The sequence below is a fragment of the Stegodyphus dumicola genome, chromosome 12, assembly GCF_044657685.1.
Source record: "Stegodyphus dumicola isolate Sdum_Otavi_A_Nest chromosome 12, ASM4465768v1".
In the NCBI taxonomy this organism is placed as follows: Eukaryota; Metazoa; Arthropoda; class Arachnida; order Araneae; family Eresidae; genus Stegodyphus; species Stegodyphus dumicola.
The window spans coordinates 28,432,432-28,576,610 of record NC_140779.1 but is presented as its reverse complement, the minus strand read 5'-3'; the positions used below and the strand labels follow the sequence as shown (position 1 = coordinate 28,576,610).

At 32.9% G+C, this 144,179-nt stretch overlaps 3 protein-coding genes across 3 annotated transcripts; 2 read left to right on the top strand and 1 right to left on the bottom strand.

Annotated features, from left to right (window-relative positions):
• Window positions 1–39,377: 39,377 nt before the first annotated feature.
• On the bottom strand, window positions 39,378–57,064 carry LOC118185584 (uncharacterized). Its single transcript, XM_085827586.1, has 2 exons — window positions 56,709–57,064; window positions 39,378–42,259 (listed from the first exon to the last, which is right to left on the bottom strand). Exon 2 carries the CDS (start codon window positions 42,237–42,239, stop codon window positions 39,666–39,668), a length of 2,574 nt encoding a protein of 857 aa, XP_085683712.1. The 5' UTR covers window positions 42,240–42,259; window positions 56,709–57,064; the 3' UTR covers window positions 39,378–39,665.
• A 254-nt stretch (window positions 57,065–57,318) lies between these two features.
• Window positions 57,319–119,660, top strand: alphaCOP (coatomer subunit alpha). The gene is made up of 13 exons (XM_035355470.2): window positions 57,319–57,609; window positions 67,487–67,871; window positions 75,728–75,899; window positions 79,728–80,048; window positions 88,428–88,629; window positions 94,319–94,458; window positions 95,250–95,474; window positions 95,571–95,733; window positions 99,628–99,774; window positions 107,119–107,205; window positions 113,790–113,975; window positions 115,508–115,778; window positions 118,279–119,660. Exons 1-13 carry the CDS (start codon window positions 57,382–57,384, stop codon window positions 119,400–119,402), a joined length of 3,651 nt encoding a protein of 1,216 aa, XP_035211361.1. The 5' UTR covers window positions 57,319–57,381; the 3' UTR covers window positions 119,403–119,660.
• A 7,996-nt stretch (window positions 119,661–127,656) lies between these two features.
• LOC118185588 (protein max-like) lies at window positions 127,657–131,773 on the top strand. The gene is made up of 2 exons (XM_035355475.2): window positions 127,657–127,746; window positions 131,194–131,773. The coding sequence occupies exons 1-2, from the start codon at window positions 127,674–127,676 to the stop codon at window positions 131,502–131,504; spliced, it is 384 nt and encodes a 127-aa protein (XP_035211366.1). The 5' UTR covers window positions 127,657–127,673; the 3' UTR covers window positions 131,505–131,773.
• Window positions 131,774–144,179: the final 12,406 nt, after the last annotated feature.

Genomic DNA, 144,179 nt, shown 5'->3' with positions numbered 1-144,179 from the left:
TATGTGTTTTAAGTGTTCTTTTTTGTGTTAGTGTTTATAACTGTAGCATGACCCTTTTTTTTTTTTTGCTCTCTGATTTTACTGTGATTCCTTGTGCTGTGTCCCGGAAAAGAGGGACTACCTGGTAAGTGCCAAAATAATATGGGTTTCAAATTTTTCGACTCAGTCGTAAATATTTACAAACCAGAGGGGAGGTGTGAAGTTCCTTTTTCTGATGAAAGAGGAAGAACGGAAGTGACTTACCCCGGAAAAACCGGTCGAGGCAGGCTGGTGGGGGGAAGAAAGACTGGACGGAGAGGGCACTGGGAGTTGGACCGGCGAGCATGCCGTGTGAGAACGTAGAGAAAAGAAATATGTTTTAATTTCTTTTGCGCGCCTTGTATATATATATATTGTATATAGTTTATGTTACAGTGTACTCGTTGTATGGTGTATCCATAGTGCAGTTTGTGTAATAAATTAGTGAAGAAAATGTCAAAGCGGACAACTGTTATTTTCCCACTATGGTAAGTTTACACAGAAGAACCCACCTCGTGTTTGAACGAGCGCGAGGCATGACAATATTCAAAACCTGTTTCGTTATTTTTGAAACGATATAAATTTGGACTTGCGGCTCCTATCGTCTTGAAATTTGGCCATCCCTGGTACATAATATCTAAGCATTCTACAGAGTGAAAAATGCTCGTTAGGTAAACTATGAGAAAAACGTTATGATGAGGCTATTATTTAAAAGATGTTCATCCCTCAAAAATATAAATGATATTTTGAAAAAAGAATGAGATTGCCATTAAACATTTTTATTCAATTTGCATAAAGAAAAATGAAAGGTGTATGAAACAAAATTGATGCCTTTCTTATTAAATAATACAAAAAATAATAAATTAAAATTAACCTATTTGTTGCAACTTGGTAAGCTTGAATGACATTTTGAATTCACTTCATTACATTTTTCATGGAAAGACATTTCATATTTTGGTGCTTTTACACATTCACTTGACGAATCCTTGGCTCTTCCATTGGACTGAGCAACTGCAACTGATCATAAAGGAATTTTGCAGTCCGGAATACCTCCAATTTTAAGCAAGTTCTCGGAACATAAAATAAACTGTGATCTTACATGTAGTTGTTTTAAAATTCTTTCAGAAGTTATCCAGGTAGAAACTATCCTCTGCCACACTCATTACTAATGCCATTATATAACACGAATTATTATACAGTCAAACGTCTTTAATTCGGAATGATCTGATCAAAGCTACAAACTTTCTGCGCATGCATGCGCTTACGCATGTGCGTTTAATGTATAACGGACGGTATACGCTAAAATTATCTATTTCAGTTAATGTTGCAGATTGCGTTGCTCCTTAGTCTTCTAATTGGATCCGGCTTATTATTTTTTGCAGACTGTTAGAACAATTTTATAAAAGGAAGCTTGAACGTCAAAAAGAATTAAAAAAGAAAGATTACGTCAAAAAGAATTTCCGATTCTGGAGCTGCCAAAGGATCTACAAAGCGTAAGTATGTTTCGATGTCCATCAAACAAAAAGTGGAATTGCTGCATAAAATGGATAAAGGCATATATCCTTTGTTTCTCTAACCATTCCGAAATCTGTTTATCAATTTCACGCTGCTCTGCGGGGGGGAGGGGGAACGTCGCGGGGCGCATTGAACTGGAAGTTGATCTGTCAGCACTACCTTAGCTCCAGGACAGATGTTTTTATTTTATTCGGCTTATAATTCATTACTAAATGTAGTACTTCATCTCGATGTACTCCGTCTTCGATATGATTTAAATCAAATTCCTCGTCATTATAAATATCACGAAAGCACATCAAATAGTTTTCTGGTTGCAATTTTCTAATTTCTACTAAGCGTAATGTATGCTTTACGCATCCGAGCGTTCAAAGAAATGTTTAATAAAGTAAACAAATAAATCCTAAGCGTTTTTTTTTGTAAATTTTGATACCCTTTAGATCATAATTGCTCTTTATTTCATAAATTACGGTTTCATATTTTTAATTTTATAATTTCTGTATGCTATCTTACCAGATTTAAACTGATGATCTATAACCCGGAATCGCCGAAGTCTCTACGAGTCCGGATATACAGACTTTTGACTGTATATATTTTCCCTAGGCATTGTATACAATGTGGAGATATACTTCATATTTTGCTAGTTTGTCACCTGGCATTCTATGGAGTGCCTAAACAATGCGTGAAATGGTTAATTGTTTCATGCATTGCTGGCCAGCTTTCGGCATTCTGTAGAATTTTTGGGTATTCTATAGTTTATAGAATGCTGGATTTCATATTTTGCTGGTATTATTAAATATTACAAATTCCTAAGCATGAGATTGGAGGAGGGCAAAATTTTCAGCTTTTTCCTATTCTGGAAAAATTTTCCTCACAAAATAGAACCCTCTTTAAAAAAAGTGAAGAATTTATGTAATTCAGAATTGTAGTTAGCATAATATAAATAAGCATACAGCTTATAAAATAATTGATTTCAGTTATAAATTGCTTTCAGTTCTACAGCGCTGGGATAAACAGCAAAACGAATATAATTGCCACACATAACTAAAAGAACATTAACATAAAATAATAATGCTTATTTTATACTAGTGGGCAAGTCAGTCAGATGAGCAGGCTGCGACCAAAGCACAATTTATAAGTTCTATGTATACATCAAAAGTAAATGTATAAAAACATTTCAATATGAAATGTTTTAGCTTTATGTTGGCTTGACTAACAATTTTCGGACGTACAAAGTAGGGTGGCAGCAATGTTGCCGCACAGACACTCTGTGATTATACAACTGCTATGCGGTGTACTGCTGTCCAACTCTGAATCCTTGATCATCATGAGGAAAGAAAATTACATATGTCATCGGTTCCAAGTAAAGATTTAAAGTACTGTTACGAAATGTTAAGGCGCGGTGAGATGGCTTCCCCGCAAAGCAGTTTTAGGGTTGCCATAAAATGGCAAGGGAAGACAGGGTTGCCACATTTGGCGATATACCATGGACAGATGGAGAACCTTCTGGAGCGGGTTCTTACCGGTTTAGCCAAGAATGTTCTCGAACACAAGCCGAAAGCTATATAAACCCTGCTGGTCCGCAGTCAGTAATATCGAGAGTGTGTGTCTCGAGTTAGTCCGTGCGGAGTAGATCGAGTTGACAGCCGGGCAGCGAGTGCCGAGTGGGTCGTCGAGTTCACCGCAAGAGTCTCGTAGTACATCGCGGTTAGTGCATCGTCGAGAGAGCGTGTTGAGCTCCGGGAACGACTGAACCGAAGAGTCGGGAGCTGTGCTCGTGTGTCGTCGAGTGCATCGCGAGTTGTAGCGTGGAGAGTCTCGAGAGTACGTGAAGTTCTGAGAACGACCGAGCAGAGTCGGGAGCTTATAATGAGGACCTGGGATGGAGGTCCTTCGCCCGGTGTGTCTGTCTCCACCGTTATTGCCTGACAGTGTGTATATTAAATAAAGATATCAAATCAATCAATCTTACTGCTTCATCTTTTAGAACAGTGTCCACTTCTTTCAAAGAAGTTGTGAAATATCGCCGTAATTTTGCTCTTTCCCGTTTTAAATTATCCATAGTCCTGTCCCACGGACGCCAGTCTTTTAAAGGATTTGAAAATAACTATGGATTTAATATGAAAAAACACTTTAATTGCAGATATTTCCAAAAAAAATTAGAAGCAATTAGTCTTACAAAAACGATAGAGCTTATTTTTCAAAAACATAAACAGAGTTGAGCTGTAGCTGGTATTACTCAAACACAAAGTGAAGATAAACATTAGCAGCAGTTTGTAAGCCTGACACAGCAGTTCTTATGCCTTACGTGTGATGGCAAATTAGTTCACAAAAATGGAAGCTGCAAAGACATCAGTTAAGCCATTATGCGGAAAAAGTGTTTGGCCTATTTGGAAATATCGAATTAAGTTATCCCGAAAACGCTTTAGGAGTCATGGAAAAAAAAAATGAAGAAGCTAGTGGAGCAAGATCATGCGGTCGCCGAAGAGATTCGAAAGAGCTTCAGAGATGACATGAAGGCTTTTATTGCCAATAATTGCACATCAAGCCAATAATTGCACTACGATGGTTCTTACGAACTTCATGACTGAAGATACTTTACAAAAGGTAATGAGATTCGACAGCGCAAGAGACATTTGGCTGGAACTTCACAAAGTATTCGAAGATTTGTCTGATAATCAACTTTATAACATATGTTTACAGTTCTTTCAATTCAGTTGATTAAAGGATGATAAGGCAGCTCATTTATTAAAACTGAAAAATCTGTGGAATGAACTGAACAGTGGACTTGAAAATAAGGAAGAAAACAGACTGCCAGAAATGCTGTTGATTTGTAAAATATTAGATACTCTTCTTCCCAGTTATCGTACTTTCAAATCGAGTTGGTTACTTTTTAGTGATGAAAAGAGAACTTTAGACGAATTAACCACACAATTGTGCACCCATGAAAGAGAACTAAGGAAAGATCCAAATTTTTTAAAAACTTTAGATCAGTAAGCATTGATAGCAATTTGGAATTTAAGCGGAAATCATCAATTAACAAGAAAAAGAATGGCAAGTGCAATTATTGCCACCAGAGAGGACATTGGGTTGGAACATGCAAGAAATGTGTTGGGAATGGCATCATTACGCCAACGAATCAAAGGCCAGAGAGACACTGACGTCATGGGACGCCAGAGAAAAACGAGAAGTCTTGGTTGCGGCTTAGAAAGCTAAAGACAATGTTTGCACCATGTAGCTAGATAGATATTTCTTATTCATTTAACTTGTGCAAATGTGTAAATAGACCTTTTTCTTTTAAGTTTAAAAGATTTGAAGTGCTCCATTTATGATAAGACAGCTGTTAATTCATCGGGTACATGACTTATGAATCACTTCTGAGCTAGCCATTGTTTGAAACGTAACGCATTACGTAACATAACATTTGTGGCGCCATAATGTGGGGTGCGATAACAGCTAAAATAAATTGAAAATGGAGCTTACGCAACTGAAAACTGAACGGATATGTCTAAGAACTTCCTTCACCACATGTGCAAACAAAATTGATGCAGAAGTGAAATCAGATATTCACGATTTGAAGCTACTTTCAGTTGTGGAATTAAAGACAAGTTTAATCGACTTGAAATTTGCCAAAAGGAAGTAACGTCGATAATTCTTCGATCTAAAGATGCTGAAAAGCTATATGAAGATTTTATTTCGTCTGAGTAATAAATAAATATTTTGTTATCAGATCGAAAAGCTGTTAAAGAATCCTTTACCTACTGAATTACCAGAGAAGCGCATATTTAAACTGCCGAAGATCGAAATAAAGAAATTCAACGGCGAAGCAAAAGAATTTTTGACGTTTCGGAGCAGTTTTCGAAGATCCGACGATTCCAGATGAAAATAAATTCCAGTATCTTCTACAAGCAGTTGTTCCTCAGTCCAGAGCCACAAGGGCAGTCAGAGCTCTCCGGCAATGACGTCGGATTATCCGAAAGCAATCGCCCAGCTTCGAAAGAGGTTTGGAACAGAAGACTTACTTGCACAGATATACGTCAGAGATCTTCTAAGCATGGTTATGTGTAATGAAAGAAGTGGACGTGTGAAGACGGATCTTCCTACTCTCTACGATGATTTAGAAACCAAGATTAGAGCTTTAGAAAGTCTTGGAAGAACGCAAGAGAAGTATGGAGATTTCTTAATGCCTTTAGTTGAATCCTGCCTTCCCGAAGATTCCCCGTACGCACATTACTGGGTACAGCTTCTCAGCATTCGTATGTGAGTAAAAAATTAGTAGAGAATTTAAATTTAAAGCCATTAAAGCAAATTAAATCGAAGCATTCGTTATTCGGGGTAAGAGAAATGCAAGCACAGATTCACGATGTTTATAATTTGTGGATTTCGACGCTAGATGAAACTTTCACCTTTCAAATCAAAGCACTATCAGAGAGCAAAATTTGTTGCACAGTGCCAAAAGTGAACGATAGCAAGATTCTTAATGAACTGAAAGATAGCGGCGTCAGTTTGTCTGATTTGGCTTCCTCTGATCATGAGATCGGTCTGCTTTTGGGAGCGAATATTGCCGACGCTTTATTTTACTAATAAATCTGTTCGTTTGGAGTCAGGGTTATTTTTGATTGAGACTTGTTTGGGACATGTATTAACTGGCAAGCTCGAGTCATTTGTAGATAGAGTTTAAAAATAATGTGAAAATTCTTTCGGACAGTAGATATGAACTTTGTTTACCTTTTAAATTTGACATAGCCGATTTGACAACAAATAAAGATTTAACTTGGAAGCGGCATAAAAGGATGTACCAGCGAGCACATAAATAATTTTTAGAAGAATATACTACGATTTTCCGTGAATGAGAAAAATTGAATATAATTGAAAAGGTAACTAATATTGACACGGGGCATTTTTTTACCTCATGAAGATAATGTTGATGTTAATGATGATCCAATGGTGAAGAATAATGAAGAAACTGTGCAAAATCAACTGAATCAATTTGAACAAGGATGTGCTGATCAAGCAAAAGAGAAAACAGCTTCTAAAAGTGTAGAAACTCCCAAAGAATAGAAACATAATTCAAGGAAAATACTTACCTTTGACATTCCAGCTGACACTCCGATTTTTCAAATTGCCAAACTCTTTCCAAAAGCATCTCAGATAACTCTAAATTTATCTCCTGTACATTCAAATGCTACCATCAGTTACATACAGGAAAAAGATGATGTTAAAGCTTTCGATACAACAAAGAATGCTGAAATATCTGGACGCAAAATTACTGTTTCATATTCTATAGCCGCTTCATGCCCAAAGAAACGCCAGAAAAGAGACTGCAAATATGAACTTGGAGACCAAATGCCAATGCAACTTGGACTTCGTCCCAAATTATTCTGTCCTTATGAGACCATCCCTCTTATTGTTACGAAGTATGAAAGATATGCCATGAAGGCACCATTATCCTGTCAACCTCTGCTTATCAGATGAACTGGTGGTGTACAAAGTTAACATTCGCCACCTAGACATTGATTTTTTTACACTTTTTCTATTTCCCCCCTTTCTTTTCAGATCCACCCGATCTCCGGACCCCAGTGATGTTTCGATGTATATGATAGTTGTATATGATAGTTCTAAGAGTTGATATATGATAGTTGTACCGATGTATATGATAGTTCTAAGACTACAAAGACAGGATCTGAAGAACTGCTAAGATGCCACTAAGACTGAACTTGATAGACTTGAATGTTTTGAGTAGCTATCCAGGGGGGAGTACTCAAAGGGGGAGGATCTTGGGAATGGCATCACTACGCCAACGAATCAAAGGCCAGATAGAGACTGACGTTATGGGACGCCAGAGAAAAACAAGAAGTCTTGGTTGCAGTTTAGAAAGCTAAGGACGATGTTTGCACCATGTAACTAGATATACCGGGTGGCCATAATTAAACTGACAGTGTTCACAGTGTTCTGTAGCGCGATCTATTAGCGAGAATGACTCCACATTTTGTAGGAAGATTAAACAAGACTGGGGACGAAAGATTCCGCGAAAAAAATTTAGTTACAAAAGTCACCGCTAGGGGAATATTTGACGCTGTGTAATAGAAAATAGAGTGTTAACAAATGCAAATTAATACGGAATAAAATTACTTTTTATTATGTATATGGAGGTGGATGATGCTTGGCCGTAATGGATGATCTTATGGGGAAACGAGGCCCCACTTTTACCTGAATGGAACTGTGAATACCCAGAACTGCCGAATTTGGGATGACAAATCACCACATGCAGTCACAGCAATTCCCTTACATTCACCAAAGGTAACTGTTTGGTGTGGGTTCACAGCGGAATTTATCGTAGGTCCATTCTTATATGAGAACATTACACCGACAGGACCGGAAACCTGTTCTGTTACCGGAGAGAAATATCGCCACATGTTGAACAGCTTTGTCATTCCGGCACTTTAGCAAAGACAATGCCTGGGGAAAATTATTTTCATGCAAGATGGAGCCTCTCCACACGTTGATGTTGTTGGTATTCATATAGTGATGGATTGTCGCCAATAGCGCGATAAACTGTATTGAACTGGAAACCCTGCAAAAGAGTTAATTGTGTAACTCGCGTATTCTTTATACTTACTTTTCTCACTCCTTCAGGAAAGGACAGTGATATGACACTCTCTATAATATAACTCCTGTTTTTTTCAATATGTATTTGGAATACTAACGAATTTTTATCTATTTTTCATGTATTAATAAAAAATGTGTTTTGTGATCTTACAATTTCTGTCTACACCTATTTTGGATTACAAGTTAATTAGGTATGATCTCGCTTGATACTGCCCTGGATACAAGGTAAGAAGAATCATTTTGATCTCTATTTTTAGTAATTTGTTGTGAAATTTCGAGGCTATAAAAATGTTTTACAACAAAAGATTATGAGACTGATGAAAAGATCATAGCTAATTAAATAATAATAAAGAAAAAAAAACTGTAAAAGCTAAACTGTAGTTTCATATTAAAAACGAAAATAAATTTTTCCACCATACAAAAATGTTGAATTCAAGTCAAATGCAAATTGCAAAACTGAATTCCAGCAATTACTCAACATGGAAATTCAAAATGCAAATGCTACTAATAAAGGAGGATCTTTACGATGTAATCGAAGATGTATCTCCAAGCCCCATTACAGAACAATGAAGATCGGCAATGTCGTGCGATGATAAATTTATTTATCGAAGACAGCCAAATAATTCACATTAAACATGAAACTACTGCTAAAGCCACCTGGGAAAAGCTCAGGCAGGTACATGAAAGGTCTAATCTTTCAAGTAAACTATTTCTTTTGCGAAAGCTTTACAGTTTGAAGCTTGAAGAAGACGGAAATATGCAAACACATATAAATACGTTACTGGAGTTAGTCGATAAACTCAAATCAATAGGTGAGAACATAAAAAACAAACACGTTTCGGCACTTTTGCTTTGTTCAATGCCTAGTTCTTACGATACGCTTATTACGGCTCTTGAAGCCAGAGCAGAATCGGAACTGAATCCAGAATTCTTAAAAGGAAAATTAATTGACGAATTTAACAAGAGAGTTGAAAATAATTCATCAGATTCAAAGGCATTTAAAGCCTCATTTCAAAACAAGACAAAGAGAGAAAAGTTTTGCTCATATTGTCATAAAAATAACCATTTTAGATCAGAGTGTTATCATCTAAAATCGAAACAAAGAAATGAACCGCGCCAAAACTCAAAGAAAACATACGCGGATTCTAAAACACGCCAAGCAAAGAATATCGGAAACCTCGCTATGAATCAACAACAAACAAAAATTAAAACACCGGAAATCGAATCCAGGTGTGTCAGCCTCGCTCTGTCTATTAACTACACCGTACGTAAATCATCCGAGAGTTTTATTTTCGACAGAGGAGCAAGTAGCCACCTGTTAAATAATAAGAAATATTTCACGGAATGTAAACCCATAAATCCGTCAGATATTATAACTGCGAATGGGCAAAGTATTAAATCAACGGCGATAGGAACTGTCCGTTTTAAATCATTAAATGCTAAACAAAAAATAACTTAAGTTCTCTTATCGGAAGTTTTATACGCTTTTGAATTAGAAACGAATTTAATCTCAATTAAGAAAATAACGGAAAAAGGACTTTCGGTTTTGTTTAAAGGAAATAAATGTATGATCATGAAAGGAGATCAGGTTATTCTAGAATGTCATGCAACTAATAATCTTTACCAAATTAAACCAATAGACAGGCATAATGAACCATCAGCTCATGTAGCATTTCAGTACAAAAATGAGAACTGTGTTCAACTTTGGCATAGAAGCTTTGGTCACAGAAACGATGATGCAATCAAGCAACTTGTAAACAAAGAACTCGCTGAAGGAATTAAACTAGATAATTGTAAACATGATACCATATGCATTCAGTGCATAAAATGTAAACTAACTGATTTTCCGCATCCCAAAGAATCGAAATTCAGAGCATCTAAACCACTCGAACTTGTTCACTCTGATGTTCTAGGACCAGTACAAACACCGTCTGTCAGTGGATACCCATACTTCGTAACTTTTATTGATGATTACAGCAGGTTCACAATGATTTACCTAATGAAAAAGAAAAATGAAGTAATTTCTAAACTAAAACAATCTATTGCTCTTACAAACAATAAATTCGGGAGAAAGGTAAAAACGCTAAGAAGTGATAACGGTGGTGAGTACACAAGTAAGGAACTTGAAGAATATCTTATAAAACATGGTATAAATCGCCAGCTTACTGTACCGTATTGTCCAGCACAAAATGAAGTCGGTGAACGCAAAAATAGGTCTTTGATGGAGATGACAAGATGTCTTTTAGCTGACTCAGGTCAACCTCACAGATACTGGGCCGAAGCAGTGCTGACTGCAAATTATTTACAGAATCGTATGCCTACAAAACCAAATGCGTGTGTGTGTGATTATGGCAAAGCCTCGAGGGCTATCTGCCTAAGGGAAGGGATGCCTTCGTGGAGGACTTTCTAAGGGAAGCTGGCTCGTATACACGTTACACATGGGGAAAACCACGAAAACGCCCATGCAGCCAGCCCGTTCGCGGGATTCGAACCTCGGACCGAACTACCAGTGTTCAGCGACTTTACCGCTCGGCCGCTGGTGGGCACAAAACCAAATGCAAAAACTCCATACGAATTATGGAATAACAAGAAACCCAACCTCTCTCATCTGAGGACTTTCGGGTGCAAGGCTTTTGCTTACATCCATAAATCTGAAAGAGGTAAATTGGATGATACTGCTATAGAAGGAATACTCGTCGGCTACGACAGCAGAAGTAAAGGCTACAGAATTTTAATTCCTGGAGACAAAATTATAATAAGTCGATTTGTACGATTTATTGAAGACACTGAAACTAACGAGCCTGTAAGCATCTCTTTAAACCAGGATGAAGAAAATTCTAAGGAAGAAAGCTCAGAAGAGAAGAAATAAAAACAGAAGAACCCGAAGAGGAAGAAACATCAGAACACGAAGAAGAACTTTAGGAAGCCAGAAAATCGAACAGATTCACAAAAGGTAAACCTCCTGATCGGTACGGATTCCATGCCAAATATCCAATCTCCTCCGAACCCAAAACTTGGAAGGAAATTCAAAGTTTGGAAGAAAATGAAAAAAGAAAATGGCTAACAGCTGTTCGAGAAGAAATTAATTCACTAGAAGAAAACAACACTTGGGAATTAGTTGATTTACCAAAAGGAAGAAAACCAATAGGATGCAAATGTTCTTTCAAGACAAAGCTCAATGCAGAAGAAAAAATTGAAAGATACAAAGCCAGATTAGTCGCAAAAGAATTTAGCCAGAAGTTTGGATCTGACTATGATGAAACCTTTGCTCCTGTACTAAAATACACAACGCTACGAGCCTTCCTATGTGCAGCTTCGTATAAAAACATGTCTGTCAGACATATTGTTGCGTGCGTACGGGTTCGTTACGAAACGAATGCACAAATCCGATGAAAAATGAACAAAAATTTATTATTATCACAACAAAAATGCTTTCTCAAATTATCATGCAGTATTACAATATCTCACAGTAGTTATCTTTTAACTACTCAAATGTCCAATAGAACGTAATTCAAAACAGCTAAAGAAAGCTAATCCGCTACAATCAACAAGAGCAGTTTTCTAAACAACAACAAACTAAGCAACTCCTACGAACTGAGATGTTTTCCTCCTTTTATAAGATTTTAAAAATCACGTGCGAGAATTTTCCAATACTTTCTCGAAGTCAAAAAGACATATTTATTTATTTAATGTTAAATGCACGTGCTCTTGTATTTTTAATTTTCCGGCTTAGGTTTCTTCTTTTAATATTCGTCACGCGCTGCACTGCGCGGGAAATAAAACCATTTAATTTATAATTGAACTAACATTAGCTTTTTAAATACCAAATTCGTAACACTGCCCCCTTTAAAGGACTGCACGTCCCGGGCAGTACAATCCCCGGACAGGAAGCCAAACTTACAACTAAAGGTATAAATGCAATAATAAGCAATACATTACAATAATAAACAACATGAACAATAAATGCAATAAATAAAACAAATCAAATGCTATCAAATACAAATCAAATACAAAATACAAATTTAGAAACAAAAAGGACCATGGTTTTACACTATTTACATTATGTACCATGGCCATAGTAATGAGCTAACCTGTCGTAATGACCGACTTTAGGTTTAGAGTTCGAAGACTTACAAAGACGTCATGCAGTCTGTTCAGCACTGTATATGGACCATCCGAAGGTGACTGTAGTTTAGGACTGAGTCCTTTTCGTTGAATCGGGTTCCACAACCTCACCTTGTCTCCTTTGTTGGATCTATGCTCAGTAGCTCTTATGTTATATCTGGTCTTCACTTTCTCCGTCGCCAAGTTCACTTGCTTTCGTGCGAAACGGGGCATCACTTCAAAACGGGCCTGGACATCTTGGGTGTGTTCCTCAGGCGATGAAGGCGCATCCGTATGGCGATCAAACAGGCGGTCACAAGGCAGACGAAGGTCTCAACCGAAGAGCATCTTGGGCTGGAGAAGAGCTAGTAGTCTTGCGTTTCTTTTCGACCCTAGTATGATTTTGGCAGCTTCCCGAGCTGGATCTTTCGGACAAGGCGTCGACATTTCCAGGCGAGGATCCCTTTTGAGGATGGATAGTCATGCCATCAGATGCTGAAAGCAGTTTGTTGTTTTTCAAGTCTAAGGAAAAATTGCATTTCCTTAAAAAGTCCAATCCAAGTATGCATGGATCTGTGATATCCGCCACATAAGCCGTGTGATGGTAGGCGGCACTTCCAAACGTGATGCTTACGTTTTACTTCCCAGTTATGTCGATCTTATCACCAGACGCAGTCTGAAGGGTAACACAGGATGGCGTCCAAATAAGTTTATCTTTAAACTGTTCAGCTAAATCTTTCCTAATGATGGTAACATTAGCCCCTGTGTCAATGATCATATTGCAAGGAACTTCATCGATATTTCCATTAATGGACAGTCCGTTATTGTTGCCACTCACTGTATAAATTTTAAGCGCTTTAAAACAAGGTTTTTCATTATCTGGCAACCTCCGTTCTTCGATATGGTCACTAATTTGTTTACTGAGTCGTTGCTGGGAAATGGTTTTATTTTCCGTACCTCGGGGTGTTCTGCAGTTTCTTCGTATGTGGCCTTCAACTCCGCAGTTCCAGCACTTTAGAACTAGATTCTTTTCACTTCTGTTCCGTCTCAAGCCACTGACTTGTCTGTTAAAATCATCTGCTTTATATTCCGTACCCTGGGGTGTTCTGCAATTCCGTCTTAGGTGACTTTCACTACCACATCTCCAACACCTTAGAGCTACGTTCTTCTCGCTCCTACTCCGTATCAAAGCGTCGACTTGTCTGGATAAATCATCTAAACGAGCCATCAGTTGATCCACTGGCTAATGGACTCGCACAGTTCTAACTGGGTAGCGATCTCTACTAGTTGCTTGCTGGGCTGCCTCGAACTTCATGGCATACAACAGAGCGCCTTTTATATCCTTCACATCCGCCATTCGCAGTGCTTTCTGTATTTCAGGGTCCCGGATGACATCGATGAAATATTGCAGCGACAGGATTTCCCTCGTTTCTCTCAGGCACTCCGTAAATGCGAGATAGGACAGCCTTTCGACATCCGTGGCGAGTTCCTGGAGTGATTCGGTGGGCTTCTGTTGACGAGATTTTAATTGAAGCCTGCTGTAGTCTTTTAAACATTTCTCGCCAAAGCGCAGCTCCAATGCCCCGGATAGAGCTTCGAAGTCAAGTCTTTGGTTTACGGGAAGCGTCTGCAGGATATCCGCTGCGTCTGCTCTCAGAGAAGCGGCGAGATGACAGGCCTTAGTTTGAGAATCCCATCCATTCGCATCCGCCACTATAGAAAATTGTGTTTTATACACCTGCCAGGAGGTCTTCCCATCATATGTCGATAGCTTCAGAGAGGGACGAGCAGGCATGGGTAGAAATTTTAAACCACCCGAAGTGCTCCCTGCCGTCGCTACGAATTTCTTTAAAGTGTCAACTTCTTTAACGACGACAACAGAAATTCCGTCTTCGATTTGTTGTTCAATATGTCCTTGGACGGCAGAAACTCTGTCTTCAATTTGTTGTTCAATATGTCCTTGGACGGCAGAAACTCTTTCTTCAATTTGTTGTTGGAAGGCCGAAACTTTTCCTTCGACTCGTTGCTCCACAGCCGACACTCTATCTTCTATTTCATCTTTGACAGAAGAAACCTTTTCTTCAATTTGCCCGACTTTATTTTCGACAGCTCCTATTCTGTCTTCCATAGCCTCAAATTTACTTTCTATTACGCAGGTTATTTCTCTTTTCATTTTGTCTTGACCTGCTTCAATCTTTTCTTGTACAGCTTTTATGTCTTCTTTAAAAGTTACTTGACCAGCTTCCATTTCCTTTTTAACGGAATCTTGGCCCAATTTCATTTCTTCCTTAACGGATTCCTGGCCCAATTTCATTTCTTCCTTAACGGAGTTGACGGCTCCTTCCATCTTTTCTTGGAAAGCAGTAAATGCAGTCATCATTTGCCTGAATTGTTCTTCCATCGCTCTTGTAATTGGCATTCACAACCCCACTCCTGACACCAAAAATTGTTGCGTGCGTACGGGTTCGTTACGAAATGAATGCACAAGTCCGATGAAAAATGAACAAAAAATTATTATTATCACAACAAAAATGCTTAAATTTTCTCAAATTATCATGCAGTATTACAATATCTCACAGTAGTTATCTTTTAACCACTCAAATGTCCAATAGAACGTAATTCAAAACAGCTAAAGAAAGCTAATCCGCTACAATCAACAAGAGCAGTTTTCTAAACAACAAACTAAGCAACTCCTACGAACTTTCCAAGTTCCAAGTACCGCTGGATGCGCCGCTGATTAACTTGCAGGATTTGCAAGTTTTGTTCCGGCTGTCTGAGTTAGTTGCTATAGAGCGCTGAAAGTAGGAGAATACATGAGTGAGACCTAAGTCAGGATTGCAGATGTTGAGAGGGCGTGACTACCTTGTCACGTGAGGTGTGAAGAAGTCGTTAATACGTTGCGAGATTTCAGGTTAGAAATGCTGAAGAAAACCTTAAATGTACAAATTTGCAGAAATAATTACATAAAAGGGAAATTTTTCTAGTAATCATCAGAGTAACAACATATGGAATAAACCAAATTTCATCACATAATACAGTCTAGCAGTCCTGTAAGTTGAAATTCTGAGTCCATGATAACGTGATGGGGGTGGTGTAAACAGAATCATGGTTTCATTATAACAGTCGAAGATGCTTCAGGAAAGCCATAATTTTAGTAAGAGTTACAAAATAACAAAATAAATACAGAAAAAATGTTAACACAAAATACATATATTACAAATTCAAAATGTCTATTCCAGAGTATACTTAGAATAAGTCACATATCACGTGAGCGGAATCAGGCATTCTGATTCGCTTAGCGTAAACTTGTCCAAAACTGATGAAAAGAGTAAAATAATTAAATAATGGGTTGCAATAGCGAAAAATCACTATTTTTCTCATGTTCTTCAATATGATAAATATAAGGAATACCAGAAATTTCAGTCCTAAAAAATGCAGAAAGTCCTACAACAAGGCTGAACATAGAACTCAAGTTCTTAGGTCACGTGGGAGGTCACTCTCCCAGGCGCTGACTTTTAAAAGTGCTTCTTGAATATTGAAGAAAAGCAGTATTCTGGAGTAAAGTAAAGGAAAATAAGAGTAAAATCACTACGTACAGATCAAAATTTCCACTAACTTGGTATTAGGTGGGGAAATCTTCGTTTCCACTGAGTATGTAAGCTGCGAAAGGTCGAAGAAATCGATCATCGGTGAGAACTTCATAATGAAACATGTTGAAATGATTCATGAAGTTACATTTCTGCGCATTTTTGAAGAATTTATCGTTAAGTTTCCGCAGATGTACCGCGATGGTATCAATTTTGAGGTCCTCATGGAGGGTCTTGTTGCGGACATAATAGTGTGCGTTCGTGATAATACGCAGGAGTTTATTTTGAACGATTTGGAGTTTGTTCACATCTGAGTCTTTGGCTGCCGCCCAGGCAGGAGATGCATAAGTCAAAATAGGTCTAATTGTGGAGAGATAAACAAGTCTTTTCTTCCCCAAATCCATTCTAGAGTATTTACCGAGTATAGGAAGCAAACACTTGATAATTTGTAGTGCAGTGGTTCGAACATTGTTGATATGGTCAGTCCAAGTAAGGCGATCATTAAGAGTGACTCCGAGATATTTGGCACTTTTCACTATAGGAACTCTTTCATTAAAGAGGAGAAGGTGATTCTTCAGTTGCTTATTTCTTTTCCTTCTGCGAATGATCAATAATTGAGATTTTTGAGCATTAATCTTCACTTTCCAATTCGCGCACCATGACTCTATACTTGGAATGAAGGCTTGTAGTTTCTTAATAGCGAAGTTAATGTTCGCAGACTTAACTGCCAGGGCAGTATCATCTGCGTAACGTGCAAAGATAGAGTCGTTACTGTTGGGTTTAGGGAAGTCTGCAGCATAAAATAAATAGAGTACAGGGCCTAAACAAGACCCTTGAGGTAGTCCACTTTGCATATTACGTTCTGAGGAGTAAGCTCCTTTCACGTACACTTTAAAAGTCCTGTCCGAGATGAATGAGAGGATGATCAGAAGAATTTCTCTTTCAAAATTAAGGTTGATTAGTTTTGCAATGAGTCCCTCATGCCAGACGCGGTTGAAAGCTTTCGCTACGTCCAGCATGAGGATAACAACATTCAATTTGTTATGTAAAGCAGCTCCAGAATACTCCGTAATACGAAGAAGTTGTTTTGCGCTCGAGAGCTTCTCTCTAAAGCCAAACTGCTCCGGCGGAAGAAGTTGAAGATAATTTTTCATTCGGCTGAGAATAATTCCTTCAAATATTTTACTTAATACAGGCAGTAAACTAATGGGCCTGTATCCGTCAGCTTGTGAGTGGTTTTTTCCAGGTTTTGGTATTAAGATGACCTTAGCAGTTTTCGAAGTTTCTTGATAATTTCTTTAATCTCAGCTGGGTTGGTGAATTTAATTAAGTTTCTAGCAGTGGGGGAATATAACCAGTCTTTGACATGTGTCAATGTGCTATGTTCAAAGTCCTTATTATTTGGCCATTCATTGGGTGTAAATTGTTCCTCTAGGTAGGTCGCAAACACATTTGCTGATGTGTGACTGATGAGTGACTGCGAGAGCTCCATTATGGGTAAGAGGGCGATTTGTAGTATAGTGAGATTTAAGATTCTTAATTAATGTCCATAATGACCCATCTCTAGTGTTAATACTAATTAATTTCTCGTACCATAATTCTTCTCTATAATTTAATATATTTTTAAAAATATTTTAATAATATAATACTTTTCTAATACATTTATTTTATTATCCAAAATTATTTTCTAATTAACAGAAAGGTACGGCGTAAGTTTCAGTGATTAATTATCAGAAAGGCTTCTTCTGAATGGTTTAATAATAATAATACAAGGAAATAAGCTTATTTTACACATGCCTTATGGCATAAGGAAAGGAACTTTTGAAATATATTAAAAACTAAAAAGATTTACATATACCATAGAAATGATTTTTAACTCTAAACAAAATTACTGGTTATCGTTTCGGAAACAAAATTCAATACTTGCCCATAGTAAGACCAACTTGTGAAAGATTTTTTGCCAAACTGCAAACATTGCGTAAGGAAGAAAATTTCCAAAAGCCATTTTGAAATTTTTAATAATATGACTAATAATCATGATACTACTTTTTGATCCATAACATGGGATGTTTGAATTAACTAAGAAAAAACTTTAAATTGCATCAGTATTATAACGAGCTAATAAATTTTAAATCACAAAATACAGTGAACCATATGTAAGACAGCCAGACACAGCTGCTATAAAAATATTTCTACGGAAGTGGTTGTCTTAGGGAGGGGATAATTGAAGCCAATGTTGTTAAATTACCACTTTTGTCGTTCTGGTACAGTTTTCTGTCTACACATTTTGAATCTGAAATAATGCATTTATCACGGCATGCACACTGGGTGTAAGGAAAGAGAAGCAACAGAAAGAAACTGGAGAGTATGGTTAAATGATAAAAACCAAATCCTTAATACCACTATTGACAGAAAGAGACTAAAATGCAAATAAGAAGCAAATTTCCTTAAAAGCTAACAATGAAGAAGGATTAAAATTAGAATCAATGGTTAAAACCACGGGATTTTTATTGATATAAAACATCAAATGCTAAATGAAGTGGTGTCTCCCCCCCCCCAGTATAATTTTTCGATGTGGAGAAATGGAAAACATGATTTTTTTTTAACTAGCAATCGTAGGCAATGCAGAATTTATTAATTTTTCTTTGAACATAATTTTGTGTTATTCAGTACAAAATTTAGGTTACGCATCTCTGCTGTTTGGGGGAAACTTAAAAAGAACTCTGTGAACATAATTAAAAAAAAAAAAAAAATACGGGTCACTAAAATAAATAAAAATTCAGATTCTTTTCTTGTGTTCTAACATATGTAATTATTACTTCAGTAGATTCTAATATTTATTTTATAATCATGCATTATTACTACTTAGGCAACAATACAGACATATATAAATTTTCACTATTTTTTACTGTCATTACATGCACAATTGCTGTTTTTTATTAACAAGAGAATTGAACAAAGCATATCAATACTTTTGTATCAGCAATATGAGTAAGTTTCTGTTTATTAAGACTTTTAAAGTTCTCAAGATGAATTAATTCGAATAATGGAAATAATTGACTGCAGCATAGAGATTTATTCATATTGCGTCCACTCTCGTATACAGCAAGAAAAAAAAAATTAAATATGAAGAGCGGCCCTTGTCAATTCCGCAAGATTTTCCATATACAATCTTGCCACAATTCCACATAAAACGTAAACAAAGTATCGAAGCTTCGTAATCGATTACAAAGCACAAAGTTATCAGCTATTCGTCATCGATGAGGAAAGGACAGTCTGGGCCATCCGAAAAAGCGGCGACCCATCAAGTAGGGGTGTTGGTATGCATATAGTGATGGACTGTCGCCAATAGCACGATAAACTGTATGAACTGGAAACCCTGTAAAAGAGTTAATTGTGTAACTCGCTTATTCTTTATACTTACTTTTCTCACTTCTTCAGGAAAGGACAGTGATATGACACTCTCTATAATATAACTCCTTTTTTTTTCAATATGTATTTGGAATACTAACGAATTTTTATCTATTTTTCATGTATTAATAAAAAATGTGTTTTGTGATCTTACAATTTCTGTCTACACCTATTTTGGATTACAAGTTAATTAGGTATGATCTCGCTTGATACTGCGCTGGATACAAGGGTAGAAGAATCATTTTGATCTCTATTTTTAGTAATTTGTTTTGAAATTTCGAGGCTATAAAAATGTTTTACAACAGATGCTATGACAGAAATTCACAACAGAAAGAGTCATTAGCCGCTACTTTCCAACTGCATGGCCACCTCGGTCGCCTGATCTTACCCCATGCGACTTTTGGCTATGGAGTTACCTTAAGTCCAAGATCTATCAAGGAGTGGTACAGGACCTGGCTACGTTGCAAGATAACATATCACAGACTGTACGGGAGATTCCTGCAGACATTTTACTTTCTGCTGTTGTGCACAGAATGCAATATGTCGTCCACAACAACGGCAGCCACATTGAACCTCAGTTGAATGCAAAATAAAAGGTAATTTCCGTATTGATTTGCATTTGTTAACAGTCTATTTTCTATTACACAGCACCAAATATTCCCCTAGCTAATTTTTTTTCGCGGAATCCTTCGTCCCCCGTCCTGCTTAATCTTCCTACGAAATGTGGCGTCATTCTTGCAAATCGATCGCGCTGTGACGTTCCGACAGATACTTCAACTTCTATTCATGAGATGGCGCCACGTGTAAAATCCAGTTCTTAATCGGAGCAGCAAAGCGACATCTTTACTCACTCAGACTTCTCGTCACACAACGGTACGCGAAGGTAGCATGAACTGTGTTGATCTCTTCAATGTAATTTAAATTGTAATTTAGTACTTAATATATTCTTTTGTTATAGGAGATTGTCTATTCTTATTTTCTTTAATTATATCATGCATTAAGCACACACGACCACCAAAAGTGGTGACCTTTTGACTGAGCACGCTACTGAGAATGGATTATCAACGACTTTAAGCCACGTGCATCCAAGGCATTCTGAAGAACTGACTAAAAATAACAACGAATATGGACATTAAACGTATGCTACAACGTACCCCTTCAATTATTTCTAGAAGTATTGATATATATTGCTTGTTTTTTTTTTAAAGTCGTGCATATCATCGCAAGGAGCTTCAGCAAATCATCAATGTGATCTGTTCCGTTCCGCTGACTTCGCCGTCGTGCAATAATTCTTTGATCATTCAACTTTTGTGACAAATGTGCTACAACAGTGATTTTCGCGGAATGTGCTACATCAATAATTTTTCTGCAACGTGCTACGGCAAAATTCTTCCCTCAGTGTTCGAAAGTAGTGAATTTCTTTCCCACGTGCTACAGGAGTGATTTCCTTTTCCTTCGAAAGTGCCTTAGCAGTGTGAAGTGGTGATTTTGTGTGTGCGCAATACAAAATGAACGCATAATTTTTTTTTCTCAAATAAGGGTTCCTTTTCAAATGCATTTCGGTAAAATATTATTTGTGTGTGTAATTGCTGACCCTGTATTATTTGTGTGTGTATCGTTACATAAATTTTTTCTGCATGGTTAAAATATTTATTGTTATCATGGTAAAATATCAATAGTGTATCCTCATGCTACAATATTTGTGCTGATAAGTGTTTATTAATTAAAGTGAAAATTATCTATCAGTATGCCTGACGATATTCCACCAGAGCCACAAATCACACGCGTTGCGGTGAAGCCACCGCCTTTCTGGAAAAATAATCCTTCATTGTGGTTCGCTCAGATCGAAGCACAATTTTCTATCGCTCGCATTAGTGAGGATTCTACAAAATTCAACCACGTAGTTGCAGCAATTGAGTCTGATATTCTGAATTCAGTGCATGACTTAATTCTCAAACCACCTGATTGTGATAAATACTCCAAACTGAAACAGCGGCTCATTGAAATCTATTCAGAAAGTGAATCTTCAAAAATACGTACTTTACTACAAGGACTTGAACTTGGAGATCAGCGACCTTCATACTTGCTGTCACGAATGCGTGATCTGGCAGGAAGCCATTTTAGTGACGACTTGTTGAAGTCAGTATGGCTTTCGCGTCTCCCTAATAACATACAAATAATTCTTGCTGCTTCCAATGAAGATCTAACCCGTTTAGCAGCAATGGCTGACAAAATTAATGAACTTGTTACTCCAGCTTATGTCAGTGCTGCTAATGCTGCACCTTCCAGTTCATCCCTCGAACAACAAGTGGCTGAATTGACCAAAAAAGTATCTGAACTCTCTACAAGTCTTCATGCTTCACGGAGATACAATCGATCAAATCAGGGCCCACGTAATAAATTTCGTGCCCGAAGCAGGAGTCAATCTCATCATAATACTCGAACGCAGTACAAAGAACCCACAAGCGGCATATGTTTTTATCATATGAATTTCGGCTCTCAAGCTCGCAAGTGTGCCCCTCCATGCACTTTTGTACAAGCGGGAAACTAAATGGGCGGTCTTCTGCTGGCCAACAGAATGTCCGCCACATCGACAGAATAGTACTGGCTGATCGTTCAACTCAGTTATGTTTTCTAGTAGATACTGGAGCTGACATATCAGTGCTCCCGAGAACTAAAACAAATGCTCACCAACTTAATAAACTTGTACTGTATGCAGCCAATGGTACCCAAATTGCAACCTACGGCACCAAACTATTGACACTTGATTTAAACTTGCGCCGGACTTTCATCTGGCCTTTTATTATTGCGGATGTAACTCAAGCAATTATTGGTGTCGACTTCTTGACACATTTCCACCTTCTAGTGGATGTCAAGAATAATTGCTTAATTGATGCTACAACTCAGCTGACATCACAGGGCCAAGCTTCTCACATATCGAATGTACCTACCAACATAAGTGTTTTATCGGGCAGCACATGGTTTCATTGGTTATTAGCAGAATTCTCTGACATTTTAAACCCATCCAAATCAGGGCAGCATACTCATCAGCCAGAAGTGTATCATCACATTGAAACACATGGCCCACCTGTATTTTCCAAGCCTCGTCGTCTTTCCCCAGAGATGCTAAAAGCTGCTCGCAAATAATTTGAATTCATGCTAGCGCAGGGAACCATTCGCCCATCTAAAAGTCCATGGGCCAGTCCACTTCACATGGTTAAAAAGTCTAATGGTGACTGGCGGCCTTGTGGAGATTATCGTCGACTTAATGCCGTCACAGTCCCTGACAGATATCCAGTCCCACATATCCAAGACTGTACCCATCTTTTTCATGGAACAAACATATTTTCTACCCTCGATCTTGCCAGAGCATATCATCAGATCCCAGTGCATGCTGAAGATGTGCCCAAGACCGCAGTGACTACACCATTTGGTCTCTTTGAGTACTTATATATGCCATTTGGCCTTCGCAATGCTGGCCAAACATTTCAGCGTTTCATACACCAAGTACTGTCTGGCCTCGATTTCTGCATCCCATATTTTGATGATATCCTGGTTGCATCTACAGATGCGGAAGAACGTTTTCAACATCTGCGTCAGATTTTCAATCGCCTTAAAGATCATGGATTAAAACTAAATCCATCCAAATGTGTACTTGATCAACCCTCAGTTTCCTTTCTTGGATGTCTTATCACCCAGAATGGAGTCAAACCTTTACCAGAAAGAGTCAAAGCAATTAACGACCTACCTCAGCCCAAAACCATCTCTGAACTGAAGCGTTTTCTAGCAATGTTAAATTTCTACCGACGCTTTCTGCCAAATGCCGCAAAAACACAAGCCTGCCTACATGAGTTTCTGAAGAATAGCAAAAAAAAAAAAAAAAAAAAAAAAACACGATGATCGACGAGCTGTCATTTGGACTGAATCTGCATCTGCAGCATTTATGCAATGCAAACACGATCTGGCAAATGCAGCCACACTTTCTTATCACTCACCTAGTGATCAGCTCTCTATTATGGTAGATGCACCTGACACGGCCATAGGAGCAGTGCTTCAAGCCCATACCACTAAAGGACTTTCCCCAATGGCATTCTTCTCCAGAAAACTTACTACTGCAGAAAGGAAATACAGCACATATGACAGGGAGCTACTTGCTGTGTACTGTGCTGTTAAATACTTCCGGCACAACTTGGAAGGACACGACTTCATCATTTTCACCGATCATCGACCATTAACCTTCGCTTTTAGGAAAAACTCTGACTCATGTTCTCCTCGTCAGCTTCGACATCTGGATTTCATCGCCCAGTTTAGTACAGATATCAGATATGTCTCTGGTACTGTCGACACTGGTAATTGTGTCGCTGATGCCTTGTCTCAGGTAAACAATATCAACCGGACTACCCCAGATTTCTCTGAAATTGCAAAAGCTCAATTGCATGATGAGGAACTCAAGAACCGAATCTCAAATCCACAAACCTCCCTTCAGTTACAACCGCTGCACATTGATCCAACGCTTAAAATTTACTGTGACATAGAGAACAATAGAATACGTCCCTATATTCCTGTCAATTTTAGACGTGAAGTGTTTAATGCCTTGCACAATTTGGCACATCCTGGAATCCGTGCCACCAAAAAGCTGATCGCAGACAGATTTGTCTGGCCAGCAATGAATCAAGACATCACAGAATGGACTCATTCATGTATTAGATGTCAACGGTGTAAAGTATCCCGTCACACTCACAGCCCCATTCAACAATTTAACCTTCCAGCAAGACGCTTTGATCATGTGCACTTGGACTTGGTTGGCCCATTGCCTCCTTCAAATGGTTACACTTACCTCCTCACTTGTATTGATCGGTACACAAGATGGCCTGAAGCCATTCCTATTGAAAATATATCCGCTGAAACTGTAGCTCGAGCATTCATCTCCCAGTGGCTTTCAAGATTTCGCATGCCTACCACCATCACTACTGACCAAGGCCGACAATTTCGATGTCACTTGTTCGCATCCCTCACCTCTCTTCTTGGCATTCACCATATTCGCACAACACCATACCATTCATCTGGAAATGGGATGGTGGAACGCTTTCACCGATCTCTCAAACAAGGTCTGAAGTGCCACAGTAGCACACACTGGACAGAAGCCTTACCCCTAGTCTTGCTTGGTCTTCGCACAGCATTCAAAGAAGACATTGGTAGCACTTGTGCTGAAATGTTATATGGTGCAACCCTCCGTCTGCCAGGTGAATTCTTTCACCCAGAATCTACTCCAGTTATCGACCCTCCAACATTCCTTCAACGTTTACGTGAGACCATGAGCAATATCTCGCCAACCCCAGCATCTTCGCATAACCAGCCAAGCTATTTTGTACATCCTGCGCTTGAGACATCTTCGCACGTATTCGTGCGCAACGATGCAATTAAGCCAACTTTAACACCTTCATATGATGGTCCATTCAAAGTTGTCAAACGAACACCGAAACATTTCACCATCATCTGCAATGGTAAACAATCAGTGATTGGAATCGATCGTCTCAAACCAGCATTTCTAATGCAAGATCCAACAACTTCCTCATCAACATCACTCCCGGAAGAAAGCTTACATCCCGTTAAAGAGCAACCTAAAACTACCAGATCTGGGAGAAAGGTTAAATTTAACCCAAAGTACTTATAACGTACCGATGGTACTTGGGGGGGGAGCACTGTGGCATTCCGACAGATACTTCAACTTCTATTCATGAGATGGCGCCACGTGTAAAATCCAGTTCTTAATCGGAGCAGCAAAGCGACATCTTTACTCACTCAGACTTCTCGTCACACAACGGTACGCGAAGGTAGCATGAACTGTGTTGATCTCTTCAATGTAATTTAAATTGTAATTTAGTACTTAATATATTCTTTTGTTATAGAAGATTGTCTATTCTTATTTTCTTTAATTATATCATGCATTAAGCACACACGACCACCAAAGCGCTACAGAACACTGTGAGCACTGTCAGTTTAATTATGGCCACCCTTTACATTTCTTATTCATTTAACTTGTACAAATGTGTAAATAAACCTTTTTCTTAAGCTTAAAAGATTTGAAGTGCTCCATTTATAAGATAGCTAATTCATCGGGTAGATGACTTATGAATCTCTTCAGAGCTACCATTGTTCATAACAAAATAGATAGCTGATGGAAAACAACCAAAACCTAGTCCACAAACCAAACAAAGGAGGTAAGAACAGTGTTGCTGCAAATATGACACTTCTAGCTGTAGATGAGGCAATATTTTCTGCAGAAACAAATTCTGATGATTGGCTTATTGATAATGGAGCCTAAAAGCATGTTGTCAATAACATTCACTACTTTATAGACTTTGAAAAATTTAAGCTTCCCCATAGCATCACTGTATCAAATGGAAAGTCATTACCAACAATTGGAAAAGGCATTATCAAGATAATGACTATTGTAAATGGGATGAACCAAATCAAAAATCTTGGAAATGTCTAGTATGTTCCAGAAATAAGTAAAAATTTATTTTCCATGTTAGCATCTCAAGATAGAAACCAGCACAGTGTGTTTGAATCAACATTTAAGGATTGCTATTTAAAAATAGATGGTGAAATAGTTCTGCATGGTACAAGAAATGTTGGTGGGGGTCTCTTCAAAGCCGTGATGAAGACCTTAGTTCCTGAAACTCACACTGACTTAAACATGACTGAGAACAATGAATCAACTTTCCAACTTTATCATGAACGTTGGGGTCACCAAGATAAAAAGCAGGTAAAGGCCATTGTTGAGAAAGAGTTGAATATTAAGATTAAGTCTGATTTGAATTTATGTGAAGCTTGTGTATATGGAAAAGCTCACCGTTTAAAGTTTGGAACCAGGAAAGAGGCTACAAAAGCTGGAGAATTGTTCTTGACAGACATTTGTGGGCCATTTGATCAATCATTTAGGAAATACCATTACTTTGCAATCTTCCAAAATGCCTACACTAAATTTCAATACTGTTTCTTCTTAAAGCAAAAATCAGAAGTAAAAGATGTGCTTGAAAATTTTATAGCTCATGCTAAGAACTTAGGGCATAAAGTTAAAGAAATCCTCAGTGACAGTGGTGGAGAATTTGACAACCAAGCCATTCGAAAGGTCTTGAACAAGCATGGAATCTCCCAGAGCTCACAGCTCCATATACACCAGAACAGAATGGCAGTGCTGAATAAGAGTGTGTGTGTGATTATGGTAAAGCTTCGAGGGCTATCTGCCTAAGATGAGGGATGCCTTCATGGAGGACTTTCTAAGGGAAACTGGCTTGTATACACGTTACACATGGGGAAAACCACGAAAACGCCCATGCAGCCAGCCTGTTCGCGAGATTCGAACCTCGGACCGAACTACCAGTATTCAGCGACTTTACCGCTTGGCTGCTGAATGAGAGAAAAGAACAGTTCTAGAAATGGCCAGAACTCTCAAATACTCAAATGAAGTGGACTTTCCAGCTTCCCTATAGGTAGAGTTCATCAGTACTTCAGTTTATATAATGAATAGGATAGGCAAGTCTTCAGTTCCTAATTTAAGTCCTTATGAATTACGGATGGGAAAGAAACCCAGAATAAAACACATGCATATCATTGGATCGACTTGCTATGCTCACGTTCCAGTTCAGAAGAGGAGAAAGATGGACAAAAAGGCAACTAAGGGCTATCTGCTTGGGTATGATAGAGATGAAAGGTACCACATTTACATCAAAGAAACCAGTACAGAAATCTGTTTCCGATATGTCACATTTGAAGAGAAACCTTCCATGACAGGAAACATTACAACATTGCCCCTGCAACAAGTTTCTGTGTTTCAAGATGATAAAGTTGAAAACAAAGTAATAGACAAAGGCTCTCAACAGGAAAAGAAGGAAGTGGAAGAATACATCAGAAAAGAAGGCTCGGCCCAGAAGACAAATTTCAGTGCCTAAGTGGACAAAGGATTATACCATGGAAAATTCAGAGATTTATGAAGAAAATCCTCCAGAAATAAATGGAATTACAAGTGGAAAGCAGTGCAGCTGACAATCCAAGAAACAGAAATATGAAAGCTCAACACCCAAGAAAGCTTTCCAGAATGATCCTGAAACTTTATAAGAGGCATTAACTAATCCAGATCCAGAAAATTGGAAGTTAGCCATGGAAGAAGAGTTGGAAAATTTAAAACAAAATGACACAGTACCAGAAGAAAGGAAAGTCGTGAAATGTAACTGGGTCTTCAAGAGAAAATTTAACAAAGATGGACAAGTGGAAAGATATAAAGCTTGTTTAGTTGCTCGTGGCTACACCCAAGTCGAAGGAATTGACTATGAAGAGACGTTTTCTCCTGTAATAAAAACAAAATCAATTAGAACTTCATTAGCATTCTCAGTTGAGCAAGACTGCAGGTTCATCACCTGGATATTACTGCAGCCTATTTAAATGGAAAATTGAGTGAGACAATTTTCATAGAACAGCCACCAGTCAGTCTGCATAAGAAAAGACATAGAGACGTTTGCTTGCTAAAGAGAAGACTTTATGGACTTCATCAGTCTGGGAGAGAGAATATCTGCCTCGATAAATTTCTGAAATCAGTGAACCTAAGAAGATTCAGAGCAGATGCTTGTGTTTACTTCAATAAAGAAAAGGAGTTAATTGTAGGTGTGTATGTGGATGATCTCCTTGTAATGTCCAGCAAAGATTTCATCATTCAGAAATTTAAGGACAATATTGCAGCCACATTTAAAATCAAAGACTTGGGAGAAGTACATCACCTTCTTTCAATTAGGATAAGCAGAAAGGAAGATGGCTTTGTGACCCTTCACCAAAGTGTCTAAGCTAGTTAGCTGTTGGAAACAACTAATATGCAAGACACTAAAGGAGCATCAACACCATTAGATCCAGGTATGAAATATGTAACAGCCCCTAAGGATAACATGTTGAATGCTGAAGGAGCATTAAAATATAGGCAGGCTGTTGGAGGGCTCTTGTACCTAGCAGGAGAAACAAGGCCGGATTTAGCTTTTGCTACTACTTACATGAGCCAATTCAATAATTGCCCAAGCAAGGAACATTGGGCTGGCATACAACATATCCTTTGTTACCTAAAACAGACCAAGGAATTAAAGCGGACTTTCCAAAGGACTGGAAAGGATTTGGAAGTGTTCTGCGATTCTGATTGGGCTGGTGATAAAATTGATAGACGATAATTTATTTAGTGGCTATGTGGTATTACTAGTAGGTGGAGCTGTCTCATGGAGCAGTAAGAAACAACCGACGTCTGCATTGTCAACAGTTGAAGCTGAGTACCTCTCGATGTGCCACGCAGCCAAGGAAGTACTGTGGTTCCAAAACTTTTTAAAGGAAATTGTGGGAGAATTTTTTTTAAATTTTCCACAAAACTTATTTGTTGATAATCAGGGTGCCATTTCTTTAGCTAAAAACTATGTCACTTCAGAGTGCAACAAACATATTGAACTCAGGCACTTTTTCTTGAGAGAGAAGGTTGAAGATAAGCTGTTGAACTTTACCTATGTGCCTTCTAATTCAAATGCAGAAGACATGTTGACAAAAAGTGTGCAAAAGAAAGCCTTGTTCAATCAAAGGTTCAGTGTAGGACTGAAGGAAATTTAATCAAAGGGGAGTGTTGCAAATCACTTTTAATTTGTGATTATATTTTCCATTTGTATTTTGTAACATGTGTGGCAACATGTTTTTTTTTTGGCAACGTTATCAGTTTTTGTCACTTGTTTACTTTGCCATGCTTACCATGTAAAATTTACTGTGCCTATAATGATTTTTTATTTCAATATATGTTAATCCAGATGAATTTCTGCTTATTTATTTGTCTCTATTCCTAACCCTAGACTTTATTAGAATGTACTAATAAAATTCACGAAATGGAATTTGAGAAACGGAGACAACTTCGTTGTTATGAATGTGGATCCTAATTGCATCTTCGACCTCAGTGTGATAAACTAGAGAGAAATTTAAAAACTGTAGCATCCAATGAAACTGTACCCTCAAATGAATTTTCCAAAAATAGTTTGAAGGATATTATGTCTCTATATACCAGCCTAGGTAAAGTAAATGACTATAAAATGCCCATACTTAGAGATACCAGTGCAAATTTTGATTTACACTGCCAAAAGTATGTACAGCCTTCCATGTATACGGGTGAGACTGTGTGGATACTAACACCCCTGGAAGAACATCCAGTGTGCTTACTTTTGGCTGAGGTAGAGCTTGAATGTGATCTTGGTCATATAATAACAAAGGCTGCAGTGTTAAGAAATTCATTAGTTCAAGGAAGATATCTTCTAGGTAACAAATCCGCTGCATTATTTGAAGAAGCAAAACTAGATAAAGTTCAAATTCATATGATAAACGCCATACAAACTCGTGCTCAACAGCAACAACTAAGAGAAACGGAAAATCTGTTCTCAACAGATGAGTTAAATTCTGAAATTGAACTTAACGACAAAGACACCTTGACTGAAAATGAAAGTTTGCCTCCTGTGAATATGAACGTTCAGAATTAGATCTGATAAAGGTCTCTCCAGAAATATTCATACAAAAACAGAAGGAGAGCATTGAATTGAAGCCACTTTATGAAGAAGCTAAAATAAAATCTTCGAAAAGTATGAGGTATATGTTGAAAGGCCAAATGCTCTTTTCCAAACATGATCACGATGGAACGCAAAGAATACAAATTGTTGTTCCTGAAAAATATCAGAAACAGTTGATGAATATTTGTCATGAAGAAACAGCAGCTCATCTTGGTGCAAAAAAGACCAAAGATGCATTATTCAAAAATTTTTATTGGCCAAATTGTTACAAAGAAATCGAGAATTTTGTAAAAACTTGTGATAAATGTCAAAGAATTGGAAAGCCGCAAGATAATACAAAAGCACCTTTGAAAATTGTCCCTGTTATCGATGAAATATTTCCAAAAATTAATGTTGACGCTTGTGGACTTCTGCTCGTGACATCTTCGGGAAATAAGTATTGCCCATTGAAAAACAATTGCCAGGCAGTGGGCTAAACCACATTTCAACCCAGAAATTTACTGAATTTTTTAGAACAAGTTTGCTAATACCAATTGCCAAGTTTGTTTATTTCAAGGAGAAATGGATGTACGAAGTCTGCCGTTTTAAAGCCAGGTTTGAAGCGGATCATTCAAAGGTTATCTTCTGTGCTTCTGTAACTTGCGTCTGAGCAAAAACTGTCAAAAATAGGATATTGCTGATCTCTGAAGATAAGATTAACTTTTGGTTTTCTTAAAAAAGATTTTATTGAATTTTGATACTTTGTTTCAGAATTATAGTTTATCGTGTAAGATTTTGTTTAAAATAACTGACACTAAAAATATTCAGCTTAAATTTATAATTGATATTTGTGGTAAAGAAGTATTTTAAAATTATTATTTATGCCTTACTTTTATTTGTATTAAATTTTTATGTTGATAATTGATATGTGTAAGCCATCCCGGCATTTATAAAAAAAAGAACTGCTAGTTGAGTTTTGAATTTGTTGCCAAGCAGGCGAGTGAAAAATAAGTAATAACGTCAAACTGACGTAGTGTGATTTGATTATACTGCTGAATTGGTGAAGATTTTTTCTTAGTTCTCGCCATCCAGGCATGTGATAGATAGTAACGTCATCCCGACATATTACAGATTGTATATTCTAAAAGTTGTATTGCCAAACTGGCAAAAATTGTTTTTGTTATAGCCAACCAGGCATGGAGATAGATAGTAACGTCGTCAAACTGACGTGGGTAAAATTCCATTGTATTGCCTAACTGGCAAAGGTGTTTATATAGTTATAGCTAACAAGGCTTGTGAACAGTGAGTTAAAACGTCAACCCGACGTAGTATTATAGTATTTTGTGCCAACCTGGCAAAGTTGTTTAAATAATTCTCTCCAACTGGTTAGTTGGTAATTTCGTATTTGAGAAATTAAGTCTTGCCAGAAATTATACATTTTTGGTACAAGTACGATCTTTTAGATTCAATTTCAAAAGGAAGCCTAATAAAGGTAACTTGTGTCAACATGTCATTCTTAGCTAGGAGTAAAAAACAGGATTTAAAAGTACTAGCAGAAGAGTTAGGTTTAACCGTGAAACGTGAATTTCAGATTGCTCAGTTGCATAAACTGATTACTGAAAGTCCCGATTATGATGAGGAGTTTACTCGAGAACTATTGGCTGCAATTAGAGAATAAAGGGAATGGAAAGAAGAATGTGAAAGAGAATAAAGAGAAAGAGAAAAGGAACGCGGAAGAGAAGAAAGAGAAAACGAACGCGATAGAGAAAGAAGAGAAGAACGCAAAAGGGAAGAAAGAGAAAAGGAACGCGAAAGAGAAGAAAGAGAAAGAAGAGAAGAACGCGAAAGAGAAGAAAGGGAAAGAAAAGAAGAGCGTGAAAGAGAAGAGCGAATTAGAGCCTTTGAGCTACAGAAGCTTCAGTTGGAAGCAATGGCTGCAACAGCACAGCCGGTTAAAACTACGCAGTTACCTGAGCAGCCTTAAAAATCAGAATTCACGATGTCATGCCACGTTTCAACCCTAAAGAAGATGAAATAAGTTTATTTCTGGTGTTATTTGAGCATCAAGCTAAAATAATGAATATACCTGCTGAAAATCAAGTGACTCAACTTATTTCACTGTTGCCTCCTGACATTGTTCAGCTTATTGCTAGAGAACCAGAAGAGGACGCGAAAATGCATGAATATGTAAAAACTTTACTGTTACAACGATTTAAATTGAGTGCAGAAAAATTTCCACAACTATTTAATAAACACCAAAAATCTACTGAAAGTACTTGGTATGATTTCTACTATGAATTAAAGAATTATTTAGAAGGATGACTTAACGGATTAAACATTAAAACTTTTGAACAGCTAAAAGATCTCATGCTGGTTGATCAAATAAAAAAGCGTACTTCTCCTGATTTCAAAGAACATTTTATGGATCAATGGACAACCATCATTTTACCTACTGAAATGGTTAAGAAAATTGAAGATTTTGAAGATGTGAGAAAAACAATAAAACCGAAATTTTCTGCCAATCAGACTGAGAAAATTAACAAAGGATCATTTAAACCGCGTTATGATAATTTTGTGAAAAAAATAGAGCATCCGCCTCATTTTAAGCATTCTGATAGATGGGATGATTCAAAATACAAGAAAGATCATCAGCAAAGGAATCAGTTCCAAAACAAAACCCAAGAAAATTTATATGACAAAAGATATCGACCACGTTGTTTCGAGTGTGGATCATATGAACATTTTAAGTCTCAGTATCCTCGCTTAAAACCAAATGAAAAGGTAAATTGCGTATCTTCGAATGATGATTTGTTAGAGACATATACAATTAACGGTTTAGTGAATGGGTATGAAATGCCTATTCTTTGAGACACAGGAGCCACTGTTGATGTTATTTCTTGAAAATACATTGATAACGCAAAAATGACTGGAGAACATGTCTGGGTACAATATCTCTTAAATGACCATTTAGTGTGTCTACTGTTAGCGGAAGTTGAAATTAATTGCAAACATGGTCATATAAAGAATAAGGCGGCTGTTGTTACAAATGATCCCGAAAGATATGTATTGGGTAACAAAACTGCACAATTGTTCAAAAATAAATCATTCTTAAATTTAGAAAAAATAAATGCAGTTTTGACACGATCTCAAGTAAAAAGATCTCATGAAGATGATCGAAGCAGAAAAATTGAAATGGAGAAACTAGAAGAACTGAAGTTTATTGAAACTGACGAAGATATTTTACCTCAAGCTGATGAGGAAGACAAGGAACTTAAGAAAGAGATTATTGTTAATTCAAAGGAATTAATCGAATCTCAGCATCAAAGCAGAGATCTAGCGTCATTGCTTAACGAAGCTAAAATTGAAAATTCCAGCAAGACAAATGATTCTAAAGTTGTTATTCCTGAAAAATATAGGGATCAAATAAAGTCATTATGTCATGATAGCACATCTGGACATTTAGGCATTGTCAAAACTAAAGATAGATTAACAAGATACTTTTACTGGCCTAATTGCTATAAAGAAATAGAAGAGTATGTTAAAACTTGCGATCCATGTCAAAGAGTGGAAAAATCTAATGATAAAGCCAAAGCACCTTTGACTTTAGTACCAATTATTGCAGAAGTATTTTCAAAAATTAACTTTGACGCATGCGGTTCTTTACTAATAACACCGAATGGCAATAGATATTTAATTACAGCTATTTGTGTAGCTTCAAAATATCCGGATGCTGTACCTGTTCCTAATATTGGCACAACGTCAGTAATTGAAGCCATGTTACAAATATTTAGTAGAATGGGTTTCCCGAAAGAAATACAAACTGATCAAGGTACCTCCTTTATGATCAATCTAGCCATTGAATTTTTAGAAAAATTTGGAATAAAAGTAACTAGAAGCTAAGTACACCATCCACAGAGCAACCCTGTTGAAAGATTTCACCGAACAATCAAACGAATTTAAAAAGTTTTATGTATCGAAGCAGCCCCTGAGTGGGAGAAGCAAATTCCCACAGCTCTATTTGCTTTAAGAACAGTAACGCACGAGAGTACGGGATTTACACCTGCAGAATTAGTATATGATCAAAATCTTAGAACACCTGTAACATTATTATATGAACAATGGATGAATCCTGAAGACGAAGGAAATAATGTTGTTGAATATGTTTTTCAATTGATAAATCGGTTAAAAAGATGCAAAGAGCTGGCTACAGATAAAATGCTGGAAATGCAAACCAAAAGAAAAGTGTGGTATGATCGTAAAGCTATAAAAAGAGAATTCTCTGAAGGGGATTTAGTATTAGTTGTATCAACGAATAAACCAAACAGACTAGCAGTTGAATGGAAAGGTCCTGGGAAGGTTGAGAAGAAATGATCCGAAACTAATTATGTTGTGAGTTTCGAAGGAAAAAATGACTTTAACCAAGTCTACCATGTTAACATGATAAAACCTTATCATAGATGAGCAGAATCGGTTAACCTTATGATTACAGAAGATCAATCTGAAATTGATGATATGGAGGAAAATTTCCCAACAATTGACTCTGAACCAACATTGTTCGATTTTGAGGACATTGAAGAAAACAGTTCCTTAAGTGATAAGCTAAATGAACAACAGATTCAAGAATTGCATGATATGCTGCTTAAGTTTTCAAAAATCTTTTCTAATAAACCTGGAAAAACTCATTTAATAACGCATGATATTCAATTGACAGAAAACACCCCAATCCATTGTAAACCATACAGAATGTCTCCTAGACAAACGGACATATTAAAAACAGAAATCGATAAAATGCTTCAGCATAAAATGATTGAAATAGGAGATTCAGATTACACTTCTCCTATGATTTTAGTAGAAGTAGCAGGGAGGGATCCAAGACCTTGTATCGACTATAGAAAATTGAATAAATTGACTAAAACACAATTCTTCCCCTTGCCTAACATCGAACAACGAGTAGAAACGGTAGCAGGCACAAAATATATAACTCTTTTGGATTTAACAAAGGGATACTGGCAAATACCTTTAACATCTAATGCTCAAAGATTAGCCACTTTTGTTACAAGTTTTGGCACATTTAGACCTCTACGGATGCCTTTCGGACTTTAAATGCATCATTTTCATTTAGTAAAATGATGGCCGAAATCCTTCACGGTTGTGAAAACTTTGCTGTTCCATATTTAGATGACGTGGCAATCTTTTCAAACACCTGGGAAGAACATCTAAGTCACCTGAAAGCCGTTTTGTCCAAAATAAAGGACGCTGGTTTAACTATTAAACCAATAAAATGTAAATTCGCTCAAGATAGAGTTAAATATCCAGGACATATTGTAGGTCGTGGTATATGAATACCAAGTGAAGTGAAAGTAAAAGCTATTTTTGATTTTCCAGCACCATCCACAAAAAGTCAAGTCAGAGCATTTTTAGGATTAGCGGGATATTATAATCATTACATTCCCATGTTCTCATCTATCGCAGCACCTTTAACAGAAACTTTGAAAGGAAACTTAAAGAAAGGGAAAATAAACTGGACAGAAGAGTGCACAAAAGCATTTGAAGAGCTAAAGGAGAAACTGTCTCAAAGGCCTATACTACATGCACCTGATTTCAATAAGGAGTTTATTTTGCAAACTGATGCTTCAAACTCTGGTATGTTTGTCATTTTAGCTCAAAAAGATGAACGAGACAATGAATATCCCATATTATACCTCAGTAAGAAGTTTACAGAAAGTGAAAAAAAGTACTCTACCACAGAAAAGGAATGCGCTGCCATAATATTTGCTGTAAAGAAACGTCAATGTTATTTAGACGGGCATACTAAATTCCTCATCATGACCGATCATAATCCCTTAGTTTGGCTCAAAAATAATGTGAGTCTAAATCCACGACTTATGAGTTGGGCACTAGTACTACAACCCTACAATTACACGATCGTTCATCGAAGTGGTAAAAACCATAAAAATGTAGACGCATTAAGTCGTACTTCCTGGCCTGATTAAATAATTTGTTTCTCTATATAGATAAAATAAAATATTTTGTTCCTTCCTCTCTTCCTCAGTGTATGTTATATCTTGTATTTCAATTCTGTATTGTGCTGACATTGTTGTTTTGAGGGAAAAAAAAAAAAAAAAAACGTAAACTTTAATTTATAAAAATATAAATTAAAGTTTATCTGGAGGGGAGAGAGATCGTAATATCTTGTTATTTAATAAATAAATATAATTATTGTTGAAGTGGCAATGCCATATTTGTATTAAACGGTTACTCAGCAACGTGAGATATTGTTTTAAAAAAGAGGAGAATTCTGAAGATTTTACCAGCTAGGAGTAGTATGAAAATTTTGCCACTTAAGAATTGTATAAAATTTGTCTATCAACGTGACTAGAAATAAAATTTATGTTCTACTAAGATTGTCTGTTTTGTAAATTACTGCAAAATACATTACAGTATCTTATAACTGCAATCTGCATGTCTTCAAAATATCTGGATGCAGCAGTTCCTGTCACAAATCTTTGTTCAACCACGATTGTTGACATTTTCCTTCAAATTTTTAGTCGAATGGGATTTTTAAAGGAGGTCCAAACCGACCAAGCCACATCTTTTACGAGTGCACCGAACATTGAATTTCCTAGAAAAATTTGGAATTAAAGTTGTATGAAGTTCTGTTTACCGCCCACAAAGCAATCCTGTAGAGAGGATGCATAGAGCTTAAAAAAGAATTCTTCGAGTTTTATGTCTAGAATCTGGTGCGGACTGGGATAAAATCTTATCTCGGGCTTTATTTGTTCTTCGAACCACTATTCACAACAGTACCGATATCTCGCCTGCAGAATTAGTTCACAGCAGAAATTTAAAAACTGCAATTAAGATATTGTATGAAAAATTATCTGGTAAAGAAGAGGAAGAAAATACAGTAGTAGACTATATTTTTGAACTAATGAATTGAATGAGTAAATATCAAGAGCTTGCTGTCCAGCGTATGGAAAAAGCCAAAGAAAGGCAAAAACTCTGGTATGATCGCAAAGCCATAAAACGCAAATTTCAAGGAGACTTAGTTCTAGTTGTAGCTCCATCGGTCCTGGAAAAATAGTTAACAATTATCCGAGACGACAAGTTATGTAGTCGTATTTCCCCGAGAAAAATAAACTCAAGTGTATCAGATTAATATGCTGAAACCGTATTTTTAACAAACAGAAAATATAAACTTACTATGTTTAGAAGATAGGATAAATGGCTATGAAGATGAAATATCAAGTTTAAATTACAGCACAGATACTGAAATGTCTGAAGTTTTGCAAGGCATCCAGTTGAATTCACTATTATCTGAAGACCAACGAAAAGATTTAAAACAGTTGATATACAAGTATTCCTGTATCATCACTAATGAACCAGAATGTACTGACCTTACCGAACATGATAAAGAATTAGAAGCAGAAAGACCGATATGTACAAAACCTTAACGGATGTCTGCCAGACAAACTGAGATTTTAAAAAACTGAAGTAGGAAAGATGATAAAACTTAAAGTAATAGAACCAGGTGAATCGGATTTTACCTCTCCATTCATACTGACTGAAGTTCCTGGAAAAGAGGCAAGATCATGTATTGATTACTGTCGCTTGAACAAGGCAACTAGGACATAATATTTTTCCTTGCCAAACATTGAATATTTAGTGGAAAAAGTGTCATCTGCCAGATATATAACTGTTCTAGATCACACTCAAGGTTACTGACAAATCTCACTAACTAAATGAGCACAGTGTTACACTGCTTTTGTGACAAGTTTTTGAAACATTTAAACTCTTAAGGTTACCTTTCCGGCTAAAAAATGCACCCTATGATTTTAGTCGTTTGATGGCAGGGTTATTAAGAAACTGTAAGAATTTGCTGTACCCTATGTTGATGATGTTGTAGTATTCTCGCAAACCTGGGAACAACATTTGAAGCACTTAGATTTTATCTTGAAGATGAAAATTGCTAAATTGCATATTAAGCGTTCGAAATGTCAGTTTGCTCATACGACCATAAATATGGTCATGTAGTAGGACAAGGTCAAAGAAGACCAGCAGAAATAAAAATCCAAGCCATAAAGGACTTCCCTAAACCTACCGCACAAAAACACAAGTTCGGTTATTTTTATGACTTTTGGGGTATTATTGAAGGTATATTTCTGAATTTTCTGTGATTTCTGCACCACTGACGGATTTGTTAAAAGGAAAATGTTGCAAATCAATCATAAATTGGACTAATGACTGCCAAAACGCTTTTGATGAACTCAAGAAGCGGTTAACACAAAATCCAGTTTTATACAGTTCAAACTTTTCTCAGCCATTTATCGTTCAGTGCGACACTTTGAATATTGGTATTGGCTTTGTATTATCATAGATAAATGCTAGAGGCAAAGAAAGTCCAATAATATTTCTTAACAAAAAGTTTTTACCTACTGAACAGAAGTACAGTGCAATCGAAAGGGATTCACTGTGAAACAAAACCTTGTCAAATGTCTGTCAGCAAGCCAAGATTTTAAAAACTGAAGTAGGAAAGATGATAAAACTCAAAGTAATTACCTCTCCACTCATACTGGTTGAAGTTCCTGGAAAAGAGGCAAGACAATGGCATTGATTACTGTCGCTTGAACAAGGCAACTAGGACACAATATTTTCCCTTGCCAATACTCCCTTTTGTACTGCCATTGTCTTAGCAGTACAAAAGTAAAAACCTAGATAGACCTCATAAGTTCATCATTCAGACTGATCATAATCCTCTAGTATGGTTGGATAAAAACACTGGGAGTTTAAAACTTCATTGTTTAAATTTTTGTAATATTAGAATATTACATTTTATATGTTTATTTAAAATGCTTTTTTGAAAGCACTTGTACTCATTTGGTCAGGTATGTAATTGTATTTGTTATATAGGCTTACAGATATCCTTGAACATCTTTCTCTTGTAAAAAAAATAAAAAAATAAATAAAAAAATAATGTATTTAAATTCAAAATTTTTCGTGAAAACTCCATCAAACTGAAAGTACTTTTCTTCGAAAAGTTCCCTGTGAGGGAAGGAATTTAAGACTGAGACGTATTTGTGTTGCTACGCTACCGACATAATTAAATCAGTTATTCTGTTAAGTTTTGACTAATAAAGTTGTTTGTTTGTCCAAAATGGTGAGATTTCTTTAAAACTTCATTACACAATGTATTACTGATAGATACATGGTACTATTGTATATTTATATATGACTTATATGTCATTATACATGAATTTCAGATAACAGATGAAGCCATGAGAGAAAAAGAAAAAAAAAAAAAAAAAAAAACCTTCTTATCTTTAGAAACTTAATATGCATGAAGCAACCTGAGGTAGGAGATTACAGTAATAACAGCACCCTTAGTAAGTGTAAAGTAACAAATAATTAATTAAAAACTTTTAGGTTGTGAATATTTTACATCTTCATAATGCTTGATTTTGTATTTCAAATAAAAGCGAATTTAATAAGCTTGTTACTAGAAAACAAGTTACAATTTTCTTTCTTCTTTCTGTTTATACATTGCAATTGAAAGCTATTACAATTTAACATATTTATTCTAAATTACTACAGATTTTAATACTTTATTAAAGTATGAAATAAAAATTGTATAAATAAGTACAAGATAATATGTTAACAAAAATCAATGGCAAAAAATAATCAATATTTCTTTATACTCACATACTAAGAAAATCCAAGGTACGTAATTTTTATAATGTTAGGATGAATAGCTTGAAAAATTCATACATACACAATTAATATGAAAAAATGATTCCCAAACTATGTACAAAAAACCACAAATATGAGTAGATAGGTAGAAAACAATAATCCAGTCAAATGTTAATATGTTGATCAATCAATCACTTTCATCTGAATAAATACGATGCTTACGTTTATGAGTGTGTTTTTTCTTTTTCTTTTTTTTCTCTTTCCTTCTCTTGTGTGAAGAACGATGACCAGAACTGTTTCTTTCGTCACTGCGATCAAATGAAAAATGTGCAACTACACTACGCAATTTCAGAGTCTTAACTTTTGGAGTTAACTCTGAAAAATTTTCAAAACCTGAGCAACTTTCAGTTGAACTTCCATCATCATTTGTTGGTGAAGGACTACGTCTTTTACGTCTGGCATGTGGAATCCAAGCAACAGACTTATTTACTACCGACAGTGGTTTAACCACGGCAGAGGCTAAAGTTGGACTTTTTTTCACTTCTGTGAACTGATTTCTTTCAATATTTTTTCCACCTGAAGAGCTTGGCTCAGCATTATTACTTCCGGATACATTAACATCACTTTCTACTTTGTATGTGACATTTTCAATTTTATATGAGTTAGATGTTGAAGGTTCATTCCAAGGAACATAAACACAATCACTTGAAAATGGCTCATCAATATTTTTAGAACTCTGGACTTCTGAGGGAGCTTTTACACAAGAGCCCCTCTCAGTATCAGAACAACTCTCATTACCAGATGATACAACAATAATTTTTGACTCATCATCACTTGACAACAAATCAACAATTTCAGGTGTTCTCTCTTTTGGAGGTTTAAGCACATTTAATATTTGGACATCATCATCATCATCATCATCATCATCATCATTATTATTATTATCATCAGAAGGTTGAACTTCTACCGATGAGGTATCATGCGGCATTCTGAACGAAGATGAATTGAAACCAGATGTGCTAGGTCCAGGATTTGAATATAAAAATGGGACGCTAGACATACTGCTGTAATTATGAAGCAGTGACACTGGTGGTGCAACATGCTCCCAAGAATCATTTTTACTGTTTCTTTTCAGAACCAATTTTTTCAGACGTTTATAAGCTTGTATGTGTTTGTTCCTTTCAGAAGTAGATTCTTCTGCAGTTACAGATGATGCATCTTTTGATCCACTACTACTAGAAAGTGGAATGACATCACTGTCAGATGATGACAGATCATGAGTTACTTTGTTTGTATCTAAAGAATTATAAGATGCATGTCTGTCGTAGCTTTCCATGTCATAAGGTGAAATAGCAAAATTATAAAATTCATGAATGAAATGGCTTGTACGAGAGTTAAAATAGGGTTGAATATGGAGAAAAAATTCTTGACTTGTAATTTCATAACGTGTAATCAAAGCCATGATTAATTCCATGACAAAAGTCACTTGGTTTTCATTATATAACAAAGCAGTTAATTCTCTGTAAAGCCATCGATGCAATCTATGTGTGCAACCTGGATTATTTCTGTAAAATTCTGGAGTTATAAATCTAATTCGAACTCCGGCATATGGTTTTACCCATAAGTTTTCTTCATAAATTTGTCTCCTAAAACTGCATGGCATACGCAATACAGTTTGAGATGCAGAATAAAGTCTAACAGAATGGGGTGCGTATCTCATTCTGTGAGATGCAATTTCATTATTAAGAGTATCTTGTAATGAAATATGATTTCTTTCAACAAATCTTTCAGCAGTCATTGTAGTACGAAACCGAAATCTCCGATCTCCAAAGTAAGTCCACATATTCTCAGACCCTCTAATATAGTACTGATCATAATCTAAATCTGAGCGAACATTATGCACAATACTTTTAAACTTTTGCTTGCATAGAGGGCATTCAGGTTTTACTTTTGACCATTCAACCAAACATGTAAAACAAAACATATGAAAGCAACTATCAGTAAATGACTTATTTTGAAGCTGCTCTAAGCATATAGCACAGCTTGGTTCTGGGGAATTTCGGCCACGGCTAGCAGTCCCACTTGAGGAATTTCGACCACGGCTAGCAGTCTCACTTGGGGAATTTCGACCACGGCTAGCAGTCTCACTTGGGGAATTTTGACTACAGCTAGCAGTCTCACTTGGGGAATTTCGACCACAGCTAGCAGTCTCACTTGGGGAATTTCGACCACAGCTAGCAGTCTCACTTGGGGAATTTCGACCACGGCTAGCAGTCTCACTTGGGAAATTTCGACCACGGCTAGCAGTCTCACTTGGGGAATTTCGACCACGGCTAGCAGTCTCACTTGGGGAATTTCGACCACGGCTAGCAGTCTCACTTGGGGAATTTCGACCACGGCTAGCAGTCTCACTTGGGGAATTTCGACCACGGCTAGCAGTCTCACTTGGGGAATTTCGACCACGGCTAGCAGTCTCACTTGGGGAATTTCGACCACGGCTAGCAGTCTCACTTGGGGAATTTCGACCACGGCTAGCAGTCTCACTTGGGAAATTTCGACCACGGCTAGCAGTCTCACTTTCTGATTTTTCTTCCTCAGTTTTAAAAGAACTACTACTATTTTCCATTTTTGGTTCTACAGGACTTCTATTATTCTCATCACTGGATGAAGCAACTGTGTCTTCACGTGGTTTATTAGGAATAAGTCTTTTCGGTTTCATTTCATCATCTTCAATTTTTAATTTATGCGGTTTTCTTTCCATGTTCAATTAACTTATGAAACCTGAAAAACAAATATGAAACTTTTTTCAATACTTTTTCCCCTCATTAAAGAGAAACGAATAAGTTCACAACTAAAATTTCAATACATTGCTTCATGATTACAATACAAAGTCCGAGATCCAGAATCATCAGTTTTTCAGAGATTTTGGACCATCATTTTAAATCTAGTAAGATAACATGTAGACAATGCCACAGTAAGTATCACTTACTGTTTATGTCAGATAAAAAAATGCTAACATTTCCACAAAACCCAGAGAGAGTAACAACTGGAGCGGGACCTTCATGTGTCAGAACTTTTTCCTTGGGGGGGGGGGAGGGCAAATATTTTAGAATTTAAGACAGGTATTGGGCTGTAGAAGTCAAGGGTGGCAAAATTTTTAGAATTTAGGAATGTACCAAACAGCAGTATTTAGGACCTGTAAAGATGACAATAAGTGGTAAAATGCATATCACTCGCTCTGCTTCTGCCAACCACAAAACTGTGATCCTAGACAACATTAATACAATGTCAAGCCAATGCACTGTTATTGACCACTGTGCGATTCCTTAGCCAGCACGTATTTGAAAGTGACATACAAGAATCTCAGTTAGTCCGGAGAAAAATGACGTTCATGGCACATCTGCTTCTTTAGTTATTATACTATTCCCCATTCCTAGAATTTGTAACGTGGAATTATTTATTTATTTGTTTATTTTTGGCTGATGGTCCAGATATTGGATTATTCTGGACATGGGACATCTGGGTTTTGGACTTTGTATAGTACATACTATCATATACACTTTAATTATAATTTTGAAAATAAATTTCTTCAATATTTATTTCTGCTAACAGAATTATACAGCTTGTAAGCAATCAATATAAGTTAAACATTACTTAACGTGTAAAAACTGATCATTTATAGATAAGAACAAACAAGAATTTTGCCACCATAATCTTGCATGCCTTATCACAATATGGAGATGAAATGGATTTCTTGCCTTTATGAGCAGCATCATTTCTTAATGCAGCTAATTAAAATGCAGCAAAGCATAACTCAAAAGCTTCTGAAAATTATTATTATTGTTGCACAATTTTAAGAAATCAATTTAAAGTCTTACTTCTTTAATATAATAAAAGAAATAAACAAAGGATCAGAAGTGAATGAACAGCAGGAATTTTTATGGAGTAGAAGTTTTGATCCATAATGAATAGGAAATTTGGGACGAAGGCAGATTAAATCTTCATTTTTTATTTCAGCAACATTTTGCGACCACAAACAAACATTAAATGTGCCTATTCTAAAAAGTTTACATTTTACATAAATTTGCAGTAAGATAGAAGAGCAGACAGACTGTAGTCAAGATAGGTCAAAGGGTAGAAAGCAAGTGTGTTATGTTCAAGGTGAAATCTTAATTCAGACTGAGTTAGTTTTGGTTCTCAATGCAGTTTGACTGAATAGTTAATATTGCTGTAAAATTAGTATTGGCCATTTGAGTTTTAGTTTCATTTACATCATAAGAAATACACAATAATATGACACGGATTAATCTCAAAATGATGCAGTACAAATAGAGGTAACTCTTTTTAGAATACAGAAGGGAATTTAAGCTGCTAATTTAATCTTTTACATATTCTTTATTTTTCTTACATATATATGTTACCAGCAAAGTTTGAAATCCGGCATTCTATAGATTACCTAGGCATTGTATATAATGCCAAAAACTAGCTGGCAATGTATGAAATTATTCATACACATTTCCTAAGCAATCTATAGAATGCTATATGATAAACCGGCAAAGTATGAAATACATTTTCAGTTTGGCTCGAAGAACCGAACTACTTACCAGAAGTTAATAAATGATGTAAAAAGGCCAAAATGACTACGAAGAAGGAACCACGTGACTACTGCTGAATCGCTAGGATTAAGTGTTTGTGGGAAAACAAAATTACATTAATTTATCCTGTTAAAGAAAGCAAAAGTACTATGCAGTATTACGTCACGGATGCTGGGTTATTTCTCATACTTCATGAAAACTCGTTTGACATCAAGTACTGCACAAACGACATGATAGAATGTTCAAAAAAAACTTTCAACCAAATAAAAAAAAGTTGCACCTAATGATATTGAACTGTACAACCACTTTTGTGAACCCTGCCAGAAAAAAACAAAAATGTATTAAAAAGGGCATTGTTGTGAAACTTATGATTGTTTCTGAATTTAATTTCCATTGTCAGGTAGAGCTTACTGATTCCCTGTCTCAGCCAGATAGAAAATACAAATTTATTATATTGTATCAAGATCATCTTGCAATACTTTTTTTAATAATAGTTTTTTAATGGCACCATTTCAGTAGTTTTTCAAAATAACATTTGTATTTTTGAAGAAAGAATGTCTTTTAAATAATAGCCTTATTCATAATTTTTTTTTATACTTTGCCTAAAGAGAATTTCCCATTCTACAGAATGCCTAGGTAAAGTATGTAAAAATTCTCATATTTCATACTTTGCTTAATAAAATGGTCCGGCATATATATAATGCCTAGGCATTCATACTTTGCCGATAACATATACATAAGGTCACTCAATTTTTAATTTACTGCTTTCTACTTTTACTATATATATAAATATATATATGGTTCCACATTAAAAAAATTGGGGAAGTTGCAGAATCTCACACTGCTTGGCACGTTTTTAAGAATTGCACATACTCTGTATTCACGTACACATCGAACTATTTTCACTTAAAAAAATCTCAGAATTGCACAAAAATAACATTGCGCACATCGACCTATTTTCACTTAAAAAGTCAAAGAAAATTGACAAAAATTCATCTTACTCTTGTAAATAGTGCCAAACAAATGCAAAACAAATAAGTGGGCGATTCTGCACTTTACCCAAAAAATTTTCAAACAGCAAAAATAGTATTAATTCCACTACCAAAGAACATGAACATTTTAAAAGTCACGATTTTACTCATATTACTATCAAAATTTTAGATATAGTACCTAATCTTAAAACTAGACTTTTTAAGGAATCTCAATATGTTTTGCAGTTACGAACACTTTATCTATATGGATTAAACTCTATATATATCTATATGGATTAAACTCTTCTATTAATAGTAAATCTGCCTTTTACGCTACCGTCTACGAACAATTCAGTCTTTTTTGTAAATAAACGCAAAGAGCTACCAGAGGAAATAGCAAAAAAGTTAAGTCAAAATTTCAAGATTTATTTGAACAGCCAAATTAATAACAACAACAACTTAAATACCTTCATTTTTTACCTCACAAACATCTTATTATCATTCAAAAGTTTGTCAGAGATAAATTCGAAGGTAATAAACTCATTAAAGATTTAGTAGTTGATTTCATAAAATTCAAATTCAACTGTGCTTCTTCTATATATATAAAAAAATTCTGTACCATAAAATTTCTACGTAAAAATTATGATGATCTTCAAATTCATAACATTTTTAAAAAAGCACAACAAAAATTTCCTGCAATAAATTCTAAAATTTAAGTTTCTTTCAAGCACACACACACACACACACACACACACAAACAAACAAAAACAAAACAAAAAAAAAAACACTACGTAGTTTTATTTTTAACCATAATGCACCATGCGCAGCGCGCAATGAATTGGAAGTTGATCTGTCAGCACTATCCTTATCTTCAGGGCAGATGTTTTCATTTTATTTGGCTTATAATTCTTTACTAAATGTAGTATTTCATCTTGATGTATTCCGTCTTTGATATGATTTAAATCAAATTCCTCGTCATTATAATTCACTTCCGATAGTGAAGAAAGTGACACAGAGGTTTTTGAAAACGAAAAAATTTCGACTGACAAATTAGTCGGTATTCTCGACACAGCAATTATAGGACTTGAACAGCGGAACTTTGTAACTAAACAAGAAATTCTGTCTGTTTAATAGAATTAAAGAGAAAGTATTGTCACATGAAACGAAGCAACTTAAACAACTTACATTGAAAGAAATGTTTAATAAAGTAAACAAATAAATATTAAGCTTTTTTTTTTTGTAAATTTTGATATATTTTGATAGATCATAATTGTTCTTTATTTCATAAATTACGGTTTCATATTTTTAATTTTATAATTTCTGCATGCCATCTTACCAGATTTAAACTGATGATCTATAATCCGGAAAAATCGATAATCCGGAAAGTCCCGACGAGTCCGGATTAAGGACTTTTGACTGTATAATGACGAGGAATTTGATTTAAATCGTATCAAAGACAGAGTACATCGAGATGAAATACTACATTTAGTAAGGAATTATAAGACAAATAAAATAAAAACAACTGCCCTGAAGATAAGGATAGTGCTGACAGATCAACTTCCAATTCATTCCGCGCCGCGGCGTTCCGGATTATGGGTGTCCGAATTAACGACTTTTGACTGTATATTTTTTAACAAGCTGACAAGAACTTCTGCTGGATTATCTACAACTTGAAAATCATAGATGTTAGAAATCTTAAAATTTACAATATTAACTCCTATGACTTTGAAAACCTCTACACATCTCTACCACTCAAAGAAATCTACGAAAGTCTTTTAGAAGCGACAAAATGTTTTCCTGAAATACTTAATATTCTGGATTTACAAAAATAGAAAGAATTTCTACATTTTTGCTATACAATAACTATATTAAACATTCAAAATGCCTTTACTTGCGAACACAAGGAATTCCAATAGAAAGTTCATATTCAGCTCAACTTTGTAACTTATTTCTATTTTCTAAAGAAATCAAGTTCCTAGAGAGGTTTTCTGATAACAATTTCAGTAAATTTGAACACACTTATAGATAGATATATTGATGACATTATTACTTTCAACAATTATAATCTTATCAAAAATAGCAACATCGACCCAAACCGTCTAAAACTTAATAATAAGACCAATAGAAAACAAACAGAAATAGTTTTTTTTTTTTTTTTTTTTTTTTAATCTAAGTAAATTTTGAAAGAAAATGAAATTCCTATAAAATTCATTAATAGTCTTTAAAAAAAATCTGGAGTAGTCTACACCCTATAATACTTTTTAAAATCATGAATTTTTTATCGGAAAGCTCCATAAGAGAAGAATAAAGAAGGATGTTTTAGGGGGGTTTATAGGTTTTTATTTGTTTTTTCCTCTTAATTTCTATTTTATAATTAAAACAAGGGCCTCCAATATTCAAAGTCATCATGATAAGCCAAGACTTTTTACTTTTCTAACAGTAGTAACTTTACTTCTTTTTCAAGCTTTCTTTTACTTTTTTCTGCAATTTTAAATAAAAAAATCTAAAATTCAACTTTATGCATTTTTCTACTCATTTCTACAAAACTATTATTAAAAACTTTTTGAGTATACTAATTTTAAAGAATAACTGATTCTAAAATTTTACACTGAATGATATTCTTTATTCCCTTTTTGCCATAAAGGAGGGGGGGGGTTAGAATTAACTTACATTTCATTTTAATTAGTAATATTTTTCTTTTTCAAAATTAAAATTTTAATAGAAGTATTAGAGTTTTTCTTTTGGTTTCAGAATTCTACTTTTTGTTCCAATTTTTAGCCTTTTGAGAGATTACTTTTTTGCCACAGTATTTTTGTTTCACCAACGAAGCCAAAATGGCAAACCTAAACGTCACTACTGTAACGATCTTACTCATAGTTTCGATTGTGTTTTAAATGAAAGTGCTCGAAGTTCTTAAGTTACTTCTTTTAAGTCTTTTCACTAAGGTTTTATAATTTCACTTATGTTTTAAATTCTTTGGATTGTGTGCTCTTAGTTTAAAGGTAAAACTTTGATTTGAATTTTTCACTAAAGGACTTTATTATTTCATTTATGTTTTCAATTCTTTAAATAAAATTCTCTTTGTTCAAGATTTTAATTTGAATTTACTTTGTTTATCCCTTGCTTTGGGGAGGAGCCAGAATTTTCAGATAAACTATTATAATTAAAATACACTGAAATGGTTCATTGGCTAATTCTGGATACAGAAAAGCAAGGATTTTTTTGGAAAAGGGGATTTCAATGTTTCTCCTCCTGAAAATGTGGCATTGAGAGATTGATTGAATTCCTCTTCTACTATGTTCTTTTTTCTTTAAAATTCATTCATTTTTTGAATTGGGGAATTGCTTGTTTGAAAAGTTTTGAATATAATTAATTTTTTTAAGCTTAATTTCTGAAAATTTTAGACATGATTATATATATTTTTTCAAAACTGTTTTGTAATTATATATATATATATATATATATATATATGTGTGTGTGATTAAAACAACTCAGACGTAATGACCAGCAGGAATTTTGACGGCGTAGATGGCTTGAAGGTAGGGTGGGCTGAGTGGAAAAGCATTTATGATGACTCATTTAGCATAACTGAATTTGAAGAATCACAATCTTTATTTTTTACATATATCCAATCATCCTTTTAGAATATTTTGTTATATCTTACATATATATCATATATATGTAATAAAAATGACTTAACGTAAACTGCAATGGACTGACAATAGTTCACTGCATTATAGCTTGGAGAAACTTTACTGCATAGTTAGAAAGATGACACTCAATTTGTACACAGACGTGGCATAATGAACGTAATTTTTACTGCTGGACACGAAGTAATTATCAAAAATATATTTTTTGTTACACATGATAATGGGCACAATATGCACTCCACAATTTTATACGAAGTATCATATTTTAGATAATGGTATAGTTAGCAGCATGCCAAAGCAAAAAGAACAAAATAGCGTCTTGACCGCAAGAGAGCTGAAGCGAAATTGAGCAATTATCAATATGGAACCTAACCAAGAGAAGGTTTTGGCTTAGATTGGAAAGGTTTCAGTTCTCGAAAATATGAATAGTTCCGAATTAGTTACATCATCAGTGTAATGTAAGCCATGCAAGATAGTTTAATCTGAAAATGACACAGTCCAGAAAAGTTATGATTTTTTGCTCTTTAGAATAGTGAGGGGAATTAAGGACTACTGCTAATTTAACTTATAATTTTGATTTGCAGAGGTAAAGACCTGGCGAGAAAAAAAACCTTTTAAGAAGATAGCATTAACAAAACAGAGAAATGGAACTGGGAGGGGGATCATAAAACTGATCTAAATAATTTTTTAAAATAATCTTATAGATATCATTTTTAACAGCTGTCTTCACCATTATAGCCCAAAGGCTGTGTTTCTGTTTGTTTCAGCATGCTTGTCGTAGTTTTTTGACAAATGTAAATGTGTTTTTGGAGCTGTCCTGAGTAATACTAGCTAATAAATTGTATTTTCATTCTTCATCAAGAGTTGTCATTAATCACATCTAATCCAAAAACCCGTACAGAAAAGCAACACTATTTATTTCATTTACAACAATAATCATAATTATAATTTAACTTTAATTTAGGAGTTTATTCATTGTATATGTATTAATGACCTCAGCTAGCCCTAGTAATATAAATTACGGTACTATTCGGTTTCGAGGGCTGTAAAAAATCGCAAACTATTGTTGATGCCAATGCTGCCAAAAGTAATTGTGGCAACCCTAAGGCAAGAAAGGAAGTATAATTAAATAACTAGATTTAATCCTAGTATCCGGTGCATACAGGATTTGGCTACTTTTGGTGACTTTATGATAGGCAGCAAAAACGGAACATATACGATGAGTAGTAAACGGGTCATTCAAAGAATATACAGTCAAAAGTCGTTAATTCGGACACCCATCATCTATAATCCGGACCTCAAAGCAATCTTTCTGCTCATGCGCCGTGTTGACGCATGCGCATAGGCGTTTTACGCGTGCGTGCAAGACATTTAAGACTGCGCATATGCGTTTGCGCAAGCGCAGAATACGTTTTCGTGTGCACGTTTAATGTATAACGGACAGTATAAGCTCTAATTATCTATTTCAGTGAATGTTGATGATTGCGTTGTTCCTTGATCTTCGAATTGGATCCGGCTTATTATTTTTTGCAGACTGTAAGAGCAATTTTATAAAAGTAAGCTTGAACTTTCGATTATGTCAAATAGAATTTCTGATGCTGGAGCTCCTAAAGGATCTACAAAACGAAAGTATGTTTTGATGTCCATCAAACAAAAAACGAATTGCTACAAAAAATGGATAAAGCCATATCCTTTGTTTATCTAACCGTTCCGAAATCTGTTTATCAATTTCACGCTGCTCTGCGCGGGGGAGGGGGGGAGACGTCGCAGCGCGCAATGAATTGGAAGTTGATCTGTCAGTACTATCGATATCTTCAGGGCAGATGTTTTTATTTTATTCGGCTTATAATTCCTTACTAAATGTAGTATTTAATCTCGATGTACTCTGTCTTTGATATGATTTAAATCAAATTCCTTGTCATTATAAATATCACGAATACAAATCAAATAGTTTTCTGGTTGCAATTTTCTAATTTCGGCTATGCTAAGGTATGCTTTACGCATGCGCGCGTTGAAAGAAATGTTTAATAAAGTAAACAAATAAATATTAAGCTTCTCTTTTTGTAAATTTTGATACCCTTTAGATCATAATTGCTCATTATTTTATAAATTACGGTTTCATATTTTTAATTTTATAATTTCTGCATGCCATCTTACCAGATTTAAACTGATGATCTATAATCCGGAATCGCCGAAGTCCCGACGAGTCCAGATTAAAGACTTTTGACTGTATATAGTTATACATAGTATATACTATGTATATACACACATAGTATATAGTATATTGGTGTTCTTTGGATAATTTTTGGTGTTGGCGATAATTTTCAAAATCGAGCCAAGGCTGCACCGTATACTAGGATTTTACCAATAACTATCTAATATTGATGTTTTAATTTAGATGAAAGGTTAATTTCATATAATATTTTGCTACCGAGTTATCACTAAAGCATAATGTCATCTCGTTGGTTGTTCAAACATAATTTTCTACAATGAATGATGCCTTTTCTTTGAAAACATTCTCGCTAAAGTGCAAAATTGCCCACTTATTTGTTTGCCGCTTTTTACAAGGGTAAAAAAAATTGGATTTTTGTCAATTTTCTTTTACTTTTTAAGTGACAATAGGTCGATGTGTACATAGATAAAGTCAAGGGCGTGTGCAGTGCCATTTTTGTGCAATTCTGGGATTGGTTAATCTTTGGATTATGGTAACTTGGCGATTTTTTGGCGAAAATTCGGCAACCAACCCTGCTACAGCAACCTGTTAGTTTTTGTTTGGATGCCATTTTGTTTTCATAAAGTAAAGGCTTTTTTTTTTTTTTTTTACTCAACATTTTTTTCCAACAATCTGTTAGCCGAATTATGCTTATGCTAGAACTTTTATGGAACAAAAGTGCTTAATCATGACGAAAATTAGGTGCGAAATTGGGAGAAAGTGCAGAATCGCCCACAGCTTGCCACGTTTTTAAGAATTGCACATACACGGTATCATCCATGTACACGTCGACCTATTTTCACTTAAAAAAACATCCCAGAATTGCACAAAAATGGCATTCCACACACTCTTGACTTTATTCACGTACACTGCTAAAGTCCTAGTTTGTAACCTTTATCGCCTTACCAAAATGTCGCCAAACTACCTGTTACCATATTCCAAAGATTAGCCCTGGGATTTTTTTAAAAGTGAAAATTAAGTCGATGTGTACATGGATACCGAGTATGTGCAATTCTTAAAAACGCGTCAAGCAGTGGGTGATTCTGCACTTTACCCAAAATTCTAGCGCATACTTTTCATCATGGGCAATTCCCAAATTGTTAAATCCATAGGATATCAAAAAAGGAATTAAAAATTAAACTAGTATTTCAATGGCATAGTAAGAAATATAGAACTATATAAACTTATGCAATCTGAAATCAGCGCGTACGCTAGATTTGGCACGCTGTTAAATTGCTAGATTTGGCGCTTTCTCGCATACATTTTCGCTGCAATTTTTTTACAGCCCTCAAAACGGAATAGTACCTAAATTACTTATCAACTCCTGCAACACCAGGCATAAACTAAACAAAGCAGTCCTAAAAGAAATTTTTGACAACTACGAATTAGGCTTCATTAACTGAATAAGGTCAATTAGAGCAAACTCAACAGCTTCAAAGAGATACTCAACAAAAGCTTATTGACTTATTGTTAAAACAGATTGAATCCCAACAACAGGACTTTAACCAGCTACTTCAACAAATATACAAGCTTCTACCATTTCTTCAATAGAAATACCTACTGAACCTGAAAAACCCTCATTTTTGCTGGTACAATAAAAAAAAAGGAGACACCTTCTAAGAAAGCCATCAGAACATATTCTGATCATTTCCTCTAGACTCCAATAGCTAACCAAAACAGATACAGAGAACATCTAGCAGAACAGCTCAAGCCAATCAAAATAGGAGTTCAAATTCAGCAAATCAAACCAATTCACAACTAAGAATTATTAATTCGTTGAAACTCCAAAGAATGCATCATTATGCTCTGTTTCTGAGTCTAGATCCCCAATGTACCAGTTATTACATAACAAACCAAAAATCAGAAAATTCTCTTGACAGCAAACACACAGGATTTTTTAACCTACATCCTACATACAAGATGGAACTTTAAAGGCTTCAGAGAAATCAAATCTAGACTCATGTTCTTCTTTCCTTATATTCAATAATCTTTCATTCATTCAATGTAATTTGCAAAATTCATCCACCACAACGAGTTATATACTACACTGAAAACTGGAAATAAGAACAGTTCCAGTTATTATTCGTCAAATTCCAGTCAGGATCATTTCAAGAACCCTATATTAACTATAAGAATGCATTATCCAATTCTTCATCATTTAAAAATATATATTATTCTTACTATGTCTAATTTCTAAATTATGTGCAAATTAATCAGTGATATAACTTGTACAAAACACCAGAAATTATACAAAATATGATTTTTGAGAAAACTAAGCAAATATATCAATATTCACAGATAATGATCAAATAAAGTTTTCAATGAAAATTATTAAATGCTGCAATATTTTTGGCTTTACTACTAAACAATATTACTATAATTTTTACTAACCTAGATGATACGAATGCATTTTATTTTAAAAATAATAACTACAGCTAAGAACTTATCCAAGATTGAAGTAACACAGAATGCAAATACAGGTGAAATTTTTTTTTAAATTAGATTATTTTCAATTAAATGTAATGCCCATTAGAAAGAAAAGTGCAGAATCGTGCACTATTTGGCACATTTTTAAGAATTGCACATACTCGGTACCCATGTACACATCGACCTATTTTCACTTAAAAAGTCAAAGAAAATTGACAAAAATCCAATTCTTCTTACTCTTGTAAAAAGTGCCAAACAGACAAGTGGACAATTCTGCACTTTACCATAAAAATCCAATACATAAAAGTACTTAAGACAGAATGGTTATCTGTGTATAATCTTGTACAGTGGAGGCTTTTCAAGCACTTGTGAAGACAAGAGTTCATTTTGGAGCAGGGCACTTGAAAAATGAACAATGCACTTGCCAAAATTCAAAGTCCGAATTCCCTGATGACCAGCGCAGATGTGCCTCCAATTACACTCCAAAAACACATGATAAGAAAGAATAATTCCTCACAAACTATAAAGAGTCCTATTCAAATTTTATTCAAGATAAGACTGCTCCATTTTCTTTTAGAGTATTGGCATTTATTCACACTCTAAAGCTTTTCAACAAAAATATAGATAATAATCTGTGAAGATTTCATTACTTGATTAATTACCTTTGATTATGGATAAGAATAATTAATAAAATCTTAAATTTTGATAATCCTAAAAGGTAAAATAACTTCAACAAACTATTTTCTACAATAAAGACTTAATTTATCAGGGCATTTACATATTAACATAACCACCTTAGTAGGAGAGGCAAAATTATCAAAATATGACCTCAGTCTTGTAGCACTCCCTCAATCAAGCAATGCAGCCATTTTCGTATGCATTCTTTTTTGTTGTATTCTAAGTTCCAATGGTTTTTATAAACAAACCATGATATGTTTTGCCTGAAAATTACTTTTAAGGTATGAGCTTGTGGAATTTGCCATCAATGGTAAAATTTTTGCATGAATACAAAATTTTGCTGAAAATTTTCTAAAGAGAACATTAAGGAAATTCATTTCCTAAATAGCTGCTATTGCCTAGATTTGCATAAAGTCAATTCTTTGCAATTATCTGGCATTTTTTTAAGTGAAAAAAGATTGCAGTGTACTTCGGGAGAAGAATAGCTAAAAAAATTACAGAAAGATTTGAAGACATTAAGAGTTTTTATTTCTTTTAATGTATCATGTAATCCTTATTTGATAATTAAAATTTGTGTTTTAAATTGACAAAGTATGTTTCTTTTTCATGTGTTGATGTTGTTTACCGACTTAAGGTCTGTATTGATAGTTTGGGAACCTTAAAAAAAAGGGGGGCATGAAAACCACCAACTTGTGCCCAATTAAAAACTTCTACCTTTTTATGAGTAAAAAATCGCCAAGGTGGTTGCAGTTGCATTATTGAAACATTAAAAGAACAAATGAGAATATATAGATAAACTGAGTAGTATATTAATATCAAAGATCATCTTGATTTCAAAACGCACTGAATTTTAAAGCTGAACTGATTTTAGAAAAAGTGACAAACACTGAGACACTTATTTTCATGTGGATATTCTCATTCATTCATAAAAAAATTCTATTTATTTACTCACTTTTCCATTTTCTTATAATTTTTATAAAACGAATATTAACACAATAATATCAAAATATCAAGAAATGCCGAAATTATGAGTTTATAGTCAAGATGAAGCTGACTTTAAACGCATTTCCTGAAAACTCTGTTTTTGAAACTGGTGATCATAATTATCATACAAATTAATAAAGATAATGGAATTTAACCCTTTGAGTAACAAAGATTTGTGGATAAGCTCATGACAATAAATCTCATGTATAGATAAAAGTTGGCCTCCCACTCAACAATTCCACTCAAATTTTTATATTAGGTCGAGATATGGGAAAAATCTAATTATAACTTAGCCAATGAAAGTTGGAAAAAACTGGTCATTTTTCAGTCACATTTTAATGTGTTTCAAAAATCACCCCCCTTTTTTATACAACTTCATTTGAAATATTCCAATTTGGAAGGCAGCAACTAGCTTCCTAATAATAAAAATGCTCTGTTTTCCCATTTGAGACTTTTACTTATCCTGTTACCCCAGTCATCTTGTATATATACTGCATCAATCTGAATACTAAGACTAGACGGGTTCGAGTCCCGATAGAATTGTTTATGTACATACACCTCTACAAAATTGTTTCTCTTTTTTGCAATTTATTTTTATGCTCTTTACTGTATTTATGCCAAATAGAACTTGTCTCAAGAAACTATCACAAGGAAAATCTACTTCTTCAAAGTTATATCATAAATATGCCATCGCTTATGCTTTATCCCATGGAATCAGATGGCACCATATGAACATCACTCTAAAGATATGCCATTAGTGAAGATTCTACTCAAGTCAACAGATGGAGTTGTACTTCTTTCTCTTACGAGATCCGAACCCAGTGGTTTAAGACTTTCCGCTTGTTCGGATTTCCCCCCCCCCCCATCTTTATGGCATTAGGAACTTGGGAAATATAGATTGGAAAAGGCCTCAAGCCTTTTACATGAATGATGGTCTGTGAGACTTAAGACTACTAGAATTCTGCTTCTGAAGTATAAATATGCAGGGAAAAGGCAGAGCAGTATAGTTTTTTTTTTTTTAAAGTAAAAAAAAAAAAATTCTATTTTTTGTGACCTTTAGATGAGAACTTGTCTCTGATATATTGATCTTCAATTCATTAATATACTATTCTTAAGTATTAAGCAATGGGAAAAAAAAGTAAGATGCACCTGGTGACAATAAATTTCAGGATGAGATAAAAGTTGGTCTGCCTCTCAGAAGTTAAATATGTCAAAACAAAAATACAGAAAAGAAATATACCACTGCTAAAAATCAAGCGTACCTCTACACTGGTTTTATAGAAAACTACTGATTAAACTGGAAGGAGAGAACTATGGCCCTTTTCTTATAGGTTTAGTGAAGAACTTAATTACCCAATTCTCTTACGATCAATAGTTGTGGATAAAGATATAAATAAAACTCACTAACTTAAGGCTCTTTTTTGTCCATTTTACTGATATATAATACATTTATTTAAATTAAGAAAACGTACCATTACTTAAATATTGTATTCGAATACCATTTTTACATCTGAGAGAAATAAAAAAGTTACTAATTTATAATATAAAAAAATCTGCTCATATATATATATATATAGAATATACATGTACACGCATATATAAAGTTCTAGTGATGTTGCGCAAACTTAGCAGCCGATTAAAAATATTAGTCTTATCTAAATATTTTTGTTTACTATGTGAGTCATTTTTATTTATTTTATAAAGTGTACTTACTTTGCATACTCTGCAAAGATCTTCTTTTTCAATGAATGATAAGCGCAAAAAATGTCAAAATTGAGTCAGTTTGACGTAAAACGCTTTATCGAGTAACACTTACGAGTACTAAGAATTTAAGTGACATATTTGTAGAATCCTAAAACATACAACAGCCATTTCTCGAAATAACAGAATACTGTAAAATCATCCAATAATAACACGTAACGTTCAAACACAACACTTAATACGTTAAGTGCCTCAAAATTTCCTTTAAAAATATGCACTAATTGGTGCCACTTCACAATTTTATTACCATACAGATCAACAGCTTCTTAAGATGCTACATAGGTCTCGCTAGCTTCTTTTCTACTACTTCAGAGAATCTCGGAGAGTTTAGTTGGTCAAAGCATGTATTAACCACCGCGCGAAAAGTGAAAAAAAAATCCTGAAAAGAAATAAATATTTTACAATATTTTGGATTATCTTGATTTTGAATGATATTTTAAATGTTTTCCTACAAAGAAAACAAAAGGACAAACTAAAAAATATCTGTTTTCTTTCTGTTTCTAAAAAATATCTGTTTCACATTTATCAGAATTGAAGTGAAAACAAAATTCGACGTGTTTAGTTTTGGGAAGGAGCTGAAGTGAGGTGTTGTTATTAGTTACGTGTCGGCAATTCTCATTGAATAATGTTGACTAAATTCGAAACCAAATCAGCTCGTGTTAAGGGCTTAAGTTTTCATCCGAAAAGGCCCTGGATACTCACTAGTTTGCACAATGGAATTATACAACTGTGGGATTATCGCATGTGCACACTTTTGGACAAATTCGATGAGCACGATGGACCGGTCAGAGGAATTTGTTTTCATAATCAGCAGCCTCTTTTCGTTTCTGGTGGAGATGACTATAAAATAAAAGTAAATTTTATATCTAATTATATAGCTGTTGAAATCCAGAATTTAACTCTATTTCATATCAGAAAAGTGAAGTCATGTAACTAAATTGCATTTTTTATTAAATGTGTGATAAATACTTTAATTATGTACGATATTATTTTTTTCCATAATTTTGTTAATTTTTAGGATATTTCCAAAGCTCTGGAATATTTAAAATAAGAGTAACAAAGCTATCTTAACAGCATTTTTAGCAGAGAAACCATGTTAGGTTCTATAGATATAGGGGAATTATTTTACTAGCTTTTTGTTTTCACTTTTTCTAAAAATGCTATATGACAGGCGTATTATTTTAGAATAGTTTTTCATAATAAAAGCACTCGTCTTTATTATCATTTATTAGTATTGTAAGCTAATGGGAGTAAGCTTCATGTGATAAAATGCAATGAACTCCGAATTGTGTAGAGTAGACTTTAAGGTACCACTTGTATTATGGCGAAGTTGTTTGATTTATCATTAAGTTGTTGTTTCATTTATGGTAGCCTGAGTAGTTGGATGTTATGGAAACCCTATTGTGACGTAATCTGGTGCATGATTCTGGGAAATTTTGAATCGGGATGTTTTGTGGTGTGTGTTGGTTTGATTCTTTAGACGGTAGAATGACCGAATGTAGTAAGATTAATTTGAAGTTTCTCTACAGTTTGGAGCGAAAGGGTAAAAGAGCTTTAATTGACTGGTGTGTAAATGAAGGTTTACTTAGCAGCTATTATAAATGTCCTGTATGTAGGAAGGATATGTCTCTAGTTGAACATAAAAACCGTTTAGATGGGTTTGTAGGGAGAAAGGTTCAGATGGTCACTATGTGAAGTGTTCGATCAGAAAGAGTACCTGGTTTGAAAAAAGTCATTTGATTGATATTTTGATTTTTACGTGGCTCTGGGTGTACGAAGCGAACTCAAAAATCATAGTAAGTGAATATTTGCATTTTGTAGTGCGTAAGTGTATAACATGTTTTTCCTTTTTTATGTTATTTTATTGTTTGATTTAAAATTTATTTTATTGAGATTATGTATTTTTTGTTTGCCTATATTGTAGAATTTGGTGCTCCTTAGACTTTTTAAGCGAAAATATATCGATGTGTACATGGACAAAGTAAAGGGAGTGCGCAATGCAAGTTTGTGCAATTCTAGGATTTTTTTTAAGTGAAAATAGGTCGACGTGTACATGGATAAAGTTAAAAGAGGTAGCAATGCCATTTTTGTGCAATTCGGGGATTGTTTTTTAGTGAAAATAAGTCGATGTGTACATGAATAAAGTCAAAGGGGTGCGCAATGCCATTTTTGTGCATTTCAGGGATTTTTTTTAAGTGAAAATAAGTCGATATGTACATGGATACCGAATTTGTGCAATTGTTTGTCTTGTTATTTTGGCTTTGTGTAGCAAAAATCGCCGCTTCGCAAGCCAAAATAACTAGTCAAAGAATTGCACAAAATCCGTATCCATGTACTGCCAAAAATCGTCAAGAGGTACCCTTAACTATACTTTTACCTACGAATTTGAGCTATCTTAACAGAAATGTTTACCTACGAATTTTACCTTAAATTCATTAAATATGACACTTGAATATAAGATTCTTATGAGAATCTTTGAAAACTCAGTACACACATTATTGTTATAGAGTATGTTAAGCATAGCAAAATGAATATAGTTTTAAATTTTATATTCTAGCGAGAAGAAATGCAAAGTAACTGTGTTTGCATTTAACAACCAAATTGGGTGAAATTTTTTTTTCTACTGAGGCCAAGTTAAATGCATTAACTTGTGAAAAAAAAGCATTATAAAAGTTATTTAGATATTAAAATGAAAATTAGCATTTGGAATTACCTAATATACATAGGATTTTTTAACCCTTTAACCGTCGAGTTATTTTGATGATTTGGGTACACAAATTGTCAATTTTTTTTATTGGAAAAATCAAATGTTTAGTACAAAATAAAATATACTTAAGTAGTTAAAAATTGATATTTTGAAGTACATGGGTAAAATTTTTTAAGTTTTGTAGCCACTGCGTATTTGCTTGAGGCGACTGCCACTCAACATGGCAGTTGTAAAGTTCGCTTCTAGTGGAGCATTATGTTCTAAAAATGAAAGAAAATTAATTATTTTCTAAAAAATAAATAAATAATAAAATAAATAAAAGTGAATATGTATTAGTCGTTCAGTAATTCAGTCTTATATGGTACAAATGGAAACACTTTTCCAAGCACAAAACAACTCCACAATCACTACACCAGAACCGTGTTTCCTTCCTTACCTTTTTCCCATTTTTATCCTTTTTCGAACAACAGACTTTGTCTTGTAGGCTCACGTTTCACAGGAGTAGGAGGAATATAGGAAATAAAATGTCGTTCAGTAAGACGGGCAGGGTTATCTATTGTAGGTGGTCTGCCAACATTCTTTTGTCCAGAAGCTGCATCATTATATTTATGTAAAAGCTCTTCTACAACTTGGATTCGAAATTCTAAAAATGTAATACGTTTCCCAACTACATTTTTATAGAGTAAATATGAGTTCCAAAGTACCTTGTCTAGTAAATGTAAAAATATCTTTTTATAATATTTTTCTGACGTTTTCGGATTGTTGGATGAAAGGATATTTCCTGATCACAGCGATCTACACCACCCATATTTAGACTGTAGTCAGAAACAATCTTCGGCTTGAGTATATCTTCATTTTTTTTTTTTGAATTTTTTTTTTTTTTTTTTTTTTTTTTTTTTTTTTTTTTTTTTTGAGGTTGACCGTGGAAATATCATGAATACTGCACATCAGACACACATCTTTCATCTTCGGTTGAAGAATCTAAATCATCTATATGACGTTTCAAAGAACTGGACGCCATTTTACAACAAAAAGATCCCGTGCACTTTGAACCAAAGAACTTATAACCTCTAACCTTTGAAATCTTCAGTAAAGTGCTGTCATCTATTGAATTGAGCGTACATTAACATTTCCCGACATATTGTCGTGTCTGAAAAAGAAATGAAGCCGAAATAAACGTCTCCCGATATATATTCGGGTATAACAATACGATGCACTCAAAAAAAAGTTACCCCGAGTAATACTCCGGCGTGACATTTTCGAACACCAGTGCTGTGCCCGAGATTAACTCGGGCATGACAGTTGAAAGGTTAAAGCACATTTTGAAGATCTGAACATGCCTCTGTTTATTACCGGTTTCAATTACTTGAAAGTTATTTTTTCATTTCATCTTATCAACTGAAAGCGTATGTAAAATTGAATTGTCACAGCATGGAGTGTATGATAGGAAAGTTGTAATTGATTTCTTTAGTAAAGAGAAGTTTATAGCAGCCCTGATCTTATTTGTGGATAATAGGATTGCAGCTATGATTTCGCCAAGCTCGTGAAGCTTAAATGTAAAAATAAATGATACAATGTATAATAATAACAATAATACTCACTTGTTGCTTCCTAAGAATTTTTTTAATAATCATTATGACAAACCCATATTTCTGAAATTGCTTTCAGCATTTCATCAGAAAAAATTTTTCCTGTGCACTTTCTCCACATAAATTGCAAAATATATGATTTGAGGTGATGCCCCATTGTTTTTTATTATGCCACTTGGATAAACGCCTTATGTTGGGTGTGAACATCCGTTATTACGTCCACGAAATTGTACTTGTTCACACTTAAGTGACTATAACCAGCTTCTTCAAGTTGCTCTGTTTTATAGCCCTTCAAGCAATCTGAATAGATTGTTGATCCATTTTGCATATGTTGAATAATTACAATTCAAACCAATTTCAATTACAATTTCAAACCAAAGCCAATTTCAAACACGGAGGCCCTTCTTTTTTTCAATTTTTTTTAACATTGCACCTCCAAATGGTTTCCTTGTATATATGATTTCATATGTTGGCCATTTTTGCATACTCATTTGTCAGGTAAAGGACCTCTTTCTTGAAAAAATTATATGACATCCATCTTTTTATTTGTGAATTAAAAATTTGTAACTGTATATTTACAGTAAAACAAGGACTTGAGAAAACCCATGCGAATTTGAAAAAATTAACAAAAGTGAAACACGATGCTAATATAAGAACATGTGGTAACAGCAAAAATGTAACACAATGTTGATATTGCACAGTGCTACTCGTAGTGATGATGTGACATGCGTTGAGATATCTTGACATGTGTGAGCAGGCAGGTTGTGCAGCTGAGCTGAACTTCGGAAAAAAATTTGCATAAATTTTGTCATCCACTTGTTTCAATTTTAGATGCATTATGAGAGGAGCATTAAAATAGTTAATAGAACTAATTTTAAAACTTTATCATTAAATTTTCCTAAACAGATTTATAAAATAACCAATCTCGGTAAAAATATGTTTGCAAGTACCCCTTGAAAAAAAATTGGTGATTTTTGGCGGTACATAGATATCGAATTTGTGATTTTCAAAAACTGTCGCTACACAAAAACAAAATAACAAGTTGAAGAATTCCACAAACTCAGTATCCATGTACACATTGACTTATTTTCACTTAAAAAAAAAATCGCAGAATTGCACAAACTAGGCATTGCACACACCTTTGACTTTATTCGTGTACACATCGACCTATTTTCACTTAAAAAACATCAGAGAATTACACAAACTTGGCATTGCACACTCCTTTTACTTTGTCCATGTACATATCGATATATTTTCACTTAAAAAGTCAAAAAAGCACCCAATTCTACAGTAGAGGCAAACAAAAAATACATAATCTCAATAAATAACATTTTAAACGAAATAATAAAATAACAAAAAAAAAAAAAAAAAAAGGAAAAACCTCTTATGCATCTAAGTACTACACAAAGCAAATATCCACTCACCTTATTTAGAAATTTCTTCATCCTCAGTCTGTGGCACACAAAATTCCTTAACAGCATCCCAAAACTTCCTAAAGTTATCTGAACTCGAATCCATATCTCGACGTTGCTACATAAATTCACAAAAATAAGAGTAAAAAATATCCTCCGTAATTCCGGACTGTCCGGAAAACGGCTACTAAGTAAACCTTCATTTACACACTAGTCAATTAATGCTTTTTTCCCCTTTTGTTCCAAATCGTTCAGAAACTTCAAATTAATCTTATTCCATTCTACCATCTAAACAACAAAACAAGCAGTGTACTTCCTAACCAACACACAGCACAAGCCCGTACAAAACATCCCATAATTCAAGATTTACTGCAATTGTGCAACAACCGATTATGACATAATAGGGTTTCCATAACATTTAACTACTCAGCTTACCATAAATAAAACAACAACTTTGCAATAATACAAGGGATACCCTTTAGTCTACTCTAACCCCGATCTCCAGTATGTATAATTTTTGCTTACTTCAAATAAATATATATGGTACTACTTTGGTAGATGGTTGCATGGATTTTTAGCATTTTACATTGGTACAATTGTTGGCGCGGTTTTTATAGTCATCAGCCATCTTGAAAAATGCTGTTTTTACGTATTTTACGCATAGTAAAGTATTCGAAACTTTAAGAAAATAAATATCATTAAAAATAATGGATTAATTTTTTGTTGAAAACGTTGGTTGTTTTTTAACCCTCTGAGTGTTACGGGTTTAGCCCTGAAATTTCAAAGTTCCTCAAAATGTCACGAATAAGTGATATTTTATTGATTTTAATTAAAAAATGACTCTTTCATTTTGTACCTTGATTTCTTTTCTGCCAATATACATCCAAACTGAAATCCGATACATTAAAAGCTAGCAGAAATTTTCATGTATAATAAATGTGGAAGGCAACTTTCTGTACAGAATTTTCCGGTCGTAACGCTGAGAGGGTTAAGATGGCTGGCAAATGTAAATAAATACATTTACTAAATGTATGAGTATGAAATGCTAAAATAAGGGTAAATTATTACTTTCATGTAATAGATAAAAACACCGCTATAAAAACATTGCGTCAAAATTTAATTGGATTAAAATATTACTTGAATATTGAATTAAAAACATCATGTCAATGTTTAAAAGAATTAAAATGTTAGTTAAATTCAAATACTTTAAAATAAGTTTTATAGGATATAATTATTTAACATTAAAACATACGTGGCGATAAATATCGATGGAATTTTAGAAAACAATGTATTAATTTTTTAATAAAAATTGAAGTATACAATTATAAAATAAAAATATGTACTTACATTTTTTTTAAAGTATTTTACCTGTCGTATTTTGATAAGTACTGAAAAAAAAATCTTCATCTCGTATCCACATCTCTCGCACTTCATTGAAGAAGCAATTAGCAAGGTTTCCTCCAATAATTTAAAATAAATTTCCTCTGATTCTTTGTTACAATTTATAAATAAATCTTTGATTAGGAAAGACAGGTTGGCCAAAATAAGGTCTCAAAGGGCAATTTTTTTATTCCGATACCAATAATTCTTGGTAATTACAAATAACAACATTAATCTTCAAAACGGACATATCCATTTGCTTTGAAATCTGAAGAATTCGAAGAGATGAATAATAAAATTTTAAAATGGCGCAGTAATGCACAAATATTCAGTAACCAATCGGAGCTGATTACATCACGTATAGAATTAAAATTATTTAAATAATCATTCATAATAAATCATTTAAAAAAATTGTATTTTAATATTTAACAGCCATAAATAATGTTTAAAACATAAGATTAAATTTATAAATATTAAAACTAATTACTTTTAAAATAAGGTGACGTCATTGATTACATCATCCACAAAATAAAATTTCATGAAATATCATAAACAATAAAATTTTTATTTCAAATAAAAATGCAAAATTAAATTGATCCAATTCTGCAAAAATGTTGTGAGAAAGACTTGTTAATCTTTCGTATATAGTCTTCTTCTGTTAAATATTATTTTCGTTTTTCCATTTAGGTGTAAAAATATTTTGCTAAACAATATAAAAAATCCTCCGTAATGCTAGAAAAAGTGTAAGTGCAGTAAATGAAATAAAAAGATAGAACATCCATTCCGCTGTGTTGGCTCTCCCAAAAAATTCTGAGGTATCAAGAATATGTGCATTTGTTTATATTGTTAAGTGTGTAAAGATTCCTAATGAATTTGAATGCACATGGAACCAATGATAGCTTGATGAAGTTTATTTTTCCAAAGGAAACACTGTAAAAATCTCGTATTTTTCACAAAAGTACAGCTCCATGTCAAACAACTAAGGAAACCTCAAATGTGAAGCCTCAAGAAACACAAGAAAGCCTCAAATGTGACAAGAAACTTAAAACACAAGAAAGCCTCAAATGTGACAAGAAATTTAAAACACAAGAAAGCCTCAAATCTGAAGCTAGTGCAGTTATCTCTCCATATTCTGAGCTGGTCCTCTCTATGGGCTTATATAATTTCCCGTGGATGCCGAGAAATTTTCAGTGCCTTCGTTTTCTTGAAATTGCTGGAGCGCATATAAGGTCAGATACAGTTTCTTAGAGGCATTAGAACAGTTACAGTTATGTAGGGATCAGACCAAAATATTGCCAAGTTTGACAATTTTTAGCTGTTTCTTGCCAAATTTGGTAACAGAAATTTGTTGCCAAAACCATCGTAGGCTTGATGCGATCTCACCAAATTGGCTAGATAACCATTTACCTCAATGTTAAATGGACTTGTCCTTGTCACTTTATTTTTCTGCCAAAGATTCACATTCTTGAGGCCTTTCATGCTACATTTTACAAGCCATACTACAAATTTACATATAATTTCACTAAAATTATTTACATATATATATAATTCATAACATTGACTCCTTCCAAAGGACTGCATGTCCCAGGCAGTACAATCCCCTGGACAGGAAGCCATACTTACAACTAAGGAAAATGAATGCAATACTAAAGTAATAACTTCAATAAATAACATATAACAAATCAAATACTAAATCAATAAATAAATGCATGGATTTGAAGATTTTTATACATATAGGACCATGAGTTTTGTGTATTACATTATGCACACTGTAGGGACAACATACTATGGCTATAGTAAGAAGGTAGCTTGTTGTAATAAGTGACATTTAGGTTTAGAATTTAATAACATACAAATCTAAACTACCACCTTGTTCAGCCTGTTTAATACTGCATAAGGATCATTCCACTGTGACTGTAGTTTAGAAGGAATCAGTTTATTTAAAGAATTTTTTACACTGGTAAAGAAGATTTAATTTTAATTAAATAAAAATAGGTTATGCATTTTTTAACTCGAAAAACAACTTCTTTATTGAGTAAAATGTAAAAAATTAAAGTAAAATGATGTATTTATTTGAAAGCCTATATAGTTAAAAATTACTTTCTTAGTTTAATATTAATAGAAATACACTGACTACCAATAAGTATTTGGACACCTGTGATAGAAAAGAAAAACTAACTTTATTCAAAATCAATAATTGGTAGAGCCTCCACGAGAGGTAATTACAGCGTGGACCCTCCGGGGCATACTTTCCACAAGTTTTTGTATGACAGCTAGTGGTATTTTCTTCCACTCGGCTTGGAGAAGACATAGAAGTTCCTTCACCGATTTTGCACGGGTAGTGCACCCCTGAATTCGGCGATGCAACTCGTCCCAGAGGCTCTCGATAGGGTTCAGGTCTGGACTCTGGGCAGGCCAGTCCATTCAATGAACTCCATTGGCACCATACCAAGCCTTGGTTAACGTCGAAACATGACAACTGGCATTGTCGTCCTGAAAGTAACAGTAAAACTGAAAGTCCCGTAAAACTGCCACAACGTAGGAAGCACATTGTCATCCAAAATAGTGCAGTAGGCATCGGAGTTGAGCTTACCATGAATGGGGACCAAGGGTCCCAGCCCATACCAGGAGAAACACACCTAGACCATAATTCCACCTCTGCCGAACTTGACTGTTGGCACAATACATTCTGGCGGGAGACATTCTCCAGGTAGACGCCAGATCCAGACCCTGCCATCCGAACGGTAAAGGGTGAACCTTGATTCATCACTCCAAAGAACCCGTTTCCACTGATCTACGGTCCAATTTCGATGGGCTTTGCACCACATTAACCGAGCAGCGCGGTTGGACTTTGTGATCAAAGGCTTATGGGCAGCAGCATGACCATGAAAACCAAGCAGATGTGCTTCTTTAGGGATGGTATTCAATGAAATAATACTCCCGGATGCCTGTTGAAACTCCTCGCGGATGAGGTCCATCGGTTGGTTGCAGTTCTTCCTAATTTCTCTGGACAGCACTCGTCGGTCTCTATCTCCCAGTTTCGCTGGTCTGCCGACTCGGGGCACATTCCAACAATCACCGCTCACCTTCCACTTCTTAATCACATAGGCCACTGTCGATTTTGGGTACTTCAGATCGCTAGATATGTCCCTTAAGGATCGGCCACATTTGTGATACCCGATAATTATACCTTTCTCGAAATCAGAGAGCTCCGAACTGCGAGGCATCTTGCGTGCGACTTTCCACAAGCCGATGCTGTTTCCTACACGATATATACCGGTGGATTCCGTGACGTACCTTAGGACCACAGATATCGTCATTTGCACAGGTGTCCAAATACTTATTGGTAGTCAATGTAGAACTTGCTATATGTTTAGGAAAATTAAAAAAGAAAAGTAATAAGTAGGAAATTTTGTTGTTTAATTTGGTTAAGAAAAGTATTTCATATTTTGTTTCAGAAACATAAAAGCTGTTAAAATATGTGATAAACAAAGAGTGCATTGTAGTGTGCATGTTTTGGCATATACAAAAGATTGCATAATTATCCGGTTTTTTGAATTTCTGGTGTAGACTAATTTGGATATATGAAAGTGTACAGTTTTAAAAAATGCTATATGAATGTTATTATTTTTTGATATGCAGGTGTGGAATTACAAGCAGAGACGATGTATCTTTACCCTGATGGGACATTTGGATTATATTCGTACCACAAGTTTCCACCATGAATATCCTTGGATTCTCAGTGCTTCAGATGATCAGACAATCAGAGTATGGAACTGGCAGTCACGAACTTGCATTTGTGTGCTAACAGGACATAATCATTATGTCATGTGTGCACATTTTCATCCAACAGAAGATCTGGTGGTTTCTGCTTCCCTTGATCAGACTGTTCGTGTATGGGATATATCTGGATTGAGAAAGAAAAATGTAGCACCAGGTCCTGGTGGCTTAGAAGAGCATTTAAAAAATCCCTCACATACTGATTTATTTGGTACATCTGATGCTGTAGTGAAGCATGTATTAGAAGGTAAATCATATAGTATTTATATGGGAAAATATTAATTCTAAGCATGTATTTTGATTAGAAATTCCGGTACTTTTCTGTTTTGCCAGCGCAGGTGGTAAAGTTGCCAATAATGGTACAACTGATACCAAACAGAATATCCTCGATGGTAACCTTTAATGGCTCATTTTCAAAACAAGTTGCAGCCATTTCTTATCAGATTGATTGTTTCTTTCAATATTAGCATGAAATTACGTAGAATTTTTACCAGATAGTTCAATTTTATGCCCTAAGGCCATTCGCGGTATCACATTGCTCACCCGAAGGCGAAAATATAGAAAAGGAAAAGTCAAAGATTAAATTCATCAATTCTAACTGAGCACTGCGGTTTTACAGAATTTCTGAGCAAAGTATTCATACAAATTGAAATAATTCTTTCATTCAAACTTGTATTCCAAATTAATATTTAAGTTGAAATTAATGTATATAATTACCGAGAACATTAGATTTTCGTAGTGTAGTTTACATGAGATGAGATCACTTGGTCACGTGATATGAACCAGTGAATCAGGATGTTGAACCATGGAAGCATAGTAAATTCTTAAATTAATGTCTTTTTACAAATTTATTGGCTTTTTACAAAATTTTAAAGGATATTAAAATGTTTATGCCTTCAAAATAAAAATTCTTAGAACTGACATTTGTTAATGGTTTTTATTTGTATACTGTATGTTGTCGCCAATAAAGTCTGCTTGGCGAGATTTGCGCTGGCAAAATAGAAAAGTACCAAAATTACATGAACATGAATCCGAAATTTACATTAATTTTACAAGAATAATTAATTGAGTTTCTGTTATTTATATGTACGAGATGTATCATCTTTTTTTTTTTTTTTTTCCTTTTAAATGTCTTGTACATTACCTGTCAGTGAAAAGATAAGTTTGCTATATGGCACATTAAATATGGGCACCATTTAATGCAGATATATAAGGCATATATACAAAAGGATAGCATAGTTTCAGAATTTTTCTCACTTAACATGGGGGAACAAACCACAGTTAGCAGAGGCAAGTGTTTAAATTTCTTATGCATTACTGGTGTTTTACTTTATTGTGGGACCAATTCCTGCCCAGCAGCAGTAGACTTTCTGTATACTTTTTTTTTTATCAATATACACCCCCCCCCCAAAAAAATTTTTTTTATTGTGATTGTAATTGTGATACCATCCAGAAGACAGTATCTCTTGTTTCAAAATTATGTGAAGTGGCAATTTTTCATCCTGAGCAAGCTCTGCCATTTCTAATGTGCATTGTAATTTCTTTGTAGTTCTTTTTATCAAAAATGATGCTCCTTTTTTCATTCATTGTATATGTCAGAGTTGTAAAATATTATCAGAATATGAGTAGCCTTTCCAGCTTGATTGAAGTTTTCTTTAGATCACAAACTGAAGTCCAGTATCTCTTGTGTAGCCATGTTAAAATTGCTCTGCTTAGGTTGTTTTTATCGTAACATGCATTCATACAAATGATCTTGACTGAAATTTTGAAATAGTCACTGAAAACATATATGCAAAAAATGCCGACGTGAGAAACTTCCATGATCTAGTTATTCTTACATATCTAGTTATTCTTATAAGTTTTTTTTTTTTCCTCTCTAGAAAGGAAAATGAATATTGTTCAAGTAGATCAAAAATTTTAAAACTGCTGCTAAAAAAAGGCTATGGAAGAAAACATGAGGAGAGAAGTGTATAAGTAATTAAATTATAAAAATTTGGCATACTTTAATAATAATTGAGTATTGCAAATAAAAGTTAGAAAAATTGAGTTTCATCTTTAAAAGCTGCTGTATGTTTCTGAAGGTAAGACAAGAAAAAAGATTTTGCTGCAAAAATTCAGCTAAAGTGAAAAACCATAAAAAATATAAGTGGAATAACCATTAAAGTATAAATCAAATTTAAAATTGCCGTCCAAATCTATAATATATATCATTGAAAGTGTAAATAATTGTCTAACTTAGACAACAAACATTAAAATAGTATTGTTATATTATGTACTTTCTTTCTAAAATGTTTGTTTTTATGTGCAAAATTGCAAAAAATTCTATTAACTGATTGCTGTTATAATTTATATTACTGAAATTTCATACAATTTTTTTAAGATGATTTTTAGGTACTATTCCGTTTCGGGGACCGTAAAAAATTGCAGCGAAAATATACGCGCAAAAGCGCCAAATCTAGCGTACGCGCTGATTTCAGATTGCGTAAGTTTATATAGTTCTATATTTCTTAAGACGCCATTGAAATACTAGTTTAAGTTTTAAATCTTTTTTTGATATCCTAAGGATTTAACAATTTGGGAATTGCCCATGATGAAAAGTTTGCAATAGAATATTTGGGTAAAGTGCAGAATCACCCACTGCTTGACGCATTTTTAAGAATTGCACATACTCAGTATCCATGTACACATCGACCTATTTTCACTTGAAAAAAAAATCTCAGAATTGCACAAAAATGACACTGAGCACATCCTTGACTTTATCTATGTACACACCGACCTATTTTCACTTAAAAAGTAAAAGAAAATTGACCAAAATCCAATTGTTTTTACCCTTGTAAAAAGCGGCAAACAAATAAGTGGACGATTCTGCACTTTACCGATAATTTTTTTCAAAGAAAAGGCATCATTCATTATAGAAAATTATGTTTGAACAAGCAACGAGATGAAATTATGCTTTAGCGATAACTCGGTAGCGAAATAGCGATGGAGGCATCCATTCAGTTATGTTTAGCAATTTTTATATAAATTATAATCTGAAATAGTTATATACTCTTATGCTTCCATTCAGTCATGTTTAGCCTTTTTTTATATAAATTATAATAATAAAAAAGTATTATATGAAATTAACCTTTCATCTAAATTAAAACATCAATCTTAAATAGTTATTTACTATTATACTTCCTTTCTTGCATTAGGGTTGCCGCATTTATTTTTGGCAGCACTGCCATCAACAATAGTTTGGCGATTTTTTACGGCCCTCAAAACCGAATAGTACCGATTTTTAAAATATAGCATTGGCATCTTGTAAACTCACATAATTTTTTCTTGGCTATATTCATTAAGTATAATATCAGTGTAATTAAAGACGTATACAAAGTTATATATATTTATTATAATCTATAGATTGATGAAGATACAGTCAAAAGTCGTTAATCCGGACTCGTCGGGACTTCGATTCCGGATTATCGATTTTTCCGGATTATAGATCATCAGTTTAAATCTGGTAAGATGGCATGCAGAAATTACAAAATTAAAAATATGAAACCGTAATTTATGAAATAAAGAACAATTATGATCTAAAGGGTATCAAAATTTACAAAAAGAAAAAGCTTAATATTTATTTGTTTACTTTATTAAACATTTCCTTCAATGTAAGTTGCTTCGTTTCATGTGATAATACTTTCTCTTTAATTCTATTAAACAGACATAATTTCTTGTTTAGTTACAAAGTTCCACTGTTCAAGTCCTATAATTGCTGTGTTGAGAATACCGACCAATTTGTCAATCGAAATGTTTTCGTTTTCAATAACCTCTGGGACACTTTCTTCACTATCGGAAGCGAATTATAATGATGAGGAACTTGATTTAAATCATATCAAAGACGGAGTATATCGAGATGAAATACTACACTTAGTACGGAATTATAAACCAAATAAAATAAAAACCTCTGCTCTGAAGATAAGGATAGTGCTGAGAGATCAACTTCCAATCCGCAGCGTGAAATTGATAAACAGATTTCGGATTTCAAAATACTTTCGCTTTGTAGATACAAATTACATATTAGTAAATATATATCGGAAATTCTATTTGACATAATCTTTCTAATCTATCATAATCTAATAATGACGTTTCTGCCCCCCCCCCCTCTGCCGCAGAGCAGCGTGAAATTGATAAACAGATTTCGGATTTCAAAACATACTTTCGCTTTGTAGTAAATATATATCGGAAATTCTATTTGACATAATCGAAAGTTCAAACTTACTTTTATGAAATTGCTCTAACAGTCTGCAAAAAATAATAAGCCGGATCCAATTCGAAGATTAAGGAACAACGCAATCTGCAACATTAACTGAATTAGATAACTTTAGCTTAGCGTATAACTCCGTTACACATTAAACGTGCATGCGCACAAACATATTCGCAGCTGTAAGGGTCTTATGCGTTAGGCGTTTACGAGTTTGCTCTCGTCGTTACGTTTGCTCTCGTAAACGTGAACGCGACGCATGCGCAGAAAGTTTGTAGCTTTGAGGTCCGGATTATAGATCATTCCGGATTATGGGTTTCCGAATTAACGACTTTTGACTGTATAAATAATGCATATTTATTCAGTGTAGTAAATTTATATGTGCATCAAGACATAAAATGTATTCCTGACCATTTTAGTGGGTTGTTCGAAAAATAATTTCTTTTTTTCCCAACAGAAGGCTTAATTGTATTTTTACACAGCCAACATCACAGTTAAGTCACGTAATTATTATATATTTTGGCAGCTGATATAGCAAGGCTTGTTTGTGAAAAAGTTCTATGCAGTAGTTTTTGATTGGTGCCCTTTCAGAAATAGAAGGTGAAAAGCAGCATTTTTGGCATATTTTATTTTTACCATCGAAAAGGTAAAAACGCTGCCCAAGCAAAAAAAAAAAAAATATTCAATATGTATGGAGAAGATATACTGACAGTACACCAGTACCAAAACTGGTTTGCAAAATTTTGATCTTGAAGATGCATCACGTTCTGGAAGACCAGTTGAAGCTAATGAAGAGCTTAAGAACATGAGAAACCCATATATTGAGCTTCATGATTAAACCTAGGTATTTCAAAGGATCTTGAACTATCAAATTCGATAAATTTAATCCCTCGGTGATCTCGCGAGTTGTTATTTGCCAGTTTGCATTAGTAAATGGCTTTATTGTGTCTTCATCATCTTTAACTGGCCTTCCAGAATGTGTTGCATCTAGGTCAACACTGGCAGATTGAAATTTTTAAACCAGTTTTGGCACTGGCTTTTCTGTCAATACATCTTCTCCATACACTTGGAGTTGTACATACATTTGTGTTTTGCCATATTTTTCTCCCTTGTACATCATTTTTACCTTTTCAATGGTAAAAAATTTAAATGGGCTGAAAATGCTGCTTTTCGCTTTCATATTTGAAAAGGCATCAATTAAAAACTACTGTGTAGAATCAATCAAACTTTTTCACAAACAAGCCTTGCTATATCTGCTGCCAAAATATGTAATGATTATGTGTTCTAAGTGCGAAGTTGGCTGTGAAAAAATATAATTAAGCTCTTTGTTGGGGAAAAAAACAAAATTACTTTCTGAACAACCCAATAATTTTCTTATAAATCATTTAACTGCCAACAGTTTCATGCCAGCTGTCATTTCATTAGGAAAACCATTAATGTCTCGGAGGAAAATAGGATTTCACTAAATTAATTTTTGAGCTATTCATTTGACTAATTGTTTATCTTAATTATGTAAGGGAAGGATTATCGAACAACAGGCACATTCTGAAAATCATAAATTGTATGTATTAACTGTTTTTCACTTACATACAATTTTTATGCTGATTTTTTTATGTTTATTCTGTGCTAAATGAAAGAAGTACATACTCTGTTAGATTAAAAAAGAATTAATGCATTTAAATCTTACATTTTTTGCAAAACGAAATATGGCAGGTAACCAGTGGCCAAGTGATAAACTACCTGAATGTTAGTAGTTTGATCCAAGTTCATATACTACAGAGTAGACTGGCTACATAGGCATTTTTGTGCTTTTTGTATGTGTAATGTGGATACGAACCTGTTTCTCTTAGAAAGTTCTCTTCCACCTCTTAGGCAAAGAGTCTGTTTGTGCTTTGCCATAGTTAAAAACCAAAATAAGCCAAATGTAGGCCAAATCTTTAAGTGCATGAAGGAGGACTGAAGAACTGTGATCTTGACCTGTTTTTGTTTGTGTTCAACAAGACACCTGCAAAAATAATAATCAGAAAAATTTTTGACAGGCATGTTTTTGAAATACTTCAAAAGTAAAATTTTCTGAAGATGTACATGCAGTGAAAAAAAGTAAAAAGTCAAGGTAGCTACATTCATTGCTGATAGATTTTTGTGGGTAATAATTTCATAGAAATCAAATGGTACACAATTTTTTTATTTATAATGGAACTTGTGAAAATAATTATTGGGTGTAATTCTTATAATTTTTGACAGACAGATGACAAACACATAAGATATGTAAAAGTTTGTCTATTTTGCAGCAAAAGTATAATAGAACTTAACGAAGTTATGCTTAAGGTTAAGAGTATTTTCCAAACAAAAGGCTAAAAAATTGCAATAGAATATTGAAAGATATAGCAAATCGTTCAGAGGCCATCAGCTTAAGAGGAGAGATACCTTTATAGTTGTTGAGGAGGTTGTTTACAGACCGAGGAAGAAACCAACTCATTGCTTCAAATGTGTAAGATATAGAGATCTCAAGAGATATAGTTATCTCCTGAGATGCACAAAGACAATTGACTCATCAGTGTACATTAGACAAGTCTGAAAAAAATCAAATGCATTTCTGTTCTAGAAACATACCAGCTCGTATTGTGAATGTGCAGAATGTGAAAAGCAAATAAGAATCCTTAGGAAAAGTGCAGGGATGAGTATAGGAAATCTACTTGTGAGCAGAAAATCCAAACAGATGTGGACTTCCTGTATCTTCCAAAATCTGAAAATCTACAAAATATAGGAAATTTCAAACTGTTTAAAGCAAGTAGGGAAAAATATAGTGACTTTTTAAAACACAGGCCAAATTGATCAAAAAGTTTAAAGCAATGAGGAAACTTCTCAGCCTTGCCTGTGAGTTTAAAGAGCAAAAATCTGCCCCATTAGTAAATTAAAACTCTGTAGATATCATGGAACAAGTGCCAGAAGTTACCCGAACAGCTTTTTTTGCTATTTATGACATTTCATAGCATACATGCTCTGACACGGTACTGAGTTAACACCTTTTTGTACGGACCTGGTGATTATGTATTTTATTCCTGCTGGCTGATAGTGCTGTAAATCACCAGATTTTGTGTAAAAAAAAAAAAAAAAAAAAAAAAAAAAATTGGATTCCTTTTTTCACATTGATGGGATCAAAGGAAATATTTTTATTTTTATTTAACTTCACATCTTCGGCAGAGTACTTCAGACTATTAATTCTTTGATTAAAAACAATGCCTCAGCGCTAAATTTAATATTCATAAAAGCTCTATAAGCTAAATGCGAATTCAACCCCCAGTTCATCGTCAGGGTCATATCGAGGACAATGTAAGTGAAACTGATTCAGCATCACTAATAGTAAGATCATATTCACCATTTAAGATCATTCATGTACTCAAGTTTTATTGTTTTAGGAGGGTTTGTTGTTATTAATAAACTAAACATCTTTTCATTTTATGTGTACTTTTTATATTTATTCTTCAGTTTTAAGCAAGCTAATTTAAACTAAATACAAATTGCATTTGTATATAATTCTTTTAATCTCAATTTGAACTAATTAACTGTAAATTTCAAGCTAATCCAGTAATTGTCATACATGATATTCAAATGTTTTCATTCAGTGTATTGTGACAATGAAGTTTTAGAATTATTCATAGGAAAATCAGAAGAAAAATGGCAAATTAGAATCTTTAATAATTTTTGTCTTAAAATTTTATGTCTTTTAGTCACTTTTTTAAAATAAGTTCTATATTATTTAAATTTAATATTATTTTTGTTTCATCTCCCATAATAATTTTATTAAAAAACTCTTTTACTTCAGAATATTTTGATTTATTGCATTGTACCTTTTTTAGGTCATGATCGAGGAGTTAATTGGGCAGCATTCCACAGCACAATGCCACTCATTGTATCTGGTGCTGATGATCGATTGGTTAAACTATGGAGAATGAATGATTCTAAAGCATGGGAAGTTGATACTTGCCGTGGCCATTATAATAATGTTTCCTGTGTTCTTTTTCATCCTAGGTAAATACTTTTCTTAAAATAAGCAGAGTTGAACTTTTCCCTTTTGTCGCATAGTATGTTTATGTCGAAACATATATTTTGATATTTGTAGCATGTTGTAAAAATTTCTGAAATATATTTTATCAATATTGAAATGTGATATGTTAGAATGCAGAGACAGGTCCCAAAATCTTCACATCTTTATATCATTCACTTTATTCATTAGATGTGAATTGTATCATCAGGTATTGTTTGTTTTCTTCAATGCAAGTTTCATATCTATTCATGATGCCATTCAATAAAATTTGAGGCATATCATCTGGATAATGTATGCTTTTTTTGCTATCGCAGTAACCATTATTTGTACTAAAAGTAGAATTGCTGCAGGAATAAGTTGCAGACATAGTATTAGTTAGATTTTGTTTATTATTTTGATGAGATCATGCATCATAAATATCTCCAGCTAATGGAAGTAAACTATTCACCAGAAGGATCACTTGTTATAATGTCCTCTTTCCAAAACTGTAAAGTGTTTTTTCTCGGGGGGCGGATTAATTTTATCAAGCAGTCATCAGTTTTGTGTGTATTCAATTCATTATGAATCCGAGTGTATGTAAGTTTTTTTTTTTTTTTTTTTTTTTTTTTTTTTGTGGCAGGATAGCAGTTATCCTCTTCCCCCCCAAAAAAGTTACTTGCATACGGGTTTGAAATGAATTGAATGTACTCAAAACTGATGATAACTTTGGTAAAATTTATTCCCCTCAACCCCCCCTAAATTCTCGACCCCCCCCAAATTACAGTTTTGGAACATTTCATACAAAATTACTCATACAGCTTTACTTAGTATGCTACAACATAACCAGTAATTACACTTCAAACTACTGAGAATGCTGAGCACAAGACACTGCAAAGCGAAAGCTCACTCGGTAATCTCTCAATACTCTGAACTAAACTGAAAACTGATACTCTCTCTGGTCTTATATTGTTCTCCTCTGTCCGTCAAGAAATTTCCAGTACCTTCAATTTCTTGTAATTGCTGGAAGGCATAGATAGTTACACATGGATCAGACTAAAATGTCATCAGGCTTGGCGACATTTGGAGGTTTCTCACTTAATTTGATGACAAAATTAGTCACCAAAATCATTGCGAGTTTTGTGCCTAGTAAATGACCTTATCCCTAACCCTATTTTTCCAATGATGCTTTGCATTCTGAAGCCTTTCATGTTACATTACACAGAATATACTGCAATTTACATATAATTTCACTCAAATTATGCTTACAAAATTCATAACAATATAAAAGCCATTTTATATATAAGATGGCAGTTAGATGTGGGTTTAACTAATGTATTTTTAATCATGCTTAGTGCTAGTTATATTTGTATAGAAAATTACAAGCCAGAATACTTTCTTTCATAAGATAAACATTGTGATAGTATTGATGTCACTTCTAGTAATCTGTAAGCAGCTAAAAAAATTCCTATTTACAAAGATTTTTGGGTAGTGGTGGCATAGTTAATAAGCGTTTGAGATTTACTTCGTAATTTTTAATAACGATATTTTGATTTTTTATGTATTTTTGCCTTCTCGCGAAGTGAGAACTGAATTAATTAAATGAGAAATACTCAATCGTCTGTGGAAAACTGTTTCTTTTATGTTTTGTTTGCTTAATTTCTTTTATACATAATTCTAGCTTTATTATAGTATTTGAATAGAACATGTGGCAACGATTAGATAATTCTTTAAATGATATACATTTTGTGCATTTTGAGTTATAATATGAATGAAATATAATACTGTTAAGTACATTGAACACTTGTAGTTTAATCTGAATTCAAATCACAACGAACAGGCTCATTATGTGGGGGCTTTCATGGCTTTTCTTCCATGTGTAACCTAAATTGCTAGTGATTTTTTTTTTTTTTAAATCCACCACAAAAGCATCTCTTTTGAAGCAGTGCTCATATACTGGGCTGTATTCAAATTAACAAACAAGAAAACTCTGATGTGTACACCACATGACTTCCTTGTACGGAATATTAAATTATACGCATTTTTTCTTGCATTTTATTTAAACTTATTAGATTGAATTAAACCTACTTCGCCGACAGCGCATAAATCACAATAGAATAAATGCATTCTTTAAAATTCACTTTGTTTACCATAGTGACACTCTGGCGCTAGGTTTACTTAACAGTATTATATTTCATTCATATTATAACTCAAAATGCACAAAATGTATATCATTTAAAGAATTATCTAATCGTTGCCACATGTTCTATTCAAATACTATAATAAAGCTAGAATTATGTATAAAAGAAATTAAGCAAACAAAACATAAAAGAAACAGTTTTCCACAGACGATTGAGTATTTCTCATTTAATTAATTCAGTTCTCACTTCGCGAGAAGGCAAAAATACATAAAAAATCAAAATATCTTTATTAAAAATTACGAAGTAAATCTCAAACGCTTATTTCCTCGAAATAATTCCAGAAAGAATTAAGCATGATTTAATTGGCAATAGTAAATGAATGCGTTATCTTTGTTGTTGCGAAGCTAAGTTTCTCTAGATTGGCAACAAATCCACTAGTCTCCTGTTTCAAATGTAAACATCAATGGCCGCCATTAAAAACAGGCTTAGCGGCAATTAAACAACTTTAAAATTGCTGATAATTCTAAAAATATTGCACACCGATTTACTAATGGCATAAAATCCTTAACCGGAAGATAAAAACAACATAATTCAATCATTTTTAAAGCAAAACATGTACAATTTACAAACATATAAGAATAAAGAAACTGAGATCACTGAGCCGGGTAATAGAGTATATATATAAATATATTTATATACGTTTGGTGCGGCCGATTGCAACCAAAATACGAGGTGCACATCTACATGTTACAGCAGTCCTATATACAAAATTTCAACGTTCTGAGGATACTTGTTTTTGAGTTATGCGAGATACGTATGTACGTACGTTCGTACAGACGCCACGAAAAATTCTCTTCAGAATTAATTTTAAAGCAGTTTTATAATTTTTTTGAAGGAAAAGAGTATTTTACTCTGTCCTTATGTACAGATGTCTTGCAAAAACATCGTTAAATTGCATTCGATAGCGGTCAAAATGGATATTTTCGTTGAAATATGCTGCCTGAAACTTTTCGCGATTACAATACTTCCTTTTTACTTCGTACAAGGAAGTAAAAAACAGTACTCGTATTAAAAATGAATAAAATAATTTATCATTCTAGTAAATTCTCTCTATATTTCTGTTAATTTGCGAATTGTGTTTTTTATGGTACTGTATGTAGATATAGTTTGTATTTGATTCAAAACTGGGTGCTTCTTTATCAAAAGTAGTCCCTCAAGAATGAATTGCTAATTAACCGAAGTATCTGGCCAAAATCTCACCACATGTTCTTACAGCTCGCTACATGTTACATCTCTGTTGAAGCCGCTGTAATAAGGAAGGACCAAAAATTGTATATCTACTTGATTGACATTTTATATATGATCTCCTGAAGTAGTGCTTAACTACATATTCTTTGTTGTGTATAAAGAACAATGCAGCTACATTCAGGTGACAGTAAAATACTTTTATTTTTTAGACAAATGAGAAGTTTGTGACCTTTCCAAAGCCTTTTATGCAATATAAAACATTATGACCTCCAAGAATTGATAATTTGTATTTTTGATAAATATTATTGTTGTTTGTGTCTTTTTGCAACTGTGTGCTCATTGAGTTTTATTTTCTTTTATTTTGGTGAATATTCTTGTTGTGTCTTTTTACAACTGGGTGCTCATTGAGTTTTATTTTCTTCTATTTTATAATTTTGTTTCTTCTAGGCAAGAACTGATTTTAAGTAATTCAGAAGATAAAAGTATTCGTGTTTGGGACATGGTCAAACGGACTAGTCTTTATACTTTCCGTCGAGAAAATGATCGATTCTGGATTATGACTGCACATCCAAGCTTAAATCTGTTCGCAGCTGGGCATGATAGTGGTATGATTATATTCAAACTGGAAAGAGAACGTCCTTCATTTGCTGTTCATAATAATTTACTATATTATGTGAAAGATCGTTATCTCAGACGTTTAGATTTGAATCATTCCAAAGATGTTTGTTTGTTACAGTTGCGTGGTGGAAATCGTAGTCCAGTATTTAGGTAAGTTTTATATTAGTTTCTATATTTAAATGTTGAAAAATGTTTCATGAATACAGTTTAATCAATATCTTATGTTGGTGTTGTGGTTATGATAGCATGTGATGATTGATTTTTCAGTTTATTTTCTTATTATTTAAATTTTATTAATTGAAATATATTTTTATTTCTTAAAAATCATGTACTTATTTTTTTATATTGCTTTTTATTCCTGGAAAGATTATAAATGTTAATTTCTGTACCTTTTTTTAGAATATGTTTAAAAGTACTATAATTAAGTGCAAAATTTTTTAGCTGTTTGATAGCAGTGGGTAGAGCAAAATTTAAAACAGTATTAAATTGTATTCATAATAAAAATTGTGATTTTTTTCTTGCAGGTTTTGTGATTGATATAAAATATTACCTAACAGCCATGATTAATTGGAAAATGTTTCGGAGTCAAACTGTTGGCCGTACTTGTTTTAGATGATGTACGTTCCGTTGTTTAAATATAGTGGACTGTAAATTGACTTGATATTACTTCAGTATAGAACCCAAAAAACCTCAGACTCATAACGTTGACCGAAACTTCTTTATTGACTTTCAAAGAGTAAGTTAGTTGAGGAACTGCGAAGAACACACAAACTCCGACTTCAGTAGCGGCTTACCAACACAAACTCAGAAGAACCTCTGCCTAGTTGAAACTCCAGTAATTCACCGCAACCTCGAAGCTCTAACCGCAAGCTTTAAAAACCTAACAAATTTGCGTCTGCGCCGCTCCTCGGTACAAAGAAAGAAATACAATTTGCATAACATCGAACATACCCCCAGCCTTGAAGTCCCAAGGGGGTTCAAACACTAAATTTAAACTGTTGAACTGCATAAACCTGAAAAATAAAAATTAAAGTCTCTAAATCAGGAATTAAATGGCAAAGCGCATAGCTTTGCTATAGGTCGTTTTATTTCACCATTGGACGTGCGCAAACTCACCACTCGAACTTTCTCATCCAGACCGGGATACACTTTAATAATTCTACCTAATTTCCAACGTAGCGGAGGTAGATTTTCGTTCTTAATAAGAACCATATCACCAATCTTCAGGTCTTGTTGTACCTTGCACCACTTGGGTCTCTGCTGCAATCTAGATAAATACTCACTGCTCCAACGATTCCAGAAATGTTGAAATAACCTTTGCACGTTCCTCCAACGGTCACTGCAGCTCATGGTTTCTTGAATTTGGTTAGATTCTGGAATAGCGCTTAAAGCCGCACCGGTTAAAAAGTATCCTGGTGTTATCGCCTCCAAGTCGCTACAATCACTTGAAGCTGGTACCAAAGGCCTAGAATTAAGACATGATTCAATTTGGGTTATTAATGTCAAAAATTCCTCGTATGTTAAAATAAGTGTTCCTAAACATCTTTTCAAGTGATGTTTCATAGACTTGATACCCGCTTCCCAAAGCCCTCCAAAATGAGGGGCAGAGGGAGGATTAAATAACCATTTAATATTTTCTGAAGAAATATAACCCTGTAGCTGTTCATCACGTTGAACAATAGAAAAGGCTTTCCTTAATTCTTTATTAGCTCCTATAAAATACGTTGCACAATCACTGTGAATTTCACACGGTTTGCCTCTACGAGCTATAAACCGCTTAAGTGTTGCGAGGAATGATATTGTTGAAAGATCTCCAACTAATTCTAATTGTATTGCTCTTGTAGTTAAACAAATAAATAGACATACGTAACACTTAAAGATTTTGACTCCTCTACCCAGCCGATATTTAACGTTAAATGGTCCTGCTAAATCAATCCCTACACGAGAAAAAGCTCTACTTTGAGTAACTCTTGAAGCGGGTAAATCTGCCATTAGCTGAGTTGCAGTTTGCGCTTTAACTCTACGGCAGATAACACATTGGTTTATACACTTTCTTATAATATCTCTAGCATTCACAATCCAAAATCTATGTCGTATGACAGAAGTGAGTAGCTGCGTACCTGCGTGAAGATATGTGTCATGATAATGCTTAATAATTAAACGCGTAATATTGTGATTCTTAGGTAAAATCATAGGATGTTTCTGATTATTTGAAACTGTAGAGTTTCTGAGCCTTCCGCCTACACGCATTACTCCCGCGGAATCCAAGAAAGGACTTAAAGACAGTAATTTACTTGATGTCTTCAAGGGTTTACCAGATTCTAAACAGAATAATTCTTCTGGAAATTCGGCTCTTTGCACAATCCTAACAATCATAGAAGTAACTTCACAGAATTCTTCAGTAGATAAATAACCCTTTATACGCTCTGTAGGTAACTTACTACAATTATTTCTGAATCTTATACACCACGCTAACACTCGACATAACTTTAACCATGACGAAAATCTTGAAAACACACTAGGCTCTTCAAATTTGGAAATATTTGAACTGAAACTCTTTTTCAATTCCTTCAACATAACCTCACCCTCTAATTCTACACTTGAATTTTGCTGTACATGAATTACGGATTCGTTTAACCACTGCGGTCCCTTCATCCATAACTCACATTGTAGGAATTCTGATGGAATAAAACCTCTGGTCCCACAGTCTGCAGGATTTTCTTTCCCAGCAACATAATTCCATTGAATACCTGGAACAGTTTCCTGGATTTTTGCAACTCGATTTGCCACAAAAGGTAGCCAACGGCGAGGTTCGGACAAAACCCATGCCAATGTAACCCGCGAGTCAGTCCATGCGTAAATATTGTTAATAGGCAGTTCTATGCATGATAATACTGCATGTAAGAGGTTGGTTAAAAGTAACGCAGCACACAACTCTAGTCTCGGAAGAGACTGGGTTTTTAAGGGCGCTACTCTGGTTTTCGATGTCAGAAGGCTGACTTTGACTGACGAATCAAGGTCGATTGTACGGAGATAGATGACTGCACAATAAGCCTTTTCTAAAGCGTCGCAGAAAGCATGGATTTCTATAACTACTGCCTTCGGACTCAAGACATACCTCGGAAATTGTAAGCTTGAAAGTAAGGGCAATTCTAGATAGAAACGCTTCCATTTTCTACCTATTCTCTTATCATCGAGTTCATCCCAACCCAGCTGTAAGTTCCATAACTCTTGTAATAATATTTTCGCGTATATTATTGTTGGTGCTAACCATCCCATTGGATCTAAGATTTTGGCTACTTCTGATAAAATAGTCCTCTTAGTAAACTCTTTATCACTTATGCATACCGAAAAATGAAACGTATCACTAGAGTTGTTCCAATTAATTCCCAATACTTTTACTTTCTTGTCACTGTTTATTTCAAGAGAAATACTGGATTCTCGTAAGCACTCGGGAATATTCTCTAAAATAGCTGAATTGTTTGAAATCCACTTCCTTAAGCGAAATCCACCCCTTTTCATCATTTCATTCAACTGCTGAACTAGAACATTCGCTTCCTCTTCACTTTGTGCCCCTGAAAGCAAATCATCAACATAAAAATCACGAAGGGCAATTTTTGATGCTGAAGGAAATCTCACTTGTTCATCTAATGCAAGTTGTTTCATTACTCTAGTAGACAAATATGGCGCACAGGCAGTCCCATATGTAACTGTCATTAATCTAAATGTACTCAAGGGCTCACTAGGACCATCCCTCCAAAGCATTCGTTGCCAATTTGTATCTTCTGGGTGGACACGAATTTGTCTGAACATCTTCTCTATATCTGCACATACTGCAATTTTGTGAGTTCTAAACCCTAGAAGAATTGGAAACAGCTCTTGCTGAACTCTTGGCCCAACCATCAAAATATCATTCAATGAAAGACCCGATGTCGTTTTAGCTGAAGCATCGAAAACAACTCTCAGTTTAGTCGTAGTACTTGATTCCTTTAATACGGCATGATGAGGCATGTAATACGTAGAGTCAATAAGAATCTCCTCAGGCACTCCCTCCATATGTCTCAGCTCAAGGTATTCCCTCATGAAATCCTTATACTGTTCATATATCTGAGGCCTTTTTAGAAGTGAATTTTCTAAAGATTGGAATCTATGCATAGCTAATTGTCTGGAATCTCCAAGCTGAGAAGGCGGAGAGTGAAATGGTAATTTCACAGTATATACCCCACTTTCCTCTCTCGTATATGTAGATTTGAAATAATCTTCACATGCTCTCTCCGATTTAGTAAGCATGTCAAACGTAGGTACAGCATCCAATTTCTAAAAATCAGACAGCATTTAATCAGATTCCTCTTGTATATTATTAACATAGATAGTAGGATTAATTTCTGTTGAATTATTCACACTACCTGAAATAATCCATCCTAGTTCAGAACGAGAAGCTACCGGTTTACCTTCTTCGCATTTAATTATTTCTCCCTTTAAAAGAGGTAAGGCAATATCTACGCCTAAAAATATATCAACAGGCCCACTTTTGTAAAATGTTGGATCTGCTAACATTAAATCATTATATTCCTCAACGTACTTCTTATCCAATGTAAAATGCGGCAAAGTTCCAATAATTCTATTGATGATAAATACTGGTGTTTTAAATGACACTTTCGCCGGAAAATGCGGAACGAAGTTTATTTCCGTAATCCCATTAGTTTTCGTATCCAAAGACCCTAAACATGAAATAAAAACTTTGGCATTTCTTCTTGCTAACCCTAGCCTTTGTACACAATCTTCTGAAATCAGGCTTGCTTGACTGCCAGGGTCAAGGAGGGCTCTACACAATTGGTATTCACCTGATGAATCTAACACTTTAATAACAGCCGTACATAATAAAACTTCACTCTGAAAATTAAAGTCTGAAACACAAGATTTAATTACTGGACTAGAACTTGCGATATTCTTCCCTGACCCAGCCGATTGAGCGCGAGGTTCTGGCCCAGGGAAAAATGGCTTAGCCGTCACTGATAATTCATTCGAACTGTTCGTAACTCCTTTACGTGCCTTTGGCTCGTTTTGAACTCTTTCGAAATGCAGTAGTGTGTGATGATTTTTAAAGCACTTTTTACATTTATGTGTACTTCTACACTCAAAAGCTTTATGATTTGATACCAAGCAATTAAAACAAACGTTATTTCTCTTGACAAAATTAACGCGCTCCTGAACATTCAGATTTAAAAACTTATTACATTTAAAAACTGAATGACCGGCTTTACAATACATACACTGCTCGCAAATCTCTGAAGCCAATGAAGTTAATTTGTCTTTTGTAACTTGTTTTTTAACACCTTGCGTTTTACCTGCTTGCAAGGTTCTGGCATGAGATTTCAAAAACTCTAGTAGATTATTAAGTGTTGGTATTTCCTCACTCTTTAATGTTCTTTCCCACCATCCTCTCGTCGAAGAATCCAATTTAAACTGTACTATTAACATTAAAATAGTATCCGCGAATTGCTCCACTTTGAATCCTAGATTTTCAAACGAACATACACATTCTCTTACAGTGTCTACTAACGCTAATATCTGACTAGGAATTTCAGATTGTAAATTTGATAAATACAAGATTTTCTTTAATAACGATGAAAGTAATTCTCTCTTATGTGAAAATCTTTGACACAATAAGTGCCACGCTATTTCGAAATTCCTGTCACAAATAGTTAAAGCTTGAACAATCCGCAAAGCATCTCCTTTTAAAGAACCCTTTAAATATTGTAGCTTTTGTGCACCTGATAAACGGTCATTATCAACTATCGCCGTTTTAAATAAATCAAAAAATGATAACCATTCTTCAGTACTGCCACTAAATACAGGAAGAGTTAGCTTAGGTAAGCGTATACTCGCTATTTCACAAGATTTAGTTTCCACACTAATGTCTTTAACATTCTTAACTCTGGTTAGCATTAAAATTAACTCATCAACAGTATCTTGTATGACCTGTTGTTCTTCTATAAATACATCAATATCTTTTTCTTCACACACTACAAATATGTTACTAAAAATATCCGAAAGTTCGGTCATTAAGTCATTTAATCTAGATTTAAAAAGTTCCAACTGATCAACATCAGCAGAATCGTAAGTCACTGCAATTTTCTCTTTCAGTTTACTTAGCTTTAGCTACACGCTTTTTAGTCTTAAGCGTTGTAAATTCCATTATCTAATAAGAAAGATAAAAAAACACACTGACTCACCAAATTTATTGCGACTCCGTAGCTGACGGACCATAAAACATGTACGTTCCATTGTTTAAATATAGTGGACTGTAAATTGACTTGATATTACTTCAGTATAGAACCCAAAAAACCTCAGACTCATAACGTTGACCGAAACTTCTTTATTGACTTTCAAAGAGTAAGTTAGTTGAGGAACGGCGAAGAACACACAAACTCCGACTTCAGTAGCGGCTTACCAACACAAACTCAGAAGAACCTCTGCCTAGTTGAAACTCCAGTAATTCACTGCAACCTCGAAGCTCTAACCGCGAGCTTTAAAAACCTAACAAATTTGCGTCTGCGCCGCTCCTCGGTACAAAGAAAGAAATATAATTTGCATAACATCGAACAGATGAATATGTGAAAAATATTGGCAAGAAAACTAAGAGTAAATAAAACTTATTTTGCAAGTTACGTATTTGCGAAGCATATAGTAGAAGTCACTATATTTTCAAAATGCACAAACTCTGGCAGCCATATGCATAAGGGCTACCACTTCTTTAATTTTAAGAAGTAACACCTTCATATGTGTTTGTTTTTGCTCTAATCCAAGTTTCAATGTCTTTTATTGACAAATCATGATATTTTTTGTCTTTATTACAAGTCAGTTTTTAACTATGAGCTTGTGGGATTTGCCAGCACTGGAAAAAACTGCAGTAAAATTTTTGCAGGAATACAGTATTGTTCAAAATCAGTAAGGGGAGTAATTGGTAGGAATTTATTCTTAAACAATTGCTGCAAAATTATCACAAGAGAAATGAAAACTCTGTTATAAGTAGGTTTAGTGATTGCCTTTTGGAATAAATACTTAATTAAAATGTAAAGAAAATACAAGTAATAAGTGATTTTTTTTTCTTTTAATAAATTAACAATCTTATTCTTTTGTAATAAATAAGCAAACTATGCCATGGTGTTGTTTTAATACGTAAGTGCCTTAATTTTTAACTAAATGAAAATTCTCATGCCTGTAACATATATGTGTAAATTTTATTACTTGTATCATTGACAAGCTATATATATGAATGAAATTTCAATAAAAGAATTTAATATGCTAAAAAGTATTTCTATCCTGTAATTAATAATTTAAATAGTACTAGAGCTTCTTAATTGAGCACTTCCCCAGGATGTTTTTGCAAATAGAAATTTTAGAAATTTCTATGACCATACGAATATGCTTATGGCTGTTATGAGGTTTTATTGTTTGCATGCAGATCTAGAAGCCTATAAAGATTTCAGAAATTTATGACATTTGTACAGCAGAGTAGAACGGAGTACAGTTTACATGAAAATATATCACAGAAAGAGTAATTTTCTTTTAAGCAGATGTAAATATTTTGTTTAATCAGTAGTGTCAGTTTAATTAGTATTTAATATCAGTAGGAAGCACTGTTCCATGTCAAAAGCTAGTATTAAAATTATTTGCTGGTAACAAATCCATTGCATATTTTAGTAATTATTCAAGGTTCTTAGTAACAGAAACTATTCTGTATAATTTTCAAAACCGATCTTTGTGTGATTATTACTGCCCATCTCTGTTACTGAAAATTTAGACTAAATATTTACCCTCTTTTTCTCTTGATTCTTTTTCTGTTAACCCCCAAAACTGGTATTTTAAATTTAGAGAGTTTGCAGGAAGTAAATAACAGCATTGCTTTTCTTTTTCCTGTTTTACAATTAAAATAATTTTTTCAAATGTTAAAGTGGAAAAGAAATGGGGAGGATATTTGAAAGTAATGCTTACAATCAAAAAGGAGTTTTCTTTCATTTTAATAAGTTTTTTTAAAACTCAAAATTTCACCATTTTAATCAATATATAGTCAATATTTATACGTAAAATTATTTTATTACCTTAATTTATATAAATTATATAGCTTTCTTTGAATATTTCTTTCAATATTACAGTTTACATGCTAGTTGAGCATAATATGTGTAATATGTGTGAGCATAATATAAAGAGAGAGAGAGCAAGAAGTTTATTTTGCTACAATACTGGAATTCCCTAAGAATTAATGCCAATAAATACTATATTTAAAATTTTCTCATTATATGTAAGTAATGTAAGTGATACTGAAATGTTTTAATTGATTTTAAGGTAATCTCATTAATTTTCCTAATCTTTGATTTAAAATTAAGATACAAAAAAGGGAGAATGGAAATTGTTAGTATGCATGCAAGTTATTTCATTGTTCATAAAGTTACTGTTTGTAATTTTCTTTTAGAAAATGAGTATAATTGAATATGATTATTAATTAATATGTATTTTTGGTTTTAGTTTATCTTATAATCATGTGGAGAATGCTGTACTGATTTGTACTCGAACCAGCAATGTTGATAACAGCACATACGACTTATACATGATACCCAAAGAAGTTGATGCACAACCAAATGAGGCTGCTGAATGTAGACGTTCATCTGGTCTAACTGCTGTTTGGATTGCTAGAAACAGATTTGCTGTTTTAGATAGAACTCATACTGTAAGATATTCTTAACTGACCATCTTAAGTATTTAGAAATTTTGTTGCATTAGTACATGTTTTGAAAACTACTGTTTATTATACAGAATGCTGGGCTATTAAATGTTTTCCCATAACTGAAAATTTTTTAAAAAAACGTTTAAAAATTTAATATTAATAGTAGTTGTTGATGTATTTATTGGTATGAATTCTGTCTTTTAACGTGCAATAATTTTGTTTTGATTAAGTCTTAAATTTTATAGGCTTTGAAGTGTGAAAATTAAGTGTTTGATCTTTTAGAAATTTATTTATGTTTATACATTTATTTAGGCTTAAAGGTCAACTAAGTTTAAATAGACTAAAAAAAGTCAAGTGCATAAGTATACAACATTTCATGATCATAGATCAATTATGAAGATATTAAGCTTGTTATATTTTTAGCTTATTTTGACATTTTACAAATACTTAATCCCCTAATGCAATTTGATTACAGCATTATTACAGGATTATGCTGTTATTTTCAGTATTAGTATTATTTAAAGAAATTAAGAGTATTTTCTTGAATTTTTGTTAGTGTGCATTTGTTTGCATTTGTATAATCATTATTAATATATTTTATAACAGCAGGAGAAAAAAAATCATGTACATTTTGTTATAGTAATGAAGGTCTTGGTACAGCGAATAATCACAAACGTGTTGTAGTGAAAAAATAATTAAAGTTTTATAATTCTGCATTGTGATTAACAGTTTAATGTGTATTTTTGTAATTATTCTGATGGCTGTTTAAAACAAGCTATAATGTATATGCTAGTATCTCACTGGAAGTTAATGCATATAAAATCAGAGTTGCCAACTCTCCCGATTTAGGCGGGAGACTCCCGATTTTTGACCGATCTCCCGCCAACCCGCTTTACAATATATTTCTCCCGACTTTTTCTTATTCTTAAAATTTCTCATGATTTTTATGGAACTTGGCTTAATACTTTGTTATATGAACAAAAGTGATTTTGGATGTCTGAAAGCAATTGAATTTTCTCTAGATTATATCTAAAACAAAACCTTACAAATCAGATAACTTATGCTTTGTGAGTGAGAGCATTATACATATCCCAGAAACGTCATTCTCCAGTTCTCCAATGGGCATCGAACTCCACTGCGTGTCAGCTGGCATATATTAGCCAATGAGGACAAGGCAAGCTGTTATTTGGATGTTCTTTAGTTATTTCGTTCAATTTGTGCTGAGTTGTGTGAGTGCACGTGCCTTCGGGAATTAGTTTTAGAAATTATCATCTTTTGTTATGTCTGCGAGAATGAAATACTCGTGTACGTTTCAAAAATCGTACACAATTGACTTTCCTTCCATTATTTCCTCAAGGAAATGTAATAAATTTGCGATGTGCACCGCCTGTCGTTGCGATTTTTCGAATTCGCAATATGGAAGGGCAGATGTTCTCAAACATGTGCGAACACAAAAACACAAGGATAACATGAGTTGTTTTTTAAAAAAACGAAAAATTAAATTTTTCTTCGGAAACAAAGGACCAAAAAGTTACTAATGCAGAATGTCTGTTCTCTGCCTTTTTACTGGAGCACAACCTGCCACTGAATGCATCGGATCACGCTGCAGCTTTATTTAGAAAAATGTTTCCCATTAGTGAAATTGCTAAGAAATACTCAAGTGCAAGAACCAAAACAGGTGCAATTGTTAAAGAAATTAGTTTGAAAAATAAATCTTCAGTTATTGATTGCACAAAACAGCTCCGTTCTGCCTCTCTACGGATAGAAGCAATAATACCGATTCAAAACTGTATCCAATTGTTGTTTCTTTTTTTAATCCAGATTCTTAAGAAATTGAGTGCAGTTTACTTTCTGTCCCCATTTTAGAAGGACATTTGACAGGCTTCAATATACCACAGCTAATTATTAAACTTTAAAAGAAAATGCAGGCCCTCTGGATAATTGCTTAGCACTTGGTGCCGATAATGCACCAGTATTGGTAGGCTTGAAGACTGGTGTTGCAGGCATCTTAAGAAGGGAAAATTCAGATTTGCAGATTATGAGGTGCACCTGTCACCTCTTAAATTTAGCAGCTGAAAAAGGGGCAGCTTCTTTACCAATAAATGTGGATGAACACATTGTTGATATTTATTATTATCTTGAAAGGAGTTCTAAAAGGAAGGAAAAATTGAAACAATTCCAACAGCTGCATAACAGCAGTTTACAATTAGAAAACTTGAATGCAGTTATAAAATCAGCTAGGATTGACACTCAGTGGAGTTTAATTGGAAAACTGAAAGGTGCTGATGGAATTTTAAAATATAGCCAACTGTCTAGAATTGTGTTGGCCATCTTGACAGTTCCCCATAGTAGTGCAGAGTGTGAGAGGATTTTCAATGTTGTTGCGTAAACGAGGACTAAATTTAGATCTAATATTAGTGACGATACATTATAAAAACTTTTCTTAGCGAAAGCAGGCCTACGTGTCAATTGCAGTGAACAAAATTAGTTCTTTAACAAAGAAACTTCCTAATTTTCTAAACTAAAATTCCCCCCCCCCCCGTAAACGATGCAAGTAATAAAAATGTTTTTTTATGTGTAAGGTATTTTTGTGTTGCTTGCATTTAAGAATTAGTTACTATTAAAGTTAATTCATTATTAAAAACCATATTTTTATCATTTAAAAAGTCTTTTTAACATTGTGGAAAATCTTCTGATTTCTTAAAAAAATCTCCTGATTTTTGAGTGTCATAGGTTGGCAAGTATGTAAAATGTTCAAGGCTTAACATATGCACATTCCTTGAAGCACCAAAAAAAAAAAAAAAAAAAGATATCAGTTATGTTTGGAATTCACAACAGCACTCCATTTCTCATAAATGATTTTATCTAAAAGTAACTTATATATGGTGCTAGACATTTGTGAAAACTTAATAAGCTGATTGATAGTCGTAACTGAAATGACTTCTGTAATACACATTAAATGAGCTGTGCTAGTCAGTGTTTGGAAAGTAGTTGAAAAATTCCAAATGATGAAGGATAATTTTTTTTAAGTGTGATATTGTATCAAGAATGTACTTCAGATTTATAAATTTTGGTAGAACATTGAACATAATGCAGTGCAGTTTTATGAATATCCAAAGAGTGGGTGATTATAAACATCAGCATCTGGCAAGCATTTTAATCAACAGGCATGCAACATTGTATCAAATAACACAGCAGCTTAAGGATGGAATCTTTGTTAACTCCATTGTGAGAGCTATATGTAATAGTTTATGCATAATTGCTGATAACCTGTTTAAATGTTATTTCTTTTCTCATGGTCCAAAAATGTTCATCAAATATGCCAGTTTGTATACCTAGGTTCTGCATTTATAACCGTCACCAACAGAGAGTTATGGACCATAAAAAATAAATAAAGTTCATTAATAATTTATGAATAAATGAGAATCTGTACTCAGTATTTGTATTATTCATTGACTTTTGATTCTGGTTCTCATTTGTTTTTTTGTTCACATTGAGGTCAATACAGAATGTCCTTGGAATATCCTCTGGACAGAGGAAGCATATTTTCATTTGTATGGGGCATTGAATGCTTGCAACTGCAAACTTAGGAACCACAAAATTTGGTCCTATCTTAGAGGTACTGTTGCATTCACCAAAGTGATGGATGCTATGGTGTGGAATTTCTGCATGATTTATTCTCAGTCAGTACTTCTTCGAGGAGGTGGGCTCTACAGGTCCAGTGACATGCTCGGTCACTGGGCAGCAGTATGCATTGATGTTAAAGAACGAAATTGTTCCATTTCTGCAATCACATCTGTGCCTTGCATGCACAGTCTTTATACAAGGTGGAGCTCCTCCACACATTGCACAGTGTGCTACGAATGTTCTTAACCGTCATCTTACAGAAGAACATGTCAGCTGGCACTTTCCTAATATGTGGCCTTCCCTATTTCCAGACCTCAATCCATGTGATTTTTGACTTTGGGGGCATTACGAATATCTCGTAAGTCATGACAATCCTAGAACTTTACTTGATTGTAAAGCAAACATTTCACGGTAAATGCTCAAAATTTTCTAGCATGCACTTCACTCAACTGTGGGACATGCCATCTTGCAATTTCAGATGGTAATTGAAAATGATGGCCATCGTGTGAAAAGTGTTTTCTTGCAAAAAATTGTAACATTATAAAACTATTGTAAGGATGGGGCTAAATGTGTAATATAAGGGGCAATCAAAAAGTTTCCATTTGAGGTGATTGCTATAGCATTTATGGAAATTAGTGCATCACCAATGAGGGTATATCAGTACCAGTATCTTGACATGGGATTATTATGGCATTCATCTATTTCCAGAGAGTATGTTGAAAATACTTGAACATTAACAGTTGCAGATGTTATTACCAAATGTGCCCAAACAATTGTGAATGTTATTGCCAAAGAACCATGTGCAATTATTCTCTTTTTGCCTTTCAAATCTGTAGATATTCATCAGAGAATGAAGGATGTTCATGGAGAAGCATTGTCAAAAACCACTGCTGTAGAATGGTGCTGCTTTAGATCATTGCTGGATGTGATTCAACTCAAGATGCAATATATGGAGGCCCTCAACTTCCATTACAGACTACAACAAGTGAGCAGTTGATGAGTGTGATTAGTGTGGAATGTTGCATAATCCATTTGTGCACTGCCAAAAGATCTCAACTTAAACTTCGATAATGTGCAATGCATTATCTGCCAGGAGTTAGGCTACCATAAGATCTGCAGCCAATAGATACCTTGGGCATTGGATTCCGAACAAAAATCGATCTGGATGGCTGTTTGTCTGAAGCTCCTGATGCATTTCGGTGTTGAAGTCAACTTGAGCGTATTGTTGCAGGTGACGACAAGTAGTGCCATCACTGGGAACCACTGTGTTGAAAGCATAGACTATGCACTGGTGTCATCCTTCGTCCCCTCATCCCAAAAAGTTCAAGAGCAAATCAACTGCTGGAAAAGTGATGCTTACTCTGTTCTTTGGTTTTCAGCGCCCATTTCTTATTAATTTCAAGAATCCAGGTGTCTCTATCATTGCAGAATGGTACTGCAGAACAGTGGACAAATTACAGTGTGCAATTAAGGTGGACCATCTGGGAGAACTGTTCATGGTTATGCACATCTCCATATCACAAATGTCGTTATGCAAAGTTACACACACTAAAGTGCAAGATATTTAGGCACCTCCTTGCAGGCCTAAACTCTCCCCTTGCAATTTTCACACCTTCGGTCCCTTAAAAACTCCTTGAAAGATCTATAGTTCCGGTAGGATGGAGGAATGCAGGAAGGGAGGGACTTCTTTACGCTGCATAAAAAGGGGTTTTACGTAATGGGTATATTCAATTTGGTGAAGCCATTGATGATTGCCTAAATGCTGAAGATGATTTTGCATGATTGGCATACCAATTCTGGATTGTACAGCCTTTGAACAGAAACTTTTTGGCTACTCCTTATCTGTTAAAACAGTGCTCTATTGTTGCAATATTTGTAACCTGCGGAAAGACTTATCCATCCCTTCATTAAGTATGTCACAACATTTTCTGATAATTGGTTTTGCCTGTACTTATATTTTTTCTGCATTAAAATATTTGAATTAATGTTATCTTATTTGGAAATAGGTTCTCTAATTAAATTTTGTTTATTTTGTAAGTTCTAATTAAATTTTTTGAATTAATAGCTTGTGATAAAGAACATGAAGAATGAAATTACGAAAAAAGTACAAGCACCAAATTGTGATGAAATATTTTATGCTGGCACAGGAATGCTTTTGCTGAGAGATTCAGAAGGTTTAATTTTGTTCGATGTTCAACAAAATAGGTAATTTCTTTGTTATTATTTGTTAAGGAAATTTTTTAACCTAATGAAAGTGAAATATGCTAATTTCCCATGCTAGGAGAAAATTTTAAATTCGTGCTTTTTTTTAAAAAAACTAGTGTGATAATTGGAAGTCCTTTGTATTTTTATGTTTATTAAATTATTATGTTTGCTATTTAAATGTGTTTTGCTCTGTATGTAATGCAAAATTAGTGATAAAAGTAAAGCAATATTAATTGTGAAAATCTCAAATGACATGTATTTGCTTCACAAAATTTAAAACTATTAAATTTGAATGTTTTTTTAATTATTTTCATTAAATATGCACAGTATTCTTTAAAAAAATAAGTGAAACAACTTGGCAAGCATGTAGTATTATAGTCACAATATAAAGAAAATTGATATAATTATATCTGTAAAAATTTTTTTAAACAATCTTGTTTTTGTAAAATTGGTATAAAATGCAATATCATATAAACATTAAGAAAAATGTAATGCAAGTTACTGATGTTATGTCACATAATTAAGCTTGTGTCTTATTGTAAGATTGTATTATTATTTGAATCTTATATGATGTCTTATTGTTAAAAATGATATTTTAATTTGTACAGTGGTATGAAATTTAACACATTTTTAGTTTTATGTGATCACAAAGTAGTAGTATCTAAAATACAATTTAATATTTTTAAGTTAATGTCAACTGATTTTCTTGTAATATTAAGTTATGCACATTTTCATTTAATGAACTTACAACATTCATATGGAACTAATTCTCATTTTATTCTTGCTTGCAGATTACTAGCAACAGTAAAAGCGGGTAGAGTAAAATATGTTATCTGGAGTAGTGACATGAGCCATGTTGCATTCTTTAGTAAACATGTCATCACTATTTGCAACAGGAGATTGGATGTGCTTTGCACTGTGCAAGAAAATAACAGAGTGAAAAGTGGTTCATGGGATGACAACAGTGTATTTATTTACACAACATCTAATCACATAAAATATGCTTTGACTAATGGGTAATTATTTTCTCTTTCAAGTGACCTTCCAGTTTTATTCATTTAAAATGTTTATTCTAAGTACAATTTCTGACAATAATATTTTGTGTATTTTAGTGATCATGGTATAATCCGAACATTAGATGTTCCTATTTATATCACGTGTGTCAAAGATTCAAATGTGTATTGCCTGGATAGAGAATGCAGGCCAAGAGTTTTGACAATTGATCCCACTGAATATAGATTTAAGCTTGCTCTTGTGAACAGAAAATATGAAGAGGTATTTATTTATTTATTTATTTTATTATTATTTTTTTATGTGGGAATTATACTTTCTGGCATACTATGCAAATTTCTATAACATCAGTGAACCCAATTATGAAAAGTTACATTTAAAAGTATACAGAGGAATTTGTTATTTAAATTATTTGCTTATTTATTATTAAAAGTTTATAGATGAATTTATTACTGAAGTTTTCCTTCTTCCCTATAGTAAATTCTTTCTTGCTCTTAAAGCATAGCATCTGTGGATGCAAAATAAATATGAGAGTCAAAATAGAATACAAGAATTTCTGCATTGTTTATCACCGAAATTATTTAAATTCGCTTTATGAAATTTATTTGATAAAGTTTAAATGGAACACATTTATACTTAAATTTCATGTTCTTTTGACTCGCACTACTGGATTGTATCAGGCATTCCTAAAGACATGAAAGTTTTCTTGAAAAGGAAGCAATCAATTTGCTTAATATTGGCTTCTTTGTACTGAACTTAATATTGGCTTCTTTGTACTGAACTTAATATTGGCTTCTTTGTACTGAACGAGGTAGTTATAAAGTGTTTGGTTTCACTCATTCACCAGAATTCTATACAGTTCTAGGAGGTCTTAAAAACAGTGCATTTGCATATGTGTAGCTGCGTGTCTGAAAATTAAGAGGAAAAAAAATAGTCTTACATATATATTGTTTGTTTATGTACTGAAGTCTGTTATTTTTAATTTTCGAGATGCAAGTCAAAATATCAACAGTTTGAAGCCTTGAGCAACAGTTTATGTTGTTATTGCTATTTTGAAAGAAAGATGAGTTTTCTCTCCTCAAACATGCAGTAGGGATGCAAACAGTATTATCAGAATGAAATATAAATAATGATTCTCATCTTGTTACTAATACATTTTTTCTTATACAGTCAAAAGTCGTTAATTCAGACCTCAAAGGTACAAACTTTCTGTGCATGCGTCGCGTTGACGCATGCGTGTAAGACCTTTATGGCTGCGAATATGCGTGTGCGCATGCGCAAAATACATTTACGCTTGCGCATTTAATGTATAACGGACGGTATAAGCTAAGATAAAATTATCTAATTCAGTTAATGTTGCAGATTGCATAGTTCCTTAATCTTCGAATTGGATCCGGCTTATTATTTTTTGCAGACTGTTAGAGCAATTTTATAAAAGTAAGCTTGAGCTTTTGATTATGTCAAATAGAATTTCTGATATATATTTACTAATATGTAAAGGATCTACAAAGCGAAAGTATGTTTTGAAGTCCATTAAACAAAAGTGGAATTGCTGCAAAAAATGACCTAACCATTCCGAATGCGGCGGCGGCGGGGAGGAAACGCCGCTGCGCGCAATGAATTGGAAGTTGATCTGTCAGCACTATCCTTATCTTCAGGGCAGATGTTTTCATTTTATTTGGCTTATAATTCCTTACTAAATGTAGTATTTCATCTCGATGTATTCTGTCTTTGATATGATTTAAATCAAATTCCTCGTCATTATAAATTGCTTCCGATAGTGAAGAAAGTGACACCAAGGTTATTGAAAACAAAAAAATTTTGATTGACAAATTAGTCGGTATTCTCGACACAGCAATTATAGGACTTGAACAGTGGAACTTTGTAACTGAAGAAGAAATTATGTCTGTTTATAGAATTAAAGAGAAAGTATTAGCACAAAAAACAAAGCAACTTAAAGAACTTACATTGATAGAAATGTTTACTAAAGTAAACAAATAAATATTAAGCTTTTTTTTTTTTTTGTAAATTTTGATACCCTTTAGATCATAATTGTTCTTTATTTCATAAATTACGGTTTCATATTTTTAATTTTATAATTTCTGCATGTCATCTTACCAGATTTAAACTGATGATCTATAATCCGGAAAAATCGATAACGACTTTTGACTGTATATGGATCGAATGCAATAATTTACATGCATCATAGTTATATCTGATTGACTGCTACTCAGACATAAATATTTTAAATTGAGCTGCTGTTACTTTTTCATTACATCTTGTTACTACTGTGGTATTGGTTAGAATTGTCTATTATTTTGTTCAACATTTTATTCTTAAATATATTTGAAGGATTAAAGTGAAAAAGGAAATTATGGTTTAATGATGTAAAGGAAATACTGAAGTTACCTTTTTATATTTCTTTTCTGCTAGTCTTGTAGTGCTGTTTTGTGTAACAAAAACATTTTTTTTTTAAATAAACTATAATAGCTAAAAAATTTAAATTGGCCTCTCAAGAAGATGTTATTGAGATTCGCTCTTTAATGGACTAAAAATTAAAAAGCAAATTTGGAAGTATGCACAACTCGCATCTAGATTAACAAAAGATAACAAGATATTTATACAAATGCTAATAAAATATATTTTTCTTTTGATATTTAACTGAAAAGTTTGTTATGGTAAATTTTTCATTTTATTAGTGCTAAAATATATTGCTTTTGAATATTTTCATGATTAATATCTTTGTATTAATTTTAAATAATTTTGTAAAATAATTGTAATAAATCAGAACAAAATAAATAAAAATTTACTCTTGAAATTTTCATTTATAATTGTTTGCATTTCTCCTTTGAAAATGCTTTTTAAGAATAAATTTCCTTGAAAGATAAATTGAAGGTTAACATAGCGATGTAAAATAAAATAAAATAAAAATATATTGATTGGAAATTTTATCTCTCATGTTACTTGCTGTAATATAGTCGCTTTGATTGACAAACTTATGTAGTATATGCATTACTGAGATTATTATTTTCCTTTTCTATTTCTTATTAGTATGCATTTGCTTTTAAAGTCTCTGGTAAATTTGAAGAGTTTAGAAAAAATTGGTAGGCTATAAGATGTACTTAATAGTAGCCATAAATTTTGTGCTATTATATGTTTGTTATCATTGCCACTGACAAGAGCAACACACATCTTTGAATTAGCTGATTTCACTCAAATTTTGCACAGTTATAAAAAATTTTCAACTGGATATGTTTGCGTTTAACTCGGACTGTTCGGAAATAAAGAAGAATATTGACTCTAAAACATTCTCAACACCATTTGTGCTACAAGGTTGCCACTCATCAATGAAGTCGATGCTGAAATTTTCTATAGAAAGCTATGTGTGGCAAGTACACTGTATTATTTGTATGTTATTTGATTCTGTTTATGTGAATTTAAGTGGAGAACCTGAAATAAAGGCAAAACCCATTTGAAATTGCTGCCAGCAAACCACCACTGACTCATTCCTGTCTTTTATGACAATATATTCTTGTTTGAAAAGTATTATCAATAACACTTCTCAAAGTGAATCATTCTATTTTAGTTCTTTATTGAAATAACCACAGTTAACCCCTGATTAACAGAGGGCAGATTAACCAGTTTGGAAATTGTATGGGTCTTTTTTTGCTTTCCCTCTTTCTTTCTTCAGTTGTAGTAAATGATGTGATGTTTGGGAGTTCTTTTTAGTCACAACAATATGTAACTTAGTTGTATGTAATATGGCATATATGAACAAAAATATGCTACATGCAGCTATCACTTTCTCTGAGTGAACAGAATTCACCATAACTTTCAGCAGTTGTACAAGTTCAGTATGAAAAACAGGAGGTGGATTGACAATACATCATTGTTTCAGATATGGAAAAGTACTTGAAGATGAAGTATTTATTAGTAATCAAACAGTGTAAGCTCTTCATTGTGATATTCTTTGTTTCTTTCAGAATATTTTTTAAAAAGTACGTAGAATTTTTTGTTATATGGCAGCATGTATTCAGAAATTTCACTTCAAAATTTATATGGAGTTTATGTACACATTTCAAAGTCAAACCATAATCAGTTAATATTTGTGTATGCTAACTAACTACATCAGTAATTAATTCATTTTTTCCTTTGTAGGTTTTGCATATGGTGAGGAATGCTAAACTAGTTGGGCAGTCCATAATTGCTTATCTGCAGAAAAAAGGTTACCCTGAAGTTGCTCTGCATTTTGTTAAGGATGAAAAAACTAGATTCGCCTTAGCCCTTGAATGTGGTAATATAGAGGTAATATTCATTCATGTATCACTGAATACCTTTTGAATGGTTATTAATAGTTAATAGTTGAATATAGAAAGGAAACTTATTTTTCAAAATCTTCAATTTTGATTTTGAATTTGATTTTGATTTGAAATTTGAATCAAAACCAATAGAAATTGGTTTAATTTTGGGTGAAGAGAAGTACAGTGTAAGTAATATTTTTTTCAATTTTTCTCATGTAAAGAAGAGAATAAATTTGAAGCGACTGGCGTTTTATAACTCAAAGCATTATGATACAGTACAAGGTTTGAAATCTCCCCCCTTTTTGTGTATGTGGTAAATTTTCATTCCATTAAGGTTATAAATGTTTCATTATTTCATAAACAAGTATTTCAGATTTTTAATCTTGTAATTTCTTTTTGTCATTTTACTAGATTCAAAATGATGATTTAAAATCCGAATAATTTCTGGACTCGCCAATATTCTGACGAGTATGGATCTCGTTCTTTGTACTATAGTTATAATATATGTGTAGTCAATTACATTAAAAGCAAAGTATTAAAAGCATTAATTTGCTAATGAAAGTGATTATAAAAATATTTATGATATTTCTGTACAATGAATTTAAATGTAATATTTGTATTCATTAAAATCCTGTACTGTTTGAAGTTTGTATTATCTTTATTAATGTTTCTCATTTTATAGTTGCATATAAATAGAAACATGTGGTATTAATTTACTTTTGCCTATATTTGAGTGATTCGCTGGATATTTTTGGAAGTTGCAAGTGGCCTTGCAGTTTTAGTTTATTATATTAACATGATTTATTTCTCTAAATCTGATGATAATTATCTGTGCCTTCATGTATTGCATATTAGAGATTTCTGATGAAAGTCCCAGTCATACTTAAATTTCTAATTTCTAAGTATTTTATCATGCTGATTATATTTAGTCTCTAATTTAAAGCTTAATTAAATTCTAAATTGAGCAATTCAAAATTGTATTCTTCAGAAATTGTCATTTGAAGCAGTTGGAATTTGCAAGCATTAAAAATTCATCTTTTCTTGCCTTTTGAAAGAAAACTATTGGAAATAATGTAAATCTTTTTGTGATATTATTTGTAGACTTTTTAATATTATATATATGAAATGTTAATTAAGACAGGGTTGCCACGCTACCTGGAAAATCGGAAAAAGTCAGGGAATTCGGAAATTGACCAAAAAATTCAGGGAAAAGTCAGGGAATTTAAGTGTTTTAGTCAAAATCTGGAAAAGTCAGGGAATTTCATACAACGATCCCGCCAAAAACGGCGAGTTTTGCGCCGACGTCGGAAAAGATAACTTTTTTGGCGAATTGTGTATCACGTGAGTGTCATTCGGGCAGCTGGCATAGAGCCAATTTTCGCAGCTCCAATCTGATTGTCTTTTAGAAAGGCAAAGCAAGTTTCCCGCAACTTTTGGTTTCCAGTAACCTCGAGAATCGCATGTGCAGTGCATGAACTAAAGAAAATACCTGTTCTCATATAAAACAAAATGGGTTTAATCCTAGTATACGGTAGTATGAAGGTTAGAATAAAAAAATATGTATTGTAAAGAAGAAAAACTTCTCTGCAACAGACGTGGCTCTGTTCCATCATAAAGGGAAACAGCTGTGCATGCGCGATATATCTGTCGCCAAAGCTCGAAACCGGTGTCGAAGTTCGAAGGTCACGTTATCAAGAGTTCATAAAATGAATATCGTTTAAAATTTCTTTAAACTCTAAAGGAAAAGAAAATATTTTTTGGCGCAAGTAAATTCATGAATTAGTTATTTTGAGGGGGGGGAAACTACGAAAATCCGTTTTTAAAATTATTGCGAAAAATCCAAGAAAAAACGTTCTTTGATAAAACGTTTCTTCTGGATTTTTCTCAATAATCTAGAAATGGATTTTCAAAGTTTCCTTTTTTGTCAAAGAACGTTTCTTCTTAACACGTGTTTCTCAATTTCCTGTACACATCGCGGAGAGGGAAATTCTGGCCGCCAGGTTCCGTCGGCAAATCTCTTGGCAAATTTTCCCTCTGCTTTCTAGCGACGTAATAGCACTTACGTGTATGGAACCTTTTCTTCTGTACATAGACGTTCTTTGGTTAAAATAATCTCCATGTATGGTGCAGCGGGATTTGGCGACATGGTGATGAGCAGTGAACGGGTCATTTTGTTCTTGGCGACAATTTTCAAAATCATGCGAAGGCCGTACCATATACTAGAATTTTACCGCAAAAACTTTTTTTGTTTCTTTTCTTTTTAATAAATACCTTGTCATTTTGCAGTAAAATAAAAAAATAATAATCAGTCATCTAGGCTAACTATATTCGCTAAAATATCGTTGATTATTCTAATTCAATTTTTAAGTAATTATCCTTATTTTTATGTTATTCATATCATTTAATGTTTCTTCTTCCCTCTAAATTTATTTATCATTAGTAAATAATATTTCCAAATTTCAGAAAATTTTCTCTGGCATAATCCTGAAATTAATTCTAGCAGTATGATGACATCACGAAATTTAATGCACATATTTTTCCCTTATGTATGCTGCGAAATAAATATAAAATACATCAATTTAGTAAAAAAATATCATTAAATAGATTTCTTTCTTTCATTTAGCTGCAGAATGTCTGCAAAAAAAGCCTTTTTTTTATTCCAGATTGGGCAGATTCTAATCTCAATCTTCAGTGGAGAAAACAACTCCTATTATAATTATATTTGTGTTTTTAAGTGTTAAGGTGCCTTTTAAGAAGACACCTCACACAAATTAAATTTACCTAAAATTTAACCTAACTTTTAGCATTGCGTTGTGATTTATAAGAACCAGATTAGTCTCATGTTGAACTGGTGATGATCATGAGTAATAATTAAATAAAACGTACAATTGTTATCCAATATATATATCTTAAATTTTATTAAGTTTCTTAAGTGGAGAAGTAAACAAAATTATCAAATAAAGTGTACCAAGAATAATTAAGAATAAATGTCCTCTGGGATTTATTGAATAATTAAGTGAATTTGCTATACAGTACAAGTAATACCATAATTAATTTACCTCTTAGCACAGCCAACGTACATTACGCGAATAGACTGGAATTTTCTCGAAACATACCTGGAAAAGTCAGAGAATTTCATTCTCCTGTTTGAGTGGCAACCCTGTTAAGAGAATTAAGATTAGTTGCACATTTATTTGTCACATGAGGATACTAATTATTCTAAACTGCTGTAAAGAATTTTATCATCATATTATTACAAAATGCCAAAATATTAGTAGTTGTAATAAATACACTGGTTATCATAAATTAAGAAAAAATTGCAAAAATAGCGATAACTCCCTCAAAAATAAGCCAAACCGTGTAAAATTTGAATATGCTGTCAAGTAAGAGTAGCTGAGTGAAACTGCGATATGCAAATTAGTGGCTCTGCTTTTGGAATACGTCATCTGCGAGAAGCATAAAAGTCCATGTTTGAGAGCAAGCCCACATATTGCACTATGACAGTGACATCAGAAATCTGAGATAGCCAATTCGTAATAATGACCTCCAGGCATCATTTGCCTGCAGAACTGTGATGGAGAGCTGTTTGGGAGACTAGAGGCAGGATAAAGTCGAACAGAAGTGGCCAGATGGCTAAATGTGAGTCCTTCTGTGGTTCATAGACTTTGGAGGCAATTTCAAACCACAGATTCAGCATCTAGGAGGTTCAGCCAAGGATGGCCAACTGCTACGACGAACGTCGATGGCCGATATTTGACATCATGTGCACGCAGGAATAGAACCGCTACTCCGACTCTTCTTAGATCCTCCCTTGCTGCAGCCACCGGAAGGTTCGTGTCAATGTCAACTGTGCACAGAAGGCTTCACAAAGGTAGTCTGTAAGCGAGGTGACCAGCCATTTGTGTGCCGCTCATGTCACACTACAGGAGGGACCGTTTTCAGTGGGCACGACAATATGTCCACAGGACGCCTGATCAATGGAAGGCAGTTCTCTTTACGTATGAGTCCAGGTTTAGTCTAGAAAGCGATAGTAGGCGTTATTTGATATGGAGAGAACCTGGAACCTGTTATCATCCGTCAAACATCCGTTAAAGAGATGCATACGGAAGAGACAGCGTCTGTGTTTGGGGTGGCATCTCTTTGGGTGGACGCACAGACCTCCATGTTTTTCCAAGCGAACCATAAATGCTCAGATTTATAGAGATGACATCCTTGATGTTTTTGTGCGCCCATATGCAAGGGCAATAGGTGATGCTTTCCTGTTACAGGACGACAATGCAAGACCACACAGGGTTCGCATCGTAGATGATTACCTTCAACAGAAAACAATTATGTGCATGGAGTGGCCAGCTCGATCCCCGGACTTAAATCCTATCGAACACGTTTGGGATGCTTTAGGGAGACGTCTAGCTGCTCTCAATTCGCCCCCTCAGACTCTTGTCATGCTTGCAACTGCTTTGCAAGAGCAATGGCTCTCGCTTCCTATGGAAATGATAGACCACATAATTGAAAGCATGGCACATCGCTGTACGTGCTGTATTGCTTCTAGAGGCGATCATATTCCATATTGAAGGTACTTTACCTATAGCAAACTGAGACCTTTGATTTGTTCATTTTATACATGTGCTAATTTCTATACTACTGTATTTGTCTGGTAATTTCATTTTATGTTATTTGATACCTTACTATGTGTTGTATATTGTGAGTACGTTTCATTAAATTCTACATGTAACTTTTTCAGTAATCGTGATTTTTCCTTAATTTATGATAACCAGTGTATGTTTTGTCATATTTCACAAAAGTAGTTTTAGAGACTTTATGTATATTATGTGTTATTACATCATTTGAATCAAATTCATTCAGCTTTAAAAGTTTATATAATAGTGTTTGAATGTGTTGAGCAATTTTCTGATATTGTTTTTGTTGTTGTAGTATTTCATTTGTTTGACATATTCAGAACAAACTCGTGAATATTTTCGTGGCAAGGAGTGCATTTTTTGCACCTGTCATTTGGCATGTGCCTTGAGCACCATACAAGTAACAGCACATTTTCTGTTTTAGTTCTATTCCAATTTTGAGAGAGAGCATCCAGGGAAAACTTGTCTGAGGATCTCTCACCTCTCCCCTTGCCATTAAACCATACGAGAGGCCTTCTGGCTCGCCATATATTTAGAGTGCCCTTATGCCACGAAGACATTACAACATCTGTGCAATTTCCAGGATTTGAACCTGGTCTATTCAGTACAACTGTCAGAGTTGCTAAACACTATAGCATCTGGGCAGTAGTTATTCTGAGTTACCTATTTATACTGTTGATTATCAATCCTGTTGTACTTTTTCTTGCTATACCCTTGCAAATGAATTTAAAAGAAGGAAAATCCAGTTTATCTCTACCTGCAGAAAATGTCACCATGGTAATTTCTTTAGAGACTTACCAAAGCTAAAATTCATTGATTAATTAGAGCAATAGATTTAAAATGCCTGTAGTAATACCACCCGTCAAAGACCACTTACAAAGATGGCAATAGTTCTAGACTAAAAATTTAAAAACAATATAGAAACTGTAAATATATGACAACTGAGCTTTTGAGATCTTGATTAGAAAAATGCTTTTCTACTTCTACTAAAATCTTATGTATGTAAAAACTTCTACTAAATCTTCTACTAAACTTCTACTAAAATCTTATGTATGTGTATGTCATGATGCATAAAAAATTAAAATAGTTAGTGAGACAGGTCTTGCATGAACTCAATTTGCATCATATGCTTGCATGCATATATTATTTAAGATACAGGTTAATGTGAAGAAAAACAGTGAACTTGTGCGAAGCAAGAGATGTCCTAAAATTCCATGTACAGAAAGATTTGGATCCTAATTCGTGTTGTTGCTATGAGCACAGTATGTTTATACATCAGCAGAACAACTGGTATGAGTATGCTTACTATTAAGAGCCAAGAAAAACTAAATGAATAAGCAATATTAAGATTTTTTAAAAGACATCTTCATCCATGTGAAAACGTTCTATTGGGATTTCTGGTCAATGCAAAGCATTATTGACATAGACCTGTAAAAGCCTGGATTGAAAGAAACAGCATTGAGCATCCATCTTATCATTCAGATATAAGTTCGCGTAATTTGAATAGACCTCATGTGCTTTGCCTTGATTAGTTGCCAACTTTTCAGAAAACTATCTTTCAGAAATGATAATGTAATTGAGATGAGTTGGTGTCATATTATATGCTGTAATAAACAGCTATGTTAAACATTCTCTTTATCTAGTGCAATTTTTAGCTCTGCGGTTTTATTTTGAAGCATCACAGAAGTATTATATATATTATAAATTATGTGTCATTATAAATTTATTTTACAGAATGTAATTCCCCCCCTAGATGAAATGTCTGTTTTTTTAAAATTCTATTTAGTGCATGATTTAAATAATATCTTCTGCATATTTTTTTTCATTGCTTCACTAATGAGTAAGCTGCAAATTAAATTTTTAATGTTTTTGGTTATTTCCTTTTATTTTGTAATAAATGCTTAATTTTTTTTTAACATTCATACTTAATTTGCTTACTAGTTCATCATATTTGGTCAGAGAAATTCTTAAATTTATCATGGAAAATCAGGGAATCTTAAACTTGAATTTTAGTGGAAACCTGTTATAGAAGCTTCTGCAGGTCAGGTAAAGTCCCGAATTGTCTGAAATGGCAACTCTTTATGGGAAAATGCACATTTCATAAATTATGGTAGGATGCTTGCTGGATGTCAGGATGTATAAAATGAGATGTATCTGCGGAAATGGCCGTAGTGAATTTAGTTTCTTTCTTTTTCCTCATCTTTGTCAAAGGAGTTTTGAATTCCAGATGGGAAACGTAAAATTTCATCTAGGGGAGAAGCTACTAAATACATTACAATTCATTAAAATGTTAAATGATGTGCATTTTCTGGATAAATTCTTATCGCGAAATAAATCATCAAGTTTTATAATGCACTGATAAATTGAAGTTGTTTGATTTTCTGAAAGGAAGACTAATTTTCAAATTTCATGGAGTAAGAATTTTATAGAAACTGTTTTATAATTAAAAAATAGGCAAGAAAAAACATGTCAAGATTGAGATACTTATATAACATCATAAGATTGTTTAAGACCATAAGATCAAATATGTAGAGAGGAAACTGCTAAATTTGTAGTCCAATTAAATTCACAAGGTGGTAAACTGTATTATACAAAATTTGCATTTTAAATTAGAATGCCTTAGATATAAGAATTATATGATTTATACATATATTTTAAGTAAAAATTCTTGCTTATCTGACATATTGACATTATATAACTGTTCTTTTCAGGTAGCTTTAGATGCTGCAAGAATATTAGATGATAAAGCATGTTGGGAAAAACTAGGTGAAGCTGCTTTACTTCATGGAAATCATCAAGTAATTTCGAATTATTTTCTTCAAATTTAAAATTGAGTAAATGCTGTTTAATTAGCATTATATTTTCAGTTTATATGCATTTATGTATTAAGTCTATATGGGAGCTACAAATAGCATTAGAAACTTCCGTTTCTGTATAAGCATTTATTTGAAACATTTACTAGTATACTAAATTCTCAGAAAGCTGTTTATAAGTTACGTATTCTTAACCATGACATATTCTTAACAGTTAAGAAACATATCATTAATCTTTCATTTCTAATAACTTAAGCAAGGAGAAATAATATTATTTTTAACCTTTTTAAAATGTAAACATAAAAATTTCATATAGCAGCTATATACATTACAGTTCATTAAAATGTTAAATGATGTGCATTTTCATGATGAATTCTTATCGTAAAGTAAATCATCAAATTTTATGATGCACTGATAAATTGAGGCTGTTTGATTCTCTAAAACGAAGACGGTAATTTTCAAACTTCATAGAGTAATAATTTTATAGAAACCAACTATTTTATAATTAAAAATAGGTAAGAAAAAACATTTATGCTTGAGATACTTGTATAAGATAAGAAAAATATTGTTTTTAACCTTATTAAAAAGAAATAGTATTTTTTTTTAACCTTTTCAAAATGTATCCTATATTCTATTAAAATTAAAATTGTTAATCATTAGAATTTCAGTGCAATGAAGGACAGAAGATAGCAAAATCAGATTTATTTTACAAATATCCTTTGATGCTAGGATAAAATGATTAAAATTTCAAATAGTTAAATGTGTAGAATTTGCAGAGACCACTACAGCGTGTATCTTCTATAGGTAGCAATAACTGCTGCTCCATAGTTGGGCATAGACTGCAGATATGTTGATATTAGCTTACAATATTGCAGATTGTTAGTTTATCTGTTGTTGATTTCAAAAGTCTAGAAAATTCTTTGGGCTTTCCATAGAAACAAGAAAGTGAAAGTTTAGGGAATTTAGTTCTGTTTTCTAAAGGCACAGTTTTTAATTTCTATGTGCGCACTTTCTGGATTTTCAAATTGATATAATATTGTTTTTCAACTTTAATTGGTATTATGTTTTCATTATATCCATCTACCATGTTAATTTCATCCTTAATTTTGTTTTTTTCCCCTTCAACAATTTATCAATATCATTATTTAGTAGGCTAACAATTTCAATTTTACTATTCAACTGTTCTAAATATCAATCACATACATCTATGTTGGCATCAGATTCATTCAAATGTTTGTTTATTTTTCCCACTTAAAATATTTGTTTATTTTCAACTTTAAATATTTGTAATTTTTCAACTTTATTTGTTTATTTTTAACTCAAATATTTGTTTATTTTCAACTTTAAAGTTTGCTCTGTATGTGTGTCACATTTAGTTCGCAATTTAGTTTTACAATTTAATTTTAAATTAATTCAATTCAATTTTACAATTTAGCCATTTTAATATATCAGTACTACAACAACAAGACAATTCTATACTGCCTAATAACACTTCAAGATCATCTAATCAGTTCAAAGAAACTCAAATAATGATTTCACAACCCAAAACCAAAACAAATGATTTCAAAACAAATGAAATTTGTTGACAAAACATAGTTTGTCAACAAATTTTCAAAACTAAAAAATTTTACAAACCCTATCATGCTGTTGTTTGAAAAGACAAAGTCAGCAGCCATCTGCGAATTGTATTTGATGGGGCGGCTCATGAAGAAGGAGAATTTTCGCTCAGTGTCTGTCATCATATTGGAGTGAACTTGTATAGACCTAATTTGTTTGAACTGTTATTGAAAGTTAGGCAAAGTTCTATAACGTATACATCAGATGTACAGCGAGCCTTGCTACAAATTGAAATCAATCCACAAGATCATTGATATACTAAATTTTTCTGGATTGATGATCTAAGTTCTAGAACATCAAGTGAAATAAAATCTATATCAAGTGAAATAAAAGAGATTGATGATCTAAGTTCAAGGACACATTACATATCAAGTGAAATAAAAGAAAGCTGGTAATCTAAAAATTTCCTTCCTTATGATAATCTCTAACTGAAGGGTGTAACAGAATTGATAATGGTTAAGAATAAAAGTATCCAAGTTAGAAGTTTAAATTAAATGCTGACTCTATATTATGAAAATTTTTACTTGTTTATGAGTTAACTGCAAGTGATTTATGTACTTGTTTTACCAATATTAGTTGGAGAACTCTGCCATGAACTAATTAAGTTTGTTTTATACCATGTTAGAAATATTTCTTCACCTTTTTACTTTTTGAACAAAAAAACTCTGCCTTTTAGTCTTAACCAGGATTAAAAAGAGAAGGGCTAGCTCATAGAGCTTTTTTCCCTGAAACAGGCAGTGGGGAGTGATGACGTAGCCATGATGACACCGAGTGCAGAGATGCAATTGACAACATAGAAATTAGCGTTTTAAATCTGAAGAACCAGCGTTTAAAATGAGCTGTGTATGAAAGATAGCTATAATTTAGAAGAGACAATGCTACTGCAGTATGCATTTTACTTTGAACATTAAAAAATTTAATAGTACTTACTCAATTTTAAAATAACAGATAAAATGCACTACTCTTAGCATAAAGTTCCTTTTTTTTTTATTATTTTATTTGGAGTGATTTTTTTTTCTTTAAATGCCTGTTTATTTCTAATCATTTCTTTATCTGCATGTTAACTAAGAGAACTGTACTACTGCTTCTAAGATAACTATAATAACAGCTATTTAAAATTAATCAAAAAACAACCTTAAATTGGCATAGTTTTGAAAATTTCTGCTAATCAAATTTTGAGTTTCAGCCTAATTGTAAATTTTACATTGGCATATTTTTCTCTCGATTCAATATAATAACATATATTTTTTAAATAATTTTGTAACTTAGGCTTACATCAATATTACATTTAAATAAATGCATGTAAGATTGTTATCTTAATTTAGACAAAACAACTTTACTCACAGTACCTAAAAAAATTATTTACTTATTGAAAAGTGGGGGTTAAGGAGGCAGATTTTCTTATGCCAATTACTTTAATATTATACTATTATATTTTATCTAGAATGCTAAGCTAGCACAAAATCTAATCAATAATAACACAGGATACAATAAAAATAACATTAACAATAACTTAACAAAATGAGTTCTCATTTGAAATATGCTTTAAGCTATTAACTTCTAAAATGTCATCTAGAAATATTTCAAATCAAAACATGTTATATATGCTTACTTGTACAATCACAAAGCAACTACAAGTTGTTGAAATATTGTTTATTGGCTACTACAACATAGAAAGAAAAGCAACCAAAAGGCAAAAAAGCAATCCACTTTTTTGCCTTTTGGTTGCTTTTCTTTGGGAAAAAAACATGCATTTCTATTTAAGAAACGTATTCTACAGAGCTCTTATGACAATGCAACGTGAAATATCTTCACTAGTCCACCTGATTTTTTCCTTCTTTTCTAGCAATGCGTTAATCTGTGTCTTTGTAAAAATATGCTTTAGATGTTTTTCCAAATTCTCCAATCTGTGCTGTTTTTTCCTAAATTTTGCTGTTTGGGATTTTAATTTCTGAATTTCCGACACAAATTTCTTTCTAGCTGTCCTCCACCTTCTTTGTCGCTGAGCAAAATTCTAAAATTTGTCTTTTCTCTATTTTTTAATATTTTATGACAATTTTCTAAGGATATTATTTTGTTCTTCAAATTTATCAATACGTTCCTGTTTATCTTTACACTTAGGGCATTCAGGGATATTGTCACTTGTGAGTTTTATTTCAAAATCATTCACATTTGATTTATTATTGTCAGCTTCAATTTCATTTTTGGCCTCAAAATAAATTTTCTTTGGGCTTAATTCATGTAGTCTTTCAAAAGCACTCTCCATTAGTTTTCTTTTCAAATGTCTCCAATTTCTCGGTGTTATTTCGTTTACTGCACACGATAAATATACTTTCGGCACAGTATTGCATTTCAGCAGTTTCTTTTGAGGCAATCCAAGCAAGCGATTTCTCATGTCATCTTCATAATCACTGCACAGAAAATGTTCGCCGCAAATTCTTGCGTTTTTCACTTTAATAGAATCCTGTCTTCGACATTTATGTATGCATTCTTTCGACAAAAGCAAATTGTCCTTTGGGAAAGCATGAAATACTATCTCTCTTCCTTTCATATTTCTATAAGTGTTACGGCACGTTGCTACAGCTCAAGAAGTCATATTATGTAAAGGATACTTTGAATATAGAATTTAAAAGGAAAACGGACTAAAACTATATATATATATATATATATATACACAAATTATTTGAAATATTTGCATTATTAGGAAACAAATATGTATGATTAAAATTAATTTGAGATATGCGACCACTAGAAAACTGTCTCGCAACTGAATGAAACTACAGTTTTAAACGTGCAAAATCAGAGCAGGTGTAACACGGACACGTCAGATTACTTCCAGTTAACCCCCTTCATGAGGCTCGCATCGGCGAGGAGTCGAAGAAAGGAATAACCTAGCCCTTCTATTTATCCTTGGTATTAACAGGATTTCGCTCTGCAAATTTTTCTTATCAAAAAGTTTTTATTTCAATCCAACGGGCCAGCTCTTAATTTTATATTTAAATACAACTTTCAGGTTTTATTTTTCATTTCAGGAAATCCCTGAATAATTTGATTTGTACATTAGCCCAGCCACTTTGTATTTGATGTTTCTTTTAAATATGTTTAATTCCTAATTTTTCATTTTAATTTTTAGTGTTCATATGCTACTTAGTTTGTTGATGTTTTATTCTGAGTGTGTTAAGGCACGCAAACACGTTGGGAAAAGGGACAACTCTATTGAGACTTATGTTGTTTTAGTTTGAAAAGAAAATAGATTATGATTAATACCATTTGGAATCTCAATATATTTGCTCGATGAAACATGTTTGCATGCTCTTAGTTAACCCGCTCACGACGGGCACCTCTGTTATTGAAGCGTTCTCTTGACATCTTGTGGGGATGGGCAATTCGCTCTGCTAAGCGTAACTTTGGAAAAAAATTCATATGAATTAAATTTTTTATCCAATTGTTCTAGTTTTTGGTACATTATGAGAAGAACATTCAGGTAGTTGTCAGAATTAATTTTAAACCTTTAGTGTTATATTTTCCTTAAAAATTTTATAAAATGCTCATTCTAGAATAATATAATTTTTCCTTTATCCCACAATTAAATATATATGGAAAAATATCTAAACAATTGTAGATTTTGTTTAACACAACACATAATTAAAATTAAAAATAATAAAACTGTGTTTCATAAAAATTCAATGTGAAAACAACGAAAAGAAAGCAATATTTCAAAAAAGAGACAGTGTATCTTTGAAACATGGGTGTATGCAAAGTCCAACATTGCAAATGTCACAGGGATAGAATATCAGCAAATTTGACTCATTTAACATTTGTGTATCTTCTACGGTCAGATAGTGCTTTCGTTTTGTCATTAAAAAAAAGAACGCCAACAATAGAACATTAAAAAAAAAAAAAAAAAAAAACTTTCGGTAAGCGATACAAAATATTCATCTCAATGCCAGAAAAAATCTAAGAGTAATAAAAAAATCTCTAATGATAAAACATCTATTCCTCTATATGGGGATTAAAAAAATAATAAAATAATAATAATAATAATAAAATTAATTAAAAAGTATTTCAGAGCATCGAGAACATGTTCGTTTGTTTGTAGTAAGAAGCATCACATTACTCAACACTAACGAATTATCATTTGTGTATATTCTTCCACGTTCAGATACCTATATCATAAAAATAAAAAGTACCTCAAAGCATTGAGAACACATGCATTTGTTTATATCAAATGACGCAGTTAAAGAGACATTACTTGCTCAACACCTACCCACGAATCTCCCTCTCATTCCGAAACAAAATACCAAAAATAAAGAACATTGCATAGGAATGAAGGTACACATACTTAACTTTCGATATATTTCCCCATAACAGACATACAGCTACATCTAGTGGCAAGAAAAATACTAATTAAACATTCTATCTAAAAAGTCAAATGTGGTACGCCCAGCCATAGAGTGAATTAAATGGTGATTCAAATATGACACACCTGACCGTGAGGTAATGTTCGCTGCAGATGCACATATACCGCACATATATTTCCGTACTGAACGAGTTCATCAACTTGGTTGAAGGCTTCAAGCACTTTTCTCTTGATAAGTTCTGTTTGAGGCTTTGAATGAGGAAGGTTGACTTTGTTATTTCTATGTGCATATTTTTAATCTTTATGTAGATTAGATGGGAATTATCACATTTTTTAAATATGATTTGTCACTGTTTCTCATAGCTATTCTGGAATTTGATATGTTGATTTGATCTATAATTTTACAGTAGTAATGTAAAATGAGGACTTGCTATATTTTGTACATCTATTTTATAAAATATTTTGAGATCTTGCATTGCAGAATATTTTTTGTTACTCTTTGCATTATGTGTATTTGTAGTATATAAGCTTTTTTTTTTTTAATTAAAAGTGAAAGATTTATGTAAAAGAACTTGCTCTTTTGTAATTGCAGGTTGTGGAGATGGCATATCAACGAACAAAGAATTTTGACAAATTATCATTTTTGTATCTGATAACTGGAAATTTGGAGAAATTGAAGAAAATGATGAAAATTGCTGAAATACGAAAAGACACTAGTGGGCAATTCCAGAATGCATTATATCTGGGCGATGTTGCTGAGCGTGTCAAAATATTAAAGGTATTTCGTATGTATATATTTTAAGTTTATTTTTTATGAATTTGTCTCGCATGGCATATTGACCTGTAAATTGTTTACGACAATTATTTTTCACCAGTGGTACATTCTTATAGGAGTAATTTAAAATGTAGCTATTCATTTTGTAGAGTTGTTAGGTTATTTTAAAGCAGGAGACATGAAAAATGAGCAGTGCTGTTGTCAGGACTCGAACCTGGACCTCTCTAATAAGTGCTAAGTGTGCTACCGTTACACTGCAAAGGCAGGGAAGTAGGGAGAAAATACCTTTTGATAGGTGACTGGAAATTAAAGGAACCCAATTGCCAAATCCTGGTGGTGACAAATTATTGCCCACCACCTTTTAGTTCAGGTGCCACTGTAGAGTCATTAGGTTATTATGAAGCTGGAGTACATGAAACATGAACAATGCCTTCACCAGGAGTTTAATCTGAACCTCTCAAGTATGTGCCAAGTGTGCTACTGTTACTCCATGAAGGCATGCTGGAAGGAGGGAAAGATACCTTATAATTTGTTTGATTTTTGCAGTAAAAATGATTTAAAAAAAACACCACTTATTTTAAACCCTTTAATTTTAACATTTTAAAATCTTTCAGAAGTATTGGAAAAACTGATCATAAAATTATATCTAGACAGATATCGTGAAGCATCAGTTAGAGCTAGACTGTCAACTATGCACAAGAAAGTGAACATTCTTGCAGAAGAACAGATTCATGGAGAAAGAAATTTCCAATAAGGTTAAAATATGCGGAGAAAAAATTAAATACGAAGAATCTTATCTCGTTTCCTACTCCATCTTACAGATTTCCTTTTGAGGAAGGAAAACTGCGATAAACTGATGTCCTAGAAAACTTTATTTTGGGACAATGAATGCTTTCATAAAAAACTGGGATGTCTCATGATCCTATTCCAAGGCATACATAGGAATAGCAAATTAAAACACTAGAGATTTTATCAACCAAGTTAAATAATAAAGCAAGTTCACAGAAAATATGTAATTAATTAACCCTCTCAGCATTACGGCCGGAAAATTCAGTACAGGAGGTTGCCTTCCACATTCATTATACATGAAAATTTCTGCTAGCTTTTAATGTATTCGATTTCAGTTTGGATGTATATTGGAAGAAAAGGAATCAAGGTACAAAATGAAAAAGTCATTTTTTAATTAAAATCAAGAAAATATCACTTATCCATGATTATTTGAGGAAATTTGAAATTTCAGGGTTAAACCCGTAATGCTCAGAGGGTTAAAAGTGGTGGTTAGAGATTATATAAGGGTAAAATTATATTTGTATATGTCTGTAGAAAGTAAGAAATATTAGTATTAGTTTTGTTTAATAACCATAGTTTTCAAAAAAAAATTTACTCGTAATTTCTTTTAAAATTGCTAATGTTTCCTCTTGGATTAATAGCCTTTCAGAATTACTATAAAATATTTATATTTTTTATTTTCATTTGCTGTTTGTTTGATTTTTTACTGTCAAGCTATTGTGTGTTAATTTTTCCTTTCCTTGCAGACTTGTGGTCAAACTTCTGTTGCCTATCTTTGTGCAGTGACTCATGGTTTAGAAGAGGAAGCTGAAAATCTAAAAGCGAGTCTGGAGGGTTCTGATGTCAGTTTACCTCAACCTGATCCAAGTGCAGTGTTATTGCAGCCACCTTGTCCCATCAATAAATCTGAAGAGAACTGGCCTCTCTTGAGTATATCAAAGGGATTTTTTGATGGCACTGTCGGATCACGTAAAACAGCATTAACGGCAGAAGTTGCAGATGATAATTTGGCTGAAGGTGATAATTTAGTTGAAGGTTTATTAGAAATAGTTCTTATGAATTATTCCTGATTTTAAAAAATATTTTTGTTACTGGAAATAAAAAAACCAAATGCTGCTAAAAATCTTATCCTTTATGGAACAAGAATTTCTTACCTCTTGAAATAAAATTGTGTTTCTTGCAATATATTTCATGAAGAAAAAAATGTTCAATTCTAAAATATTAAATATTTAAAAAAAATTATTTTTGATATATTTTCAAAATTCTTTTAAATAGTATAGCAGCTTGTTAAGAATATTTATATTCTTCCTGTGTCTCTCTTGAAAAAGCTTCAGCCTACTTACTCTCAAGCAGCTCAAAAAACGATTCATCTATTAAAAATTTTTAAAATGTTAAAACAATCAAAATTTAAAAAAGGGTACAGGTATTTATATTCTTGCTACCAGGTAAAAATAGCCTGTGCGTTACCAGCTCATGAAATTAAATGTTTACATTTGAATAATTTTTTTTAAAAATTAAATATTTACATTTGAATAATTTTTTTAAAAAATATCAATTTTAAAGGTTGTGCAGTTTGTTTTTGCATTTCTCTTTTGAGTGTAAAATGGTATAAATAGGAAAGCTTCAAAATAATTGGTATTTATATGACATATTAGGATCTGAATAAGTTAAAGAAATAGACATAGAAATTTGTAATTTGTATATTACTATGAAATCTCATTGTGACCCTCTAACTTTATTTTGTTTGATGGAAATTTTGTAGAGTTGGGATTTTGTAATTTATATATTGCTGGATACTAGAAATTTATTTTGTGTCATATTTAACATGTAAAATAATACTTCAAAATGTTATTTAAATGTATAGATGAAATGGCTTTTAAATGACTCATTTTCTTACATTAATGAATATTATGCTTTTATAATATCAAAAACATTAGAAAGATCTTATGTACTGTCATCTAGCAAAAACTTATTCCATGTACCTGAGTATTGTCTGTAAGGAATAGGTTTTTATCTTCTAGCTAATAATAAACCTACTGAAGGTATTTAGAGAAGGGAGGATTACAAATTTAGCAAATACAATTGTTAATTTTGATTTTTAGTGTTCTTCAGTCTCTTTTCCAGTAGTGGAATTTGATCTATAGTTGTTAAATTTTTATAATTAATTACTAGCATGATTAAAAACTGCAAATCCATTATGGAAAGTCAGTACACTTCTTTGTGTGCAATTAAACTAAACGTGAAATTTTTATTTATTTTTTAATGGGTAACCAGTTTAAGACGTTATTTATAATGCAAAAAGCGCATGGGATCGGTGATGTGATAAACAATATTGCATTCTACATAACATATATAAGGTTTCAAGTAATAGAATTTTAAGCAAGTTTGCACTGGGCTATAACATATTAAGAATCAGTGTAAAAAAAGGTAACTGAAATTAATTATTTATTATACATGTTAGAAATGATACATCTTTCTGACTTTTCATTGAGTTTTTTGCAGACCATACGTAAATTTAAAATATGTTTACTGAATTTTTAAATAAATTCTTTTTATAGTTTATTTATATGTAGAAATATATTAATGTGGAAATATATTAAGTGTTGGAATAAATCTGTTTTTCAAACATGAAAGATTTTGCTGAAATATAATGTGAAATCATAAATTAAACAAAAAAATTATTGGCTAAATATTTTAAGATCTAAATTTTTCTGCAAAAAAGATATAAAGAATTAACAGCTGAACAGTCCAAAACAAAACATGCTAAAAGCAATATAACCATTGCATTTTAATGCATGTTAGCAACTTCATCAGTTCTTAGTCTTATGGCTAGTTGAAATAGTATTGCTGGCTTTTACTGAGAAACTGACAAAAATATTTAGAAAAAAGTCTTGCTCTGGTATTAAACCGTAATATGATTTTTTAAAGCTTTAAATGACTAATTTTGTATCTAAATTTTTTTCTATCTAATGTTTCATTTGTTTATCAAATTATAACATGCCCATGATTTTCAATTATTTTACTGAATATGAATAAATTAATATAAAACTGGGATGGATTCGTTCCCATAATGGTTGTTTGCATTTTAATAACAAAGACAGACCCTCGCAAACTACCTGTGAAGGCCACGCTAACCCTTTCCCATCTAATTGTTGAACTTTGCCAGCATAATACAAGACCTGATCAATCACAGCAAAGAAACATGAATTGAGGAGTAGCAGAGATAGTACTAAGAATAAGTTTCTTTTGAATAAATAATAATACGATAGTTTCCTATAATTTATCCTTGACTGCTTCTCAGTTGTTATCTTCTTACTATAACTGCATCCTTCAGAAATGAAATTATTCACATAACTGTCTCCTCTTGATTTTCGGACAATAAAATTAGGAATTAGAGGGGAGAAATATGCTAGGAAATATATTAACCATTGTATTATTATTGTAGTTTAATCATCAATGTCTGTAGTCCCCTTGCCCCTATAAATATTTTACTATATTTTTCATTGCTTTTTTACAGGATGGGGTGATGATGCTGAGCTAGTCTTGGATGAAGAAGGTAATGTAGATTCTCTCATGGAAAGTGATAGTAAAGAAGGTGGTTGGGATATTGAAGATGAAGATTTGGAATTACCACCTGAACTTGAAGCAGCAACAGCTGTTACTGTTTCTGGTGAAGAAGGTTATTTTGTAGCTCCCACACGAGGTATTCCACAAACACAGACGTGGGTTAACAATTCAAAACTTCCTGTTGATCATATATTAGCTGGATCTTTCGAAACTGCATTCCGATTACTTCATGACCAAATAGGGGTTGTAAATTTTGAGCCATTTAAACAGTTATTCATGATTTCTTTTGCCAGAAGCCATACCTCATTCCAAGGACTGTCAGCAATTCCACCATTGAATGGTTTTATACTTCGTAATTGGAATGAAGCTGGAATGAAAAATGGTGTACCAGCCATTGGTTGTAAATTGAACACTTTAATTGAAAGACTGCAGTCTTGTTATCAGTTGACTACCTCAGGAAAATTTCAAGAAGCTATTGAACGTTTCAGAACTCTGCTTTTGAGCATTCCGTTGCTAGTTGTAGAAAGTAAACAGGAAATTTCAGAAGCTCAGCAACTTCTTGAGATTTGTCGTGAATATGTTCTTGGTTTGTCACTGGAGCTTGAAAGGAAAAGTTTACCAAAAGATACTTTAGACCAGCAGAAGAGAACATGTGAAATGGCTGCATACTTCACCCATTGCAAACTAGAGTCAGTGCACCAGATCTTAACTCTACGCACTGCTGTCAATTTATTTTTCAAGCTAAAAAATTTTAAAACTGCTGGGTCTTTTGCTCGTAGACTTTTGGAATTAGGTCCAAGAACAGAAGTTGCACAGCAAACACGGAAGATTCTTCAAGCTTGTGAAAAAAATCCAGTTGATCAGCACCAGCTTCAGTATGATGAACACAACCCATTTGCTATTTGTGGGCAGTCATATAAACCTATTTATCGAGGAAAACCAGAAATTAAATGTCCTTTGTGTCAAGCTAGTTACTTTCCAGAATATAAAGGTATTGTCTGCAGGGTATGCAGTGTTGCTGAAGTTGGCAAAGATACCATTGGACTGAGAATAAGCCCATTACAATTTCGATAATTTATGTTAGATTTGACTTTTTCTTATGTATCCTCTATAGGAAAAATTATTTTTTGAACTAAAAATATTATATTGAAAAAATTTACTATTTAAAGTTTCATCACCAATTCAGTTTTTAGGGGTAGAAATGTATTAAGTTCAACATTACTTAATATTTTTGCCATTCTGTAAGGTATAATTTGAGAATTGCTGATTTTTATTAATGCTTTTATGTATTTCAAGTATATGATTAAATAAATAAAGCAATATTAAATTTGATAGTTTTTCATGCATATAGTTTATTAACAGTGCAATTTTGAAGCATTCCTTCAAAAATCACTAATCATCAATTCTTTCCATTATTGCAGTATTCTTTCCTTTGGATGTGCATGATTTTGAATTTTTCACTGTAAATATGTTTTCATATACAGTGGCAGATTCATGATTTTGCTGCCTTTAGGCTGTCTAAACTATAGTTACTTTTTTTCAATTTACATTTGTTCACAGATATTATTTAGAGTAATAATTAATCAGATTGAAATTTCACATAATTTTGATGTAAATAAATACGTGACTTATAAAGTGAAAATATAAAATTGTAAGAAATTACACTCGCTCCACTTACAAAACAAAACAAATAATAATAATAATTTACTAAAATACAGAAAATCACAATTCAGTTTCTTAATTGTTTTTTTATGATCAGTGTTCATGTAATTAATTTTTAAAAACAGAAATACTTTATTTGTTTTACAATTTTTCTCATTCTTTTGCTTCAGGAAATTTTTTAATTTTTTTCATCAACAGAACAATTACATACAAGGTGTATCAGTACAGTAGTGACAAATTTTCAGGAGAAACAGAGTACACCTAGATGATGCGAAATCACATAGCAATGCATGGTCAGAAAAGCTTTTTTGGCACGGTAGTGATGACACAAAATGCAAAAAAAGAAAGGAGACAAACAGTGAAACGAAACATGTTTTTATTATGTTAGTACAGCAGAAACCTACAAATAAGAACAAACAACGATCATCATTAAAGAAAGTGTTCAAAATTACGACCCCGGATAGTGATGCAGGCTTCACTTCTCTGGCACATGGAAGATCTGCATCACGAATAGAAAATGGCATGGAAGATGCATGAAGCACGGTTCCTACATCACAGTCCAGGTTGTAATTTCGAACACCTTCTTTGATGATGATTATTGTCTTTTTATGTTATTTTTATGTTGTACTCTGACTAATAAACATGTTTTCTCACCCTGTTCATGTATTTTCTTTCTTGACTTTTGTGTCATATCTGCCGCACCAGGAAAGCGTTTCTGACCATGAATCATTCAGATGTACAGTTTCAAAATGAGATATTTTTTAGAATATATAATGCCACATCACTATTTGGGTAAAGGATTTTTTTTTTTATGTGCAGATGCATAAATTACATAGTTTTATTTATAACATTTTATAACAATAAAATTTTTTACTAAAGTCCATGAAAGAATCTCTTAATTTTTCGGTATATAATTTTTTAAAACCATAGTTTTAAAATTTATTATGTATTGGCTCATGTATCAGTTTTTTTTTAATTTGCTAATCAGTCAGATTATAACAATTATTAAGAAAGTCTGAGTTTGATATTTATCTTTATTATTTAAACTTGTTTACCTGATTAATTTTGGAGAAAAATTTTTGACTGTTCTTACGAATTGTGTTTATGCCAGTCAAAAATCTTTACCTTTTCTCCTCATGTTTTTTAAGGAATCAGAGATTTACACAATTTTATTATTGGGAAGGTATACTTGTCAGTATTTCATATTTTTTTTCTTTTCATGTGAATTTTCTTCAAAAGATATTCCTGAAAAACTCATTAAAGCTGTTTGCAAACCTTCTAAACGAGCCTGCATTTTTTTTTCATGCTGTCATCTTTAGTGTCTTTTAAAACATCATACCTCTCTCTCTTTGTGATTATTATTAAATTCCAACAAGCATCATCTATTGAAGACCAATGAATTATCCAAGGTCTTTTTGCAGATGCACTTCAACTCACTTTTAAGTTTAAATTTTGTCATCAATAATTAGAGGAAGAAAGTTTATCATACAGTTTTTATAACAAAATAAAATAATATATTGCTTCACTAGAACTTGGTGATACTCAAAATTCAACTAATTTAAAGAGAGAACAGCGTTAGTTTCATATTCTGTGTAAGAGTCAATTTCCATAATATGTTTTTGAACACCCTACTAATCTCTGTTATTGGCATTGCCAGAGTGTTGACTTTGTTTAATATGCTTATTCTAAAAATAGAAAGAGTGTCCTTTGGGGCTTTGATGTAGTCATCAGATGTATGTCTAGCACTTGGTAAAAAGAAAAAATCGCTTCACTGGAATGATGTTCTGTTATCCATATCTAATTACTAAAAATTATTAGTTCACATGGGACAAATTAGGTAAAGAATCAGCAATAGTTGGGGAATATTTAGCAAATTTAACTTTAGTAACAATGGTTTCTCACATTTTTTTTAAACCATTAACAAAACATCTTCCATATTCAAATAATTTGTATGTCTGGAACCAAGGTTATTATGTATTTATTTCTAATATAATTAGCTAAAAACAAACAAAAAAGATCAGCTACAGCAGTTAATTCTTTTGTCATTAATTTCCGTTGTTGAAAAAATCGGGCATTTCATCATAGCTTTCTAATGAAAGATTACAGCTTGTTGACTTTTGTGTTACTGGAACAACTGTTCCTAAATTTTTCTATTAATTGGTTTCTTCAACAAGACCCATCAGTGGCTGTGTGTTTAAAACCTCCATACCCAAGTGGCACAATCTTGCTATAGCAGTGTAACAAGTGTGTCTTGTTATCTTTAAGGTGCCCAGGTGTCTGCAATATCCCACTGTTTTATGACCATTACAAAGACTTCAATTTCATGTCTTTACGTATAACATTTTTGACTTTAAGACATTGGTTTTGCATCTTTATGAAGAACACTTTTGATGCAAAATAATCATTTTTTGTGTCTTTCCAAACAATTTTTTTTTTCCTAAAAAGATAGGATGCTATGTTGTAACAACATCATACTGTGACATTTTAAAGATTTTTTAATGTAATTTACCATTTTGGTTAATTATCTTTGCAACAATGTCAAAAACATAAACTGCAGAACTAATATCTTATTAGTTCTATAAGTTGGGATTGTTGCATAGGCTTATTATTATTAAAAAATCTTTTGCAAATATAATCTGTTTTACTGCACCATTGTACTTGCTAAAATTTTATTTAATTTTTTATTCACTTTTTTCCTAAATTCTGATATGTCTACTTGCAATTAGGAATGAATTGCATATTTAACATAAGACGTGCAGTTTATTCTGAGTAACAAGTAAGTAGAATCCGAATGAAGTTCAAATTTAATATAAAACTGCATATTTCAACAGATTCCTAATTAGATAAGAATGATTTATAAAATAATGAATTTGTACAAAAGCTGCAGACATCTTTCAGCATACGATATTATTGAATTAATCATATAAGCATTGTTATGAATAGCTTTTTATTGCTTGATTTTAATTATTTCTGTACATAAGAAGCTAGTTAAGTTTGGGAAATAGATTTCTGGGCAGTCCTCTTTCTTTCAAAAGTCTGTTATGAAATACAAATTATGTAAGTTAATACATATGTTACATTTGAAGTTTTGTCTACAGATTTGTATAAATATATTCAAAATAATGCTAAATCATTGTATTGTGAAATTTCATTATTTTTGCTGAACACGTATTGTTTTGTACATGTTGAGTTTTAAATATTCATTTTATCAAACTCTACCTTTTAACTGTTATTCAAATTTCCTGTCCTTTTCTCTAACGTTTACTTGCAATATGAATTCTGAGTGCGTTCACTATTTTAATTATCTACTGCTATGGAAACTTTATACAAATTCTTAATTTTTATCCTTTTCAAGATGTACAGGAATTTTATTAATTAATGGCACTTAAAAAGGCAAAATAAACAAAAAGTATTCCTTTAATAATCTAAAATATTCTGACTCAACAGTTTTTATTACTTACATTCACATATTATTACATATATTCACATATTAAAATAATGGTGTTGACCAATGAGAGAACAGGATTTTCTATTTCTGTTCCCCCCCTTTGTAGATATATTCTTAAATTTTTTATAATAGAAGTGCTGTGGAAAAGGTGTAGCAAAAAATTCCTTTTTTACTGAAAATTAATGTAAAAGAATAAACTTTAACTGAATTGAATAACTTGTATTCAATTTTAATGTAAAGGAATAATCTTTAATGTCACTGTTATGCAACATTAAAGGTTATTACAAACTTCAGATTAGTCCAACGCTTCAAATTTTCTGTAAACCAGTTATTGAATTCAAAATGAACAAAAAAATTTCTAAATCAGAAACTTTCTATTCATTATTTACAAATTAAAAATTATCTTGAATTATGAAAAATCTTATCAGTTAATATAAAAAATTATATTTGCAGCTTGTAAAATAAATGAAAAAAAATAAGCAGTAGGCATTTAATTAATACAGTTCCTTCTTATGAACTTGCATAATCTTCAGTGGCATGCTTTAAATGCTTTTCTGATAAATCTTTTAGATTTCATTTATAAGCAGTCAGACTAGAATTCATATTTATTACATGTAGCTAATAAAACTCTCTTTAAGATACGCTGGTTTCAGTAAATTCAAATTTAGAATGCCCAGTTAATAATATGAATTGGGCTTAATTCTGTTATCAGTTGGTAACTTTAAATTACTCTCAAAGAATTATACATAAAATAAAAATTATAATATCAAGTAAGATTTTTAAGTGCACTAGCTAATAAATAACAAGAGAAAATGAGAAATATGAGCTTTATTAATTTTTCTTCAAATGTTTAAAATAGTTGCTATTTATTTTTGAGGGTGTAGTTTTAATATTTTACCATAGCTGCAACATTACACTTTAAGGCTTTTCTTATTGTATTTTGAAAGGCTAATATAATATGACACCTTCTAAGGTTACTGACGGCAGAATTCATACTGTGTTTGTAACTTCACAATGCACACATGAAAGAAAATATTTTAAGCACAAATTTTTAAATCACTTTTAAAGAAATATTTAGAATGAAACCCTGATATAATTTTTTTGCATTTCACTACAGTGTGCTCCCTTTTATGTAAGAGAATACTTACGAAACTCAAAACTCATTTTATAAAAAATAATTCCATTTCTAAAATTAAATTTCTAAATTAAATTTAATCAGATGGAAAATTTATCTTTTAATTATTTCAGTGAACGTTTCTTTATGCTGTTAATCCTTTGAGTAAAATTTTCATAAAATGTAAAAAAAAAAATATACCATAAACACACCATAATATTCACAACATTGCAAGGGTTGTCTTATCGATGTTAAATATGTATTGTTATAAACATTTTCTATGGGAGATACAAGGTTTTTATTCAATTAATTCTAGTTTTCCTCTCATTCCTATTTTTCAAAGTTGGATAAATTTGATTTTTTATTGTCATTAATCTTTAAAATGCAACCATGATTTATTCTTGAAATTCTATTTGGAGTACAAAATAACAATGGTAAGATTTTGATGCTGCAACAGTTTGCTTGGTCGTTTTTTTGCTGTATATAATTTTTTTGAAACAATCTGAAGTAATTTTGAAAAAATTTAAATGCTTTTAATACAGTTTTATTTCTGTAAGTCTCTTTAATCTTTTGTTTAATCAGTTCGTTTTTCATATACCTGTTGTATTCTAGTGGAAATATGTTGATAACTTTGTATTCCAAAAATAAATAGTGGTAAAGATTATTTCTCAAGATAGATTCTGAAATGAAAAGCTTAGAATTACTGATACAATCTTTATATTTGCAATTCAGTTCTAATAGGTCATTTATTTTTTTTTCCAGCATTTTACTTTGTTTATCCTTCGCTACTTTTAGAATACTGTCTAATAAACTTAAATGCAAAATATTCTTGAATCTGAGGTGAATTGTAAATGCACTTTTTTTAAAAACCTCACTCAGACTGAGTCTGTTATTTTTGTTAAGAGTCCATCTAGTATCCTTATAAAACAAATTGAATATAACAATTCCATCATTATTTTCAGACAATTTCTGAAGTATTAGAATTTGGTTTAAAGTGAACTGTAAGAAATGATTTCCTATATATATATTATTATGACTTAATTTTTCACAAGAAATGCAATTAACAATAGGTAAAATTTTCCCTATTTTTATTTGATCTCGTATTAAAGGAAGTATATGCTCCCTTTTTTGTTTCATAGTTAGGCATAAAAACCTTAGGCTGAACAATTTTTCTAAAAGTTGCTCTGTATTATGTTTGAATAGATCATTATTTAAAGTCAGTTTGCTTTTCTCAATTAAGAACATTGGGTCATGAAAAAATTTAATATTTTCCTTTTGCTTCTGAAGAAAGCGATCATATTCGGTATCCAGCAGCCGTATTAAATTTATACTCTTTTTGGTTTTCAATTCTTGACAAATCTGTAAATAGAGATATCGAAGAGAGCATGAAAAATAATATCTTAATCTAAGCCATTCAGAACTTCCAGAAGATTCCCAAGCTAGCGGTTCCAGAATGGAAATTAGTAATTTTAATCTTACACTTTGCCCTTTGCGACAATAATGCATCTGAATCAAATTATCAACAAGAAAGTTTAAAAACGCATCGTACAAGAGGGCAATTCTTTTTTTATCCTGATTAGAAACTAAAAATTTTATGATTAGACTAAGAATCCAAAGCACGTACAGAATTAGTATTTCTGAAGTAGAATGTGAAAGGAAGTTTTTTATAATCGAAACCATCTGAAAACGAATCTGTTCGATTTTTGAAATATCCTCTTCAGTGTCTCGTCTGGCTTTCGGAATTTGAATATATCCAAATGTGGACGGTATAAAAATGCTTACAATACTTTCAAGCAATTCTGCGTTAGATAATGTATCCAACAGCTTCCCCATTAGAAATAAGCTCATTTTGCATGATGTTTCATTGTTTTTACTATTCCACTTGTCGGTCGAAATAGCTGGTAGAAATTTTTCGACAATCACATCATTTACCAATGCTTCCTGTAGTTGAATATTGCAGCTTGCAAACCCTAGGTTCATCAAGTCATCAATAAATTCTAATTCTTCTTCATATTTATGACATGCAATTCGTATAAAGGCCTTACACTGTTGTGGAAAAATCTGCATTTTTGCGATTGTTTGATTGAGCTCAATAAAGACCTGATCCAAAAGCTGAGGAAACGCAACTTCTGTTACGTAATCCCTTACTTTACCATCGCATATTTTAAATATTGTCAGTAAAGCAATTTTTGCTGAATTTTTTATCATTATTTCTTCATGATGGCTTAAAAGTAGAAGACATTTTAACAAGGGGAATTCTCGTGTTTTAGATACATAAAGAGAATCTAAAATTGTAGATCCATGCTTCCGAATCAATATTTTTACTTGAGAGACAAAGTATGCTATTAATTCTATTTCATTTTCTGTATCAGCAAATTGTTTAATTTTATTTAATTCTATGTCATGTTTTGTATCAACAAATCGTTTAATTTTATTATCCCTAAGAATCATTTTTCGTCTGTTGTCTAATGCAGTGACATCTGTGGTCAAGAGTTTGTCTTGTCATCTTTGTTATTCAAATTTTGGATGATTCTTATTAATCAGTAAAGTTCTCACATTTCTCATAGCACTCCGTATTAAGGTAAAAAAACTATGAGTGTATGTGGAAATTTTTATTCATTTTAAAATTCTTTCAATTATATAGAAATTTAAAAATTAAATAAAATTTACAGTGAAGTTTCCTTGCTCATTTGTGAGATAAGATTCATAACAATTTCAAATAGATTTTTAAACATACATGATTTCTGAAAATATTTTCTTACCAACTTTTGATATAGTTAACATCCTCAGTTTTCTTTGCAGTAGTTGCTGCCACCTATAGAAAACTTTTTTCTTTCATTTTCTTCTTTTATATGTAAAAGAGAAATGTAAATAGTAATAAAATAAATTTAAAAGCGAAATGTAAATAGTAATTAAAATAAATTATTTGATTTCTTTTAATTATAAAATAAACTGTTTAGCAATATGACACTTTTTTATAAGAATATGAAATGCGGTTTTTAAAATGGATTTTATATAATTTTAATATTTTGGCGTAATTTGATTTCTAGTGGTGAACAACAATTCAACTCATTCACAGTTTCTTGCGTCATATTTTGAAATTATTCAAAGTTTTTCTTATATGTTTGTAATCATTGCTTTGAAGCGTGAAAATCTGAAGTTACGTGAGTTAAAGATGAATGTAGATAAAGCAAGTAAGATTCTTCAATAAATTTTGTACTTTTTCACTAATTCATTATGAAGAATGTTTATTAGTGTTATAAAAGCTTGTAGAAGAATGTTTATTAGTGTTGTAAAAGCTTGTAGCTAAATATATTTTGGACACATAACAAGGAACGTTTTTTTTTTTTTTTTTTTTTTTTTTTTTTTTTTTTTTGGTGTGTGTGCGTGTTATATACTATGCAAGAATGCCTTACAATCCCGGGTTTTATCCTAGTATACGTTACACACGAAAGTTGGCAATATGATGATGAACAGTAAACGCGTCATTTTGGTGTTAGCCACAAATTTTCAAAATCGCGCCAAGGCTGTACCTTACATTAGGACTTTATCCAATCCCGTGATATGTGATTAAAGCTTTGATTTTGGGGGAAATTCATTATTTTACGAAACGTCTGTGTTCACATTCAAATATATTACCACATTCATTTTCAGTCTACTTTACTGATGAGATTACAGGGAGGATTTCTTGTCTTTCTTCTCAGTCGTAATTTTTCGTGGACATTCTTATTTTAAAATTTCAAAAATTAGATTTTTCAGTTTAATATTTTCTTGCGTAAAGTTTAAAACGCCTACCTATGTAATATAGAAACAACATCCACACGGAACTGCGTGTATTTATGCTTATAAATAAAAATATAATTTAAAATTAAAATCTAATTTAATAACTTCTTAATTTTTCAGATTTTGATAGTTATCTTGATTGCAAGTTAAAATAAATAGTGATCTGTAACTTGGAAAAAACCAATATTTACAAAAAATGACATCAGTTTGCCTCTAAATACACTTATATAAGATAACTAACATGCAAACATTAACACGAATAAAGCGTAAAAAACTTGATCATAGTTAACTTCGAAAGAGCCATTGCAAAGTTTTTCCAAGACTGAATTGTATGTAAGTATTTTCGGTACTTTTCCATTTTGCCGGCGAAAATCTCGCCAGGCAGACTTTATTGGTGACAACACACAGTATACACATAAAAAATGTTAATTCTAAGACTTTTTACTTTAGAGGCATAAATTTTTAATATTGTTTAAAATTTTTTCAAATGGGTCTTTCGTTTCCCTTCTCCACATAATTCCTCGAGATAACTTTTCAGATGATGACGCGCTGTTTCTCTGTGTTTCTTATTTCGTCGTTTATAGCTAGCCCATAGTCTTTCTGTTTTTTGTGTTAGTTTTCGGATTGACAAAATAGTATTTATAGTTCACTTTGAAACGATTGAAATTTTCCTCTTCCAGTCTTTCAGTGCAGTATGATTTCTTCGTGAATCCGAATATATTACAGTTCCTTTTTTCATATTTTCCTTAATTGATTCTAATATAGTACTCATGGATCGGTTTGGCAGCTTCACAAGGAAACATTAGTTTGTTTCACGACAAGCTCCACCAAAGATACACTGTTGTGGTAGAATCCGCCCCGCATTGTTTGGCGCTTCGTGAACTTCATCCACTTCGGCGATCGTACCAGGCCCTCCTATTTTTCGTTGTTGAAGTTTAAGCGAAGAATTTATACAAACCTTGCACATGTAGTTATTCCAGTCATCAACTCTTCTGGGACTGATTTCCAACTGACTGATTTTCACAAAATTTAACTGAAGTTAATTCGCCGCTCCAACCATAAATAAGCCTCACACACTTCAAGAAACTGAATTTCGATGACTCAAATTATGCGCCTTTCCGGATACTTCTTTTACTGCAACAAATTGAAATGTTGCAGCTCCACTAAATTTTGTTTTCATGATTAGTATCACAAGCAGCAATTTTAAGCAAAACGCCGTTCGCTTGAAAGAATTAGACATATTCTTCCTCTATTCTGGGCAAATCCTCAGATCTCTAGTGATTACTCCTATGGGGATTTTGTTAAACACAAAGTGTTCCTTCATTTCCCCAGCAACTGAAGCATCGGATAACAAGTGCTCGAATCAAAGGATATTCTATCACGAGTATGGCAGGAACTGGAACACCACATAGATATTTGCCGTGTCACCGGAGGGGCACACATAGAACATCTTTTAAAACTTGGATAACTATAGTTTTACTGTAAATTTGATTTATCAAAATAAAATAATTACAGCATTCACAGATATGCTTTCTTACTTTTGTTTCGGAGATCTCTTTCTGTTAGAGCTAGTACTGCAATACAGGCAAATTTTAATTGACAAGGCCAATCAGTAGGAAATTCTTTTTGTGAATTTTTATAAGCCACACTGTTTTTAATAAAATGTACTGAGCTCATTTTTTTATTTTATGAAATATGAAATTATTTTTGAACAGCAAGAAATGAAAGAAGCTTGATTTAAAAATAAAAATTGGAGATGAGTGAAAATTTATGCAATTTTCTCCATCGTTATAGAATAAGTTGTGTTTTCTATATGCAGTCTTCTATTGCAGCATTAATAAAGCGTTTATTTTTCTAACGAAAGCTGTTGAATTTTAGGAAAATAATGAAAAGTTATAAATCTTTATCAGTACTAGAAACAGATCTGTTTATCAATCTGATGTGTCTTTTAAATTAGAAGTGTTCCAAAACAGCTTCTACTATATAGCAAGCCATCTTGATGGGTTACTTTGGCTTTCGCTTAAAATAAATGAGTAATTTAGAAATACAAAACTCTTTTTGAAAAAGAGATGTCAGGGAGTATATTGGGTCACCGTGGTATGAAATCAAATCTTTCTTTCATAACTATTGTTATGAAAGAAAATCTGTACAATAATGTTTTTTGTTAAAACTTATATATTATTTGTTAAACTCGAATATCTGTACAATAATGTTTTTTGTTAAAACTTATATATTTGAAATGCTACATATGTTTGTTAATGAATCACGGCGTTCATTTAAATTGCTTAATTAAGAGGTAATTTAACCCTTTGAGTACGCATTTAATAAGAGAAAAATTACCCCGTTTTGTATCCAAGTAAACAAAATATGTCATAAATAAGATAAATTTATCATTTGGGGAAATTTTTTGATAAGCGGTTTTCAAGCCAAAGTTTGGGACACATATGTCCCAGCCGTAGTTAATGGTGGGACACGCATATTTTACACGTAGCGATCGACTTACTATAAACACATCTATTATTCTGGAAAACTTTATTATGTGAGATAAATTTTACATCGTATGGTACACGGTAAAGCACTCTTTGCATAACTTAACATTACACATTGGGCAACTCAGATTTGTACTTTCTCTACGTTCATTTTTGTACAACGATCAAAGCGGCTTCTTGATTTCCTAAGTATTGGAAGACGATCCCCAGTATTCAGGAGATTCTAAGTACTTTTTAACCCAGGAGTAATTTTTAAGCTTTTAGTGGGACATATGTCCCGTTAGTAGTCAATGGGTTAAATATAAAAAGGCTTTTTTTTCGTCAACTTATGTATATATCCATTGTTTGTTAAATATGTGCACTTTTTAGGTGTGTCCAGTGATGCATCATGTACTGACTCATCCTTCGAATTTGAAAGTTCAGGGAAAAAGAGAACGTACCACAATATCTTGGAAAGAAAGCGGAGGCATCATATCAAAGAAGGTTACTTAAAATTGAGAAATGTCATTCCAGAAATAGCAGGTAAAAAAGTCTCACGAATACAGATTTTGAAAAGTGCAATTGAACACATTCGACTTCTTCGAGAACAAATCAAAATGAAGGAGAACCTTGCTCGACAACTCAAAATTCGGATTCGCTTCGCAAAGTCAGGAAAAAGCATTCGAGATAATATTTTTTGAAATTTCTTCAGATTTTTTAAAAGTTGCGACTCTGCTGATCATTTGTTTACACTTTTTGACTTAACACAAAATTGACAAATGTGAGGAAAAAATATTTGTTTGCTCACTGTAAAAGTTGCCATATTTTTCATTTTGTTTCTCTAAATTTGCTTACAAGTGCAAAAACTAACAGTATCACTTACGTGTTTCGTTTATACGATAAAGCTTATGTACTAGAATGCTCTTTGAGAGAACCATCGTGTTGCTTTTACAGAAATAATAAATAAGTTTCCGCTGTGGTGACTACTAATAATTTTAAATAATTACATTTAAATACCATAAGTATTTCATATGATATCTGAAAAATATTCATCTGTTGGTATATAATATATCTTTATTTCAGAACAGGGTACTTTTCCATTTTGCGGGCGCAAGAGATAAAGTCGCCAAAAATGGTACAATCGATTCCAAACGGAATTTCATCACTGGTAAACCTTTTACGCCTCCTTTTCAAAACAAGTCGCAGCCATTTCTTATCAGATTTATTGATTATTTCAATACTGGCATACAATTACTTAGAATTTTTACCAGATAGTTCAATTTTATGCCCGAAGGTCATTCGCGGTAATTAGGAGGCTATCATACTGCACAGCCGAAGGCGAAAATATAAAAGAGGCAAAGTCAAGAATTAAATTCATCAATTCTAATGAGAATGCACTATTGAAGTAAAGCACTGCGGTTTCACATAATTTCTGAGTAAGTGCAAATTGAAATAATTCTTGATTTAAACTTGTATTCCAAATTAAGAAACTTTATTATATTAAATTATTTAACTTGAAGGTACTTTTCCGTTTTGCCGGCGCAAGCGATAAAGTCGCCAGTAATGGTACAACCGATGCCAAACGGAATATTCTCGCTGGTAACCTTTTACGCCTCATTTTCAAAACAAGTCGCAGCTTTTTCTTATCAGATTGATTTTTTCTTTCAATACTGGCATATAATTACATAGAGTTTTTATCAGATAGTTCAGTTTTATGTCTAAGGCCATTTTCGGTAATTAAGTAAATTAGGATGCAATCATAGCGCTTACCCGAAGCCGAAAATATGGCAAAGGTAAAGTCAAGGGTTAAATTCATCAATTCTAATGAGAATGCATTAGCGAAGTAAAGCACTGCAGTTTTATATAATTTCTGAGTAAGCTATTCGTACGAATTGAAATATTTCTTGCATTTAAACTTGTGTTCCAAATTAAGATTTAACTTGAAGTTAATGTAGATAATTACTGAGAGCATTAGATTTTTGTAGAGTAGTTTACGCGAGATGAGATCGCTTGGGGTCACGTGATATGAACCGGCGAATCAGGATGTTGAACCATGAAAGCAAATTAAATTCTTAAATTAATGTCTTTTTACAAATTTATTGTCTTTATTTATTGGCTTTTTATAAAATTTAAACGATATTAAAATGTTTATGCCATGAAGAAAAGAATTCTTAGAACTAACATTTTTTAAATATTTTTTATGTGTATACTGTATGTTGTCGCTAATAAAATCTGCTTGGCGAGATTTGCGCCGGCGAAACGGAAAAGTACTAACTTGAAATTAATGCAGATAATTACTAAGAGAATTACATTTTTTTAGTGTAGTTTACGTGAGATGAGATCATTCAGGGTCACGTGATATGAAACGGCGAATCAGGATGTTGTACCATGAAAGCATAGTAAATTCTTAAATTAATGTCTTTTTACAAATTTATTGTCTTTATTTACCGTCTTTTTACAAAATTTTAAACGATATTAAAATTTTTATGCCTACAAAATAAAAATTTCTTAGAACTAACATTTGTTAACCTTTTATTTATGTGTATACTGTGTGTTGTCGCCAATAAAGTCTGCTTGGCGAGATTTGCGCCGGCGAAAAGGAAAAGTACCCAGAACGGACAAAAAGTCATGCCATTAACAGTCATTGTATCAGTACACCTGATACAAAAAATAGGGGGGGGACAGTTCTATATCTCTCGTTCTACTGAGCTGATTGCTTTTTTCATGTCTCGAAAGCGTGACTTCTTAAATTATGTCTAAATATCAAATTTTTTAAAATTCGGTCAGAAATTACCGAGAAATTTTCGCACTTTTTCAGTTTGCTCCAAGACTAATTCTTCACTTAGCGAAATTCTTAATTTATTAGTAACCTACTTTCCTTTTCCTTTTTTTCATTGCGCACGAGAGGAAAGAAAGGTGCATTGCATCGTTCATTCTTTCAAATAACTTTCAAACACTTTTAACAAAGTGCGTAAACCACATTTGGCTTTATTATCGTTTATAATAACTATGTCGAATTTCAAAATGCGCTAATGTATAATTTCAAGTATATCTTGGGAAATTTTGAATAAAATACGCTGATGTTTTGCAGGTATGCCTAGAAATACATCTACTTTAAGATGATGATGATGATAGTGAATATTTTATAGGAAAAAATTCAAACAATTTTTCAAAAAAATTATAAAAATTACTAAAAAATACAAATTTGAAAAATAAATAAAAAATATCTGCGAATTTTATTTGTATTGAACCTAAATTTCGAATTGTGAAAGAAAAAATCATGTAAGTTTAATGAAAAAAGAGATATTTTTAAATACATAACAAATTCAATGAACACCGAGGAGCTAAAATTTTGAGAGCTAATTTTTTGAAAACTACTCGTGCGATTTTTACAAAATTTCACGCTTTGGCATAATTTGAATTGCAGAATTTAGACATGGAAAAAAATAGGTGTGTCATTTCAGAAAATGTCAGTTTTTTTTTTTTTTTTTTTGGTCAGAACGCCTATATTAGAACAATGTTATATATAAATCTAATATACTTCTTATATCGCATTTTCGAGACTTGAAAAACGCAAGTTAAATTTCGTCATTCGGCCTAGTAGAACGGGAGATATACACTTGCCCATTTTTAGTCCAAAGGGGTAATTTGCCTTGAAGGACTGCTATTTTCGTTTTGGCAATTTGCGTTGGTTCACTATAAATGCCCGAGTCCCTTTTCAAATTGTTGCCACCAAATATTATCGTCCTGTATTATATTTAAAGAAATTAAATAATGAAGAATCTGCATAAATATATATATATATGTAAGATAAAAATGTATGAATCAGAATTATAACTATAAACATGAATTCTTCCTCTTTATTCTAAAATCGTAATAACTTATCTGCATTGCGTCATTAAAATTAATCATGCTATCTTACGTAACCGTTAATACCAGATGCCTCTTGACGACCAATCACCGAATTGTAAACCAAAACTTTTCTCTTCGCTTGCTTCCATCTTTCATAACTACGCACTTCACCTCTTGCTCTCTACTGTGCTAAGATGTAATTTCGTACGTAGAGACATGGGTATCACAATTTTGTACAATCCCTGTTTTTTAATAGTTAAGACATCATTCATTTTCCTATACTTAGTATTACAAACATTATCTAAATTTTGATATTCTTTTATTTCTCCTAATGATAATAAATTAACTTGCAATCTTAAATGTTGACACATGGGATTTCTAGAAAGCATGTCAGCTTCAACATTAGTAGATCCTTTTTTATATTTTATATCAAAATCATCCATAGATAATTTTAAAGACCACCTAAATAGACGACCAGTAGGGTGTTTTATATTTTTAAGCCAAACTAAAGCAGCATGATCAGTATGTACAGTAAAATGGTTACCATGTAAATAATAATAAAATTTATCAATTGCATCAATAATAGATAAACATTCCAGCTCAGTAATGGCATAATTTTGTTCATAAGATCTTAATTTTCTAGAATGAAAAGCAATTGGATGTAAACTACCATCAGGATGTTCTTGTTTTAAAACAGCACCAACAGCTTCTTTGGACGCATCAACAAATACATGACAGGGATATTTAGGATTAAACAAAGTTAAAATAGGTCTAGAAATCAATGCATCTTTTAATTTTTGAAAAGCTTTTTGACATTCATCAGTCCAATTATAAGGAGTATCTTTCTTAAGTAAATTTGTTAATGGGGCTCTAATTTTAGCATAATTTTGAATAAATTTATGATAAACATTAATACTTCCTAAAAATCTTTGTAATTCTTTGATATTTTTAGGGGGTTGCAATTTAATAACCTCTATATTTGCATTACTGGGCTGGTATTTACCTGCTTGAATTTCATATCCTAGAAAATTTATTTTTTCTTTAGCAAAATTACATTTAGATTGTTTTAATTTTATATTCTCTTTCTCACATATATCAAATATTATTTTAAGATGATTTAAATGTTCATCAAAATTTGGAGAGAATACTATAATATCATCAAAATAATTTAAAGCAAATTGAATCTGATATTTGTTTAAAATTTGTCTAAGAGCTCGTTGGAAAACAGCTGGGGAATTTTTCCAACCCAAAGGTAATCTAGTAAACTCATACAGTCCAAAATTTGTAGTGAATGCCAATTTTTCAGTATCCTTTTCATTTAATTTTATATGCCAATAGCCTGATGCCAAATCCAATGTAGAAAAGATTTTTGCATTTGTTAATTGATCTAATACAGCATCAATTCTAGGAATAGGTTCAGAATCAGTTTTAGTAATTTGGTTAAGCTTCCTGAAATCAATACACAATCTGCTTCTGGACTGCTCGTCTCGCTTATAAGCTAAAGTTACAGGAGCAGCATAAGGACTATAAGAAGGTTTAATAATTCCAGCTTTTAACAATTCATCTATTTGTTTTTTAATTTCACTATTATCTTTAGGAGATGCTCTATATGGTCTATAGGCTATTGGTAATTCAGAAGTTAATATAACTCTGGGAGGTTCAACCCTTATACAACCAACATCATATTTACTTTTGGCAAATATATGGTTATAATTAAATTATTTTGCGATGTTGCTGTTGAACTGAGTTTTACGGTTTAAGTAAAAGGAACATGATATTTAATAAATAAAGGTAACACACAAAACGTTAAAAAAAGTCCCTTTGGACGTAATTTAAAATCTGAAACCTTTCAGACATTTTTCTTTTTTTTTTTTTTTTTTTTTTTTGTGCAAAATGTACATAACCTCTACATATGCATAAAAATATAAAGTACTACCACCAGGAAAAGCGTGCAGAAACGCAAGCCGTCGTAACTCATAAACAGACTCAAATAATTACTTTAAGAAAGCACGTTAAGAAAATCGGAAAAAAATATTTAAATTAAAATATATTCAAAGTAACTACAGTTTCGTAAAAACATCGTGTTTAGCAGACACCGTGATCAACATATATTCATTTAACATTTACGTTTATATGTAATTGTTTTTCTGTTGTTCTTTGCTCATGCATCGCAGAGCATTGAAATAATACTTGAATAACAGAATTGCAAAATTTAATTCCAGAGATACATCATCAAAACTGTAATAACTAAAAAAGTTAAACATTACATATTAGACGGAATAATATAATTTAGGACTAATTCAATTATTTAATTTGCCTTATAGCATTTTAAAAGTCCCTTAAATAAAACCAAAAATAATACAAAAAAGAATAATTTGCTGTTTCAGATCAGATATTCAAATTGAATTCCGATGTTCTCAAAAACCACGTGACTAATGTATAGCTAATGCGAATAGACAAGGTAGATGACCTCAGAGATCACGTGACTTACGTATAGCTAATATGAATAAACAAGGTCATTCTTCCTCTTCTTCTCTTGCGGAATATATTTCATTAACTTAATATCACAAAATGTTGAATGAGGAATAATAACTAAATTAAAAGAAGCGAAATATTTTTCTGTTGTGCTAAACTGTCCAACAGATAGCTGCCACAGAGTTAAAAAATCAATTATATTTCCTATTTTTCTATTAAGACCTCAAAGGCATGAGAGATTCTTAGGTGTTAGTATGACCAAGTTGGAAAATAATAGCAAAATTTATTGAAAAAGTAATGAAATATTAACATACTTATTGGACGAAATTCACGTGCATCTCATGGCATTAAAAATGTGTGAAGATGATTTTCAAAATGTTATTTGATTTTAATAGGAAGGCAGATTAAGCACGTAGCACGTTGCCTACTGACTATGGACCTGTCACTTTGGCCTACTCGTCTTCACTCAGGAAACAGTTTAATCGGATAATTATTTTTGATACCCATGAAATGTATGCTTTCCATCAAGAATCAATGCAACCAAATATGCTTTTTTTATTTGATGAAGATCGACCAGAGGCCAAGAGGAACACCAGCGGATCAGTGGTGGTTCTTGTATTAGTGTTTCATATTAGGAGACAGAACGCGTAGGCTGAATGAGGTTTTCATGGGTTATCTGATGTTAAGGTAAATACGAGTAAAAAATAAGGGTGGTGGTGGCAGATTTACTTTCTCGAAAACCTCCAGGAAGGACCATTTTCTTATAGATAGTGTGCTTTGCCATAATTAAGTAATCCAATCGAGTAAAATCATGTTAGATAAACCTGAGAAGGCATGGCAATTAAAATATGAAAGCGAGAAATTTACGGAAAATAGACGAAAGGAATGAAAGCAAGAAACAGATGGAATTCAAGTGTAGAATATTTTATGGCATGAATCGCATTGTCATTGTATATTGCATCAGTTTCACTGGCCATTATCCACAATGTATGAAAATCATCAATGAGTTTGAAATTGTGAAGTTTACTGTCGATGGCCATGTTGAAATTAGTTAATGAGGAAAACAATTGCTATATATTAAAAATTGCAATATATTAAATTATCCACAATGTATAATATCCATAATGTAAATATATGGCCATTATCCACAATGTATGAAAATCATCAATGAGTTTGAAATTGTGAAGTTTACTGTCGATGGCCATGTTGAAATTAGTTAATGAGGAAAACAATTGCTATATATTAAAAATTGCTTTTGAGTCGAATGTGATGACACGACCTTTTTTTTTTTTTTTTTTTTTAAATTTTTTTTTAATGGTAAAATATTTTGATTTCTTATGGGATGAATAATTTATGAACATTCTGTACTTCTGCTTCGTAATTTTTTAGGCTTAACAGTTAAACGAAAAGTGTGCAATATTTTTTCTAAATAATACACATAGTGTTTCGTACTTTCGGGCTGGTAATGGATTAAATGCATACAGAACCGATGATATAATTTGATAAAATTTTGGTAATTTGATAAAATTTATTTTACAGCTCTTCTCAGTATTCTTAGTATCACAAAGCACAATCAGTAATTACACTTCAAACTGCTAAGAACGTTAAACACAACGCATCTAAAGAACGAACATCACATGGAGATAATCTCAGTACATCGAAGTCTATTTTGAACTGAAACACTCAGAGAAGATGCTGTTCTCGATCGTATACAGTTTTCACTCGTATATAGTACTCGTATCTCGTATACAGTTTTCACTCGATGGCGAAAAAATCTCTAGTACGGTTACAGCTACATATAGGGATCAATTACAGTTATTCAACTACAGTATTAATTAGTTATATAGGGATCGGACAGAAATGATGTCGAACAATCAACAAGTTTAACCACTTTTGGCGGTTCCTCGCCAAATTTGGTGACAAAAACAATCGCTAAAACTATCGCCAGCTTGGTCATATCCTCGTCAATATAGCGAGATAGCCATTTTCTTAGTGTTATATAGATCTGCACCTGTAATCTTATTTTCTCCAGGCAGAGTTTCGTCTCTTTCAAGCATTTCGTGTTACACCATTATACCAAAAAATACTACAATTTTATATATAGTTTCACTAAAATTATTTATATATATAAAAAATCCGTAATAATAGATATATATTGAAATGAACATATTATTATAAACTAAAAAAAAGATTTCAAAATATTATATATATTATTAGTCCAAAGGGGCTTTGTCCCTTACAATATAATAATAATATATATAATATCTTTGTTTTCGTTTTTCGATTTTGCGTTGTTCACTATAAATGTCCGTTTCACTTTTCAAACTGTTGCCACCAAATGCTAGAGTCTTGCATTATATTTGAAGAAATTAAATAATGAAAACTCTGCATAAATGTATGTATATTTCTTGCATTGTGATAAAACAACGGTAAAGCCATCGAAGTTTGAATGACGTAATCCTACTGCGAATATGGGCATGTGGAAGCCCAAATTTGAAATTTGGAATTTGTTTTATTATCGATTTCACATTTTGTAAAACTTTAACGAATTTTTGCTTAACAAATTCAAGGATTTCAAAGCAAGCAATGGCAACGTTGTACAGAATTTTTTTTTTTTTTTTTTTTTTTTTATTTTTATTTCCAGCGCGCGAGACTCTATAGGAAATTCTAAAACTATTTTGCGATATTGCTCTTGAACTGAATTTTATGGTTTAAGTGCGAAGAACGTGATATGCATTCATATAAATCGCAGTTAATTGAGAAAAGTACTGGAAAAAGCCCATCATCTAAAAGTCTGTGAAAGTTAAGAAAATCGGTATACTGTTCAGCTAATGTATATTATCTGATTCTGATGAAGTGTCTACATTGGAAAATTAGGCACAACAACCTTTGATTAGTTAAATTCATATAAAACGTTATCGGTTTCGAGGGCGACAAACATAGGTCTCTTCTTAGGAGCAAACAAGACATAGATTTTCATTCATACGTATTTCACGTAGACTGTGGGTTGTTTAGACATTTAGCTTATTTTAATTAAGAACTTCATAAAGCAAATTGAATAAAAATTTCTAACAATATGTACTATAATAAAGGATTATAGTCTTACACAGACTTTATTTCTAACATTTTTGTATACGATTTCAATCCTTGGAATTATACGTTTTACATTCTTGTTTAAAGCTTCTTTTATTCAGCTGAAATAAAGATATCCCAAGCATCCTACTCCGAAATTTTTAAATTTTAGCTTTTGCTTTTCTGAAAAACTTTCGCTCAAAATATATCTAAAATGGATTGGAAGATAAAAATAAAACCTGACAGAATGAAAAACACGAAACACCCACAATATCATCCCTGTATCTATCATTCCCAGTGGGTCATGCTTTTGTGTTTTATTAAAATTGACAGCTTATTTTTGCATTCTAATTATGTAATTTATCAATTCTGAGTACAGTGCTTGCAAACCATTTTAATACATGTAGAGCAGTTTGCAAAGATTAATTTTAAACGCTGATGAATAGAAATTCAAATATGTAAATGCGAATTAATAACTTATTAATTACAACTTTGAATTTCATGCGCAAACAATTATGTTCAGTCATGATAACAAGTAGTATCTGTGTGCAAACATATCTTTTCATCTGAAGGGTTAAAGTGCCTGCTAACTCTTAACAGCAATGACCTTCAAGAGGTTACATTAAATCATATACACCAATATTGAATTTTCTCATGACCAGTAATGAAAGGTACCAGTAAAATCAAGATTTTACTCAGTAACTCAGCTCAGCAACAGCTAACGTAGAAGTGCATATCGCTTATTTGTCTTAAATTAATTTGCCTGGTTCTAAAATGAATAATTTAAAAAAAGATAAGAATGGGAAAGATTTATCGTATAATGATGGTATTGTTTTAGATTATGATGAAGATTCGAGGGCTATATGTCTACTGGGAGTGACGCTTTCCTGGAGAATTCCTTAAGGGAAACTAGCTTATATTAATTTTACACATGGAGAAAAAATCACGAAAACTCCCATGCAGTTGTCCTGTTAGTTGGGATTTGAATCCGAGTAGAACAGATAGGTGTACAGATAATCCATTTAGATCCGTTTAGGTGTACAGATAATCCATTAGGAGTTTTTGTGTTCAGAGATTTTACCGCGCTGCCGCTAGTGGTCAATTATATAATGAAACTGAAAATAGAAGTTGCGAAATTACCAGGAAAACCCACACATCCTTTTATGACAATGATTTTTATTCCCAAGTTATTCTGGATGTCGTTCATTTTCATGGCACATTTTTGTGTTTACTTGTATCTGATATTATTATATTTCACAGATGGATAAATATTAATGAGCAAAGAATCTTGAAAAAATAAAAAAGACTGTGCTTTCGCCCGGAATCGAACTAAAGGTCTTCAGAGAACTGGACCATTCTGTTAACATTTGCACCAAAGATCACATAAGATGCATAATTCAATACATTTTCACCAACTGAAAATTGACTGCTAAGCGTCTTTAGACGCAAACTCAGTGGAGAGAGAATAGTCGTCCTCTCTTTTAATATGAGACGTTAGGTGTACAGATAATACATTAGGAGTTTGAAAGACAATAATTGTTGAAAATAAACAATAGTAATGCTGAAAATAAGTTATTCTCCCGGAGTCGGATACTAGATCTCTTATGTATCCTATCAATAGGCAAGCCGATGCACCACAAAAACACATGGAAGATATGTATGCCTTGATTTCTCGTATCATAATTTCTTATATAATTCTTAAAGCTTAATTTTTAGCCCAGAAGGGCTGTTGCTCTCAAAACGGCATTTTGTGGCGTTTTGCTATAAATTTCACTTTTTAAATCAGGTCACTTTTTAAATTGTTACCACCAAATATTATCGCCCTATATTATATTTAAGGAAATTAAATAATGAAGTATCTACATGAATGTATATATGTTTTCTTGCCCTGTGGAAAAATGACGGTACCTAGACTCATCAAATTTTGAATAACATAATCTTCCCCACGAACATGTGCATCCGTTCAGAGGTCGAATTTTGAATTTCGAATTTGTTTTATTATCTATTTCGTATTTTGTAAAATGATTTTTGATTCAGAAACTCAACGGTTTCGACGCGAGCAATGGCAACACTGTACGGGAAAAAACATTTTTATCTCTAGCGCGTGAGATTGTATATCAGAAATTCTAAAGAGAGTCTGTTTCTAAATATTTTTCGCTCAAAGAAACACGAGTCCAAATGCTCTCAAAACGTATATGTGCATGTAAATGAAAAAAAAACCGCCCTTTGAGCGCAATAGAAAATCTGAAAGCTTTCAGATTTTTTTCTAGCTAAAGATCTGATATAAATCTAATGTATTTAAAAGTCTCCAAACGGAATTATAATACAAGTGTGGATAAGATTTAAATAGTAAAATGGTCGCTGGCGCCAGTGTTCTAAAGCGCAGTCTGAATTACCAAAAAACTAAAAATGGTATAAAATTAAAAACGAAACTGAAAGAAAAATTTCGGATTTCAATTTTGAGCTACTTTTGCAATTAGTAATAATTGATTAACTTGCTAACATTTATAAGAAAATAAGCATATAAGCTTATGAAGAAATTTCGCCTACACTCCTGCTTGCATTCATTATGTACATGGTAGCAATCCGACTAGTAGTCGGAAGATCAGGTGTTGAAATTTCGACGAAAGCATAGGTAATTTTTGACGTTTCTTGCTTCGAAAGCCTAATAGACTCTAAAAATTTGCAACGTAATTCTTGATGAACTTTAAGCTAACAAGAAGTTCACAAAGAGAATATTGGGAACAGAAGTCTTTAATACAATTTGAAAATTTTAATGTTATAAAGTAAGAAGTTACTGAACACTTTGCTTTACACAATTACTTTAAGTTATTAGAAGATAAGATTAATTGCAGAATAAAATGATAACTGTAAGGGCCTTTATTTTCGCGAGGCTTTAATTTTCACGTTTTTCGTGAGCCCGTCGTAATCGCGAACATTTAAGCCTCGCGAAATACTTTTTTTTTCTCCACCTCAAATAATAATAAAAAATCAGAAATTTTTCACTTACCCGAAATTTAATGATTTATTGCACAGTTACAAGCTTTTTCTTAACAACTTTCATTCTTATAACTATTTTTTGAATAATATACAACTATATTTCTCGAATATAAAACAATAAAATTAATAGAAGGCAACTCATTCACTTAGACTACTATTTATACCAACTTCTTTGAAGCCATTCAAAATTATCTCATGTTTGGCTTCAATACCGTTAAATACGCTCACAAGCCAAGAAGCATGAATCGGTTTTAGTCGTGACATTCGCAAATCCACAGATTCTTTTCCTCTAGAAATTGAAGCTCATTAGAATACCACTCACTAAACTAATTCTTGAGCAAACGCTTGAACTCGCCATTTACAGTTAAGTCCAAAGGTTGGAGCTCTCCTGTGCAGGAAGCGGGCACAAAAACTGGAATAATATTCCTCTTCTCTAGTTCAGTCAGAAAAAGAATATCTTAGTGTGCCTTATAAACGTCGAACAATGCTACACCAGGTTGTTCTGGAACTAACCCGAGAAGCTCTCTCTGCTTGTCGTAATAAGGTACAAGAATATTCTCGATATATCGAATCATTGTGTCAGTATTACTCCAGTGCGAATCGGTGTGCCACACGTTCCAGTCCGCGGGAAATGTAAACTTTGGATGAAAATTTATTGTTTTTCCAGCGAACAACAATTATGGTTGGAAGTAGGTTTCCAGCAAGGGAACATGCTAACAAAACAGTCACCTCTCTTTTATTTTCCAAAGTTTCCAAAGACAAAGGGAAGTTTCTTAAAATGCTTTATGCAAAAGATGTACTTTTGGAATTTTTCAACTTTCTCAACTTTACTTAGGTACTTTTGAAATTTTTCAACTTTCGGTTCTGTTTACATAAAATTCGCGAAATTTTCAACTCGCGAAATCACCGATATATTCATTTTCGCGAAAATTACGGCCCGCGAAAATAAGGGCCTTTACAGTAATTTGAAAGGTCAA

Excerpts from the sequence above, each read along its gene's own strand:
- LOC118185588 (XM_035355475.2), top strand. The coding sequence starts at position 127,674 with ATGTTTGTAATCATTGCTTTGAAGCGTGAAAATCTGAAGTTACGTGAG. Across the intron at positions 127,747-131,193 it reads GATGAATGTAGATAAAGCAA|GTGTGTCCAGTGATGCATCA; the intron begins GTAAGATTCTTC and ends TGCACTTTTTAG.
- LOC118185584 (XM_085827586.1), bottom strand. The coding sequence starts at position 42,239 with ATGGAAAGAAAACCGCATAAATTAAAAATTGAAGATGATGAAATGAAA.
- alphaCOP (XM_035355470.2), top strand. The coding sequence starts at position 57,382 with ATGTTGACTAAATTCGAAACCAAATCAGCTCGTGTTAAGGGCTTAAGT. Across the intron at positions 67,872-75,727 it reads AGTGAAGCATGTATTAGAAG|GTCATGATCGAGGAGTTAAT; the intron begins GTAAATCATATA and ends TACCTTTTTTAG. Across the intron at positions 80,049-88,427 it reads AATCGTAGTCCAGTATTTAG|TTTATCTTATAATCATGTGG; the intron begins GTAAGTTTTATA and ends TTTTGGTTTTAG.